We start from the raw sequence: 144179 nt of genomic DNA on the forward strand, positions 1-144179 counted from the left end.
TTAACATCTATTTTGCGCCCAATCTTAGTAATCCCCATCGGATTGTGTCAAGGTTTTTTCCAGTGCACCAGCTTAGAGTGAGCTTCAGTGAGAGACATGAGTGTCCGCAGAGCACCAGAGTATAAGAATAGAGTAGAGTATAAGGTCTGAGAGCAGAAGATATCTCAAGCGAAATGGAATAGACTAGAATATAGAAAGTTCACATTTCGTGAGCTGAACTGAATCGTGGATAATTGTTTGTAAAAATAAATAGTTTAATGAAAAGTGCCAAATTTGAATAATTTAGCTGTGATCAGATGGAGCTATATATAGCCCATATATTATATATTTACACACAAGTCTTGAATGGAGACATTGGCATTGGCAGGCCATGAGGCAGCTGAGAACTTTGGAGTAAACAAATAACATCATAATCGAATAATGGCACGAGTTGCCCGACGACCGTCTGTGGCGCAATTGTAATCCAATCCGAGCCCCAATTTGGAGTCCAATTTCGCTTGCTCGCTGTTGGCTGCTGGCTGCTGGTTGCTGGCTGCTGGATGCCGTCGATCAGTCAGGGAAGACTTTGGAACCGTGATAAAACAAACCCCTAAAACGTTGACTCAGTCAAAAAAAATAGGATAAGCAAATACTGATGCCGATAGAAACGTGTTTGAATGCCGCATCGAGTGCATTGGCGTGTGCAGCAGACGCGACTCACTTGGTTGGCACCCGTTGAGGCTGCCCTAGACCCAACCATGGTACAGCCTGCACTTGCATAAAACAATATCGCTGAGAGCCAGCTGAAGTTTCCTTATTCTCTAGCTTTTAAGAAGCTTTCAGTCTCGATACAGCATACGCTCGATAAAAGGAACATTTGCTATTCAAATAAATTTAATCAATATATAATCAATATAATTCGTTTTCCTCTCTGTCGAAGATGTCTCTATCTCTCTCTCTCCCTCTCTTTCTCTTTCTATCTTTTTCCACAGTGCAGCCTCGATATAGCTAACAAGCCCTTATGGCACGATATACAATCTAAATATAGATACAGAACATATCCCAAGACTTCTTTTATTTGTCGCTCACACACACACACAGTTGGTGCACGGCAAGGAGTGTATACTGTACGTGCTTATGCAAAGGTTTGTTTAGGTTTGTTTAGGCTTTCCCCGGCTTCGTGAAAAGCGCTATTTATTTTAACAATTCTTTTTCTAACAACTATATGCTATATAATGCTATCTAATGATAGTGTGCCTTGACTCAATAGACCCTCATTTTGTGTTCTGATGAAAGAGTCGCCTTTGTGGCCAGAGTTTTGATTAGAAACTATGTAAAAGATGTTGTAAATGATTAGCTTAGAAGTCGGCATGATAATGCCTTGTCTGGAGTATCTATATATATTTATATATATATATATATGTATGTACCATATCAATTCTAGAGTATTTCACCTTCGTCTTATCGCAATCTAGTTTGCTTGCCTGCTTAGATTTATGACTCGTTCTTCAGCTGAGTTCATTCGAGGTCAGCTTCGGGTTCAGGTTTCTTACTTTTTAGCTACAGCAGGCAGAACGAGTACTGAGTGAAGCTACAGATGCACATACGTTCATCTTTCTGGCATTAAATCTAGAGGCTTACAACTTCAAATACATATATACATCTATATGTTCGTATATAATTTACCATAATTTGCATTTAGCATACTTTTTGTGGCATAACTCGCAAACTTTAGAGCTGCATACATCAAATTTGATATGCAGTTGCTGTCTAAGTATATGGCCATAGAAAATATTTAATTTAGCTGCCTGAGCGTAACTACATAGCATAACAAAATATAACTAAAGCTTGAATGTTGACCCCAGGAATTTTTTTAAATTTACCTTGTCTTTCACTGGTGTTTTCGTAACTCAGAATGATCCATTTGGTTAAAAATTAAAAGAATTTGTTTTTGTTTTTAAATTGTTTCTCTTTTATTTATATATTTATATATAAAACTTAGATTACGGCCTGTGGCGCATTTACACACTCGATAAGTCGATAAATCGATAATTATATAAAAAATATATATACTATATCAAGCTGGCTTGTAAATGTGCGCACTTACATAGTTTTTTCTTCACACACATCTATATATATATATAGAAAATATATATATATAAATATATATATATATATATATATTTGAGAAAAAATTAAGCAACAAAAAATTGCTGCAATACAATTTTCAGCTGTTAATGTTTATTTATTTATTTTTTTCATGTTTATATTTTAATTTGCATTATTGTTATTAAAATTCTTCGTTTGTATGTTTTTGCTTTTATTTTTTTTTTTTTTTTTTTTTGTTTTGTATTTGTTTTTAATATTGCTTTTGAGTCTTTCGTATAACTAAAAATATGTTTTTCTGCTTACAAAATTTTAGTATAAATATTATTTGTATTTGAATATTTTCATGCGTTTTCTCTTCAAGTATTTCAATTTAAAAAAAATTGCGCTAAACTAAAATGTTCTAAAAGCTAATAAAATAAATGCTACAAAAAAATTGATATATTTATATGACAAAAAAATTGCTGGCGAAAAAATTGCTACAAAAAATATGTGTAAAATTAAAAAAAAAAAATATTTAAAATTTTATTTATATATATTTATATAATTATGTAAATTTTAATAGGCGCGAAAAATTGTTAATATAATATTTATATATTCATAATTATCTGGTAATATTAATCATTATTGTTGCATTTGTTTTTCATAGTTGTTGTTGTTGTTGTGCTTATTATTATTGCCATTTTTATTTTAAATTTTATTTTGCATTTTTTTGTTTAAATTTGTTTATAAATTTTATAAACTGCTTAATCAATGATCACAACTCTTAGCATAAATATTAATCGCATGTGGCATTTGCATCATATATATATATATATATATATATATATATATATATATATATATATATATATATATATATATATATATGTCTGTATAGTAGTGTATATATGTAGTTTATGTTTTATAAAAAATATTTCATTCAACTCGCTTTCCAATTGGCGTATAAAAAAATGCTTGCACTTTGTTGTTGTTGTTGTCTTTTATGCTGCGTCTTTTAACTGTTGATCTATAGCTCACTCTATATATATCTGGAGATATATATAGTTCGATCTGTAGCTTGTCTTTTTTTTCTTATTTTTTTTTTTTATTTTAATTTTGAACATTTTCTGATTGTCGTTTGCATCGGAGTTGGGTTCTGGCTGGTATTGTGGACTGCTTCTTGTTCTTCTTCTTCTTGCATTGGTTTTCACGTGTTTTGGAATCCATGAAAACACGTGAAACACAAGCGCAATTCGTTGATATGTGTATGCAAGCGTGTGTGTATGTGCGAATTGTTTACTTTGTTTAGCTTAAAGGGGCACGCCCTCTTTTCATTATTCATCCTTCAGTTTGGCTGCGTGCAACTGTGCGCGAGAGGAAGATAGAGAATTACAAATTAATTGAATAAATGTGTACAAAATATTTAAGGGCAAAAGTTGCGGATGAGCAATTCATGAATTCAGCTGAATTGAACGTGAGACAGACAAAAACACAGAGACAGACAGACACACACACGCACAGAGACCGCAATGTACATAGAATAGGAAACTTTCCTAAATGTATTCAATAAAAAAAGCTTTTAAGAAGTAAATTTTCTCATTAATAAACATTTTGTTAATTAAAAGTTTTTTTCTCTTTTTAAATATATAAAATTAAAAAAAGTTGAACTAATAAATAGAAATAAATATTTGTTTAATATGTTCGTTATAAAAAAAACAAATAAATATTTATTTTTATATTTTTGTAGCTTTTTTAGAGCTATAAATAAAATTGCGAATGCAATAAAACTTGAATTTGGGGATTTATTTTATGTCTGCTTCTTTGGATCATAAATCTACACAAAAACAAGTTTGTTTTTAATTGATTTGTTGCTGCTTGGTGTTAGCAAATAAATTTATAATAAAATCAAATTATTTTATATATATATATATATATATATATATATATATATATATATAAATAAAATACATATATATATATAAAACTCGACAAACAAAATTTGCATAAAAAATAAAATTTAAATGAAACATTTTTTTTGTATTTTTTTTTTTCATTAAATATTTTGTATTTTATATAAAACAATTTAGCATTTATTAAAATTTGTATAGATTTTCGCTTGCTTTGGCCTCTTTGCTTTTGGGGTCAAACGAGGCGTATGCGCATTAAAACAGAAGCCGCGTATACGTAATGTGTGAGGCGACCACTACTTGCGGCTGCTGCTGCTGCTGCTGTTCTTGTTGTTATATACATATTTCGATTGCTAAACTTTGACACCATTATTAATGGCAATTATCTGGGTTCTGTGCGCGGCCGTCTTTTGGCTAATTGAAAGTAATTAATGCAATTAAAAATTCTAAGGAACAGAAACATTTTGTGGCTCTGAGACGAATATGTGAATATGCGTGCAACAACAACAGAAATAAAACAGAATTAATAACAATAGCAACTATCTATTCAGCCTCTATATGCGCTTCTCATTTTTGTTTTTTTTTTTTCGCGTGTCGAACGATTTTTTTTTTTGTTAAGGTCGCCTCCCCCGCCTTTTTGCCTTTTCACATTGAATTGACTTTTCATTCATAAATAAACAAGTGGCGATCATTACGATGCTAAATAACTGTACTTATAGTTATAGACCTCCGAGCTATACACATATATATGTATACACATATGTATATCAATAGCACAAATTTTTCGACCTCAGATAAGCAATCATTTCCTTAGCCCTGTAAATATAAAAGCGAGCTATACTTTAAAGGGTTTACGGTTTTAAGCTCAATGCAACACGTGGTCTGAGCTAAAGCTTTTTATGAGTCGAAGAATTCGTCAACGTCTTCTACAGAGTAGCCACTAGTCCATCACAGTTCTCTAACATTTTTCACTTGCATTAATTGTAAATTACGCGCATGTCCACGTGTGTGTGTGTTTGAGTGATCGTGCGATGGGGTAAATGTGTGCTAATTGCAACACTTTACCACTTAAAATGTGGTAAACCATCAGCATCATTTTGGTTTCGGTCTTATCGACGCCAGAGAGTGGAATAGAGGGGGGAGGGTGGTGGGATGGTGCATGGGCGACTATGATAAGATAAGGAGGGCTTGGGCAACATGTTACCTAACTTCTAATTGGCGTTGTATGTACGCGCATAGAATACATAAATGCGAGTCGAAAAAAAGAGAAACAAAAGGAATAAGAACACAAAAACCAACAGTCGAGGAAAAAGAATGAGACAAACGACATGATAAACTGATTACAAAAATATCAATTGAATAGTTTGACTGGCATTTTTCCAATGCTATTTGGTATAATATAAAGCATAGCGCGACAGTTTGAAGTGCTGTGACATACATATCTATTTCTATACGCTTATATCGCTTAACCAAATCTGCAGTTTTTTGCTGACATAAATTTCTGTAATTTATCAAAACTTGTCTATATGAGCCCACATACCCAATTTCAGAGTTTTGGCTCGAATAGTTTCCGAGTTCAATGAGATTATTATGGTTGCTAATGTCTCGATTTCAGTGGACATGTCATTGAGGTAAATTTATATGCCTGTCGCTTTTCGCTGCTCTTATAATAGCCGAGTTACTTGAGGTCAAATAAGGTAAAATATATGAATAGTTAAACAAATAAAATCGTTTAGTATTTCCCATAAAAATTATTATAATATGTATAATATAATATATAATAATAATGATATATATAACTTCACAGGGTATACAGCTAGTCGTAATCCAATCAAATATATTTCTGTCTCTCTCTCTCTCTCTGTCTCTGACTCCTTGTCTCTTGCTGTGTCTGTGGCATCACACGGTTATCTTTTAAAAAGTGTCTCTTAATTAGCAGACGGATTTCTTCTTTACCGAAGAACATTTGTCTTGTTGGCAAATGCGCCCTCGCAATCGCCCTGAACTTGCGCCGGCTGCTCCCCACTAGCCTCCATCGATGTCATGCCTCTGCCTTTGGCTGGTCAAACCAGTTTGCATGCAGATTCAGCAAAAGAGAAAACCATAAGAAAAGTAGAACCACTTTGAAGTCTGGAATGTAGTTTGAGGCGCAAGCGGGACGGACATACGCTGCTCTAGCTGCCTAGCTGCGCATGCGCCGCTGTCTGTGCGTTTATCTCGCTTGCGCAAGCGTTGACTTGAGGCTGCTTGGGTTACGCTTAAATGAGCGCGTAAGATCAGCAGTGCGTGTGTGCTCTCCGCTCTCCACTCTCCGCTCTGCTCACACTCTCTCTCCTTCGCTCTCTATGAAATCTTGTGTACAGAGCGCGCGTTTTGAGCTGCTGTTAAAAGCGCGTGGCTCTGCTATTTACAGGCAACTGTAGCTAACAGCAGTAACAAATCTGAGCACTCGTGCTCTGTTAAAGATTTTGAGTATGTTAGCTGAGCTTGTTTATGTTGACACTTTGATTATTTTTGCTACTCTTATAAATAAAAATTTATTTATTTATAACAATAAAGCACAAAAAGAGCAGCGCATTCAACCAAAATTATAATGCCAATTGTGAGAACTCTATATATGTAACTGCTTAGCGTAGAGGAAAGATTGCTTTGATTGTTAAAAATTTGGAGTGGACGCTCTCGCTCGCTCTCTCTCTCTCTCTCTCACGCTCTCTCTCTCTCTCTCTCTCTCTCACTCTCTCTCGGTCATTCGCTCGCTTTGTAAGTGATTTACAGTTTCTTAGCTGCTGAAAGTTTATGTATGTACTTTGATTGGAGAGACGGTAGAAGGGGAATTTTATGCGCGTGTGTGTGCATTGATTGGGCAGAGTTTGGGCAGGGGAAATTGGTATTTATAAGTTATACTTACAATCGCTGACGCGCTGCCACTGATAGCACAGGGCGGCCCAGATGTCGACACTGACTCCAGCTCCAACTCCGACTCCCAGCTCCGACTCCTTGTCCCAAATTCGACTCCTCTCTCCCGCGTTCTCTCTCTCTCTCCCGCTTGCTCGCTCTCTCTCTCTCTACCTCCCTCCCTCCCTCTCTTTCTCTCGCTCACTCTCTCTTCGTCTCCGTCTCGCCCTCTTACTCGCGCGCTTAAGCCTCGAAACGCTGCTTTTGTGGACTTTGAATATCGCCGCCCATTGCACGATATAGATCAGCGATCACCTCCTTATAGATCAATGGGTCGATGTTCTTGCCCAGCTGATAGAGCAAGAACCAATCACCGATGTTGCACCTGTTGGCCACCTTCTCCACCTCCTCGCTCTCAGCCAAGCGGGAACGGGCGCGCAACAGCAAATGCCTCAGTTTGGGTCCCATGACAACGGCAATGCGATAGACCAACGAAATGCCCGATAAGATGCTCAGAATGATGAACCAGAACCAAAGGAACACATAGATCTTCTCATTGACAATGTTCAATGGGAGCACGCAGAGTCCGTCGAACTTCTGAACGCCACCCGATGGACCATATTTGTGGAATGTACATTTGGTGACCTTTGGAAAGACTTTGGCCATTGGATCGATACGATCGTCGGGCTCCATTTCGGTAAACTTCAAGACATCGCTGCCATACGTACTGAACTCGCCATCCAGAAAGAAGTCCACGAAATAGATCTGCGCAATGACGTTGACGAAATTGAGAGCTTCGCAGACGAAGAACCGAAAGGCGTAGAAATTGTGACGGTTCAGATTGCCCATGAAGTATTCGACCAATATCTTCTTGCGATCGGTTTTGCACTGATCATTCACAATGGGGCTGTTGAGGTCCATCACCAGCATCTTCAATCTGCCGCCTTCCCATGACTTCCAGAGATAGCGCGGCACATAGAATAGAATCGCTTGGAAGAAGAGCACAAAGCAGACCCATTGATAATACTTGTGATATCTGACTTTGTCCTCGCCATCGACATGGGAGCCGACGCCTGGCGAGGCGACATCATGGCCAACGACACCCGTTAGGCGCTCGGGCACCGTGAACGTCGAATAGATCCAGCAATAGGTGTCCATCACGCCAAGCGGTATTTCGTCCACAATGCAATCGATCGGATCTCCGATATACTGGCGAGATGTGACGAGTAGCGAAAAGGCGATCAGTATGATCACCGTTGCCTTGTAATGCATCCGGAAGACATTGTTATCGATGCACACCTGATCGATTTTCAGCAGCCCCTTTACGGAGCCAAATACATCAAACATTTTGGCACTTTACCGTTATCGATTCACTGATTGATCGAGTGCTGAGTGTGGCAAGATATAGAAGTGGTTTTCCTTTTGTGTTGCTTGATTGATCGATAAGTCGATTGTTCGATTGATTGACTGGCAGATTGGTAGATGAATCCTTTGTCCTCTGATCGATTGATTGATTGACAGACGCTGACTACGAACTGAAGTCGTTGGATGGCAGTTTTTTCCTTCTTATTGTTTTTGTTTTTATTTTCCTTTTCTTTTTAATAAGTTAGCTTCATTAACCGATTGTTTGATGGATTGATTGATTGTTTATAAATACACATATATATAATTGGGCTTTATTGCTGCGCTCGTTCACTCGTTCACACATCACTTGTCCAACATAACGCTTGAGAGAATGCACATCGGGCGAGCCGTACTGAGCCGTCGAACTGTTTCGTGGGAGGCTCAACTCGCCGCTGCTCCGTGCGCTGAACTGATCTGAAAAAATTTCCTCGAGTGTATTTGAGTTGACGCTCCTCACACGAACGCACGCATACACACACACACACAACAGAAATGAAGAAGTCACAGAGAAAGAGCGACTGTTGTTGTTGCGCCGACACAAAAAAAAAAAACAACGAAATACAAAAAAAAAATAACGTAGTACAATCGACAGTCGTGTGTATTTGGTACTGTATATATTTGAAACGCCGTCGCAGCAGCTACCACTAAGCGCACTCTTCGAATAGAAAATTTCAACTGAGCAAACCCGAGTGACACGACTGCTGAGAGAGAGCGCGCAACAGTCAAACTGTGAAAACGCGAGCGAGCTGGGCAAGCACTCCAGCACTTCAGCAGAGAGGGAGAGCGAAAGTGCAAGAGCAGCCAAGCTTGAGTCGTTTGTCAGTAAGTGAGTGAGCGACGCACACATAGAGCGTAATGCAGAGAGAGTCAGTGGCAGAGCGAGAAAGCGAGCTGAGTTGTACCAGGTAAAATATGTTGCTATTCTTTGGGTGGATCTTGTTGAGTGCACGTCTTGAGTGCACACATACACATGTATGCAGCCACAAGCACAGCTGCACACACACACATATTTACATATGTATGCATACAGTCTCCTCTGTGTTTGTGTCTGCAGTCATACCTGTTTCTTATATTAACGCGCAGTGCTCTAAAAAGTGTGGGCATATTAGTGGCTTATGTAGCAGGCAAATGAAAACAGTTATCTACAGCATAAGTGCTAAATGTGTATACATACATATCTATTTTATATATACATATATACATATATATTAGAACATTTTATGTTAATATTCGTGTTAAATATGTAACATATTTGTTGTGTACAGGGTATACTTGTAACCACTCATAGCTAATACGTGCACTCTGGTTTTATGCTGCTGTTGGGAGAGCGCAAACTGTTGCCCATAAACATGATTTAGTGTAGTCCGCGCAGCCGAGACTCAAGCGCTAACTAGAAGCTGAGACGCGCGTCTCTTGAGTTGGTAACACACACACGCGCGGACACACACATACAGTGGCAGAGTATGTTGGGGGTTAGTTAGGGCAGCAGCGGGGTCAAGTGGCAGAGTGGGGGAAACACAGAGAGCGAGAGAGAGAGAGACAGAGAGAAGGTGTGTAGAGGGGGGACAGAGCATGACTCAGAGATGCTACTGATGCTGAAATGTCGCCATTTTCTTAAGCCAGCTTCAATTTGGCCAAGACACGCACTTACCTGGAGTGTGCGTGTGTGTGTGTTTGTAAACATGGCAATTGCTGTTTAACTGCAATTGCGTTTATACTTTTGCCTACCAGCTGCACATCTGGCAACGCTGCTGCCGCACTCAAATCCTATATATCTACACAAAGATCAGCTAATAGGGTATTTCCAAAACTTCCAGCAGCCATTGCAGCTGACAAATGCAGTTACAAATAGTAAAAATTGATAATTGATTAATTGGAAAAGTCTAAAGAATATAGAATTTCGTTAAGCCTAAGAATGGTAAAAAAACACTTACATGTGAATATAGGAAATAATGAAATAAAAGAAAATCTAGAAAATAATTATGTGTATGCGGAAATATTGACAGTCTGGCAACGCTGTGTGCATCTGTGGCTAAAACGCATATATATTGACTTAAACGACAGGCATAATACTGTTAACCCAAAGTTCAAGCAATCTGGCAGCACTGAGCGAAATTTAACTGTGCCTAGCTTCTGATGTTAACTCAAAAAATCGACTTATGTTAGTTTGACTGCTCTTACAATGGATCTAAATAACTAACTCAAAATTGTAAGCAGTCTGGCAACCTTGTTTTTATCAAGGGAAGCCTATGATTAGCCAGGATATGCAAATTTAGGGAATGAAAGCAGTCTGGCAACATTAATTTTGCAGTAGATTGGCAACGCTTAAGTGAAAGGGATGTAATAAGGACACTAAGATAAGAAACAAGACAGCAATTTAATAAAAAATGATGACTTGACTTGACGACAGTCTGGCAACGCTTAAAAGAAACTTGTTGAAACAGAACAGCAGTAAAATAAGACAGAAACGAATGCCAAATTTATGTGCGTAAGCAAGAGTTCAGCCTGCCTCACCTGACAGCAGTCTGGCAATGCCTAAGCAGCAAAACTTGTTCAAGCTGTGCAGATGAAGGTGAAGAAGCAAGAAGCAAGAAGCGAAGAGTGTGAAATGCAAATACATATGCAACAACGCGAGTCTGGCAACGCTGGGCTGCAACTAAGCCGCATGCCGCTCAAGTGCACATGTGTGTGTCTGTTTATGCATCTAGCCATGTATGTATGTATATATGTGTAACGCTTCACAAAGAAGACAAGGTAGAAGAAGAAGCAGAAGCAGACAAAGTAGACGACGAAGTTCTCGGAACTCGTCAATTGAGCTGAATAAAGCATCTCCAGCTCCACGCGCGCTGCAACAATGCAACGAGAAACAAGTTACTGCCAGATACATAGATATACACACACACACACACAGACACAGATACACATACGAATGTATCTGCATCTGCACAAAGCGTGTGTGTTGGCATTTGTGTGCGTGCGGGTCCGAAGAAGCAGACAGAAATTTGCTTTTTCGGTCTTCATTTTATTATCGACAACTGCTTTCACTGGCCGCGCTGTTTGTTCTTTGCATTGTTATTTACCTGCCTGATAATAAGCGGTAATTACATTTCCCTTACCTGCCCAACTACCTGTGGCACTGCACCGCACTGCAGCTGTGTGTTCACGTGGGTCTCCTACCTTTCGTTATGCTTTCAATCTATGCCATCGTTTAAGCGCTCAATCAATGGATTTTCCTCGCTCGCAATTCCCTCGTTGCCCTCAGATAACATAAAAAACCACTCAACACATATACACATATATATATATATATGTGTGTGTGTGTATACTTGTAGCATTGGTGCAAACCGGCTGGACTACCTACTTAATCTTTAGACTGAGCTCCATTTATGACACGCCGAGCCGCATTACCTTATGATTGTTACTATCATAATTATAAATTATAATGCCTAAAAATTATATATATATACTGCTCTCTCTCTCTCTTTCTCTCTGTTGTTTTCCAAATCTAATCGGCTCATTATAAGTGTTCATAACATCTGAAGTGTTCTATCAGCTCAGATCCGTTTCATAACACTATAGCAAAGAGTTTACAGCTGAAAAAATTTAATTACTAGAAATCGCTGCAAGACCCAAGGGAATTACACACATATATATATATATATATATATATATATATATCAATTGTGCCTTGAAATGTCATAAAACTGTTTGGCTTTTATTTAATTTTGTTGCTTTAAATATTACAAAAATTAATTAAAATCTCTATATTATTATATGATTTCTATATTATTATATAGCTTTATTACAAGGATGACTGATATACATACAAAATGTGACAACAGCTCAAAGCAAAGCTGGCTTACCATCAGCCACTCGACCTACCTGGCCAAGCCTTGAGCTAAAATATAATAAATATTCCCTTAAGCATTCCCCGCAGCCATATTCTATAACTCATTATTACCCTAAAATACTCGCAGTTCCTTATCGTCCATAGCCCTGAGAAAGTATTTTAATGTATTTCCGTTTAGATTAGGTTGCCTTTAAGACAAAAGTGAAATAGGAAAGAAATTTCAGTGAAGCACAGACACATATAAAAAAATGTGGAAACTTTCAGCTTGGTTATAAAATTTCAGACACGTATTTTGTAATATATAATATATATCTCATTTATAACAAATCTTAAGCAGTCTACCCAGCGCAGTCAAAATATATATTAACGCTCAAGTGACTCAATTATCTTTATATGCAAATTGGCATTGAGTTGAACTGATATCTACTTAGTCGTGCGACTCTAACTAGCTGGCTCTATAGCTTCAGAGAAGATAATACTAGAAATGCCAAAAAAATATCTAAATTGGACTCAGATGTTGTAGAAGTCCGGCAATAAAGATTCATATAGATTCCCAATTCACAGTCTGTGCTTAGACTTAGGAAATAAGCCCATTAGACGTCGATTCAATCAACGTGTTTGCTCTTTATTCATTTATTGATATGCTAACGATTAATAATACGTTAGCCCGTTAGCCGGTCAAATACTTAACATAAATATGTTTTAATTATTGACGCCTACTATAGATCGCACGGTCATAAATCCATTAGATTTGATTGTAGGCGGCGTGGGCGTGGCAGCCATGCGTCTATTTTGGCATAAATCAAATCAACGCCTCGCGAACGACTCAATTTGCGTGAGCCTTGTCTTGTCTTGTCTTGTCTTGCGGCATGTTCGTCTTTGACTCAGATTCGACTCGACTCGACTCGACTCAACTCAACTCGCGTCGACTCCACTCGAATCGGCTCGACTCGCCTTACGCAAAAGATAAGAGAGAAGCTTGAGCCGTAGCATAAATATTTATTCGATTTGCCAAAGATCTTGAGGAATCGAGCATTTAATACTATTGCTATAGCATTTATTTACAGTTATACCCTAGAAATTGAGCGATTTCTTTATGCGCCCATGACTCGCATAAAACCCCTCAAGACTGATAATTATACTTTTAACATTTATTTAGCTACTTTTACTTGGAATATCTGTAACAAGTTCGTCATATCTGTCTTTGATCTAGAGTTGAGAGTTTTGTGGCTAAACTCAAGAGCTATTGGAGCTGGAGCTTGAATATTTAGTATGTAGCTTCGTATAACGATCTAGAAATATATTTTTTTGGTAATATATTAAATTTAGTGGACCCACTGAACTCAAGAACTATAAGCGTTGGAGCCTGCAAATTTGGTATGTAACTTCCTAGAGGCCCATAAGCAATACTTATTTTAGCTTTAATAAAATAACTTTTACATATTACTGAATAGACTCAGTGAACTCAGTAGCCACAAGTACTGAAGCTAGCTGATGTGGCTTCAGTAGACCTAAGCACATAGTAGACCATAGACAGCCCTCAGCATGTACAGGGTAGCTCACCGTCACAGCCACAGTAAAGCCCAGTCAATCACGCATTCCCATATGTATTTACGTGTCGCCTCGCTGAGATTGCGTTTCCAGCACATGCTAACACTCAACATGAATTGATTTCTCGATGGAATCGTTAGATGGGGGCTAGCGGGAGGGGGCTTAACGATGCTCCACGAATTTTGATCGCTTACTCATTGCGAATTCGCCGAACTGCTCACCACCGTCATAGTTGGCTAGGCAATCGTGAGACAGCACTCAATGTTGACTTGCTGTTGGGATTTTTTGGAACTACATTTATTTTGGACTGCTTCAATTGAGTCAACCATAGCAGCTGGCCGAGATGCAAGATAAGCCAGTTGGCCAAAAGAGATATAGGGAAGTTAATAACATATCGCGTTTATATGAAACGTTGCTTAACCAATCAACTGGGCTCAGGTTGCGGCACTTTTTCATTGGCTTTCCAATTGCTCGGCGCCTCCGATCAAAGGGCCAGGCCGCACGACTTTATCAAGCGTAACGGTTACGTTTCCCACTTACCCAACTACCAACAAATATGGGCTAAGAGAATTGATTACATTTGATGACATCATAACGGTAACGCATGCAAATCGCCTGAATGAATAATCCACATGAATAGCTTATGATTCGTTAAATTATCTAACGAAAAAAAACCTAACAATAAGACGCACACCTCTAAGTTCTTGATTCCCCAGTCTTATATGCCAACTGATAATAGGTGTTGCGTTTGAGATTGTAAAAAAAAACCAGTAAAAAATAAAATAAATTAAACTGATACTAAAAATGATTTTTTATGACGAATTAACAATTAAAAAAAAAATAAAACTTTTTTATAACAAATAAATTTTTTTTTATAATAATAGAACGAAAAAAATTTTTAAGTAAATTAGAAATTTTTTATGATGAATTTTTATTAAATATGATCATTAAAAGAGACAAAAAATTTGCCTAATTATAACTAGTAATAAAATAATTATTTAGTAAAGAAAATAATTTAAAATTGTTTATAAATTTTAAAATATCTTATTTTTTATTTTTAAATATAAATGCAAATAAAATTGTTTATTAGGTATTCATTTGTATGGGGCTTTTGTTCTTCATTCGTCATCTTTTTGAGCTTCCACGCTCTCCAGAGGTCAGCGTCAATAAATCATTTGCAGCAATAGAATTTTCACGATTTCCTATGCCTGCCATGTACGTAGAGCTATATAATTGATAGTTTTGCATCTGAAGTTGGCATTGACGAGACTGCCGGCTTGTGAGTTAGCTTCGTTGGGGTTAATAGGGCTTACGCTCTAAGCATCTCAGCAGCAGAGCTGACACGCGTCTATCCAATTCAAGCTAGAGAACTTCTTATAGTATAGTATAGGGTATAGTATAGTATAATATAGGGTATAGCAGAATGTAGTATAGGGTGTAGTACAGCATAGTATAGTGTATAATAAAGTATACTATATATAGAATATATTTTAGTATAGTATAGGGTATATTATAGTATAGTATGGGGAATAGCTTAATATAATATAGAGCATATACTCTGCTAGTATAGTATAGGGTATGGCGTAGTATAGAATCTGAATATATAGTTAAGTAGAGTATACTTGAATACAAGTCTAGAGAGTTGTCTATAGTGAGCATGATAAGCTTCTCGCATGCTATAATTTTTGCAAATCTTGCAATCTTTTACTAAACATTTAAAAAATTAAAACATCCGCAGTTTCGAGTTGCACTAAAAGAATACGAATTTATTCACAGCGTCATGACACAAAAATTCAACGAAAAAAAACTCTTAATCTATGCCAAGTTAGAAAAGTTATCAGTTCATTTCAGTTCCTTCGTGGAAGTGGCGATTTAGCTCGTACGCCGAAAACATTAATCGATTGAAACTTGAGTCAGTTTCCATTTTTATGTATTGCCAAGCTTTTATATTACGGGAATAGAACTGAATCACGTATATGAAAGTACTCAAATCAGGGTTCTAAAAGGCAGAAGTCGAATCACAGTGAATATTTGTAGGAAATATGCTTTAGATGATCAGCTGCTGCACTGCAAGTGAATTGTTGCTTATACCCTGTAATTTTTGATCTGTACTAACATACTGTTATGTTACAGTTAACGTAGCTGTTATACAAGTTGTGGCAACAGAAGAAAATCGGAAGTTCGTCCACTGAGATTATTGGACAGTCGGCAACAGCTGTTCGCGTTAGCGGCTGATGGCGCAAATATTTGGTTGACTGGCGAAATCACTTTCACTTTTTCAGCAGAACTTGTTGCAACAGTTGCAAATGAAGGGAACGCATTCTCTACGCTCGTTAAGTTAGTTGTAATTGTATCTTCAAATGAGGTGCGACTTTTTTTTACATGCACACACACATGTATATATATATATACTTAAAACCTTTTATGATTTCGACATTTCGTGTGCGCCTTGCATGAATGGTTCGCATTTCGTTTGCCTTTGTGGTAGCGCAGCGTATTCAAATTTCGCCTGTAATGCAATCCAATTGCAACAAAGACAAAGAAGGAGCAACAAAAACAGTGATAGAGAGAGAGAGAGAGAGAGAGAGAGAGAGAGAGAGGTAGGTAATTATATGTGAGTGTTATGAAATGCGATTGAATCAATGAACTTTGTCGCATTGCAATCAGTCCGCCTGTCGACGTGACAACCGACCAATCGTGCGCCCAGACATTTAACTAAAAATATACAAGTTATTAAGAGACTGCTCTGCACTTGCCAAACAGTCGCACCATGCCCTGACCAATCTTCGAAAATGTTAATGTTATCCGAAGTGCCGCAGTAATTTAGATAGCCCTATGAACTGCCTGCAAAATGTTTTATTTACAAGTGTTACAAGTTAAGCCTTAGTACGGGCTACAGGAATACATGTTATGATTGTTGGGAAATCAATTTGACTTACCAAAGATACAAGAGTCTAGCAAAAGATACGCTTACTGTAGCGTAGGGTCCCGCACACAAGATACAGATACATTTGAAAAAGATGCAGATACAATTGCTATCTACACTTTTTGTTACAAGGCAAAGATACGAGCTGTCATAGATAAAGATACAGTTACAAATTCATCATAGAGTTTCAGACATGAGCTAAAGATACAATTAAGATACAAATTTTTAATAGAAGATAGCTAAAGATACATATGCATTGAGCATATGTATCTTCAGCTATAATTTATTGTCTTTTTAACTATCTATCTATACAAGATGATTGGATAGACACATAAATATGTAGATACATATATCAGAGACATATGAGCAAGCTGAGAATAGAGAAGAAAACCTTTGCATCTAATGGATGAAACTTATGGGATGCATAGATATCGGATGCACAGCTCTGTTCACAAAAATAGTAGTGCTGCACTGCGCCAAGCGTAAACCAAATGTAAAGGAACTGAATCCTTTGATAAATATGAACATTAATAAAATATAACCAGTTTTAGCTTAAATTAGAATACATGTAACATAACTGTAAAAAATACCCATTACTTTTGGTCACAATTCATTTGTTGTTGACTATTTCAGAGAGATGCTTTTAATATGGAGTATTCACAAAAATAGTCGCGCTGCAAGTAGTAGAATAACATAAATAGTTAATTTACATAGTATATATAATTTAATTACAGCAGAGATAAATTCATGAATAGATAAGTAACTGTAATAAACTTCTGTTTGAATATTTATACAGTTACAGTCAGAAATATGATTAGATAAAACTATGAAATCATAAATTTTAAATAAAAGCTCATTAGCTGAGGGTGAGCCTCGCCCTCTTTTGCTAGCTCCTCAAAACGTCTTTTAGTCAGTGAATGTGGAGCATGATAAGCAGATACAAATAGAGATAACTGTTTAAAAATAGAGATGAAACAGTTGAGATTCTATATGAATATATTATCAGTGAGATAAGCAATGAATGGAGTCATGAAGAAGCACTAGGCAAGCAGCGCAAAATGGCCAAAAGCTCCGTAGCCATGTAGAGATGGAAAGATGGAAAGAAACTTTACTTTTAGCTAACTCTGATTGCGAGTGCCTTGACTCAATCGGTTTGCCGCATAATAGACTCCGTTGAGTGGGCTCACCTGCCGCAATATTCTTAAATATTTGGGGCCGCTCTAAATGCCAGGCTATTATCGGATAACACAGTCATCATACATACCAGTATATCACGTAAATCGGCTGCTGATAAACCAATTGTCTATCTCAGCCACGGTATCAAAGATTAATGAAAAAAAAAAAAAACATTTGGCCGACAAACTCAAAAAATGAAGAAAGCAAAATAATTCACTAATAAACATGAACTTTTTCATTATAGAACCCTTTGACGAATGCCCAAATACTCATACATATTGTTACATACATGTGCACAAACCCCATTATACTCTGATTTCCTATTTTCAACGGAGAACAAAAAAACTCAAACTCTTCAATTCTTCGAGCTAAACTTATCTTATCGCAAGAGCTTTTGGCGTTTTTCGAGAGGTCTAGCAATCGCTCAGGGCGAAATCCACGCCCCCTACCCTATAGGTTTTATCCAGGAGGCGGGGTTGTTGATAAGCGCTGCTCGCCAGCTCGATCGACGGACTTAGTGTTAGAATTCCATAGGCCTGCAGTGCGCGGTCAACAGCAACGTTACGTGGAGCTGCTCGCGCGGAAAAATACCAAATATAAAAAAAAAAAAACAAAAAATATAATTAATAGAAAATTATTTATATACATTTATATATATACATATATATATATTTTGAGTGCTATATAGGTTTGGCTTTTGGTCGACATTATGTTGGGCACGTTCAGTTCGGTCAAGCAATATCTCAAGTTCGATATAACGCGCGTTGTTATCGATAACATTGTGTTTAAACTCCATTATCGCTGGACCTTCGTCTTGCTGCTGGTGGCAACCCTGTTGATAACGTCACGTCAATACATCGGCGAGCATATACAGTGTATATCCGATAATGTGGTCGCCCCCGTTATAAATACCTTTTGCTTCTTTACGCCCACGTTCACAGTGGTAAATAATGTGTTCAAAGATTTGTTACCTGAAAACTGTATAAAGTTGAGCTAGCAGTGTGTTAACTTAGTGTTATAATCGAGCAAGTCAATCAATCAATCCTTTCTTTACTGCTTTGACTATAACACAATATTTTCGCTCTGCTATCTTGAGGGCCAAATTTTCATCTTGGTCAAACTATATATAAATATACACAAGTCAATCAATCAAGCAAGCAAATGTCTGATTTTGTTTACAATCAATCAATCAGTCAATCAATCATCAGCAAAATGTCTAAAAAAATGTTACCTCAGCTACCTTTAGCTGTTGACATATCTTTTGCTTTTTTTTTTGCCTATTACAGACTGATCAATCAATCAATCATTTATATATTTTCACTCAATCACAATAGCAGCAACTATTTTCATTTAATGTTTTCTTTAACAACTTTATCTGTCAAGTTAAGTCTCTGCTACTTAAACTCACTATAGATCATAGTCAATCAATCAATCAATCAACCAGTTCAATTATTTCAAATTCTATTCTAAAAATTACACTCGAAATCTAAACACAGTTGCCGCTACCTCTTTATACTATGGTTAATCAATCAATATGATCAATCAGTCAATCAAACAGCTTGTTATTTAGCCCCACAACTAAATATATGAATTGTGTTCAAGTATAATTTCTTCATAGATACCTTATCTCTTCACATTTTACCCATGACACACATAGCACAAGCTTACTCTAGACTTTAAGTTGACGTCAATCAATCGAGGCTAAATAAACCTCTTCAGTCAATCAAACTCATCAGTAATCCTTTTCGTTTCACAGGTGCGTCACATGAACAATTCGGCTCTGGACTCTGGCTCCATTTTCCAGCCCGGCATTGGGCCCTACAATCGCAACGAGGACAAGATCAAGCGACATGCCTACTATCAATGGGTGCCCTTCGTGCTGTTCGCGCAGGCCCTTTGCTTTTACGCGCCGCATGCGCTCTGGAAGTACTGGGAGGGCGGACGGATCAAGGCGCTGGTCTACGGCCTGCGCATGGTCGGCTTGACCAAATATCTAAAGAGCGACAGCCTGCGCATTGGCAAGCTGAATATACCCTCGATGACCGAGGTCGAGGATCGTGTGATCAACATACGACGCACGATGATCGATCGCATGCGCTTGAATCAGTCGTGGGGCGCACATCTAGTGGCAACTGAAATACTAAACTTGCTGAATCTGTGCTGTCAGATCTATTGGACCAATCGCTTTCTGGGTCGTCAGTTCCTAACACTAGGCATTAAGGTGCTCAACGAGCGTTGGGTCGACAAAATGGATGCACTCGATGTTGTCTTCCCCAAGGTCACCAAATGTACCTTCTTCAAATACGGTGCAGCCGGCTCACTGCAGGAGCACGATACGCTCTGTGTGATGGCCCTCAACATCATGAATGAGAAGATCTACACTATACTCTGGTTCTGGTTTTCCTTTCTATTGATCGTTACCTTGCTGGGTCTTTTCTGGCGACTCCTAACGCTCTTCTTCTATAAAAAGTATGTCTGACAACTTTGGTCTCTCTCTCTCGCTATATCTCAGTCTTCCCGCTAGGCTATAGGACAGTTTAGATTTCTTAGGCCTAGCTACTGCTCTCTTTCAGTTTCTCTGTGTCAAACTTCATGCTTCCTAGACATTTGAAAGACTTTACACTGCAAGCATGAGTCTTGATGCTCCTTCGATCTTTCCTACAGATCTTTGATCAAACAGAAATTTAGCTACGCCTTTCATCTATCTGAGTGTATTGCCTCAGACATATTCCATAAACTAAAGCTCAGCTAACTCTTATATAAAGTATGGGTCTAAGGGTCTAAATGCTTAAGGGTCTAAGGATCTAAGACCCCAAGAATTCCAGAGTTCAAAGCAAATAAATTCATAGATTTCCAACCTTATCCTTCACTGGCCAGCCATTCGAGTTCCATCTAGATTTATTGTATATATCAATTTAATATAACTGAAAATCCTTTTTCTTTAGATCTTATGCATATCGTTTAAATAATGCCTTGCCTTTCCAGCGTCACCTTCACTCGACTGTCGCTGTATTGGGCCAAGCCTGGCAAGATGGATGAGTCAGATCTGAAAGCGGTTATTGAGAAGTGTAACTTTTCCAACTGGATGTTTCTGTTCTTCTTGCGGACCAACCTATCGGAGTTTCTGTTCCAGAAGGTCATCTACCATTTGGCCAGCGAGTTTCCCAACGATCCCGCCCACGACAACGACATCAACGATAACATGGCACACGAGCGCGAGGCAGCCGGTGGCACCTCCGGCAAATATCCACCACTGGGTGGATTGGATGCTGTAGATGCGCCTCTGTTGCATCATCGGGCGGCAGTCGCAACCGGCGCTCCACCGATTCGGGTGCCACTAGATGGCGCCACACTGCCTGTTTGATGGCCCTACCGTTAATCTTAAGTTATTAACTATGATTATTGTTGCTTACATTTTTTTATTCCTATTTTTTTTTTTAATTTTTTTCAAATGTAAAATATTTTTAAGTTATTGTTCTGCGTCTTGCTGGCCTTGGCTTGCGACTGGTTCCAAGCACAAATTTCAATATTCAAATTCGAAAATGCGAACAGGTTTAGAAATGGGAAAGAGCTCTTCAAACCTGTCCAAGTCGCGCCACCCCAAGCCAACTGCGTGGGCGTGGCAGTTGCTGAAACAGTTAAGCAGCCCACCTTCAAGTTTATTGTCAGCCGTCAAGTCGCTCAGCTATGGCTTGACTTTATCTTGACTTTGCATTTGACACTGGTCGGCGGAGCACTCTTGACTGCGGTCGGGCCTGACCCACTTTCAATTGACACGCAACGCCGCGGGCGTGGCCAAATGTGGCCAGCAGCTGTGGCTTTTCGGAGATCTAGCGTTCGGTCATATCTCATTGGGACAGGGTATTGCATGGCACAGTCACGTTCAAAGCAACAAAGAAACTTCGAAAGCTTTGCCTACAGTTCATTTGCCTTTACTTGGACGTTTATGTGGAACCCAATAAAAAGCAAATCATTTGCTCCAAGCAAATGATTCCATTGAAGCTTAAATGCATTTTGAATACATTCACTTCATAGGATCCTGAGATATCATCAAGTGCGTAACACTGCCTCAAGCCAATCAAAATTGTCTCGAAACCAAATACCCTTGAGCTGAATATATCTTATACACGGCATATATCTTATTATCTAAGCCGTATTCAGCTAGTCCAAGTCTGAATTAATTCAAGTCTGAGGAAACTTTGTTTGCTAGAGCTTCTTAGAGATCAGCAGTGACAGCTTGTAGACTACAGTGAAAACTCGTCTCTAATGTTTCTCTTCAGTTGAAGCAGCAGTTATCACCTACCACAGCTAATACATCAAAGCTGAATAAATATTCTTTATTTTTTAGTAAATCTTTTACCTAATTTACATATCAAACATTTTTTCAAATATAGTTCTACAGCTCCTGACTGATTATCAGATATCATAGCCATCACAGCATGCCCGAAAACACATTCTTAATTTTGTCTTAGCAAATGCTTCAACTGAATCACATATCAAATTTGATTCAATTCAGTCCAACAGAAGCTGAGTTATCAACAGATATGCTCTGAGTTCAACCAGATCGCAGCTTGGCAAATACTACAGTTAAGCTGCAGAGTTGTGCTGACGATGTATTTAATGACATCAGAGCGCACTTATATCGGTAAATAATACGAAGCCCTAGTTTAGCAAGCTGAGAGCGTTGATTTGGTCATTGGAACAGATCCTGAGCTATGTCGTCGAACGCTGTACTTATTTGGTCTACGTTGTCAATTTGTAGTGGCTAAGACGCGGCACGCCATATTCGTTTGCCTGGGTCGGTTAGTTATGACACCTGCTCAACCTGAGCTGCTGCCAATTAGCTGATATTTTATTTCAGATTTTTGCGTTTCTAATGCTTTTTTTTCGCTGTTCTTTTTTCTTTTTTAATTTTTGCTTTTTTATTTATTTATACAATTTTTTAGTATTTGCTTTTTTGCGGTCAATGCCAACGAGTCGACTTGGAAGCCCCGCCTCCTGGTCACCTGCAGCGCGTCGCCTTCTGCGCTGCTGTCAGCCAACATGTGTTTGCTGTCGCCTTAAGTAGTTGAGCTAATAGTAAAATAAAAACTAAATGGAACGAATGCCAAAAGCGCGAATACACTGCCTAGCTAAGCGATCATAGTCTGAGCAATCTTTTTTTCTCAACTATATAAAGCTAAATTTCCAACAAAATTGATTGAAATTCTAAAGAAAAAATTTGTGAGCTTTATATAAAAAATATATAACTCAAAAATCTATTTCTATTTCTATTGTTTCAACCAACTTTTCTTATAAACCCTTAAGCCATCCTTTGACTATGCCTGCCTCTACTATATCATCTAGTTAAGCTAAACCAATGCAGTTCAAAACGATATATATCGCATATGAACTCAACAGCAGCAGCTGGCTCAAGTTTCTTGCAGCTAGCTTCAGTGAGAGCTCAGTTCAGTGGGCACATATGGAGTTCTTAGTGCTCACATCATGACTGCCCCTACTATATCATCTAGTTAAACGAAACCAATGCAGTTCAGCTCGATATATATCGCATATGAACTCAACAGCAGCAGCTGGCTCAAGTTTCTTGGAGCTAGCTTCAGTGAGAGCTCAGTTCAGTGGGCACATATGGAGCTAATGCTATGTAAATGTCATCATAGCCGCACCATGGAAATAGAGTATTTAAATCTTAATGCCAGCCATTTACATAATATCAGACTTTCGAAATGGAATCAATGCAAAAATATATATAAATAAAAAAAAAGAGAACATGCTCAAAGGTTATTTTGTGACTCGATTGCTGTTGGGTCGGGGGCATTGAAGTCAACTGAATATGTCACAAAATGCTATTTAGACACGTCTTGTGCTTTATTCCTTTGTTCTGCTTTGCATATCAAGTGATTCGCTTTTTGATTCTCCAAAAATTCTTGTTTTTCGAATCGAACAAAAATTCCAGTCAAAAGAAACGAAACGAAGAAGAAGCAGCAGCAGCAGATCGTACAATAAATAATTGTGTAGACCTGGGCATTGTTTTCTTTTGGTATTGTTTGGCTTCTCGCTTCGCTTCAGTTCACTCTGCTTCTCGCTCTCTCTCTCCCTCACTCGCTCTGTCTATGTCTGCGTCTCTGTCTCTCGCCTACCCAAACTCTTCTCCCTGCTTCTCAACTGGTGAATGACCGTTAACAATTTCGTGTTCGTCGCCAAAGAACCAGCTTACTGGTATGACAGGTTTCTCTGCTCTTCGAGCTGTCTTTTTGGCCATATCCATATAGAGATAGCCAACCGAGATAACCAAACAAAGCCAGAAATTAAGGCAAGACTCTGAAGAATGATAAGAAGTGTGAAGTCTCTGAAACATATTGGAATTGCTCAACAAGCTGCAAGGATATATTGATTAATATAGACTAAGCTTAGGCTACTCTTTCGAGTGAAGGGTTATCAAATTTCATTCAAATTTAAATACCAAAAAAGTCTAAACAAAAGAGATTCGATTAATTTTTGGTAAGCTAACGTCCTTCTAAATACTTAATGTGTTTGCAAGTTTAGATTTGGAAGTTTCCTCTTAGACTCTAGAGTTGCTAAGAATATGAATTTTGCATTTGGACCGTAATCAAAAATAGGCTAGAGGAAATTCCCCAAGAGTGGATCACTTCGAATTTAGATCCAGCAAAAACTTTCTCTCAAGAGGGATCCGCAGTGGCTGAACTCTTAGCTGGAGGAGGTGAAGACATGCAGTCTATATACAAGTTTTATATAGGTTTTTAGTCGGGTGTTGCCCACACGACTTTATCAAGACTCTCAATAACAGATATCGCTTGAATAAATATAGTTTTGCCACGCGATGTAGCCAAAGAATCTTAGCATTAGCATGAGCTGAGCTTAGCAGAGAGAATATAGATGCAAATTTCAAGGCAACGCAAAACCAATATGCTCTTATGACTTCTTGAACGAGTATAAAGAATCTAAGTCAGATTTAAGTCTTTGTTTAAGGCAGCTCAAAAGTAATGTGAGCTTAAATTGAAACCCAGTCTAGCCCAGGCCTTTTATCGTTTCGCCCTTTGTCGGACTAGATATGCTTTGGTCTCAGGAACTAGACTTTCAACTTAAAATATATATGCACACACGTCAAACACTTGACAAATCGGTTTAAATCTAGATTTTACAGCTCACCTTTTCAAGCATAACTCGAAGATTACACGAGCTGCAGCTATCAGATTTGGTATACAGTTACGCCTTGATTAGACACAGCCGGTAGCATGTTGCTTTTTGTATACCTGCTGGCAGATTTATGAGAGCTATAGGCATAGGTATGTTAACTTTAGAGCAATTGTCATATTCAAGACAATCCTTGGGAACGGGGCAGCCGGCAACAATTTGCCTCAATTATCGAAATTTATGCGACAATTAACACTTTGAACCGTTGCAGCCAAGCGAAACGAGATGCGACTGGTGGTTGAGGGTTGGGGGTGGAGCATGGGAATGGGGCTGGGCACTGGACTATGCTGCTGTTGCTGATGCATGGCGACCTGTGGCTCGTCTCGGAATTCGTTGCCAATAAATTTATGCAATTGGCACGCTTGTTGCATGCCCCACCTCCCTGCCCCCAGCCAATGCCCCCTCCTCCGTCCAGGGTAAGAAGTCTGCCAATTTCTGGGCCCATGCGAAATTTATTTCAATTGCATTTAATTTGTGCGGATTAGCAAATGTTCCATGTTTCTTCACTTTTGTCACCGAAACAGCTCCTTAGCTCGCTCCATATGCATCTAATTTGCATCTCATGCAACATTTATTGCAATTTATTAGCTATTCCAGCCCAAAGCTCGGCCCCAATTTAGCCACGTGAGGCAAATTGAGGAAGCGCCCGTGCCAAAGGCATGTGGGTGGAATCTCTATATCTACATCTATATCTGTATCTGTATCTGTATCTATATCTATATCTATATCTATATCTGTATCTGTATCTGTATCTGTATCTGTATCTGTATCTGGTATAGGAGCTGGATAGGGAGAGGGAGCTAGAGCGAGAGCGAGAGCGAGAGCGAGAGCGAGAGCGAGAGCGAGAGCGAGAGCGAGAGCGAGAGCGAGAGCGAGAGCGAGAGCGAGAGCGAGAGCGAGAGCGAGAGCGAGAGCGAGAGCGAGAGCGAGAGCGAGAGCGAGAGCGAGAGCGAGAGCGAGAGCGAGAGCGAGAGCGAGAGCGAGAGCGAGAGCGAGAGCGAGAGCGAGAGCGAGAGCGAGAGCGAGAGCGAGAGCGAGAGCGAGAGCGAGAGCGAGAGCGAGAGCGAGAGCGAGAGCGAGATGCGAGAGCGAGAGCGAGAGCGAGAGCGAGAGCGAGATCTATATCTATATCTATATCTATATCTATATCTATATCTATATCTATATCTATATCTATATCTATATCTGTATCTGTATCTGTATCTGTATCTGTATCTATATCTATATCTATATCTATATCTATATCTATATCTATATCTATATCTATATCTATATCTATATCTATATCTATATCTATATCTATATCTATATCTATATCTATATCTATATCTATATCTATATCTATATCTATATCTATATCTATATCTATATCTATATCTATATCTATATCTATATCTATATCTATATCTATATCTATATCTATATCTATATCTATATCTATATCTATATCTATATCTATATCTATATCTATATCTATATCTATATCTATATCTATATCTATATCTATATCTATATCTATATCTATATCTATATCTATATCTATATCTATATCTATATCTATATCTATATCTATATCTATATCTATATCTATATCTATATCTATATCTATATCTATATCTATATCTATCTAAGACAAGAAAATTGACTTTAATTTTCTTGTTAATACTATTAGCTAGCAACTTAAACACATTAAATAGAGACTCTTTGTTCCGGTTTCTATGTTTTGGGGTAGTAAGGGAATATTTCCGCGTCGCCTTTGTGTCTTTGTGTCTTTGTTCCGGGTATCAAAATGCGGTTCCTGGCTCCGGAGCAATGACGAAATACCAACCACGAATTGCATACGGCGTAGGTCAGTTCGACTCACAAGTGACGGGAAGAGAGAGAGAGAGAGAGAAAGAGTGAGAATTTGTGAGAATTTCCACTCAAAATCTCAGTACAGTACGCAAAGGACAAAGGAAAGCGCTCTTTACCTGTGCACACCAGCTCTCTCTCTCTCTCTCTTTTATGGCGTCTCTCTCTCTGAAGGATCAAGCGGAATGAGGGTAGCAACCCTCGAAATGACGTCGCAGCAGCCCGAAACGGCGCACAAAGCAAACGACGCAATTCGCACCCGCAACGCGGAAGAAGGGCGAAACGCGTCATCTAAAATATATATAAATATATATATTTACACATATATACATATATTTATATATATATACATGTAACCCACCCGATTTCCAGGAAGCGAGAAATGCATTCGGATATTTTACGTATTTGGGAAACAGCTAAACAACACAAGGAAGCCACAAGGCGAAGCCGCACTTGGAATACCCTAACGAATATCCTTGAGATGTCAGATTGAGTATGGAATAAGATATAAAATAATAAAAAAAAATTTAAAAATTAAAATAATAATAAAAATTAATTAAAACATTAAAATGGGATATAAAAATAAATATTTAAAAATAAAATAAACTAAAAAAATATAAAATAAACAAATAATAAATTTTTGCGAAACTTTGAACTATTCATATTTTTATATATTAATGCATATATAGATATATATATATATAATAGTTGATTCATATAATAGTTGGCTTTTGTGAAATTTTTTTATGTTAAATACTTTAAGCATATTTAACTTTTTTTTATTTTTGTAATACTTTTTCTAGCTCTTGCCGAGAAATCTAATCCAGCAGCCTTAAAATATATAATTGAGACGCAATGCTAGGCGCATGTTGAACCGCAAATATATAATAATATAATAATATAATAATATAATAATATAATAATATAATAATATAATAATATAATAATATAATAATATAATAATATAATAATATAATAATATAATAATATAATAATATATTAATATAATAGAATATTAGAATAATAGAATAATCTATGATAGATCCAAGATTTTGATTTAGGTTTTACTGTGACAACTGTCTTATATAGATACAATATAGAAATAAGTTTGAGCAACTCTGGCTCAAGATTTGAAAGAAAATTGCTCAAACTTATTATATATATATTTATATATATATATATTCACATAAAGTCCAGTAGAGCTCTCGTTACTGTTGTGTTACGTATTAGATGCAGAAAACGAAATACCCTAGCCAGCAGTGCATAGATAGTCTGACGAGCAGGCTAGGGGTATTGCGAAGTAGGAATTCGGGGGTTGTTTACACTCTTCATGATGCATGTGTGTGTGAGTGTGTGTGCGTGTGTAACATGTGGCACGTTCTAATGTGGTTTTTACTGCCCGGAAATTTCAATGTGTCGCGTCCTTAGAGATTTTTACATAGCTCTGTTTTTGCTCTCGGTCTCGGTCTCGGTCTCGGTCTCGGTCTGGATCTATTTCCGTTTTTATGGCTTCGCCTTTGTCTGCGCTTCTATTTTCATCGGGTGTTGCGCTTTGCCGTGCGCTTCGCATTGCATTGCTGCCAGTTGGCAGTGACCTTGAACAGCTGCTGCTTCCCTGCAGCATACCCGACGTAGTTCGCGTCTCGCTTCCTCTGCTTCTTTCTTCTAACTTCTCGAACATGCGACTCATCACATCGGGGCGTATCAGGCAATGCTATTGACCTCTCGCCTTTCGAAATGGCGCCGAAATAGACAGCTGCTCGCTTGACGCAACACTGAATACCCTGTAATTTCTAATTTCTAAAACTACAAAATTCAAAGGAATTTGTTTTATGTTAAGCCGATTTTACAGGGTATTACTTAACTCTTTCTATTAGAAAATAAATCAAAATTCATAATCAATCCCCCTCACCTGGCATAGTTTAAGATTACAGGGTATTCAACTAATATTTATCCACGTTTTATTTATTTATTTTGTCACCTTAACATAGTTGCTGGCTTACCTGTCAACAATGGCGTATCATATCAATTTACAGGGTATTTTGCAAATGTTTACATTGTATAAATAAAGCCTAGATTCGTTATCATCGTATTGAAATCATTGGAATTGTAGTGATTGCTACACATCTGTCTTTCATAACATAGTATTATCATAATAATACAAATTACAGGGTATACAAAGTTACAAGTTGACATTGGTATACGTTTGTGTTGCAGGCATGCTTATAAAACTTTTCTTTTTAAATGATTTTGCCTTAAGTTTGTATTTAAGTGTATGTTTATGAATTACAGGGTATGTGTGGCCGTTTCTGTTATAATAAATTCCAGTAAGTCTCTCGTTACTTTAGCTTGAGCTGAAGTATCTTATATTAAACATTTCATATATAGCTATGACCTCTTTTTTACACTTAAGCCTAAAATTACAGGGTATATGTATGTAGCCCAGCATACTGATAGCTAACTGTAATTTAATTAACAGTATCTGAATCCTTTTTCCCTGTGGATGCGCTCCACTAACTGCAGTAGACCTCGGAGAACAAAAAATTGCAGGGTATATATACACCAGATATACCCTAGAATTTTGCCAACTGCTTTGGCAAGAAATTTGCAAACATATTTCATAATAACTTTTCTGCTGCTTATCTTCTTTAGCTCCGTTTCCAGTCAACTCGGCGGGTGCGCCATCGATTACAGGGTATAGCCCAGATTATGTTACACAACAATTACGTGCCCTCGTTACGCGCCCGACTATCAGCCTATAACCTCTCGAGCAGGAAATCGAATGCCAAAACACATTTGTGGCCGACGTCAATTTGAGATTAGGACGCTTTTTCTCGATTCGAACTCGAATTCGAAGTCGCAACTGGGGCACGGAAATTGGATGCCGATTGGGTGGCACTCAACGAAGCAGCTACTTGGCTAGCTGTAAGCGATCCGCATTGTGGAAACCAACTGTTCAGTTAATATGCAACACGCGATTTTTATAGGGTAGCAAAAGCTGCTATGCGAAATTAACAAATATCAATGAACCGCCCACGCTGCATGCACAAATGAAACCAGGTCGATTACCCATGCATTAGCAACTCTCTATAAATATATATATATATATATATATATATATATATATATATATATATATATATATATATATATATATATATATATATATATATATTGGGGTAGATGAAAAGATTTCAGTGTTGACAAAAGATCTTCGAAAATCTAAAATTTCTTAAGGCTCTGCTCAGGATATATCATCTAAAAAACTAGAAAGCTCTAGTCGAAATGGCTCGACGAGGCGATGCCCTGAACCCTGTTTCCTGATACGAGCTCTGCTTACTCTAGTCTTGTCTCTAGTCTCTAGTATTTGAATCGATATCGATTTTTATTGATCATAGAGAATTAAGATGAGTTATCGAAAAAATATACAAGCTTGCACTGCATTTGGTATACACTAGTATAAATTACAAACTTCAAATCTCTAGCTTCTACAGTTTACGGGAATTCCCAGTCTCAGGGTATACAAAACTTTATAAATAAAACTTTATAGATAATAATATATATATATATATATATATATATATATATATATATATATATAGATAATAATATATAATATATAATATAGATAATAATACCGATCCATACATAAAGCTTAACTTTTAATCAGATAAGGTTTATACTAGTTTGATTTAGTAGCAGTTGATAATACCAATGACATTTGATGATATTATGTGATGTCAATAAGCTTATTTCTTATATAAACAGATATTTTTAGAACTACTGCAGATTATATTTTGGATCCCAATCTAAATATTAAAACTAGCTATGACAGAAAACGAGCATCGAACTGTTTTATAGATACTATAATATGAACTGTATATCTTGAGATAAGTACTGCTATATAAATACCTTCTATGGCCTCTTGAACTAAAAATTCCATAAAAGATAATACTAATTGCACCTGCTCTAAATTCTAAAATAGTTCCAACTATAGTGAAGCAAACTGAATGATTTCTACTACTACTAACTCAGGCTGCAACTATATCATGTTTCAGGCATATAGCTCTAGTAAAAACTCAGTTCAGATAGGTCTATGGTGGGCTTAGCTTTGAGCTATTCTAAGAATATACAATATATATAAACTTCAAAAGTTCAATGCTCACTTTCACAGCGAAACGAGTATATATATATAGATATATGTATATATATCTATATAGTTTTGTGTGATGAGGCAATGTCAGAGAAGTCAATTGAAATGGAAAAAAGTCTGCAGAGCCAGGCATCCCAATTGCTGTAGGGCACACGTAGATTAGACGAAGAGACGCGACTGATAAGAGGCGGGCTCGATTAGAGACTAGTTCTATATGTAGCCAGAGAGAGACATATATATACATGTGTGTGTGTGTGTGTGTGTGTGTGTGTGTGTGTGGAGAGTGTTATGTGATCTATGTCGTACTATTTTGGGTGGTTGGACTTGTCCGCCCATGCCCAGGCGTTGAGACAAATTAGCGCCTCAATGACAATGATAGCCCCTCAAGGTGCTTTCAATTTAGGCAATTACGCAACTGTAAATGGAATTGGAATTGGAATGGAAAGTGGAACTCGGAATGGGAATTAGAATTGGAACGTGGGCGGCAAATACCTAGGCCCAGATCTATAGAAGACTGGGCTTCGCAATCAAGAAACGACCTCAAATTGAGCCGCATTAAATGATGCTCGCTTAATGAAATGTCAATATAAATTTTATTTTCATTTTTAATCTTTCGATTCGATTGGGTTTTATTTTTTTATTGCCAACCGCACAGGTTGCGATCCGTTTGATTGAGGGTCGCTCGTCGTCAGACAACCTCAAGGCAAATTGGCTGGCAACGACGACAACTTTCAAACTAGTACAAAAGTTCTAGCCAGCAACTCGACTGTAAGATACCCCTTAGCCAGCTCTTATGCTCAAAATGAAAGTAGCTTTGAACCAATTCGAGGTCACTTGGAGGTAAATAAGCTAATACTATATGCTACTCGATATTTTTCGATTACAGGGTATTACAAGTCGCATTGCAGCTTTCACTCTATAAAAATATATCACATATACTCTGACGACCTGTTGCTAATTTCCAGTTAAGAAAATGATTTCATTTTCAATATATTTTGATTACAGGGTATGGCAAGTCGTTCCGAGATAGCAAATTTTCTTTGCAATTTCGACTATTTATTATATATAAATATATATAAAAGGCATACGATTTACTTTTAATGCATAAAATCATTTTCTTAACCATTACAGGGTATACCACGTCGTTCTACAGATGAAATTATGTTGTATTTATAATAGTCTCTGCTTCTTATGCTATGTAAACAATCTTAAGTCTAGAAAACAACGTTTTTATACATAGTTTTAGATTACAGGGTATTAAAAGTCGCGTTGCAATGAAACATTTTTCGACTTTTCAAGAATTATTTGACAAAAAACATCAATTTGATGTGCCTAAAAGATGACGTGCTTTATGTCCAAGTATATATGCTCTTATATAATAGCATATATAAAATTTATAGGGTATATGCAGTCGTATGTAGTACACAGCAGTGGACTTATACTGCTGTTAAGTCAACAGAAATGCCGCCAACGTATTACTTAACAACAACATGCCCCATTTGGCACGTTTGCCAATTACAGGGTATCATTTGTCGTTGAAATGTATGTCACAGCACTTACAGTTGCAGTTGCAATAGCAGATATCAATCTGTCGATTAGCCAATATTGCCGCAAAGCTATCAAATTGTAAACCGCAAGAGACCCAACCTCCTCGTCTCTCTCTCCCGCTGTCACTCTGTGTGTGTGTGTGTGCCATACCCAGCACGTTCCATTAGCCAAGTGTTTCATTCCATCTCATGCCATGTCAATGACAATTAATAAGCCGCCTTTTTTATTTATGTGTGGGAAACTTTACTCATGTTCAACTTAGCTTAGCTTACGTATAAAAAAAAATACATATTTTGCTTGTATAATAAAAAAAAAAAGAAGAAAACTAAAGAAATATAAGACATATAAGTAATCAAAGCCAACAACAAGCTGTTTGCCGTTTGTTTGTCTGCTTTGTTTACAAAGCTATGTTTAAACTCCTCACTCGCTCTCTCGCTCTCTCTCTCTCTCCCTCTCTCGCTGTTTGTCTGTCTGTCTCTCAGCAGCGTTGCCAGACTGTTAGCATGAGCAGGGCAAACGCCACACCCGAAGCGGTGCTGGTCAATTGATTAGAATGATTGCAGCCGTCCGTATCGCAAGTGTAGATGCAGCTGCGATAGTCCATGCGATCGCCCTTGTTGCGCACATAGTCGCAATAGTTGCCCAAATCCTTGGAGCTGCAGAAGCGTTTCGCCCCAATGCCGCCCTCGAAGCGGCCCACATGCTTCACGCAGAACGTGGCGCCATGGACGCTCGAACAGTTCTGCGGCTGGATATCAGGCTGATCGAAGCGATCAAACCATTCGCCGCACTGGAACGGATTCTTCGTGTCGCTCGCATCGCATACGTAACACTCGATTGCCAAGGTGCACTGCAGGCGGCAGCAGCACAAAAGCAGCGCAGTCAACAGCAACGCTGGCAGCACTGACATTTTCTTCATTGGTTTTTTTCTTCTGTTTGTTGCGCAGTCGTTGTTGCTTTTCGATTGCACAATGTAGCTAAAGCGATGACGCACTACACGCACGTACTCACATACACACACACACACACACGCACACGCACACAGACAGAAGCTAGAAACGAAGAGACACTGACGAGAGACCAAAGTCGGCGTTGCCAGCAAATGCCAAGCTTGTACTGAAGCGTTGCTTTAACTTCGTTTCTGTTCGTTTCAGTTGTTGCTAGCGAACAGCGCACACACACACTCACTCACACTTGCACACGCACGCATAGGCAGTTAGCCGAGTGCACTTGTATGAGTTGAGCGCTTGCTAGCGCTCTCTTTCGCTCACCTGCTGTTAGACTCGGCTGTTATTCTAGCCCTAGCTGTTTTATCAGCTGTACGATGCATCCTTTAGCTGGCGCCCTCTGGCGTGCCATCTTTGCCGGGCCATTTATCGTTTATCGAAACTTGTTGCTTGGCAACAACCAAGGGAAGGCAACAGGTATGCCACGCTCACAAACACACTCAGAAACTCGCTAACTTGGCTCCCCTTTGGCGTTCTGATTGGAATCTCATTGGAGTTGCTATTGGAAACGTCATCGTTGGGTTCTTTGGGCCCGCTTTGGCGACGTCAGCGAGTTTCGCTGGCAGCCACAGCGAGCACCAACGAGGGCATTCAACTTGACTGAGACAAAAGCTCAACACACAGCCAGAGACACACTCGCACAACAATACAAACAAAGCAAAAACAGCTTTTATACCCTGTACTTATTGGTAATGCACAACAGACATGTGCAGGCAGCTTCGATCTCACTAATCATATTCAGATATATTTCTGTCACATTTTAGCAGACTATATATGTTAAGTCTAATTTTTTTATCGATAGCTTTATTAAGCCTAAAAGCGATAAATGTCGATCACAAATTACTGGGCCTATTTTCTGCGATTATCGATTTTAATTGCCCGATAACGATAACAATCTAGTGTTAATTGTAAAAATTTCTATATACCATATAGTTAGCAGTATAATTTGTTGAGCAGAAGGCATATGATTCAACTATCGATAAATTTGGCTGCCCGCAATCGATAACTACCAATAACAATCAACTATATAAACAATAAACTAAAACTTAAGCATATTAAAAATTCATCAACTGACATTAATTTCTTATTTTTGATAGTTCCTCGTATATCGATGAATATCGATGACAGTTTGAACTATGAAATAAATCAATTTGATAACTGGAATGACTAGAGACTCAAAATGTGGTTATGCCCACACTGTTGAGAGATTCCGTTGTAAACAGCAAAGTACAGGGTATCTCGTATTCGAGCCCTCTCCACTTGATGTTTTCTTGGCAACGAGTCGTGCTGCCCACCAAAACGCCATTGTCAACGATCCGATCGCTAGACAGAGGTTGTGAAATGCAGAAGGTGGAAGGTGGGCACAGAGCTGGGCTCCGAGTAGGGGCCAGCACCCTGCCCCTACCCCAACCCCCCCCCCCCCCCACCATCAAAACAGGGCCAAGCCTTAAAAAAAACCCACACGGCCCAACTTCAGGTTTTCTCTTTATGGTTTATGCTTGATTTCAGCGACTGGCCTGGCCAATGTAGCATGCGACATGCGGCATGCGGCAAGCAGCATTCAACGTGTAGCATGCAGCATGTGTGTGTGCAAGCATTGCTCAATCCGCAGCGTAAGCAAGACATTTTTAATGGCTTTCCATTAAGGATATTCCATTTATATGCAAGAGCTTGACAACGTTTCGAAAAGAACTAAATTAAGATGCAGCTGGAACCGGTTCAGCAAATTCTACATTATCAACTGATCCATTAGAGAATATTCCTATATATTTTATATGCATAAAGTTAAATATATTTATATAGGAATGGAAAACCGAACCGGTTCAAAAAAAAAAAAAAACAAAATCTTTCATCTTCGACTATTTTTTTTTTTTTTTTTTTTTTTTTTTTTTATTTCTTTATTTTGTTGCAGCTTATTGTCTTAGACTCTATAGCGCATTTAGCTCTAAACCTTAACTAATGGGAGGGCAGATATGCCAATTATTCTGCACTTGTAGCTACTATCTTAATTAGTTCTAATATTGTCTAGAGGATGCAATCTCTTCAGTCTTCGCCTATTGTTGTTTATAGCCAGGTTGCTTGCGAGATGGTTAGGATGCGCTGCAAGTCTGTCCGCGTATCTTGAACTGTGTCGCCCAATGAGTTCAGCAACTGTGGGAATTGCTAAATCCCTATGTAAGACTGAGTTTCTTACAAACCAGCTGGCTCCAGTCCATCTGCGTAGTGCTTTATTCTGCAGGGTCTGAATTTTGTTCCTTGTAGTCTTCGCCGAGGAGCCCCATAGAGAGATACCATATACGAAGGTTGGGACAACTATTGCCTTGTAGATGGCGGCCTTGCTGCTGTAAGACAACTTGCTTGAAGCTCTCAGCATCCAGTCGAGGGTTTTTAGCTTGCTTTTGCATTTTGAGGTTACTTGACTTATGTGCGCTTTAAAAGTCAGCCTTCTGTCAAGAGTGATACCAAGGTACTTTACTTTTGAGGCTTTGGGAATAGTGGGCCCCAATGCAACGCTTGGGCAATCTCCTCTTCTAGTGGCGAAGGTAGTATGTACAGACTTTTGTGCATTAATGGTGATACACCACCGTTTTGCCCAGCGTCCGAAAGAGTCCAGATATTTTTGTAGTGAGTCTGAAGCTTCTTGCGCAGATACGTGACGTGATAAGATGGCGGTGTCATCTGCATAGGTCGCTATGAGTACTGCATCTGTACTTCCTATATTTGGCTCGGGAGTTGGCATATCTCCTGTGAATAAAGTATAAAGTGTTGGGCCTAGAACACTACCCTGTGGTACTCCAGCCATAATTGGTCTAGTCAAGGATACTGCTTGCCCCCTTGACACTTGGAAGGTTCTTCCAATAAGGTATGAGGATAGCAACGCGAAAAATGGGGCTGGAAGGGTGGTCCTCACTTTCTGCAGCAGTCCCAGGTGCCAAACTCGATCGACTTCGACTATTATTAGGCTCGGCTTACTCGAGTTTAGGAGGGATGCCGGAGCTGCCTTCCCACATCTCGTCTCTTATTTCGAGTGTACATTGGGAAAATATGGTCATCATCTATTAGTGCTTGTTCTCAGTTCATCAGCGATCGAGTACTTGAGTTTTTCCTTTCTGAATTATCAAGATATCGCTTAGCACTTGAAAACTCTTTCACTTATAAATGGTGCCATAAATATTTAATCTCTGGGTAAACAAGCATTCATGGAAATGTAGATCAAAATAAAAGCTAGAAAAAGAAGATCTTTGAAGTCAGAAATACAAAATTAAAGGTAAAGGAGATAGGAGGCAGCGGAGAAAAGGCAGGAGATAGGAGATAGGAGATAGGAGATAGGAGATAGGAGATAGGAGATAGGAGATAGGAGATAGGAGATAGGAGATAGGAGATAGGAGATAGGAGATAGGAGATAGGAGATAGGAGATAGGAGATAGGAGATAGGAGATAGGAGATAGGAGATAGGAGATAGGAGATAGGAGATTGGAAAATAGGAGATAGAAGATTGAAAGAAACAAAAAAAAAACGATCTTGATGCAAGTGCTGTATGTGCATGTATGCATAGCTTATATCGTGTATATATAGAGTTTTATGAAAACAAGTTGATGATCAACTTTATGGACCACAATTTCTGCGTACGTGACAAATGGAACGATCCGCAGGAGAAGTTGTTCAACATGGAAAGCAAGGCTGCTGCAACAAGGCGATGTACAGTATCTGCAGATGTTGCACTCGCACTCACGCACTCACATACGTAAACATATATATACATATGCATAGATGGCGTATGCTGCCTGCTGGCGGCTTCGTATATAAATCGTGCACTTTGATCTACACACTTGATGACTTTTAGCTGAGGGCATAATTGAAAAGAAAAATAGGCGCCTAGGCTTCCACGTCGCATGCACAAGGAAAGAGAAAGAGCGAGAGACAGAGAGCGAAGGGAGCGCAGCAAAGTCAAAAACAGGGAAGCTGCATGAGGAAGCATAAAAAGGAAGTTACAAAGCAGGAGAGTTGAGTGAAAGAGAACCGTTCATTTGAGTGGAATATGCAAGGCGGTGAATTGAGCGTAAATGCACTAAGCGATGAGCGCAAAGAGCGCAAAACAGACAAAGAGAGGAGGGAATGAAAGCAGCTCGCCGCCAGGCTCAATCAGGAAAACATACATAGAGTTCAGTATTTACTCAAATCGAAATGCAATGCATAGAAAATACACAAACTCACACACATACACACACACCCACATTAATCAATGTCACGTACTTTGGTCCGTGCACCCACAAAGCAAAAAGACAGTTATCGAAATGTTTATCGGTTAACGGGCAAACGTGCGCAACAAAGCTGAGTGAAAGGCACAGACACACACACAACGTACAATGTACAAATATGTACATATCTACATAAGCATACATACATACACACATATGTATGCATGCTTATACACGACAAGTCAGGCTTTAGTTCGGAGTCGGGGGTAATGACAACGCACTTGAATTATTTCAACTTTACGAAAGTGGCGCAGCTTATGGTGGGACCATTAAAAAGGCCAAGACCAGCGAGACGATCATGTTAAAGAAGCAGAAGAAGAAGAAGAAGGAGACAAGACAACACTGAAATTAATATAAAAAATGTATTGTGTGCGTGCTCGACAAGAAGGTACCCTGTAAACTATAAGAAGTTCCTCTATTAACAGAATTATTATTATCATTAACTGTTCTTTTTTTAGTGGAATCATCATTATCATCGTATCATTCTGATTGTCATTAGCGTATTATTTTCTTTGATGACGCATTAGCATCAGCCTTAGGTTATTATCATAATCATGTAATGTGCACTATGACCCTCCACCTGCTTCAGTATTTACAGGGTATTTACAGGCGAATTGCACGCGCTCTGCGCATGATACGACTGCATGTGGGGTAAAAGGGCTGAGGGATATTTTGGAAGGTGGGGCGTGGAGACTTTTGGGCAAGGCATGTCTTAAGGTAGTATCACGCCGCCGACACAGACAGAAAGCCCTATAAATTACGTTGCACACGCGCAGCTCGCAGCCATAAATGTGGTTAAAATGCAAACTACCCCAACCTAACTGTAATCGGAGAGCAGCCATATTGATTGACTGACTGATGAACCGAGCTGATGACTGATGAAAGCTGAGCCATTAACATCGACCGCGCCGTTGCCAAAGCGGGTCATTTTTAGTACGAATGATATGCTAGATCACGTACCCAAACATTGAACAACAACTAGCTCCAATTACAGTGTTCATAAGCGACATAGTAAATACTAGATGTATGGGGACAAATACAGATATAAAAATAACTGTTTAGCAAATTGAATGAGACTGTTTGGCAACACTGTTGTGTTGTTTTTACGTCCCATATGATAAAGTGTTGGAAATGCGTTAACTATTCTGGAAACCATAAAAAGTTTAATTAGTGCTAGAGAAGTATGAAGAAAATATTTATATATTTTTGTATAATTGCCTGATCTACACAATATTTAAAATATGAAATAAAAATTGTGTATATTTATATTTTTGTATATTTATTAAATTTAATTTTTTATTTTTAACCTTTGAATTACGTAGCCTTTATTTTATCAAATAGAAAAAAAAATAAATACTCAATCTTATAGTATTTATAGAGTATAGCAAAGCCGACTTGCTTCAAGCTAAAGTCTCCTCCTTCCTCCTCGTCTCTTTGACTCTTTTAATAAAAAAAAAGCTGGCGAAAAAAATTAAATTCAACACCATTTAAATTACCAGTTTTTCTTCTTACCGCATTTTTATAACAAACCAAAAAAGTTAAAATAAAAAAGTGGTAAGAAGAAGAAGAGAATACCTTACCTTTCAAAATGTGATTTTATATTGAAGACAGGAAAGCGAGAAAAAAGCCAAACGCAACAACAAAACAACAACGTGAAATTCGAAACATTAACAAAAAAACATACATGTACATATATATATATATATATATATATATATATATATATATATATATATATATATATATATATATATATATATATATATATATATATATATATATATATATATATATATATGTATGTATATAAAGAAGTCGAGCAATCAAGCAGAAGTAAGTAGAAGCAGCACTTTGTAACCAACGACGACAAAGCTGAGGTAAATGAGTGCAGCTCAAAACAAAGTTAAGCTCAAGAGAGCGTTAAATAATGCTCAAAAGTGCGTGTACACGAGCGTGTGTGTGTCTGTGAGTATGCTCCAATTTATTTCACTGAGTGCGCGCACAGTTTAATCAAAGCTTACAAGAAAACCCAAAATAACCATAGCTTTAACATAAGAGCGCATGATAGAGTGAGAGGCAGTGAGCGCATAACTCAACGAGAACAAATTGAACATCAGCTATACACATATACACACGCCGCCAAGACGCGCACGCATAGCGTACTTCAGTGCGAGAGTGTATGTGCGCAAGAGAGAGCGCGTAAAAGAGACTGTGAGCAATGAGCGGGAGTGGCTTGAAGCTGAGTTGAGTTGCGTTGCCGTACAGCCGTTGAGCAGTCCAGTTTTGAGCGCAACAGTGAACGTGGCGCGCGCGTGTGAGATTTTTTTGTAGCAGCCGCAGCAGCAGCAGCAGCAACGAAAACGGTACGAAACGAAACGACGATAAGCAAGCGGCGGCAGTCGACGGCGACAGCAGCGCACGCTGGTCTCTGCTCAAATACAGTCGAAAAAGCGAGCTCAAAACAATTTCATTTCAGTTTTTTAACTTCTGTTTTACGTTTGCCGCTGTTTCTGTTACTTCATTTCATTATTATTATTTTTTTTTTGTAACTTGTTTTTGGTTCTCTGTGCATACAATTGCAGTTGTACACTATACTCCTGTGAGCAAACGAACTGAACAAGAAACTGCAGTTAGAACGCGCGTTTATTTGGTTTTTTTTTTTTCATTTTGATTTTGGATTTCAGTTGCGCGTATTCGGCTGCAGCAACTGCAACGCAACGACGCGACGCGCGCGTTTTACGCACAGCTGCAACAGCAACAACAACAACGTGTATAGAAAATAAAATAATATTCAAGAATAAAACAGAGTGCAGCAGCCCTTCAACGGAAACAACAACAAAAAACCTTACAGAAGAACCTGTTCTGCTGCTGCTTTGTCGTATGTGTATGTGTGGCGAGCGCCGCTGTTTATGCAAATTCACTACAACAAGAACGACAACACTCGCACAGCTGGCAGCTGACTGCAGCACAGCAACAACAACAACCACACACAATGAAAGTTCAGTCGAACAGCAACAGCAAACAGTGAAAGAGACCAACGCAAGGGACTTCGAATTTTTTCGCGTAAGTCACAATTCTGCCTCTTTCCATTAACAATCTATTTATGTGTACGTGTGTGTCTCTGTGTCAGAGAGACAAAGAGAATGAGAGAGAGAGCGGCCCAGTGCGCTCTAGGGTTAAGCTCAAGCTCAAGATTAACAGTTCTAATTACTAGTAGTCTAAGCTGCTCTTATGTAAAACATTTAACCGTACCAATTGGGTTCACTGCAGCGTAGACTGCGCTTTAACAATTAACGCTAACGCGTCGAGCTTTAATTGTGCTCGATTTTATTTATGCTTATTGATTTCAAAATGAAAATTAATAAAATATTTTCTTATGAACTTATTTTTAAATTTGATTTAACTAATATAATTTTTTTCAATTCAAATAATTTGTATTAATTTAAAGTTAATTTTTTTTTTAATCATCAGAAATGTAGCCAAACATAACATGACTTTGACTAGAATTTTTGTATAATTTATTTACTTTTTTTACATTTGCAAGAAAAATGTGGATTGAATTATTTTTTTTTCTTAATTTCATAGGCTTTTTTTGTCGCCCCGTTAATTAATCTTAATTATTTCTTCACTTAGCTTGCATTTCTATCTCAATTAGTCTACCCTTTGGCATATCTCTCTTTGTTTTCTTTAAGTTTTCTTTCCACAGCTCTTTTGTTTTCTTTTCTTAAAGAAAATGTTCAGCTGCAGCTTCCTTTTTTTTAATTTTTTTTGTTTTATGCTTCTCTCACGCTTTAAATGCCATGAAAAGATCTCGGCTTGTCTTTATATACACTTGTTTCTATCTCTCTCTATCTCTCGACCTCTCTCATTCGCTTGCTCTGACAATGGGTTTCATCTTCTTAGCATCTGCATTGGCTTTAGCCCAAAGATGTTTCTCATTAGTGTCGCCTTCCACTTGTCAGATGCCTCGCCTCTTCCGCCCCCTTCTCTAGCTCTATTCGCCCGTTCCCCTTGCCGTCCATGCGACGGAAATGGTCAATTGAAGCCGCACAGAGGCAACTCATTGTTTCGATGCGGCGTCCACAGTTCGAATTGTCCCGCTCGCTGAGCAGCTCCCTACTAGTGTTGGTTTTTTACTGTCTGCGGTTTTTACGAACCAAGAACCTAATAAAACATGTGAGAAAGGGTAGCTGATGGCAAAGGGGAGGGGGGAGGGTTAGGCAGTTTATGAAGTACCTGGAAAAACTATAATATATTAAACCCAGCTCAAGCTCAGGTTATTTTTATTAAAGATCTTGAGATTTCATCAGTGTTTTTTTGTCTCTACTGAAAAGACAAATCAAATTACTTTATGAGCCTAGCTATAGAACAAGAAAAATAAGTTAAGCTCTTAATTTAGTAATGAACACACATTCAGTATTCGGTATTCGGTATCAATAAAACTTAACTTCAATAAATATGTAATAAACACCAAACAAAAAGCTTAACTTAAATATTTACAAACAAATCAAATTCTCAAACAATTTTAAAATGTAAGCAAAGAAAGCTTTGCTACTATTTTATTGATGTTACAGAAATATAAAGTTCGTATTCGATCATTAGCTTGATGCTTTGGAAAAGGCTTAATGAGCAGCTGCGCTGGATAGTTTAAATGAAGTGTAGGAGAGAGTTTTTTAGCTAAAGCTCATTAAAGTTTTAAATGTACTTAGCATAATAAAAAAACTTGTGTATGAAATATTTATTAGGTAGAAATGTTAGCTGATCAAAGCTTTATATAAGTAAAGCTTTACGTAAATCTTGCTTAGGTAGTAAATCTTGATTAGGTAGTAAAGTAATGTAAAGTTTTATTAAAGCGCATTAAAGCTTAGTATAATTTAAAACGCTTAGCTTTGACGAAAGCTTAGAATTAGTCTGCTGAGATGCTCATCAAAACATTGAGAACATCAAAAAGCTTTATAAAAGCACTTCTTGGCACATAGGAACAAAGTTCAAGGCAAATTATGAAACATTACTAAGCATATAGCCAAACACTTCGAGCAACTCTCGTTATTTTCCAATTGAAGTTGATGCCATCTGCCAGTTGCAGAGTCATCGAAGGTAGCCAAACAAAGCCACAGGAAAACAGAGAGAAAGAGAGGGAAAGGGAGAGACCGCAACAAAGTGATGCATAGAGCGAGCAAAAAGATGTAGATGCAGGTAGAGAGAGGGCCAGAGAGGGGAGAGGTAAGCACTTCCGCTTGGCCAGCTGCTTACCAACAACAACAAAACAACAAGCCAACAAGCCAACAAAACAATGCAATTAAAGCCAAATGAATTTGTTTTCTAACTTGTGACATCACAAATGAAATGACTAACTGAAACGTCTGTTCAACTCCGACTTCGATTCGGACTCCGACAAAGTATTTATGTTAAGGTTAAACGTGTAAAGCTCTCAACATTCTAATTGCATGACAAACAAACTAACGAACAAACAGATACACAACATAACTAAAAGCGATGCAAATGCAATTAAAACTATTCTAACTGGAATTGGGCGACTAGCTAATGCCCTGTAAAGTCTGACTAAGCCATGGAAAGTAAGACTTGGCTTGACTTGAAGTCAATGCTAATCTCATTATCTCTTATTGTTAAGGCATCATCTACGATGCCTTGATGTATGTGCTATATGAATTTATCCCAGTACCAGTAACTCAGCGTCTTTGACATTATTGCTACCCATTTAATCAATATTAAATGGTAATTATTAGCATTAACTTATTCATTTGCGCTTTTATTAGCATTAGCATTGGCATTGTCATTGTCATTAGTGCATTTATTAGCATAGCACATTAGTATTAGCATCATTATTACCAAGCTTATGTACGCAACATTAATTACAATGATTATTAATGCAATCATTAGCATTAGCATTTGCATCATTATTTTCAAGCTCATAATCATTAAAGTTAACATTATGCAAAGCTAATGCATTAGCATTTGTATTGTATTTATCATTAACATTAACATTAGCATTCTCATTGTCCTTATCATTAGCATTGTTATTGTCATTAGCATTACCATTAGAATTATCACTATCTTTAGCATTAGCATTTTCATTATCATTAGCATTACTATTGTCATTGTTATTAGCATTCTTATTGTCATTAGCATTATCATTATCATCAGCATAGCTCATAAGCATCATTGTTAATCCTTCTTTTTAAATGAATAGTCATTATCATTATCCTTAGCATTACTATGATCCTAGTTCATTAGCATTAGCATTTACATTATCATTATTATCATATACTTGCTGCTGTTGCATAACGCCTGTCGCTGTCTAGCATACCCCATGCTAGTAATTCCCCTCATTACATCAAATTCAAAAACAAAAATTGTTTTTATTATTTCGAAATTCTGTTTAAGGCACGTAAAGTGCATTTAATACTGCGCCGACGACCTTTGCAATGCGACACCTGCGCTCGGTTCAACTAACAGCTGCCACGCCAATCTCACACCTTCCTCCCCTCTGCCACGCCTCTGCGCCCGCCGCTTTTTGGTACGCTGTAAGTGTGCATAGAAATTGCAATTTGTCGCACATAACTTTTGCCTCGCTTTCCATGGCCTTGGCAATGAAATAGAAGCGCCCCACTTGCTGCATGGCAGCAGGAGGCGAAGGAGGGCGAGTGGGTGGGATCATAGCAGGGGGCGGCTGTGTGTGTGCGTGCGTGTGTGTGTGTGGCGGTCATTGTTGCGGCTGCCTGTTGCGGTTAATTGTTGCAGTTGCATTTGCCTTGCCCGTAGCCAGCGAAGCGTGCGGAATAAACAGGAAAACAGGGGCCATACAAAGGGGAAGACTGAGCGGAATATTTATAGATGCATGTGTGTGTGTGTGTGTGTGACGGAACCAGCAGGGTGTCAATAGAATAGTTAGTCATAAAATGAACGATCATATAGAGATACCCAACAGGTGGGCAGGGGAATCAGTTACAGCAGGGTGAGGAGCGCCAGAGGAAAGTCGCAGAACTGTAAGAGGGAGCTACAAATAGCTACCCTTAAAAGTAGATTCACATGATTCATAGATGTGAAAACAAATGGCAACATCATTCCGTGTTGTCTTCAGCAGCCAGAAAATCTAATTAAATCAAAGTTTATAAACATTTTTCATTTGGGGCAAAGTCTTATCAGCTACAACAGAAGTGGAAGCCAACAAGCAGAATGAACTGGAAGATTGCTGGAGCCAAAATCAGTTTTTCTTAGACTTCTCCATATGCTTTCAGCGCTCTCTCTTATTCTCTCTCTTTATTTTTCTCTTGCTATCTCTCTTTTATATCACACTCTTTCTCTGTAGTACATTCTGTGCCTCTCAAATATCTCTCTATCTATTTCTATCTCTAGCTCTAGCTCTATATCTATATATCTCTCTCTCTATCTATCTATCGCTGTTAGCTTAGCCCTCTCCCCCTTTCACTCTGTCTCTCATTTCACACATTCCCTCTCTCTCTCTCTCTCTCTCTCTCTCTCTCTCTCTCTCTCTCTCTCTTAAACGAGCAATTTTTCACTTCTGCTGTGTGCGATCCCATTTAAATTAACACCCAGAATGAAGAATGAATCAAATAATTGAATTAGTTTAGGTAAACTGATCTAAATTAAGTCGTACTTTAAGGTGGCTCAGCGTCGACAATTGCAGAGTTTTTTTTTTATGTTAAGTTGTGGATAAATAAATCACCTTTATTTATAGTTTTATTATATATTTGAATGAATCGAATGTAGCCCAGAGCATTCAGAACGCAATTGCTTTGAGCAATCGATTGCTACTTGAATACGAAGACTTAAGTGGAAGATCGGGTCAAGCGTATAAAGATCGAGTCGAGTGCATTCAACTCTCAATTGCAGAAAGGGAGAGGGAGTGAGGGGGGGACAGGGTGACTTGGAACAAGTGGAACAAATGGCAATTGGATATATTTAAATGATGGGACGCATCAATTTCTCTCAGTGCAGCGCATTTGCCTTTAATTGAAATTGAAGCTGTCTGCAGATTCTATTAGTTGATTTACGTTCTTGCTCAATCACACAATAGCACACACACACACACACGCTGTCACGCCCCCCGCCCCTCCCCTGTTTTTTTTTTTTTTTTCAAATAGTTTACGATGCTTGAAGTCAAGTCGCGTGTTTGTCTTCAGATAGCGTGAGGCAAACAAAAAATTTACATTTTTCGGCCGACTTCAATCAGAGGTTTTCCAATCAAACTAAATGTACCGATCCCCAAAGATACTAGTGTAGCACGTAGTATATATATATATATATATATACATAGATATAGTTATAGATAGACGGCGCAGGTTGTAGATACGCTCCTCGTGTTATTTAAACGACCTTCACACACAGCAAACGGGGTCTGTGTGGGCGAGGCTAGAAGTAGATGAAGGAAAGCTTAACTTTCGTGCGGATTCTGAGATAGATATATATATACTTATATGTACAAATCATAGTCTATTATAATATAGTTAAAAAATCATATTCTAAATATATATACATATTATATATCATAAAAGAGAGAGAAAGAGAGACAGATAGATCTTTTGTGAATTGAATTTTAAAACTCCTCTTCATGTGGAATCTTCTTTTTACTCATTATTCAGAGAGGAAGGATAGCTTCACTTCATAAGATTTTTGAGATATATGATTATAGCATTATGTATAAAAATAGAGTTACAAAATAAATAAACAAGAGAGAAAGAGATAGAGAGTGAGAGAAAGATCTTCTGTAATTCATCGTTGACTTGAACTGCTTCATCTAGAATCTTATTTTTCTTTCTATTCAGATTCTCTCTATGAATCTCTAATGAATCTTTTATAGATGATCTCTTAAATATCACCTATATCATTTAGATCATCCAGGCATATAGAGTTCCTTAAATTTAATTTGTGAAGTAGTGAAACCATAGCTGCTTTACTTAGTTCCTTTATCATCATCATAACATATCCTATATCATATCATATTATTTATAGCATATTAGAGTCTATGACTTACAGTTCTTTAGACGCTACTAAGTCAAGTTCAAATAAATTTAAGTTCTTAATCTGCAATAAAAAAGATACGAAACTTAATTCCTAAACACCTTTAGATATACGCTTAAAATATAATTCCATTATTCATATACCTGAGATATATTACATATAGAGTTTTTTCATTTCTTCATAGATATTCGTTTAACAGTTATCATGCTTTCTGTTTCTCTCGCAACTTGCCTCGTTATAAGTTTGTGTTTCTTCTGCTTTTTGACATCTCTCCAATTTGTCTATTTACAGTTTGATACACTGATATGCATCGTTTGTGCTGTCTGATTAAGGGAAACAACATCAACAACAACAATAAACGAAAGACGAAGAAACAATTCGAGCCGTAAATTTAACGCAATTCGTTATCAACACGCCATTTTCCAACACTGTTATTTTTTGAATACTCGCTTCAGCTGAAGCTCTGTTCCTCTACAACTACCCAACTCTACAACTCTACAACTCTACAACTCTACACTCTACACTGCAATAGACTCAGCAATTTGATACTGTGCCAAAATGTATAAGCTGTTGGGTAGCTTGAAGAGCTACCTCAAATGGCAGGACATCCAGACGGATAATGCAGTCTTTCGTCTCCACAACTCCTTCACAACGGTACTTTTGCTCACCTGCAGCCTGATCATCACGGCCACCCAATATGTCGGCCAACCAATCAGCTGCATCGTCAATGGCATACCGCCACATGTGGTCAACACCTTTTGCTGGATCCATAGTACGTTCACCATGCCGGATGCGTTCAATCGACAGGTGAGAAGTCTACACAACTCTACATTAAACTTAACAGCATGTATAGTAGCAGACAATTGCGTTAACTTAATTTTTTTTGCTATACTACAAAGCTTTTGCATAGTCTACAAATCACAAAAGTCTCCACTGTTGGTACTTTGCGGATCTAATTATATTTTTGGCAATATACTACTTAAAATCAAGTTTAAATTACAAATCAAAAATATCTACACAAGTCTCCACAAAGCATTTGATGTATGCATGGCTCTTAGAGTAAATAAATATTAGAATTTAGCATAGAACGGCTAACTTTATTCCCAACTAACTCTACAAAGTCTACAATAAAAAAATATTTTTGAACATAAGAAAACTAACATTAACTGTATCAAAAGTAAGTTTAATGAAATTTAGCAAAGTCTAACGTTATTGCGTGATTAAATTAACATTTGTACAAAGTCTACACTAGTCTCCAAAAATACTTTTAGCCCTGAATTGCATTAGAGATGACTTAATTGATTGCAGCAAATGTTCAAACATGCTTAAAGCATATTTTAAAAAAGTCTACACAAGTCTCCAAAAGTAATTTTATATATTTTCAAATGCATTTCAACCAAACAAACCTCAGCAAATCATGTAATGCCATGTTTACAAACTCTACACAAGTCTCCAAATATAGTAAGTCGCGCAATCATGCTGAAAGCGCAGCTTCCCAGAATTTGCTACCTTTTCTGCTTCATTGAAATCTTGTCTTATCTTGCCTCGCTTTATTGTTCCTTCTTTTTTGGTTTTGTACATCTTCTCCACATCCTTATGTAGGCCGATCACGTTCAGCGTTGTCTCATTTGTATGATGTGTGTAATACATGCTGTAGGCCCGTTTTTGGATGCCTCGCATAAATATGTGCATATTTATATGCTGCGGCTATAAAGCAATTATAAACGGGGCGTTGTCGCTGCGAAATTGCGCTTCGTGTGATCCAAAAAAAAAAAAAAAACAAAAACCAAAAAACGAAAATAAAAAACCGATTAACAACGACACAAAAATTGAATAGCCCTCGGCCAGCCTCTTGTTTATGCACATATCTCATGTTTCAACAGGGGCAATGTTTTGTGATTTCGTGGAACCATCAAAAACACAGACGAGCAACATGTCCTCGTCCTTTAGGCAGAGTACGTGAAAATGATCAAGCCGTTTGTCGATGAAGAAAGGAAAAAAATTAGAAGTGGCATCCGAGCGGAAATCATTAGAAAGCGTAGAGCTTCTGTGTCGAGACGATCTCTAAAGGAGACCTATATGCGAAATGCATTTTACCTACTCAGGCAAACACCTAACTGTTATATAGGGAACTGTTATACCACTTTATTTATATGATATATAAGCAATATCTTATGTATACCCCACACAATACTTGGCTTAATATTCTACTGTTATATGTTGTGCTTACAACTGTTATACTGCTTACTGTTATACTAGGTAGGGCGAATAGACAGAATTGTACAATTTGTGTATAAACTTTGTTAGAATATATTTAAGGTACTTTACTTACTAGATCATTGCAACATAGTATAACAGTTAAACAATATAACAGTTTCTAAACAACATAATCGAGCTTTATTGCAAAAGGAAACCAGTACATCACTTGTGAATCATAAATAAGCGAGCCCATTATAACAATCACACAATATAACAGTTATCAGTATAACAACTGTGAAAAAATGCAAGCGAGCTTAACGATTTATATATCACAATTATCACGCATACTCTATTGTGAAAAGCCCTAAGCTCAAGTATTTATGGCTCACAACTGTTATACTGAATACTGTTATATTGTGTGCTTGACTGTGGTCACCAATTAAAACATTTAAATACATTTAATACCAGTTGTAAACTTTAATATGAGCTGTATAACACATAACCCCACTGCTGCCAAGACTGTTATACTGATTTCTGATTTCTGTTATATGGTTTTGATTTTTAACTATATTCACATTATATATGTGAAATGTATGCCACTTTAACATTTTCTACTATTGTTGTATACTGTTATACTACTTATAATACTGTTATACTACTTATACTTATACTTCTGTGTATGCTCGCTTTCAGGTCGGGCGTGAGGTGGCACATCCTGGCGTTGCCAACGACTTCAATGACAAGGATGCCCGGAAATACTATACCTACTACCAATGGGTGTGCTTTGTGCTCTTCTTTCAGGTAAGCACGACAGCTATTCAGTAACTCTGCCGCACCACTTGGTATGCCCGAACAATCGTAAGCTGTTTCCCCACCCCCCACTTTGCCCTGTATAATAGGGTATTTGAAAGGAGAGATATCTCACGTTTATGTTTGACGTTTTGGTCTTTTTTTTTGCTCGTGGTCTCAATTGCTACGCAGATGCCAACGCACACACGCACACACACACACACGCACAACAAGCTCTACTTCAATGAAGCTTAATTGAATGCGTGCTTTGGCTTTTGGTCTATGCAGAGGGGGAGGCTGTGGAGGTGTGTGCGTGTGAGAGAGAGAATAAGAGAGAGAGAGAGAGAGCCAGAACGAGCTGCGGCTAATGCCTAACCGTTGACTACTTTTGAAGGGGGGAACGCACAGTTCATTGTATTGCCAAGCACGCGCAATCAAGCATGATTGCGCGCCTGTTGCGCAACACGCAAACACAATCAACAACAACAACAACATTAGTTGCTAAACACCAAAGTCAGCAACAAACACTTGCGAAATGCCAGATACTGGATTCCAATGGATTAGTGACTTGCTAAATTCCAACAAGAAGCAGAACAACAACAACAACAACAACAACACTGGGAAACGCGCCTTAAAAACTAGATTCAGATTTTTCTCTCTCTTCAAAATCAAAAGCTCTTGGCTAATATTTGCGTGTAGTGTATTACCAGTCATTCTCAAGTACAGTTTAAACAGGCTAAAGCGCACAACGGCAGAGCTTTTGAATTAAGCTTAAAGCTCTACAGTGCATATACAGTCTGAGCTGAATACAAATGTCTATTGTATAAGACTAACTAGTCGTATACAGTAAACAGTGCCTACAATGAACAATGATGATTATATATAATTATGTTCTATATATAAGGCATACAGAGCTTTTAGACAAAGCTTAAAGCTCTTTACTTCATGTACGGTAACACTAAAGCTTAAGACAAACGAGTTATGCGACTTATTAACAGTGAAAACTGCCTACAACGCAAAGTTGCAGACTTTTTGAATTGTGCTTAAAGCTCTTCACTGCAAACACAGGCTTATACAGTCTTAGCTGCATACAAATGTCTATTGTATAAGAGTAACTAGTCGTATACAGTAAAAACAGCCTACAATGGACAGGCTGCAAAATGAATCTAGATTGAGCTTAAAGCTCTTGAGTACAGCTTTTCCCAATCGAGTCTTATACAGTTTAAGTGCACACAATGCTGACTCGAGCACAGTATAAACTGGCTAAAACTGACTAGAAAATGTTGGCTGTAAGCTGCAAAAGCTTTTGCTGAAAGCTCCTCTAACTATGAACTTTGGAATAGATGTTATACTACTTATATTTCAGTAAAACGTTTCCTATACATACATCTGAATAGTATAGTAAATGCTGCCTATAACGAATGTCTACTTTACTCATAAAAGCTTTGAGCACAAGCTTAAAGCTTGCAGTTATAGCTTATTTCTATATAAGCCAGCCTAATACAGCGAAATCTGCCTGAAATAAAAACTCAAATGCCTTGAATATAAGAGCGCTCGTGTACAGTAAACCTTGCCTAAGAGCTACTCGCTATATAACCTAAGTCAAATAAAAAATCCAGAATAAAAATAGTCAATATAGATAAGATCTCTAGTGAAATGGATATATTTTTCAAATAGCCACAGATATCTCGAAAATGTCTTTAAAGTATCTTTTTATCTTTAAGAAAACTCTTATGCCCAAGTATCATTAATTAGTGTTAATATTTTGTATTGAAATTGCGATTTTAACAATTATTTGCCTGCTTTCCCCATTCCATAGGCCATGGCCTGCTATACGCCGAAGTTTTTGTGGAACAAATTCGAGGGCGGACTGATGCGAATGATTGTCATGGGTCTGAACATCACGATCTGCACGAGCGAGGAGAAGGAGGCCAAGCGCGATGCCCTGCTCGACTATCTCATCAAGCACGTGAAGGTGAGCGCGATTCATCGAAAGCCCCAGCGATATCTAAAAATAATATCGATTGTCCATTTTGTATATTGCAGCGCCATAAACTGTACGCCATGCGCTATTGGGCCTGCGAGGTGCTCTGCTTTGTCAATATTGTGCTCCAGATGTATTTGATGAATCGCTTCTTTGACGGCGAGTTCATATCGTATGGCACGAACATCATGGGACTGTCGGATGTACCGCAGGAGCAGCGCATGGATCCCATGGTGTACGTCTTTCCGCGCGTCACCAAATGCATTTTCCACAAATATGGTGCCGGCGGCTCACTGCAGACGCACGATTCCCTCTGCATATTGCCGCTGAATATTGTCAACGAGAAGACCTATGTGTTCATTTGGTTCTGGTATTGGATACTGCTCATACTGCTCGTCGGCCTGATGATATTCCGGTACATACATATAGATAGATATATAACTAAGATTCTTGCTTAGCTTCATGTTAGCTTAACTGCAGCTATAGACTGTTATACATTGTTCTGGTTATGTTAACTAGACATATAGCGGCATAGTAGGTTAAGTTAATGTTAGCTTAACAGTCTGTTATAGGTAGTTCCAGTTGCTGTTAAAGTTCATGTTAGTTAAAAGGGCAGCAATTTTCTAGTTGCTCTTCGTGCTCATGTAATTTAGACAAACGACAAAACTTAATTTTAGCCACATTTTCGATTTAGTTCTTGTTCTAAGCTAAGTTATGTTAGGCTAGATAACTCAAAGCTCTGTTACGTGCTGTTAACACGTTTCACATATTCTCTGTCGCCTTGTCAGGCAACGCTGTTAAGCTGGGTTTTGTTTCATATGGCACTGTTAAGCACTTGCTTTTAGCTAACAGTGCGCTGTTACACAAGTTAACATTCAAGTTAAACTGTCTGTTAAATGTCAACATTTTTAGTCTTTTCTTTGCATATTTGAATCTTGATCTTGATCTATAAAATATATTCTATATATTTACAGTGCCTGCATCATCTTCATGCCCAAGTTCCGGCCGCGCCTGTTGAATGCGCGCAATCGTATGATTCCCATGGAGACCTGTCGCACGCTCTCGCACCGCTTGGACATTGGCGATTGGTGGCTTATATATATGCTTGGTCGCAATCTGGATCCGGTCATATATAAAGAGGTGATGGGCGAGTTTGCCAAGCAGGTGGAGCCAGCGAAAAACGAACGCAACAAGTAAACCAGCTAGCGAGATAGAGCGAGACAGAGACAGAGACAGAGAGAGAAAGAGAGAAACTCTCTGGATGATTAAATTCATAATTATTATTATTTAGCACAAATCAAGACAACTAGTTGAAGAAAAAAAGCAAGAAAAAGACAATCTATTCAAATCCATTTCCACCCACTCAACAAGAAAAAGAAGAAGAAGAAAGAAACTCTTAATCAATGATCACAACTCAAATTTAAAAAACTGTTCAAATATTTGAGCATGAAAAATATTTCAACAGTTATTTCTTCTTTCTTTTAACAATTTTCAGCTTGAAAAAAAATATATTTTTTTTATTACTTTTAAACTTAATTTAATATTTAGCGTGTAAATTACGAACAGAAACAAGAGTTACGGCCCAAGAAATTCTAAAGAACTCTATATAGATATATATAGATATATTTAGAGATTTATATATATAATATATATATATATATATATATATTTGATTCTTATGAAATTAAGCGCAACTTGCAACTGCCAAGCAAAAATCAGCAGCTACAACAACAATAGCAACGCTCTTATAATACGATGAAGAAAAAACATAATTATTGCTTTTGAGTCTTTCACCGATCATAATACTATATATAATTGATAAATCAAGAAATATCGAAGCGTTTCGCTGGCAACCTTTAAATGTTAAGTTTTTTGTATAGTTTTAGGCAAAGATTGCAAGATTTTTTATAAAACTAAAGCAAATATATATATACGTATATATATATATTTATATAAAACATATTAAATAAACTACATAACTGGCGAAAATCAAGTTGTTTTCTTAAAATTTTAAGTCAAAACAGAATTTCGAAAAGTTGGGTTAGAATTTTTGTGCAATTTCAATTTAACTGGTTTCTACTGTATTAAAATAAAATAATTTTAAAAAAAGTCATCGAGAAAACAGTCAATATGCCGCTTCTGATGCGCAAGTACTTATTTACAAAATACCAATTTCATTCAAATATCAATTTGCAAATAAACGTTGAGCAGCTTTTCGTTCAATTTGTGTAGTGCTCACCCAACGAAATGTCGTTAAGTGAGTAACGTAAGCGAGCATTAGCGCGTGCAGCGCCAAATGCTCAATGTTAGTCCCAACATGAGTAACGCGAACGCATGAATGCGCAACGTAAAGCCAAACTGCGTAAGGCATTAAACTAATGCAGTAAATTGTTGCAAAACTCAATTAAAATAAAACCAAAACGAAATAGAATAAGTGATAAAAATGTGATGTCAAGTGTAAGTGTGAATGCTTCTACCGAAGCGTATAAATATAAAAAATAAGATAAAACAAATGCGAAATAATGTTTTGTCAAAGTCGCGCGTGCGGGTGGATGTGTGTGTGGTAGCGTGTGCGTGTGTGTGCGAAGCAGTTAAAAACGCAGCGAAAATCTGCTGCACAGAGCCAAAATAAACGCGCAAAAGCTATACGAAAAAATATAAACATAACACGATAGTGTGTGTGTGAGTGGGAGGAGGAGGGACGGTGCCATTATAGTTATTGGCCATGCATACATATATATGTAAACACAGACCACCGCAATTTTGGTTTCTCTTTTGTTTTTATACTGTGTTAATTTGAGCCCTTGCGTGAGAGTGTGCATGTGGGTGTGTGTGCATGGAATTTAGCGACGCCTGCTGGCACAAAATTCAACCCCCAATGCCCCTACTTCTAGTTAACGGGCGCAGTAACAACAACAACAATGGAAGCATCACACCACCAACACAAAACGCCAACCACCACCCCCTGACGACAACCACGCTGAGAATTGACTCTCGGTCGAACGAAGGTGATGTTATAGTTGTTGTTGTTGTTGTTGTTGGGGTGTTAAGCTAAAATAACAAGCAGCAGCACCGCCGTAATTCAAAAACTGTCGAAATAAAACGGCTCTGCGCTCCACTCTTGACTTTCCGTTCCTTCTCTCTCTCGTTCTCCATTTCTCAGCTCGTCACTCTGATGCGCATTATATTGCTCATTCATTCTCTCTCTCTCTCTTCTGTGACGCTTATTATGCCGCAGCCAAAAGTTTAGCTCCAAGCGCCCTATCCTTTATAATTGGGTGTACGCTGTTTGTTCGTGTGTTTGTGTGTGGGTGTGAGTGTGTGTGAGCAAAGGCGAATTGTAAGCCAAAAAAGAAAAGGCAAGGCAAAGGCAACGAAAAACAACTGACAAGCAAAGCAAGCGATAGCCAAATCCATTTCGTTTGCTGCTAAGCATTTTGCCTGAGTTTAAAATTGTTAAACAAATTAAAATTCGTATTTAATTTAGCAAAATTTAATTTTAATTGCTGTGTGAAATTAGTTTATTGCTTAAAATTTTGCGCAAATTACGCGCTGCGCAACACCGGCCGGCGGCCGTTTGGCAACACTGTCAGTGTTGTTTGCCGCCTATGTGTGTGCAACCCTGTGTGCCGCACACACGAATCTGAGTGTGAAAGCGTGTGGTCGAAAAATTAAGAACAGCAACAAAAAACGTAAGATCCAAAACGGCTCTCTTTGTGTGAGTAGCAGCAGCGGTAAAAAAGAATGCTCGCGGGGGAGCAAAGCAAATTGACAGCAGTAGTAGCAGCAGCAGCAGCAAAGCAGCGCAGCCGCTAATCTTTTGCTGTCGCGTCGCGTCGCAAAAGCAAAAGCAAAATCACGCAGAGCCAATAAAAGCAAAAAATACAAAAAAAAAAAAAACAAAAATATAAAATTTCCATACCCAAAAATAACCAAAAAATTTTCAAGTTTGACGTTTTTATGGTGTGTGAAAAACGACACGGGAACAAGGAATAGGCCACAAAACTGAAAGCAAAGCTAAAGAATAAGGTAGAAGAAGAGGAAGCAGCCAGCAGCAGCAATTGTAGCAGCGAAAAGCGTGCAAAGGCGAAAGGAAAAAGGTCAAAATGAGTGTGTGTGAAAGATAGAAGAATCATGGAATCAATGAAAATGGAGCAAATGTGAAAAACTTGTGGAAAAGCTAAAATTAATTTTTGTTGTTTTTGTTCACGCGCGCGTATTTGCGTTTGTATGCGTGCGTCCGTGCGTGCGGTTGTGTGCAAGTGTGTGTGTGCGTGTGCCTGTGCCAGTCAGCTAGCGTTAGTGAGAGCGAGAGGCGAGAGAGTGCGAGTGCGAGCAAGGCAGGCAAACAGGCAGGAAGGGAGCTAAAGTATTTTGTAAAACGCATTTACTAATTAAATACAAATACAAAAAGTGAATATATAGAAATATATAAAAATATATATATTTATATATGTGGATAATTGCATGAATTAGAAGAGACTCCGAAACAGCTGCAACATAGCATTTGATGAATGGCAATTCAAAAAGGAAATCAATAATAATAATAACAATAACAATAAACGCTCTAAAGTGCCCCCACCTCTTCTTCTTCTACTTATAGTTGTTGCTGGTGTTGTTGGAACGTATGCAATGTGTTGTTTTTTTTTGTTTGTTTTTTGAATCAAAGTAAAACAAAAGAGAACTAAAAATAAATAAAAATAATAAAATAAAAAAATCACAAAAAGTATTCGGCCGCAACAAAGCAAAGAAATATTAAAAAATAAAAAATTTAAAAAAAAATGTGGAAAGCCAACGAATGCGCCATTGCCGCAGCAGCCGCCGCAGTAGCAGAAGAAGCGCCACACAGCGTCGCAGCAGCAGCCGCCGCCAACGCGTGGAAAGCAGCAAAAAGCAACGCATGACCGAACGACGCGGCGACGTTCAAAAAAAGCGAAGCAAAGCAAAGCGAAACAATTGCTTCAAACTAAAAAGAGAAGAGTGCAACAAAAGAGAGAAGAAAAAAACATATACAAAACAAAAACACAAACACACACGAGAATAATAACAATAACAATAACAAACGCAAAAGCGATAGGCGATAGAATAGCCGTAGAAGTAGAAAAACAAAACGAAGTAACGTGCAATAACTAAAACAAAAAAAAAAAATAGAAACAAAACGGAAGCAACGCTAAACGCACACGAGAAACGAAACACAAAAATACAACAAAAAGGAGCAAGCGAGAGCGAAACTTGCAGAAGGAACTGTTGAGGTGAAGAAGAAAAAAAAAGAAAGGGAAGGCAGAAGGAACGGAAAGAAAAAGTCAAGCAGCAAACCCAGCGGCAGCAGCAGTCGAGCTTTCAGTGTTGTTGTTGGCGTAGGTGTTTGTGCTGTTGTTGTTGGCGTTGGTGTTGCCATGGCCAGCAGCAGCAGCAGCGCAACAAATGCAGCCAGCAGCAACGCAACTGCGCTGCCTTCACTCTTTGCCGGCAGTAACAGTAACAGCAATAATAATAACAGCAGCTGTGGCAGCGGCAGCGCTGCCGCCGTCAACGTCGCGGCCAAAGATATGGACGGACTGATTGCCATCAATGATAGCGCATTATCGCAACAAATCGAATTTATACTACAAGATGCTCCCATGGAGCAGGATGACGAGCAACAGCAGCTGCAGCTGCAGCAGCAGCTCAATATGGCAGCAGCAGCGGCGACGGCAGCAGCGGCAGCGGCGGCGGCGGCAGCAGCTGCGTCCAAGCTCGACAACCACCCACCGACAACAACAAATGCAACAATAACGACAACAACAACAAACAGCGCTTCCGCCTACATCAACCACAATAGCAGCAGCAGTAGCAGCAGCAGCAACAACAACAACAACAACAACAACAACAATCATATAAATAGCCACAACAACAACAGTTTGAGTGTTGAGGATCATCAGCAACTGTTGTTGCAGCAACATCGTGCACAGCAGCAACAACAACAACAACAGCAGCAACATCATCTGCTGAATGGCCGTCGCATCATCATTCAATCGACGGCCAGCGGCGCCGGCTCCGTGATGGCTGCCAGCGACATCAAAGAAGAGCAACAGGAGCTTGAGGATGATCCCGATGAGGAGGAGGAAGAGGAAGATCCGGAGCTTAACGATGAAAATCTGCAGGACATCGAGGAGGAGGCGCAGGCAGCCGAAGCTGATGAGGAGCCTGAGACGGCGACGCATTTGCAGCAACACCATCAACATCATCATCATCTGCACAATCAGCAGCAACAGCAGCAACAACAACAGCAACAACATCATCATCTGCATCAGCAACAGCAACATCATCATCAGCAACATCTGCAACAACAACAACAACAACATATGCAAACGCAAGTCAAACTGGAGCTGGACGAACTGCCTGACGAAGATGAGGAGGAGGAGGAGGATGAGGATGAGCACATGCAGCAGCAGCAGCCAGCGCAGCAGCAGCAGCAGCAGCAACAGCAACAGCAACAAATCGAGGTATAAAGCATGACGCACGGTAAAACGGTTTAGATTTTACAATTACTTGAGTAATTAGTGTTAAATTGAGAAGGTAATTTAAAGTAATTACCTAAGCTACATGTGTATAAGAAATTGTCACGATTGATTCATACCATCAATCTAGGCTAGGCTTGATTCACTTTCCGTGCAAATAATATGTCTTCGATAGATATCGTAGCCTCCTAATGCACTTAATGTATTGTAATATAATGCACTCACACATGTAATTAAGGTAAATAAGTTTCGGAATCAGGTTAGTTCAGTATTTAAAATTTAATTTAATTAATAGTGTAAAAGCTGGTGAAATGCAAGTAATTGTTATAGTATATAGTAAAAAGTAATTTAAATTGAATTTACTTCACTAATTCCGCTTAGTTACTTAATTAATTATTAACTCTTTTTCAAGTATTCATATATATATATGACGGATAGGAAAAGAGTTAATTATTAATAAACTAACTAAGAGGAATTTTTTATATATATATATATATATATATATATATATAGCATACTAAATAATTAAAATTAAATGTAGTAAACAAATTCCTCTTAGTTAATTTATTAATAATTAACTCTTTTCCTATCCGTCATGGAATCGCTATAGTAAATTAATAAAAGTAATCAGTATAATTAATAATTTAATATAATTAACTGATTTTCAATTAGGTAAAGTAACAATTAATAACTATTAACTTTTAGCAATTATTCATGGAATTTTCATAGCATATAATTAGAAATAATTAGTCAACTTTAATACGATTAACAATTAATTAAATACTTTTATTAAAATGAATTAGCTAAAGCAAATCAATTACTCAAAGCAAAGTAATTATAATTTTTAAAATAATTAAAGAAAATCTAGAAATTGCCAATTCCAAAAGCAAAATAATGAAAAGTAATTAAATTAAATATTTAAAGAGAATTTCTTTTCAAATTACCTAATGATTAATAATTAAAAGTAATTAGCTCACGCAATTCTATTTGCTCATAATAATCAGAAGTAATTAAAAAAGCAAATTCAATTGAATATTAAAAGACATATCAAAACAACTCAAGTAGCTGTCATAGTGAGTAATTGAAAAGTAATTAAGAATAATTAGTTAAAATTTGAGCAATTTAATTGCATATTGAATTAGAATAGTTCCGGAGATGGGTAATTTTGAAATGTTAAACTGGGAAAAATTATTTGAACTCTCCCAATTACTCAAGTAATTAAAAGTAATTAGCGTTGGCTTGATTTATTAACCGAAATATCTTTGTATCTATCCATTAACAGTCACTGCAACAACAACTGGAGTACTCAACATCGGCCCAGCAGCTGGTGCTGCCGGCGGGCAGCATTGTGAGCACCACGACGCGCGCTTTGGCCGTGCCGGTGTCGGAGGCGGCGCTGGTGCAGCTGCAGCGTCGTCCCGTCTACATTAGCAACGCGACAATGAGCAGCCTGACTGGCGCCACCTATGTGCGAATGCCCGCTGCTGCTGTTATCAGTCGCAGTCCGATGACGGTGCTGAATGTGGTTCAGCAGACGGGCGGACCCACCGCACAGCTCATATTGCAGGCGGCGACGGCGGCGCAGGCAACGGCAGCGGCAACAACGCAGGCGCCACAGGCAGCGGCAACTGTTGCAGCTGCAGCAGCAGCGCCGTCGCCCAGCAACGAGCAACAGTTGGCGGCGCTAGCACTGGCGCAACAGCAGCAGCAGCAGCAACAACAACAGCAGCAGCAGCAACAGCAACAACAACAACAACAACAACAGCAGCAACAACAGCAGCAGCAACAGCAGCAGCAACATCAGTCCATCAAGCCAGCGCCTGCCACAAGCAATGTGGCAACATCCACGACCAGTTATCAGTGCATGGAATGTGTGGAAAAGTTCGATTCGAAGGAGCTCTTTGACATACACCGCAGCGGGCATGCCAACAATATGAAATGCGCCATCTGCAACATGGTCTTGAAGTCTCTGAAGAACTATGAGAAGCATTGTTTGCGCTGCAAGCCCTATGAATGCCAGATCTGCGGCCGTGTCGTACGCTTTCGTCCCAATTTCATTAAGCATATGCGCGTGCACACGGGCCAGCAATCGGAGAGGCACAAATACAAATGCGAAGTGTGTCACAAGGAGTTCATGAGCTTTGAGTACTTTAAGGTCCACAAGAAGATACACAACGAGAATGTGAATCTAACCTGCGAGATCTGTGGCAAAGTGTTTAGCGCGTTGGCCTCGCTGCGCGGCCACTCGAAGCTGCATTCGGGCGTTAAGCTGCACAAGTGAGTGGATCAAATTTGATTGGAATTACATTTATAACTAACTCGCTCTCCCTCTCCCTCTCTCTCTCTCTATCTATCTATCTGTCTCTTTCATTTCTTGCAGATGCGATGTGTGTGGCAAGGGCTTTGGTCAGCGCTACAATTTGAAAATTCATGCACGCACGCACACGGGCGACTTTCCCTTTGAGTGCAAAGTGTGCAAGAAGAAGCTGCATACGCAATCGTCGCTGCAGACGCACATGCAGGTGCATTTGCGGGATCAACCGAAGGGCAGTGCTGCCAGCAGTAGCAGCAGCAGCAGCAGCAGCAACAACAACCATAGCAACAACAACAATAATATTAGTAACAATGCTGTGACAGCAGCAACAGCCAATGTCAAACTGGAACCAGAACTGGAACAAGCCAGCAGCAGTCTGCAACAGCAACAGCAACAGCAGCAGCAACAGCAACAACAACAGCAGCAACATCATCTGCAACAGCAACAGCATGAAATGGAGCTGGACGATCAGTCGGGCCTGAGCGACGAGGAGACGGAGAGCGCTGTTCACAATTTGACCAATAGTCGTTTAACCACCGGCGAGGACTCCTCCAATGAGTCCTCATCGAATGCCTCGCTACAGCAGGCCCACTCCTCAGCCAGCTCAACACACTCGCAACAGCAACAACAACAGCAGCAGCAACAGCAACCACAACAACAACACCAACAACAACACCAACAACAGCAACAGCAACAATATATTGTATCTACACCCACGCGCACCATTGTCATCAAGAACTATATGCAACAGCAACAGCAATCGGACAATCCAGCCGGCAATGGCAACTGTTCGAGCGTGCTGCACACACAGGTCATACAGAGCGGTGCAGGCACCAGCAACGGCCATCACATCATCAACGCCACCAACAATGCCAACAGCAACAGCCACAGCCATACGCATAGCAATGGCCACAGCAGCAGCAGCAGCAGTAGCAACACCAACAACAACAACAACATCAATAACATCAATAACAGCAGTAGCAGCAGCAGCGGTGGCAGCAACAGCAGTAATGTTGCAACTGCGGCCAGCAATTTGGCACAGCAATTGTTGCGTAAAACGCCGATCATTCATTCGACGGGCACGCTCAGCTCAGCGCTGGCCAGCGTAGTGCAGCAAACGGGCGGTAAGTAACTAGAAGGCTAAGGGATTATGAAACTCGGAGAAGGTAGTTCCAATGGTTGACGAGTGACGAGTGACGAGGAAGGTATAACTTGTAGCCAGTAGCTGAAGTTCACTGAATAATTATGTAGACATCTTAAGCCAATCTTGACAACGGCGGAACTAGAAGAAGAGTTCAATTTAGCGAGTAGGACAACAACAGTAATAAACACGAGTCAAGTGTAACGAGTGGATAGTAGCATAAAGACGAGCGTATGTCTCTAAAACTTACAGAAAGATTTTTAGAACTCTAACTGGAGTAGAGCAGTTTAAGGAAGAGTAACGAACTAAATGTAACGAGAGCGAGTAGCGAGTAGAAAACGGACAAAATGAAATGAAACAGCAAGGAATGGAACAAAAATGAATCACAGTTAGCAAACGAAAGACTTAAGCGAGTAGAAGTTCGTGAGTAACAAATATCTTCCAATTTAAATAATAATACAAACTGTTACAAAGAATTCAAGCAAGATAACTGTTATACAAATTTGCATATTATAAATAGGAAAAATCTGAAAAAAAACAAGGAACAAAAGAAAATTTTTTAAAATGAAATGTAATGCACAGGGGAAATGTATTTATTTATATACATTTAAAATATAAAAAATAAAATACGAGCATGTCAAATATTAAAACAATATATAAAAAACAGTATATACTTTATCAAATATAAAATATAAAATATAAAATATAAAATATAAAATATAAAATATAAATTATAAAATATAAAATATAAAATATAAAATATAATATATAAAATATAAAATATAATATATAAAATAATAAAATATATAAAATATTAAAAATACAATTTAAAATATTAAATATAAAACTATATAAAATATAAAATATAAAATATAATATATAAAATATAAAATAATAAAATATATAAAATATTAAAAATACAATTTAAAACATAAAATATTAAATATAAAACTATATAAAAATATAAAATATAATATATAAAATATAATATATAAAATATAAAATAATATATAAAAAATTAAAAAAAAACGAAGAAAATATAATATAAAATAATACTTTATTTATATAGAAACTATAAATAAGCTAGTCCCATTAAATCATACCTAATATTTAGTGAACTTTATTTCATTTAAAATCCTAAATTATTAATTTTGCATACCTGAAAAGACCTATCAAATCGGCTACATTCAAGCGTTATATATATCTATATCCATATAGCATTTGAATTTACATTACTTGTAAGCTTGCAGCACTAGAAACTTGATTGTGCATAGCAAAAGCCTGAGAATTTAATTTAATTTAATTCTTGGAAAAAATGTTTTGCTCACTTGTAGGAAGATTACGTTGTCTTGGAAATTATGCAAGATAGCATATGGCTCACTGAGCATGAAAATGACATTAATCCTTAACTTGTGTCACAGCGGTTGATGAGGGAAAAGTAATTGATATTAATGTGATAACATATCTATAGCTAAGCAAAGGGTTTGATAATCTGTTTTCTGTTGAATTTAATTTCTAAGCTTAAAAATGTTCAATGCGAGCCGAAGCTCTATGAGGAGTGAATATTATGATTACCAACTTCTTTAAAGCTTCCGTAGCTAATTTTTAACTTATTTAAAATCGGCTTTAACACTCACAAACAATTATCACAGTTGCCTCAATGCTTACTGGATGAGCTCAACTCTATTCAGCTCAGCCAATAACTCAACTTGGATACAATATATTTCAGATATGAAAGTTGTTCGAGCAACATTTGATGTTTAAGCAAACGCATACCAAAATATTCAAGTCTAGGCCATAAAGATCCTGAGCTATATAGTTTTTCAGAATATGACTATAGCTGATTGCTATTTTGATGGACTTGACTAATGCCGGCAACTTTGTTCTGCTTTCAGTTGGTTCGCCGGCGCAATCGCCGTCATCTTCATCCACATCGTGTTCCTCCACCGTGCTGGTATCCAAGGCGACGGGCGTGCCTCTGTCCATAGCGTCATCTGCGGCGCTGGGCGGCTCCACAATAATACGCAGCACGCGCAACCATCAGCAGCAGCAGCAACAGCAGCAGCAGCAGCAGCAACAGCAGCCAGCGAGCAATTGCAGCAGCAGCAATGTGCGTGTTGTCACTGGACAGCAACAGCAACAGCAGCAGCAGTCGCAGCCGCAGCCGCGCAATAACCACCGAAACCACCACCGACGTCGTCATCTAGCGGATATGGACGATGATGATGATGATGACGATGATAACGAGGACGATGAGACGAGCGTGCAATTGCGCGCAGCCACCAATGGACATCATCATCATCATCAACAACAGCAGCCGCTGCCGCAGCCGCAGCAGCTAAATCAGCATCATAACCACAATCATAATCACAATCATCATCATCATAATCATCAACAGCATCACCAGCAGCACCAACAGCAGCCGCAGCAGCAACAGCCGCAGCAGCAGCAGCAGCAGCATCATCATAATCATCAGCATCACAATCATTTCGATGATGATGATGATGATGAGAAATCCTCACCGTCCTTGGCCACAGCGGCCATTATCAAAGTGGAACCGAATCTCTATTCATCCGGCTCTGGCGACAATTCCAACGATATGTTCATTAAGGAGGAAGTTATGTTTGAAGACTCCGCTGCACCACATTCACCCCAATCGCCGCCCAGCTCGAAGTTTCGTATATCGAATTTTGAGAATGATTTGGTCGATCATCACGTCGACTTAAGTCATTCGCTGCCGCCCTATGGCAATCTGTTCGAGCCGCACTCCATACCCGACAGCATACCCGTTCAGCTCTATCCGGACGACGATGATGACTTTCGGCTCGACCACAGCTCGTTGGGTGGCCTGCACAATACATCGTCGTCGACCACCGACGGCGACTTCATCAAGAAGGAATGGGTCTATGGCAGCGGCACGAGCAGCTATGCGATGAACGGCAAATTCGATGATGACAGTGATGCCCTGTGCGATGCGGCCAACTTTATATACAATTGAGTGGAGCCGAACAGGAAGCGCAAGTGGAAGAGGAAACGGCAGTGGTTGGCGGGCGTTCACGATGTCTCCATGTGGGGCAGCTGATCCAGCCAGCATAGAAATGAGCAAAGGCAGATGCATGAGCAGAAGGCGACGAGAGGAGCAGCAGCAGCAGCAGCAGTTGTAGCAGTCGCAGCTGCAACAGCAACAACAACAAAATTCGAATTATTGACGCACACGCGCACACACACAAACACATACAACACACACACACACACACACACATACATGTTTGTGTGCTTGCATACACATATATATATATATATTTGTGTATATATATATATGTGCCCATTTATCCTTAACAAGTGTATATGTATCTATAGATATGTATATATATGTATTTAGAGAGAGATTATGTTTTTTTTCTTCTTGTATACACCTATATACACGCATACATACATATATATATATATATATATATATATATATATATATATATATTAGCTATCTCTGTCGCGCTCGTGATCTTAACGTGATCTTAAACTAAATCAATGTGTAAAACGTATTTGTAACTGTATTTTGTAGTTGTTTCTATATAATTGAAAAAGGCAAAAAAGAAAAAATCAAAAAAAAGTGAACAAAAAGTATGGATAAAGCAGCATTTGCTCTGCTACTATGTATGAGTATATATAGCTAACTGTCTCTTTCACACACACACAGACAGAGAACTACACGAATTCCTCTTGGTGTCTGTCTGTCTTGCTCTGTATCTATCTATCTCTCTCTCTTTGTCTGTGTGCAGAAATTGTCTTCAAATTTGTTTCTAGTCTATTTATCTGTCTCTCTCTCTCTATGCGTGTCCCATTCTCTGTGTCTCTGTCTCACTTTGTATTGCGCTCTCTAACTGTTTGCACGCCTTTCAATATTTTGTTTGCCTTTGATCTCGTTTACAGTTGAATTTTCTGAATTTGTTTTTTGTTTCATTTTCTTTTCTATATATATATATATATATATATATATGTGTGTATATATTGCTTCTCATCTGAGCTATTGTTAGGCGTGCTTAACCTCAATTTTGTGTTTTCTTTTTTTTGTTTTGTTTCATTCAGTATTTTTTCCCCCGAAACCAAATTTAACTTAAGAATTACCAAACTAAGCAACTCGTAAAATGAATACATATAAAAAAATGAATTCTCATTTAATTTTTTTTTTTTTTTGTCAAATCTTGTCAGTATTTTTTGTCTCCCTCTCTATATGATAAATATGATATAATTTAACTCTCGTTTCCCACTTCCATTCTCCATTCTAATGTGCAATTCTCAAGAAAGTATAAAACATGCCACGCCCTGCTCTACACAAGCGCCCACACACAGCTATTGTAACTGTAATTTGTATTATTGATCTTGAACAAGAAGAAGAAGAGTATGAAAACCTAGCAAGTTTTTTGTTTTGTGCTTTAAAAACTTAAATTGAAATTATTGTGGTTTCCTTAATTAGCAATTAAGTTCTAAATTTTAATTAATTACACACGCACACACATATATATATACATATATATACTACTTATATATCTAATGTAATATATATATATATATATATATATATATATATATATATAGAGCGAATTATATTTAAGCGCTTATTTTTTTCATAGTTCTAAGCTCTAGAGCATGCTTTATATACACTCACACACACACACACTCATACACACACACATACACCTCTATATATATATAGCTTATATAATATTTATAGCTACGTTCATGATCTTAACATATATATAATACATATATATCAATATATATATATATATATATATACATATATATATTTATATATATATATATATATATATAGAAATATATACAAAATTTATTTTTTTGCATTTAATGAAACAATTTTTTATTTTATTAACAAGTTTTTTGAATTCCTTTCGCTTTGGTTTTTTAAGCATGTAAATTATTATATAAAGAAGAAGAAGAAGAAACATATGTGTATATATATACATGCCAGCAACGTACGCAGCAGACACGTTGTAAAATTGAATAACAAATAAAATATATAAAATCAAAAAAAAAAAACAGTTTTTAGCGCAAATTGAAACTAACAAAGATTAATCAAAGCATTTAATGTTAAAAAAAAAAAAAAAATTGGACGCAATTTTTAATTTACAGTTATTATTTTTTTTAGCAACGCCTGAAAAAATTAAAGAAAATATATCTAAACTAAAAAATAAATATATATTAAAATAATTATTATGTAGCCAAATAGTTGAGCATAAACGCACACATACACACACACCTATACATATATATATATATATATATATATATATATATATATATATATGAAATGTTCTGCTACATATATATATATATATATATATATTTCTTGCTTTATGCTTTGTTGCGTTATTCGTAAACGTTTGAAGCATTGAATCAGCATTGCAACTGTTTGTTTTTCTTTGTTATGCCTAACGTTAATGTTGTTGCATTTGTAAGCACTACACACACACAGACAAGCACATGTATATATATATATATAAATATATATTTACATATTTATATATATATGTATATAAATTACCTTTTGTCGCGCATTTTAAGGCTTGTTTTTGCAGCTTTTCAGGCCCAGCTTATGCTACACACACACACACACCCAAGTCTTCCGCACTTCTTTTCTGTTTCCTTCAGTTGCCTTTTTTTAAAAAGAAAAAATAAAACAAATAACTTTTGTTGATGTGCATGGAACGCGTTGTTGAAGCAATAGCAAGCAGCAGGAGCCAGGAGCAGCGTCTGCCAATTGGATAAACATTGATGCGCAAAAGAAATGTACAAAAGAGCTAAAAAGAGAGCAACAACAAATTTAATATTTAGTACCTAAGCGAGTTCGATGTTAACTGCAATTGAAGTAGCAAAGTAACAAGTAACAAAACCTAAAAAATAAGGCCAAAAAAACTGAAAGAGAAAATTTTAGCTTCGGCTTGTCGAAGCGTTCAAAGCCCTTGCAGCCATAGCTATAGCAGCTTAATGGATATATCAGTTCGTATATATATAGGTATAAAATCAACAAATTTGTAGACTATATATATATTTATATTACAAAATCCAAGTCCAATTGATAGAACAACACTAGAGACAAACGAAAAAAAGCTCACGTTTCATACATGATCTAAAAATATGCTAAAAAAGATCGAAAAACCAAAGCTGACTGCAAAGGCATAAAGGAAATTAATAGCAACATTGAAGCACTGCCTGCCACGTACAGAAAGGGGGAGGAGAAGGAGAGAAGGAGAACGAGCGTAAGCAGCATAGCAGAGAGTTAGAGCGAGCGAGCGAGCGATAGTAAAGTGTAAAGAAGATAGAGCGAGAGCTGAACACTGGCATCAACAATTCTAAACATACACATATTTTTTGTCCTTTTAAATCATAAAAACCAAATTTTTTTTAAATTTAAAAATATACATAAAAAAGGAAACTAATTTTGTATATGAAATCTATTTTATATACTAAAAACTTAAAAAAAAAGAAACGAAAGAAGAAACAATATGAAATAAACCAAATTGTATTTGGCACCAATGTACACACACACACACACACACACACACACACACACACACACACACCTACACCTACACACACATACAAAAACCCCGCCCGTAAAAGCCCACAAATGGAAAAACTTCAAGAAAAGCCAATGGAAATGCAAAAAAAAAAAAAACAAAAAAAAACGAAAAACTTTTTAGCACCAAAACAAATCAACAAACAACAACAAGAAATCTCAACGACTGCGCACACAAAAAGTGAACAAATTTTTTATATTATATATATATCTATATATATATATATATAAAATTAAAAATTAAAAATTAAAAAACAATTGTAATTCTCTTAAGCAAAAACAAAAAACTATTTTATAAGCGTAAACCAAGCCACGAAAAATTGAACACAAAAAGAACAGAAAACCAGAACAGAAACTAACAAAAGGCTTGGAGGCCAAATTTTTCAGCAATACAAATAAAATAAATGTTAAAAAATAAGAAATAAAACAAAAAAAAGATAACAAAAGCGTAACAAGAAATTTATAGATAAATACATACATATATATGTACAAATACACGCACACATACACAGAATAAAGGAAGTAAGGAAGGAAAGCGAGAGACAGAGAGAGAGAGAGCGAGTCGTTTACACTGAGCGAAAAAGAAAATGTATTTTTTTTAACTACAAATCAGGAAAGGAAAAGTTTGTATGAAAGTTAAGCAAAAACGCAGAGGCCACGCCCCTCACACATACACAAACACACGAAGCGCAATATTTTATATTCTAAAAACAAAAATAAAAAAGAGAATTTTTTATTTTATATTTTTTTTTTAATTAAGTAAATGTACCTAAGAACAAGTTACAAAAAAAAAGTTGGTAAAAAAACTCAAAAAATATGTAAAATTTAAACAATCACAACTTGGGACGTCTTCGATTTGGTAATAAAAATAATATAAAAAGTAAAAAAAATTTGCATTAAAAATAAAATATTCAGTTATGAATATGATATATATATATATGTATATATATATATATATATATATATATATATATATATATACACGAACATATAGTATATAAACAATTAATTAAATGTGTAGCAAAACGTATAAAAAACAAAACGTATATACTTCTATTACTAATAATAATAATAATAATAATACATGAAATTGTTTTTAATGCTATAAGATTTATATATATAAAAAACAAAATGAAAATCAATAATTGACAGATAATGAAAGAAGAGAAAATAATAATAATAAAAAATTATTGTTAAAAAAATAGTAAAAAAATGTGTAAAAAAACGGAACTAAAATTTCAATTTTGTTTGGAATTGAATTCATTTTTTTGCACTTTTTCCAAAATTTTCCAAATTTTTGTTGTACTTATTTTTCTACACTGAAAAACCGCCTCAACCAAAACAAAATAAAAGTAAAAGTTGAACAAGAACAAGACGTAGACGTTGAAGTTTTTTAAGAGCATTTTTGAGAAATATTAAAAAAAAACGAAAACGAAAACGAATGCAAACAAAGCCGAACAATTTCAATCTGAACAAAACCTAAAGCCCACGAAACATAAATATATATATATATATCTATATATATGTATATATGTATATATACATATATATACATATATATATATATATATATATATAAAGATATATAGAAAAGGAAACAAACAAAAGCAAAATCATATTTATATATATATTATGAATGTCTAGTCGTATTTTCAGTATTATACAAAAACAACTAAAACAAATTTTTGAAAAACAAAAACAATTAAGTGTGTAGTGTGTACAATAAAACAATTATTAAAAATATATATATATATAAATATATAAATATATATATATATATATATATATATATATATGGTAAACAATTTTTAGAAGCATTTTTAACATATGACATAAAACAAAATATAATAAAATAAATGTTTACATAATTAACATAAAAAAAATATATATACAATATATATACATATATATATATATATATATATATATATATATATATATATATATATATATATATATATATATATATATATATATATATATATATATATATGTATATGAATATGATAATGATATTAAACTATTAAACAACAAAAAACATAAACAAATTTAAACGAAATGTGTCTGTTTTTAGTGTTAGTCTCTGCCTAAGCTACCAATTAAATAAAAATTTAAAAAAAATTCGATGTGTGTAAAACTAAACAATAAAAATTATATGAAGAGAAAAAAGTGGAGTAGAAGGAAAACCATGTGAAAGAAAAATAAACTCGCGCTGCTGTTATACGTATTAATCACATTTAACACAAAATTATGTTTAAAAACAAAATCAAATAAATAAAACAAAACGAGAACAGAAAACTAATAACATCTTAATTTACATTTATCTTTAATTATTTAAACATTTAATCAGCAGCAAATGAATTAATTTTATATATTTATATCTGTATATTTAAAACTTAATTTTATTTGTAATTTTCTTGCTTTTATATAATTTAAAAAAGTTATATATATATATATATATATATATATATATATATATATATATATATATATATATATATATATATATATATATATATATAATATATTTACTATATTACTAAAAAACTACATATTAACAAAAATATATTTTGTAAAACATTTTTTTTTTGTCTTTGATTTGTTCGAGAAGCGGGCGAATTTTTGTGGTTCATATCAATAAAATAAAAAATTAATAAGAATTAAAGCAAACTAAAAAAAAGCATATATATATATATATATATATAAATATATATACATATATGTATATATATAGTTATAGTTTTATCTGTGTAAATGACATTGTAATTAAAAAAAAGAAAAATTTGCTCAAACTTACAAAAACAAAAACGAATGGGAAAAATATTCTTGGTAAAAATTTAAAAAATATATATATACTTCAGTTTTTATACTCTTTTTTTTGAATAGTTGAATTTTTTTAAATGTATTTAGTTTAACTAATCACAACTAAATTTAAAAAAAAAAAACAAAATCTTCTCTAAACTATTAAAAACAAAATACAATACATATATTACAATTCTTGATAATAAAAAAATATATATTAATTCATGTGAAACAAAAACAAAACAAAAAAACTGGAAAAAATTTAGTTTTTATTGTAATTCCGTGTCTGTGTGTGTATTTCAGTAATTAATGTAAAAAATACCAAAAAAATCGAGAGAAAAACAACAAAAAAAAACAATTTAAAAAACACAAAAAAATTGAAAAAATATTAAACACAAACAAAGAAAAACACTGAAAATAAAATATAATGAAAACTAGCGAAATAAATAAAGTGAAAAATATTTGAAAAAAAAATTAATTTTTTAACTCATTTGTGAATTGAGAAGGGCGGAGAGAGGGCGATAGAGATACGGGCACAGAAAGTGAAAGTGAATAAGGGAAAGAAAAAGAGTCAGATAAGGAGAGTGTAATGGATTTGTGATCCTATATATATTCCAGAAAAAAATATGGGTAACACAACCAAAATCAATTGAGTTACGCCAAAGTTGTGAACGGCCATTGGATTCATATCAAAAATTGATCCAGCTCTGACAGGAATAAGTAATTACTCCAACGAGGACTCGACAACATTTAAGTAGCCTAGGCCCCAGGCTCAAAATAAAAATCAAAGTCTTTTAATTTTGTAATATTCAATATTTATTATAAACTTTATATATAGTGTACATATAATAGTTAAGTTTAAAAAAAAAATGTGCATTTAAAACTAATTCAATGTCGATTCGATAAACTGAATTTTGGATACATTTATTTCGGATCTTTATTTTTGATCTTCTTGTTCTTCTTATTTTTGTTTTTAAATTTTTGAGAAAAATTGTAAAAAATTAAAAAAAATTTCCAATTTTCTTAATTTCATTTTGTTTGTCATGGAAGTGCATGATGTGTGTGTGGGTGAGTGTATACATATATATATTATATATATAGTTAAGGCCTTTAAATTACAATTTTCAATGAGTTTCATATGTTTTTTTAAAGCTAAAGCAGAAAGTTGAAACTAAGGCTGGAAGATGAACTAAATAGCTAAATGTTATGTAAATTAGGTATATATTTCATATATATATATATATATATATATATATATATATATATATATATATATATATATATATATATATATATATATATATATATATATAATCTTTAAAGTTAAGTATTCTTTACTTTTCTTTTGCTTTTGTTTCATTTTCTTGTCTTTTTTTTTACCAACACCAAGCGATTGCACAAATAACCCGTTGTTGCTTAAAAAACTATGCAAAAAAAAATAGTAATATTAATAATAATAATAATAATAATAATATATTTTCAATGAAACTTATTAAGCAAAATGCGTGTTCATAAAAAAATATTTAAACTTGCAGCTGAATTGCTGTTCACAAACAAAGTTTATTATATAGCTATACCTATATATATTTATATATAATATATATGTGTTTTGAAAATATTTCAAAAAATTAGCCAGCTTAAACTTTTGCTATATATATATATATATATATATATATATATATATATATATATATATATATATATATATATATATATATATATATATATATATATATATTTCATGATTCTTCAGTACAAATTGGTGGTTCGCTTCAGCTTGTTTTTAAATACAAAAAAACTAAAAAATAAAACATAAAAAAAATTAAACTAAATTCATTGAAATGCTTAGCTTATATATTATTTAAATATATATATATATATATATATATATATATATTTATATATATATATATAAATTTATGTATATATATATTTTATATTACATTAGATGTGTTTGTGCTTTGACTTCATTTATGAACAGCATAAATTAGCTTACATTTGTTTATTTTAGCTTAAAAAATTCCTTTTTTTGTGTTTTTAATGCCTCTTTACAATGAATTTGTCTTCTTTTTTTCTTGTTCAAAAACTCTATAAAAAAATAAATAGAATACAATATTTGTAGAGCTCTTAAGTTTCTAAGTGTTAGTACTTTCTCTCCTCCTATTCTTCTTCTTCTATATATATTTGATTGTAAATAAATGCAAGGTTTTTGCAGCTTGTTCATTTAGCTATAGAAAAAACACTAAAAACTGTAAATGATGAATCGATAACTCACAATCGACGACAATCGATAATTCATTTTTATTTATGTTTCTATTTCTCTTTCTTGTTCTTGTTCTCAGTTGCTTAAAGCATTCGAAACTTAGTTTAAAGCTTAAAGAACTACAAAAAATATTTGTTTCGAAAAAAATGAAATAAAATAAACTTTTGACTAAGCGCATAAAATTAGTTTTTGAGAAAAAATAACTTAAGATCTATTAAGTTTTGCTTCTTCTTCATATTCAACTAAATTAATATGATAATTATTTTTCGAAATTGTTCTTCTCTTATCGAATTTTGCTTAATTTGTTTTCTTGTTTTTTTTTTTTTTTTTTTTTTTTTTTGCACAGCAAAGCGAAAATGTGTTTTCCATTTCGAAATTCTTGAGCTAAACTAAAAATTAAATATTTTGCTTTGTTCTCTATCGATTAGGTGTCTAGCAACTAAATGAGATATAGATATGAATACAGATATATATAAATATATATATGATGTGTGTGTGCGTGATATAATGTTGTATTATAAATGTACAAAACATAATCTCTCCATTTTCGTGGGGGCAGTTTTCATAAAACTTCAGCTTAAAGTTGAATTTGCATTTACGTTTTTTCTTTTCAGTTAGTTTACCTTAGATCTTAAGCTAAGTACAGCTAGTTCATATTGTATATATATTGGTATATATATATATATATATGTATCTCTACAGTTTAGTTGGTTAGTTAGTTATGCACCGGCATCGGCAACTGGCCGAGCAAATTGTTCGCGAACTGCGAATTGGTGAACTTGAAGTGACGTTTGTCGTAGAACTTAAGCAGGGCCGGCGAAAACGGATGATTGTCCTTCAGGTGCAGATAATGGACCTCCGGTTCGCAGGTCGTGTGGCCGCATTCCTCGCAAACGTACATCTGAAACGACCACGAAGAAGAGAAGCAAGTTAATACAAAAGTGTTGCATATGTTAAGGCTTAGCTTGATTCGTAGTTCGGTTCAGTCTCAGCTAGTTCCAACTAAATTGCTTGTTCTTTGAGTTAACGAATCTGTTTCTATGTTAATTTGTGCTGTATATCAAGAAGATCATGATTTGAACTAGTTCCAGCAAGTAGTTCCCTCTACTAATAACTAATTAAACGAGACTAGCTCACTTTTGTGCTTTACATTTTTCTTGGAATGAACGCTCTCTGAACCTGTTCCAAGTGCCAACTGCTTTTTGGCTGATATATATGCTGATGTTCTGAACTAGTTCCAAGCCCGTCATTTTTTCTTTATATGCTGATTCGCTGAGCTAGTTCCGAGCAACAAACACACTGCTCAACCAGTTCCACACTCCAAGGGAAGTGGTTCAAATAGATGAATCTGGCACACATGACATTTGCCCTGATTATTCAGTGGTTTTCGGAAGCACCTATTTATAATTGTGTTCTTACCTTGGCGCGTCGCTCCTTGTAGGCATACTGATGCTGCACACTGTGCACCTTTTGGCAATGCGACTCTAGGGAACAGCGCTGCGTGAAGCTCTTCTCGCACAGGTTGCACTTGTAGGGACGCACGCCCGTGTGGGTGCGCGTATGCCGCTTCAGGTCGAAGGTGTCATTGAAGCCCTTGCCGCAGAACGTGCACAGATACCGCTTGATGTCCGAGTGGCACTTCATGTGCCGATTGAGCAGACGTTGCAGCGAGAAGGTCTTCATGCAGACACGGCAAACGAACTTGTTGTTGGCATCCTCGGCGCCACTGTTGTTGCTGGGGCAGAGCGAGTCGCCTTGATTGCTGCTGTTGCTGCTGACACTGCTGCTGCTATTGTTGTTGCTGTTGCGATGATGACTGCTGCTGCCGTGCTGCTGTTGTTGCTGTTGCTGCTGCTGACTGAGTACCAAATGCTGTTGCAGCGACTGTTGCTGCGGTGAATGCTGCTGCTGCTGCGGCGAGTGTTGTTGCTGCTGCAGCAACTGTTGCTGCTGGTGTTGCTGTTGCAGCGACTGTTGCTGCTGCTGCTGTTGTTGCTGCTGTTGCTGCTGCTGCTGCTGCTGACCATGCTTGAGATCTTCGATGCAATCCATATTGCTGCGTATGCGATGATGATGATGTCCTCCATGCGTGTTCTCCACGGCCAGCGGATTCTTAATGCCATGGCCTCCATTCACGAACTCCAGCTGCAGATCGGGCGGCAGACCCAACTAAAGGAAGCACAAAAACATTGAAAGATGCGTTAAGATTTGATTAAAGACATATTAGAGCTACATGTCTAGACAGCACAAGACAACAACAAAACATTTAACACTTGACAACGAACGGGAAGTACAGCTACGATGAGTCACAATTAAATCTGTTTCAAGCAACCTAACAGCAGGCGAAGAGGTTTTCATAAATATGACATTATATATATATATATGTATCTGGATCAACATCTATATAAAGATAGATCCATATAGTTTGGTAAATATCTATCTTTATCTATCTAATGGCAGATCTAAAGAGATCGCTATCTATATAAAGACAGATCTATATAGTGCAGTATATATCTATCTTTATATTTATGTATATGTATATCTATATATCGATTGATCTATAGAAATATATTTTTCACAACATCTGTTAATATCAATAGATGTGCTGAATCTATAAATCTTTATCTATATTTCCTACATATCTAAATATTTATTCATCAATATTTCTCATATATACAGACTATGATGTATCGATAAATCTATGTCTGTCAATCTATAAATCTATATTCCAAATTATTGCTATATCTAGGCATATGTTTTACATCTATATATCGCTATAGCTGTTAATCTGTAATGTATCAATTTATGATCAATTATGATCTATCAACTCAATTCTCAATCTCAATTCTCCTATATGTCTGACCATAATATATCTATGTTTATAATGGAATGTATATCAATAGATACAGATCTGTTATTAATATAGATCACTTTTGAACATATCTATATATCAATGCACGTATATCTTTAGTTCTATTAGCATATAAATATGGATTCTTCAACAACTTTTATAATTCTCTTTCTAATTTGAATCGCAATTTTAAAGCGATAAAAACTATCGAAGATGTTACAGCACTTATAAAATTTATCCAATATTTCAAGACATATGAAATTCTGTTAATATTTCAAATTTAGCTATACAAAAGCTATATCCTGAGGATCTATGATGAAAACTAACACACAGAGAGATATGAATTAGCCTTTGATATGGATCCAGCATACATATATGTTTGTATAATATATAGCTTATAATGTCTTCATACATATTAACATAGAGTTGACATTAAACAAAGGACAGCACAGTACAACGGGACGGCAACAGAAACAGAAAAGGGACGGACATACTGAACGAGAGACAGAGACAAAGACATGACAGGCTTAAGGGGGAGGCCATGTAAGGGGGCCACATTAAGGCCCCCTCATTGGCCTGGTCTTCGGCTCTTACCAGCCGCTGCAGCATCTTGCTCTCATTGATCACCGAAATGGTCGACGATGGCGGCAACAGACCCGCTGCTGCGGCCGCCGCTTCGCTGGCAAGCGAACGCAGTGTGGCCCGATGGACCTGCCGCTGGGCGGGCAACTCTGGCGATGGCCTAACTGTAGAGTAGATCGTGACCACAGTGGAGCCATAGGTAGCGGCCTTTGAGCGGCCGCCTAACTTTGAAATGTTATTGCTGTTGCTGTTGCTGCTGCTGCTGCTGTTGCTGCTGTTCGATTTGATGCTTAAATTGCAGATGTTTTTGCTGCTGCTGGTGCTGCTGCTGCTGTTGCTGTTACTGTTGTTGGTGCTACTGCAATAGTTGCTGCTGTTGAGCAGCATGTAGGTCACCGACTCAGCTGGTGACTCGCTGTTGTTGCTGTTGCTATTGGGCTTTAAGATATTGTTGGCACTTACGCTTTGTATCAGCGGCTTGGTATCGAGCAATGCGGCAGCAGCAACTGCCGCTGTATTCGCATCGAGCAGATTGGAGCTGCTACTGCTGCTGCTGGACATGGGTCGCAGTGCGGCAACAGCAGCAGCTGCTGCTGCTGCAGCTGCGGCAGCTGTCGTTGGCGACGGCAGCGACAGATTGCTGTTGTCGTTGTGATGATGATGCTGTTGCTGCTGTTGATGTTGATGTTGCTGCTGCTGTTGTTGGTGTGCATGTTGCTGCTGCTGCTGCTGGTGTGAGTGTTGCTGATGTTGCTGGTGTGCATGATGGGCATGATGTTGTTGCTGCTGATGGAAATGATGCTGTTGCTGCTGCTGCTGCTGTTGGGCATGATGCTGCTGTTGTGCATAGAGATTATGTTGCTGATGGAAGTGTTGCTGCTGCTGCTGTTGCTGCTGCTGCTGTTGTTGCTGATGGTGCGTGTGATGTTGCTGTTGCAGCAATTGCTGTTGCTGCTGTGCCAGCTGCTGCTGATGGTAGCTGTTGCTGTTGTTGTTGTTGCCGCCGCCATTGTGTTGCTGCTGCATTTGCAACAAGTTGCGCGTGGCGTGCTGATACGAGGGTGGCGGCTGTTGCAAGTGTTGCTGTTGCTGCTGCTGCTGTGCATTGACAACATGCTGCTGCAAATGCTGCTGCGCAACATGTTGCGGCGCATTGTAAACATTGTTGCCGCCGTTGTTATTGCTGTTGCGCGTCATATTGTTCGTCAGCTGCGTCAGCAGATTCTCGTGCAACGCATCCAATTGGGCTGCCGCATGCGGCGTCACCGACACAGCATCCGAGTCAGGCGTCAGCGACGGCGTCGAAACCAATTCAAAGTCCGCTCGCTGATGGTGGGCGGGGCTGTTGTTGTTCGTCGAGTGTTCGTCATCGTCGTCGACATCGACGCAGCCGCGCTGCAAAAACGAACTGAGATCCACAGCGTCCGACAGCTGCTCGAGCAGATGATCCGTCTGGGAGCTGAGCATGAGTGTAGCGGTAAATTGTAGAGGATCAACGCTGCCAGCATTCGTGCATTGACCACCGCCGCCGGCGCCGCTGCCAGCCAAATCGTTCATAATCGCATCCTCATAGGCGCTGGCCGCAAAGCTATTGCCCGACGCAGCAGCGGCCGCTGCCGCAGCGGCAGCCGCTGCTGCCGCGCTGCCAACCCCGCTGCCCATTGTCGCCTGTATGATATTTTGGGCGAACGTTCCAATATCGATCTTGGCTTCGTCGTATTCGATGTCGGGCTCATCTTTCAATATGATGCCATAGGCTGAGGGATTGCCGCCATAGAAGGGATGACCATTACCAATCGTTCCAGCAGTGCCAGTTGAATGTAAATGATGGAATTTGGAATTGGAATTGGAATTGATATCATTATAATTGCTATGGCCCAAATTGTTGGCAAAGTTCAAAATGTTATTACCATCGATACCAACAGCGCCTGCTCCACCAGCTCCACCTCCTACACCACCGGCTCCGCCGCCGCTGCCGTCTCCGCCACCCCCAACGCCGCCTCCACCTCCGCCTCCATTACAGTTATACTGCTGATTGGACATTAGATAAGCTGCTGCAGCTGCGTTTTGTATGAGAAACTGCGAATTGCTATGCGCATCAACAGCGACGCCGACGCCGCTGCCACTGCCGCTGCCGCTGCCGCTACCGCTGCTTTGGCCACTCTTTAGGCTCTCGTAAAATGGCGGCAATGCGCCGCTGGGCGGTGAATTAGGTCCGTAATTGCCGCGTCCGTCACGGCCGCCGCCCATACCACCACCGCCGGCGCCGCTACCAAAGCTGCCGCTTCCGCTACCGCCGCCGCTGCCAGCGCCACTACCAGCTCCGCTGCTACCTCCGCTGCTGCCGCCGCTTCCTCCGCCCTGGCTAAAGCCGTTGCTCGCCTGAAAGCCTTGGCTGCTATTGCTGCTGCGTCCGTGTCCAGCGGCCGCTGCCAATATGCCCGGCAGGCTGCGCACCAAACGCGGATTTAGCTGCAGTACGCGCGCTGCCAAATAGCTGCTGCGGCGCCGGGCCTCGCGTACGCGTCGCGCACGCTGCAGTCGCCGAGCGTTCAGCTCGTCGTCGCTGTCGTAGCTGGCGCTGCGTTGACGCGGCACGTGATAATCAATTGGCTCCTGTTGCTCGGGTCCCAACTGCTCTAAGTCAAGCGTACGCTGGTATAACAGTTGCTGCTGCTGTTCCCGTTGCTGCTGTTGCTGCTTGTATAGCAGCTCACTACTGTTGCTGCTTTCGCTGCTCTGCGGCGCTCGTTGTATAACGCTGCAGCGAACTGCGGGTATGCGCGGCGGCGGTGGACTCGGTCGCTGCTCTGCTGTTGGCGGGCTGCTGCGCATGCGCAGCGACAGAGGCTGTTCGATTGGTAGCAGCGGCTTTTCGTCCACAATCAATTTGCAGCCGTCATCGGAGTCGCTCTCGTCCGTATCGCTGCTGCTGTTGCTGCCGCTGTCAACGTCAACGTCCGCCTCAGCGCTTTGCACTTTCTCTTTGCTAAGGCGTTCGTGTGGATATTCTTTGCGCTGGGCTTGCGTTAGAACAACGCCAGCGCCGTAATAACGTGGCTTTGGCGCCTCAAGGCCAACGTCGACGTCAACGTCAACGTCGGCTTCGTCTTCAGCGTCGCTGCTGGCTTGCGGCGCACTCTGCTTTGGGCTCTGTTCGTTTTCTTTTGGTATGCTGCTTGTTGTTGCTGTTGGTGGTGTTGTTGTTTTTGTTGTTTCTGTTTCAGTTTCTGTTTCTGGTTCTACCTCAACTTCTACTACTACTTCTACTTCTCTTTCTACTTCTGCTTCTACCTCTCCTACTTTTGCTGTTAACGAATTCTCGTCGCAGTCTTTTGTGGCTGTTGCGGGTGGTGATGCTGCTCTATTAATGTTAATGTTGCTGTTGCTGTTGGTGGTGGCTGTTGTGGTGGTTGTAGTGGTGGTGGTGCTAGAGGTTTCCGCTGTGGAGCTGTTGCTGTTGCTGTTGCAGCTAAGGCGCTGCAACAGTTCTGCTGGCGTTAAACAATCGTTATTTTCTGCAAATAGCCAAAAGAGAAATAAAGATATATATTAGTCAAAAGCGCAACAGTTAAAAATATGTACGTATACATATATATATATATATATATATATATATATATAAAATATATTTGTATGCATTCATTGGTGCTGCATGCTCATCATGAGTTTTACATTCTTGACGTTATAAAGCAAAACCCAACGGCATTTGACCGAAACCGAAAAGCGCAAAGGAACAAAAAAAAACGGAAACTTAAATAATTAAATAACGAAATCGAAACCGAAATTAATGTCGAAAGACGAGCGACAAGAATTAACCGTGCATTCGCCACAACGATCGTTTGCTAACTGTAAGCGCATCATCTCCTTCTTACTCCTTCACATACATTTGGACACACAAACACAAGTGAAGTGTAAGAAATACTCAACAAAAAAGTATGTATTTTGTCGCTATGATCTTCTAATACAGTGAACACTCGCAAATAAGAAATAGTCAAAGAAATTCTTATTGATTGTTAATATATTTCGGTAATCAACTCATATACAGAATATTCTAAAGATCAACAATTAATTGTATTTCATTTGAAATATTCTTTTTTTAATTATTATTATATGTTTTTCGTAACATCTTTCTCGCCGCTACTCTTTGTTTTCACTGTGCCAATTCGCACAAATGCTATGTGTGTGTGTGCACAAGTGCCTCTGTGTGTGTGTGTGTACACAAGTGCCTCTGTGTGTATGCATATCTTTTGCCTTGCTTAATTTCTATTTCGTCAAAAAAAAAAAACAGATCTAACTGTAATTGCAAGGAGTTGCCAGTTCGTTGTAAAAATGTTGCTAGGAAATGCTTCAACGCCTACACACACAAAGACGTTGACAGAGAAGGCACAGAGCTTGCACTAACTCTAGAGTTAGATGAAGAATCATTAATTGATTTAGCAGATAATTGCCTTATTTACAATCAACAGTGGCATTTGATTTTTATTCGAATTAATCTTGACAATTTTAAATTTAATTTATGTTTGCCTTTAGCCCCCTTATCGAAGTTACTAAAATTCTGGCGCCGTCCTTGTTCACATGCGCTCACAGACAACCATTTGCAAGCATACATGTGAATAATTCTATGCATTTATACATGTGTCTGCGGCGTCTTTAGTTTTTGCGCCTTCCCTTTCTTGCAGAAATTATGTCTAAAAAAGGCGAATACGCAGTTACGCGACCAAGCGCGATGTGCGCGTGCATTAAAATTTGTCGAGTTGAAATATTATGAGTAAATTAATTATATAAATTGTGATATGTATGTATATGTTAAAATCAGTAATGTTTAATTTTCTTTTTTTTGTTTGCGAATTAAATGTGAAGAGCAAGTGCAAGTGCGAGGCGCCGCTGCAATCGCTTTTGCCGTCGACTCGGCGTTAAACCAGGCAAAGACAAGGTTGGTAAACAACAACAAAAAACTTGCCTTGGCTGTAAATCAAATCAAATCAAGTGCAATAAATAATAGAAACAACAATTACAACAACAACAACAACTATTCCTATTGCAATGGCAATCAAGTTGGCGTCAACGTCGCTGCCTTTGCTGTTGGCGGCCGTCGATTAAATGTATGTTTGTGTGTTTGTGTGTGTGCTTGTTACGTTCATGCGATCAAGATCAAGGCTTTTTGCAATTGCTTTAAATAGGTGTTTGTGTGTGTGTGTGTATGTGTAATGCAGCGGCATTTGTCAATGAACAAGTTTTGTATGCGTAGGTGTTGTTGCTGTAAAGCCCTTCATAAATACACGCACACATTTAATGGCATGCTGAGCGCGCGATACCCATAATTACACACATATGGCAACACTGTCATATATACATGTGCCTGTGCGCTTGCAATTTCAAATGCCCAACACGCATACAGCTGCGCTATCTTTGGTGCATAGTGCTGTCAGCTTTTTTAACAGCAGCAGCTAGTTCTAGAGTGAAAAAGCTAAATTGTAAATAAAAAGCTAAAAATATTTTCAAATTCTTCTCTTATGGTTAATGAAGTAAAATCGAAATCTAAATTTCAAAAATAAAAAAAAAATTGAAAAGAATGATTTGAAGAAAAGCTAAGTTAAGCTAAGAACTGTCAACACTTTTGTTGCTTTAATCAAATTCTAACTCTCGTCTGCCATTTAACAGCGTGCGGTGCTGCACAGCTAACAGCTAGTGCAGCCTTGAGCGTACTCACAGCCGTTTAACATTTCGACGTTCAAATTGTTTAACATAATTGATTACTACAATTGCTTTGGCACATTTAAACGCACATTTCGTTATGGTTATGCATACATACAAACATGTGTACATTCATATATATTTAATTTGATTTAAATTCACTTAAAATGTTGTCTTTGCCATAATAACAACGCAAGCCACGCCCAGCAGCTGCCCACGAGCAAGCAACAAACACACATATGCATATTCTGTTAACTTAACACGCCTGCAATTTATCATGATCAACAGTATAGCGAGCTGTTAAATGGCTTGGCTATGCCTTACCAGTTTTCCAGCTTTCCAGTTTCAGTTTCTGTTGTTGTTGTAATTGTCGTAATTAGTTTTTATTGTGTTAAGGTCAAGGCAATTGCTTCAAAATGCTTCATAATTACAAATGCGAAAAAAAGTGTTTGAGGAAATGAAATATTTTTTTTAAATATTTTTTTAAGTGTAATTATAACAGAAGCATTGAACGACACATATATAACAGAGCTGTAGGAAAGTTTTGTGTCTCTTTTGCTTTTCTTTGCTCCATTTCACATCTACCCAAGTTCAATGCACGTTTTATCCTTTACATTAATCGACTTCTATTTCTTCATTTATTTCTATTTATTCTATTTATTTGTTTGCTGCGTGTGCTTGAACTTTTAAGATATTCTTGTTATCTGTTTTTTGTTTTGTTTTATTTTTTTTTGCTTTTCGCCTCACTTTGGTCTAGCGCAAAATGCGTCTTAACGAAACACCACAAACGCACACACACACACACTAAAGCGATAGTCTGTGCGTATGTGTGTGTGCGTATGTTAATGTGCATAACAAAGCGTCGCAGTTGTTGTCCAGAATTTGTAATATTTTTTTTTTTATTTTGCGTCTTCTTTTGTTATTGTTTGTTTTACTCGTTGCTTTGCTGTGTGCTTCATGCAGCGGTTAATGTTAAGCAATTAACAGAGCTCGCAACATATTTAAGCTAACGCTTTTTATTTTAATTACTGTAAATGTTGTATAGCAGAATCATGGTATAATAGTATGAAAGTTTAACAGTATAGCAGTATACCTGAATAACAGTATAGCAGTATAACAGTATAACAGTACAACAATATAACAATATAACAGTATAACAGTATAACAGTATAACAGTATAACAGAATAACAGTATAACAGTATAACTGTACAACAGTACAAGAGTATAACAGTAAATCAGTATACCAGTATAACAGAATAACAGAATACAGTATAATAGAATAACGGTATAACAGTATATAACTAGTATAATATTACAATACAATATTATAATAGTACAACAATATTGAATTCGTATTGTATAGCTGCAAAACTGGGTAACATTATTATCTCATAATATCTTAGTACAGTAGAACAGTTCCAGATTGAGCCGCTTTTCAGTATATTCCAACTGCGTATGGCTTTTGCTTCTATTCTATATGCGGGTGTTGTCATTCTTCTTCTTCTTTCTGTTCTTGTAGACCTTTTTCTATTTGTGTTATGTAATTCACGCACGGCTTACGAGCAACAGCTACGCAACAGATCGCCAACTGTTGTGTGTGAAACCACGGAAAAAGCCAACATTGAAATATTTTTTTTCTGAGATGAGATGTGTTGTGGTTGTTGTTTTTTTTTTTTTTTTGTTTTCTACAATTGTTACTGTTACTGTTATTGTTGTTGTGGTAGTTGTCGTTGTTGTTGTTATGTTGAGGCGAATTCCAAACGCATTCTCTGGCTAACTTACATGTTGAATTCCCGGCATGCACGGCGAATGACGACACACCTCTATGCGTCCCATCTATCAACCTAAAAGCCTAGCCCAAGCACAGCACACAAATCTTCTCGTTGTTGTTGTTGTTGTTCTGTGTGCCATTGCAAATGCGAAACACGTCGCCCAGCGGCTCTACCCATATATAAACTATACACACACACACACACACACATACACACAGACAAACATTGTAAGCAAATAACATGAGCAGCTTCTCCAAGGGACGCCTCAACTAGAAAGGGTTAAAAGCTTCTATTGGCAGAGTTCATGTTCCACTTTCTAGCAATTGATTGCCTTAAAAGTCGGCTCAGATCGTGATATATATATTATGTTTTAGAAACATTGTTATACAAGTATATTCATGTTTGTAGCTTTTGTAGTTCTATGGATAAGTTTCTATTATTTTTCCTCAACTCTATACTAAACTATTATAGATCTGCCCTTTATATAATTTGCTAGCTATATAGAGTTATCTATGTATAAAATTGTCATCTATAACATTTCCAAATTCGTTGGCTTTTAAAGCAATTCAGTTACTATGCTTGGTTAAAGCGCTGAAGTCTGCTTGTTTTGGGTTAAGAAATTGCAAACAATTTAGTTAGCGTTTAGACGGTTCAGCACATTAAATAATTGTACATCTTTTATATAATCCGTAAACTTAACCCTGAAACTAAACAAAACACGCGTTGACATCTTGCACAAAAAAAAAGACAAAAAAAATACGTAAAAACTAACTAAAACGCTAACCACCCACTTGTCCAGTTATTTAATAGAGCATGAAAAGCACGCAACGCTTGACAGCCAAGAGGAAGAGCCAGAGAGAGAGAGGGCGAGTTCGGGGGGGGGGGGGGGAGGGAGAAGTATTGCTAGCTAAATTGAATTTGATTAACAGTTGCGAACTAATATAGTTCGAGCTAAAGCTACAGAGCACCTATAAAAATATCAACAAATTTACAGATAAATGAGTTAACAGTCAACTTAACAGCAACTGAAAGCTTGCACATAGCTGCTTAACATGACATATGTTAATGTTAATGACAGCGTGAAGACATTCGACAACTGTAAAAGAAGTATGTTAGCTATCTGTTGTATGAAATTCCTTACATGAATCTAACATATGAAGCAACTGTTAACATTTCACTGTTAAGTACTTCTTCACTCTGTCGACAGCTCGATTACTTTTAGGTAAGCATGTTAAGCAACTGTTAAAGCTGATGCTGACGTATTAGACAACTGTTATGCAAGCATGTTAAACAGCTGCATATTCTCTTCTGTCTTAATGTACTGCACTCGACAAGTTCGTTGCCTAAGTCTTTTGATATATATATTTTGTTTTTTTTTTTCTGTCGCGAGTTGGTGAGAGCGGGATGCAGCTAGTGTCAGCGATTAGCTGACAGCTAATCAATATTGCCTTCTTCCGATTGCCATGACAAGTGCCTTCTTTCAAATGCGAGACTTAAAAGTTCTTCGATTCTACTTCGTTTTTTTTTTGCGCCACCTTTTGTTGGCCGCAGCAGATGCTCGACCCTTGTCAAAGCCCAAGCGCATGATTTGCCAAACCAAAAAAAAAAGAAGGAGGAAGAGGAAGAGTAGCAACTGGCGGCGGCTTCCTGTTTTTTGGGCCGCCAAATTGATGAATGCATCCGTTTGAATGCGCAAAAAAAAGAAAAGGAAATGCCACAAGGAGTCTAACAGGTGTTTTTCTTGCGTCTTGACCAAATGACCTAATGCGATGAAGGGGTGTGCGTATGTGTGTATGTGTGTGTGTGTGTGTGTGTGTGCCTTTTAGCAATTCTAATGTGGCTGCTTCAGTTTCGCTGTTGTTTCGTTTTCGGTTTCGGTTTCCTAACTGCTGCGGGGCAGTCTATAAATTTATTGCCTAAATGAATTTGTCTCTAACGCCCAGGCTTCAAATTTATGCAGCCTTTCCCCAAAGGTACTTTTTTCGTAGTCTCCAACTGCAGCTGTTGATAGTTCGATTTCTAAGGGCACAAGGTCTTTATTAGTGTCTATACATATATATATATATGTATATATGCATGTCTATATATATGTATATATATACACACGATCTGTTCTCATGTTTCGAGCGCAAACTTTAAAATGCATTAAGTGCCATGCAATTAAGTTTATCGATGCGCTCGAATCAGCCAACTTGAATTTAATCTTGTTTCCTTCGTTTTTTGCTTCTTTTGACTTCTTGGTTTCTCTTGCGTGGCAGCTTTATAAATTATACATTATAAATGCCGACGCGTTACTTTTTTCGATTTTTTTCGATTATTTTTTTTTTTTTTTTGGCAACTTTATAATTTTGCCTGCAATGTTGCCGCCCCTTCATTTGTTGCAAGTTTGAGCAATTTGTGAGGCGCTCTGTAATTAATAAACACCTATGCTAAGGTAACGCCTGTTAATCGACCAAAAGGAAAAAAAAACCAAAATGTTAACTGCCAGCAGGAGCTATGTTAACGTAATAGTGATAGAAAGAAACATAAATTTTCATGTGAAAATAAAGATTATCAAATGTTATATTAAATTTCTTTCACTCCAGCTAACAGCTGGAATAAAGTATCATGTGAATAAAGTCTCAATTAACAGCTGTAAACTAACATGGGCCCAAAGTGCTGTGCAGCCTCTGTTAGCTTCAGGCTACAATGTTTCTGAGTTTAATTAACATAGCTAGGAATGTTATGCTTAACATAAAATATTACATAACATATTACATAAGATATTCAGTTCATAATCATGGCGGCAATTGACATAAATGTCTTAAAATTATGTTAGCGCACTGTTAAACGAATTTCTCTAACATGTTGGGCAACTGTGAGACAATTATGTTAAGTAGCTGTTAGAATATATCGCCGTTCAGCTTCAGTTGGATGCATCTCCATAGTTTGCTCATTATTTCAAGTTCGTTGCTTAAGTCTTTTGCTTATGCATTTGCAGCAAAGAATTGCAACAACATTTAACTTAACATTAACCCAGTAATTTTCAAATTGAATGACACAGCAGCCTTGCACACACATAGACATACCACCTGCCACGCCTCCCCGCATGCGCCGCATGCGCCCCGTCTCTTCAGCTGCACAGCCTACACAAATTGTTGTAACTGTTTTAGCAGCCACTTTTCAAGGTCAAAATTGCAGTGCATGTGAGTTGAAATACTTGAATAGCTCTTGATGTGTGTGTGTGAGTGTGTGAGTTGAGCTATCGACAGCATCCAAATGCCATTGCTTTGATAGATCGAAGCTGCAGATGGGCATCGTCAACAAAGAATTGAGATACAGCTCAGCTGCTGCTGCTGCTGCTGCTGCTGCTGCTGCTGCTATTGCTTGACTTAGCTCGAGTCAGCTTAGCTTTCAAGCTCAAAGCGCGTCTTAAATTGCAAACCACATGCTCGACAACAGCAATAACAACAACAACCACAACAACGACAACAGCATGTGCTACGTTTTGTGCAGCTGCTAATTACAGTTGCTTTTTTTTATTTATATATATATATATATATTTTTTTTTTTTTGCCATTTGCCGCCGCATTTTAGCTTTGTGTTTCAATTTGTTTGTTTGTTTGGCTTTTTTTCTCTATGACTTTTTTTTCGTATTTTTTTTAAAGTGTTCTTTGCGGTATTAATGTCAATGTTAACCTTGCTCTGTTTCATTTTGCCTCGTTAACTCGTTTACATTGTTTATTAAGTGGCCGAAGCTTTTAATTTATCTAACGATTTAGCTATATTTCGCATACCCTGTAGCTGCTAATAGACATTGACGATGTTTGCTTTTCGTGTCTCTTTTAGGGGGTATTTTTTTCTTTTAACTGTTTCATTGATTTTTTAGTGGAACTTGTCTTGATAAATTTTACTTATTGAATTGTTTTGTTTTTGCTATTTCTCAGCTTCTATTAACAGCTGCTGGCTATGTTAAGCCAAGAGTTGATTAGTGATGCTGCAGCTGCCAGATAAATTTGAAGCTATTAATAGGTTTAGCTGTTAAGCCTTTTATTCAACCTATGCCAGCCTGAAACCTATGTTAAACAACTGTTAACATTTGTAGGTGACTTAAGTTATGTTAAGCAGCTGTTAAGCAGCTGTTAAGCTATATTGACCTATAACGCCTACATTTGAAGACATTTAACTTCTGTAAAATAACTAATTGAAATACTAAGCAGTTGTTAAGCTGTCATTTGAAGAGACTCAGCTTCTGTTAAGCATCTATTAACTATGCTTCGGCATGTTTTAACTGTCTGCTGCTTGCCATGTTACACTAATATTAACATAATAAACGTTTGCTCATTTGATTTTCGATACTTCTTTGAGGCGTTGCTCATCTGCATTGAAGGCTTTTTGTTTTAGGTTTTTGTTTTTCGCAATTGTTAATGCATTTCCGTTAAGCACGTTGCACAAACAATGGGGCACAGCACAAATGGCAGCATTGGGCAGCAGCAACAGCAGCAGCAGCAGCAGCAGCAGCAGCTCGCAAACAAAACGTAAATGAGTTTGTCAACATATTTCTAATTCGACACGCTTCAAAGTGACCAATACACACACACACTTCGCAGTGAGTGAGGCTTTTAGAATGAATATATTATATGCGTTGACCTAAATTTTATGACTGTTGCTTTTTGCCATTTTGTTGCAGTAGCAACAAAAATATATGTAATAACCATTGCACTTGTTGCATGTATGTGTGCGTGCGCGTGTGTGTGCGCATGTGTGCGAGTTGCACAAAGAAGCATGCTAAACAGCTACTAAAATACAATGCAACTGCAACTGCAACTGAAACAGCAACAGCAACAACAACAGCAAAGGCAAAGGCAAAGGCAAACAATATATACAAACTAAATGAGACGCAACTGGCTAACTGGCTAACTGGCTAACTGGCTGACTGACTGATTGACTGATTGAGCCCCGGTGACAATGTCTAAGCTGTCTGTATCTCTCTGTGTATGTGTGCTAATTGTTAGTGCCAATAAGCGTCTATAAGCGTTACAAGTCTATTGCCATATGCCATATGCGAGGGTGGCTTAGTTGGCCAATTCTAATGAAGCCCATTCAATAAAAGTTCAGCTAATGGCAATCTGTATTCATATGCATAAAGTCTGTCGCGCTTTAAGATGCATTTAAAAACTTTTTTAATTTTTATTTTTATGGCATTTCTTAAACGTTTTACTGGCTGCTTCTACTAAATTTGTTCAGCTGTTGGCATGAAGCTGAAAGTTCAGCCTAACTTTAGACCGCTCAATGGTTTTACTTTTGTAAATTTCACTTTGTGAATTTTTCGTAAACGTTTTACTGACTGCAAACTGTAGAAAAATGTTTGCTTCTGCAAATTAAGTTAGCTTGAAATCAGAATTGACATTTTGGCTTTGCTTGGTATTTCCTAAACGTTGCACTGGCTGCTCTTTATTTGTTATTTGATATCGCTGCTCAATTGGCCGAACAGCCCTCGCATTCGAGCTTGTGTATTGAGTGCATAATGTAATTGAACATTGCGCATACGAGTCCATTGGCTTATCCCACAAGTCAAGTCATAGAACTGAACTGTCGTTTCGTGCTTGTCTCATTAACATTTACAACGGGGCAAACGGGCGCAGCAGCCGACAATAACAACAGCAGCAGCAGCAGCAGCAACAACAACTGCAACAGCAACAAATCATTTAACGCAATTGCGTTAAAACTTTGCCCATTCCAAACAAAAGTTTCGTTTCGTTTCGTTTCGGCTTTAGTTTCGGGCGTTTCATTTGTTTGTTTTTGGCTTTTCGCATCTTTGTTAAACAGTTTGTTGCACTTTGTTACTTTTTCGTGTTGTTTTTCAGCGGCCTCGATCTCTTTTGTAGCTGCTGCTGTTGATGCGCTTTAAATAGCTGTCAAGTCACTGACTCAATTTTCGTTTAGAACTAAAGTGAAACTGAAAGCTAAAAAAATTCTATACTTATTTACTTTTTTGTTATTGTTGTTGTTGAATATCCAAACGGAGTGAGTAAACATTGCATTGAGCTTTAAATGACTTTTTGTGTAATCGGAATCGCGTGTGTAAATTACAGCATATGTAATTGAGATAGATTGTAAATTGGGCTGAATCACTCTATTAAGTTGACTGATTTAGGGCTTCAGAGTACGAGTCAAAGTGGCAGCCATAAGCACATAAAACTACTTAGAGATGTGGCCAAAAGAGTTCAACAAATACTTAAAGCGCTGCCAGTAAAACGTTTACGAATGTAAATATTATATACAGAAACTTTTATATATATAGAAACTTTTATATATATAGAAACTTTTGCCATAGCCTATACCTACACAGCAGCCATGCGGCTATACATAGACATTAAAAAGCGAAAAGATGACACATGAGTAAACAGGAGGTTCAACAAATTGGGGCAGCCCGTAAAACGTTTATGGATGTTGCACAAATAAGGAATTAACGTGAATAAAGCTTGTGTGAATGTCAATTTATTACTATATAAAAATTATGCAGATTTCGCTTAAAACATATCTAGAGCGCAATTGTGATGAGTTTTTGAAGAGCTGTCAGTAAAACGTTAGAGAAGAGACTAGAGAATATAAGAAAATAATTATCAGATATATTTATATATATGGAACGTGGGCGTCAAGCACAAGGAGAAGAAAAGAGGGAAGAGGCACATATAAATTGTATTTATTTCTTGTTTCTTGATTTGGAGCAACAGTTCGTGCCATTTAATGCACTTGCCTAATTGATAATCAGGTTTTTCAGTTGCTGTTGTTGTTTTTGAAATGAAAACCGCATCTGGTTGACCTTCTCAACCGTTACAGGCGCTGATTACAGCATCAGCCTTTATGCCATATATGTGTCAATATATATATATACGAGTTTTTATATATATGCAAAATTAGCAGAATTTAATTATGATGCTGCCAACGACAATGATGATGATGCTGATGATGATGATGAGCAACGCTTGGTTTCATTTCATTTCGTTGTTGCTTCAATATTTATTGCTACACGGACGACAATTTGCAGTCGCGTTGTTGCTTTTATTTTTTGTTTTTGTTAACTGTAAACATATCGAAATGATGCAGGCGACCCTTTGCCGTTGTTGTGGTGCGATCTACCTACCCGTTTTGACCCACATTTCGAATGCAGCAACAACAACAGCAACGCCAACAACACCAACAACACCAACAGCAACCAATCAATGGGGAGAAACAAGTTAAGCATCCCATGCCAAAAGCAGCTACAAAATTTGTATTAAGTAAACTCCCACTTACAACATTTTGCATATAAATGATGCTGTTGCTGTTGCTGACTCTTTCTTTCTCGCTCTCAAGCTTGCACACTCTTTCCGTTGGATTTTGTTACAAATATGAAATTATGCGTAAAATTGTTGTTTTTGTAGTTTGGATTTCAGTTTTTTTAAGCATTTTTTTTTAGTTTTTAAGTTTTGTTTTCTGTTGATCAGCTTCCAAATGAAATGAGCCAAAACCGCAACAAGCGCAACAAAAGTTGTCGCCGCCTTTTGTTGCTGTTGCTGTTGCTGCTGCTGTGTGTGCTGTTCATTTATGACGTAACTTTGGCTGCGGCTGCGGCTGCTGTGATTACGGCCCGCTGTTAATACAGTTAAAGCGGGCGCCTAACCTTGAAAACCGGTAGATTTTTTTATATATTTTACTTTATCTCACGTGTGTGTGTGAGTGTGTGATTTGTGCTTGCCTCTTAAGGCATACGGCCAGACAAATATTATTTATAGACTCAGATATAATATAAATAAATAAATATACATATAAATAAAATTTGAATTACAGCTAAACTTTATAAGTATTTTAAATATTTATTTGTTATATATCATTTTTATTTTTTATAAACATATTTTTTTATTTTTTTTTTAATATTAATTTATTTTGTTATAATTTTATTTTTATTAATATTTTATTTATAATTTGGCTTTGTTCTTATTACATTATTTTATTTTTATTATTATCATTATATTATTATTATTATTAATATTTAAATTTTTAAATATATGTTTTTAATATCTTTTTTTGTTTGTGCTTAAATATTATATTCATAATTTTTTTATGTATTTATTTATGTATTTTTTGCTTTAATTTATTATTATAGACCAATTTTTTTGCATTTTAATTTTGAATTTCTTTTTGTGCTGTCAAACAAAAGACTTAGGCAACGAACTTAATATTGATATTGAAATTCAGTGACATTGCCAATCGGATAGCTGTTACCGCCTCGTGCTGCGTCTAGTGTGTAATCAATTGGGGTGTGGCTGCACACACACACATACAGACTTAAGTTGGGCAATTCCGAAGCGTTAAAGATTTGTACACGAAATTAGCAGCAATTTAGACAAACTGTTTTTTTTTTCAAGTGTTTGTTATGGCGCTTCCAAGTGATGCCTCACGCAGCTTCAATGTGTAAGCCCTCGGACAAAATAGTCTCATAAACTGTTTAAATACAGCTTGGATAAGTCACAATAAAGTTGTCAAAATTGTGTAAATGGATCGAAGAATATATCTATAAAGTTAAAAGCCAATGAAAACGGTGCGAGAATCTCAAAGATGTGATTGATTCTACGGCCATTCCAGATCATATTCAGTCTATTCGAGAATTAGAACAGGGAAATTTTGTTATGTAACGGCTGAGGCCAATAACTTGCTATAGGAACTCGCAAAAAATAGAGTTAGGAAAGCAATTGTTCCTAATGCTTAGATGGCAGGGAATTTGAGCAGTCGAACAAACAGGCTGCTGTGCTGCAACAGCTAAACGCGTCTCAACTGATTTCATTTCGTTATGGAGGGGACAGCTCGCGATGTTATAAAAATTTCCGTTTTATGCAAATCGAAGAAAAAAAAACAGCTAAAGAGATTTCATATACGAAATTTCACAAATTCATAGGTCAAATATTGACCAATTCGAATCGCAGCGCCGTTTGAGCTTTGAGATGCGCAAAATTGCACAATGAAACGAAACGAAATGAAATGGAATGAAAGCAAATGATATGAAATGAAACAATGGCTAAGATAACAAAGCGCAGCGCTTGTTGAAATTTTTTTTCAGTTTTTTTTTTTTGGGAAACATATTGAAAAATAGTTTTTTTTTCGATTGCCAAAATAAGTTACAAAAAAAAAGAAGAAGAAAGAAATACAATGCGGCCCTAATGAAGCAGCAGCAGCATCTTGTGCTGCAGTCAAGTGCATAACCAGTTCAGACTTCACTGCGAGAGACAGAGATGGAGATGGAGCAAGTCAGGGCTATAAGATAGCGTCGAGGGGTACTTAGCTTATAGCGGCTCAGCTTTTGCTCGCTCAGACAATGTAGCTACAAATTGTCAATGTTGTAGTTAGTCGTGCACACACACACACACGCGCGCATAGAGGTGAGGAGAGCAGATAAGCGAGCGGGGCGCATTCATGCATTCAATTCATTCATTCATTCATTTAGTCAGTCACAAGTCAACCCTGACCTGAAAAATACATGACACTAGTGTGTGCATTATAGCTGCATATACACACATGCATATGCACACACACACACACATGCACACATGCACACACATGCATGCACACCTGTGTAGGTGTATGCATGCTGGCGATGTTGTAGCTGTTTAATTTTAGACTCAGATATATCTATATATTGATATTGTCATTAATTTGTTGTAATTGCTGTTGTTGTTTATGTTGTTGTTGTCGCATCATCTGATATGAAAAAAGCGGCTGTAAGACAATGTCAGCTGAACGTTTCTGTTTTATATGTCAAATATAAGTGTTCTAGCAGCTCTCGAACATGTGTTTAAATTGCTTAAGTGCAATTGCATATTATATAAACATTTTACATAGATGCATATATATAATCGATATATTTAATGAGTTTTGTTTTATTACAATTAAAATAGGTATTTAATTGAAATTTTCTATATATTCATCAAAATTTTCTTTTTGTTAGAATATTTTTTTTATTTTATAATAATTATGTTTTGTTATTAATTTTTTATCTATTGCATTTTTTTTAGCTTCCCCTTTATCGTTAGAAACAACTATAGAGAAGCTTTCATGTGAGCGTATTTTCTAGGTTCATTGAACTCTGAATCTAGGTTTCTATATCTATTTCATGTGTCTTGCTCTAGTCCCTGATGTAATCTCTATTATTTCTATTCAACAAATATTTATTTGATCTACGCATTCATTTAACCCATCAGCCCAGCTCGGCGCCAACTTTCCCACACAATTTTCATTTGATGCATAAAAACAACAAAGCAAGTTAAGTACTTTTCCCTTGAGCGGAAAGCTTAACGATTTGCAATTTGTATTGCACTTGACATTGACATTTGCGGGAGCGGAAACTGTTTAGCATACAGCAGCTATAAATCATGTTAAGCAGCGAGCCCATAATTTGTTTAATCAATAACTAAATGCATTTAATGGTTATTTAAACAATGCAATTTTCATATTATATTTTATTCGCAATTTGCATTCGCAACAGCAACAACAACAATTGAATTGTATTATACGAATTCGCACACTTGAATTAAACGTAATAAGCTTAAAAACTTGTAAAGCGAGAGTGAGAGAGAGAGCGGTTGTGTCCATCTATAGGCAACACCTTCAGCTAAATTGTGTTCTAGATGTTTCCTTTATCGTTTCAAAACATTGAAAAGAGCCTTCAGGATTCGAGACTTTTTGTGTTTCAATTCGAAAACATTTCAGCTCGAGAGAGAGAAAGTTGGAGAGCTGGTATATAGGCTGAAGATACTACTATATTATATAACTTGCTTTGAGACTTAGATAAGATGAGTTCAGGACAAATTTAGATGAGACTTGAAATAAGTGACGGCTCGATCAACAAACTGTATATAGAGTTGCGTATCAAGGTGCAGCTTTCAACTATTTCAATATAAATAAAAAAAAAAAATATATATATAATATATATATACATATATATATATATATATATATATATATATCGAACTCTTTGTATGTGTGTATAGCTGTCTAAAATAATGAAAAATCAGGTTCATAATGCGAACCTCTAGGCTGTTTGAGCTGTTGCTTCGAATCATTTATACGGCATAAAGAATTGTTTATCTGTTGCCAAATGTTCTCTCACTTTTGGGCATGCAATATAAAGAGATGTCTCATCACGAAGGTATATATATATATATACACACATATGTATGTATATATACATATGTATTCCTACATAAAAATAAAATCAACAAACGAAATTGAATTCTGAAGCATGCGGAATGCGAAACTCGTTCGTCTTTAGCGTTAAACAAAACAACAGTTAACTTTTAACAACAACAACAACAGCAACAAAAAAGGAAACAAGTTCTATTGTTGTTGTTGCTGTGGAGCGTTAAACGTGTTTCAATCGCAAATTAAAGAAGCAAAAAAACAAATCTTTATAAATATAAGCTAAATTAAACAAAAACAAATGCAATCGTTTGAAGCTTTATCGCCCCGTGCTAAGCCGAAACGAGTTTCCATATTAATAATAATAATAATAAAATATATACCACAAAAAAACAGCAAAAGCAACAACAAAAATTTAACTGAAATTCAAACAATTTACAAGTTATTGACACTGAAATTAAAAAAAAAAATAAATAAATAAAAAAAGAGATTGGCGATATTTTTTGTGAATGTGACAAAATACGAAATACTCGTATTGTTTTTAAAATAACTAACTGATAAACTTATAATATAAAATAACAAAATAAAGTTGAATTATTTTCCATAATCATTTTCAAAATTCAGTTTTCATTTGCCGCAAGTCTAACCAAGTGAATTTGGCAATGGTTGGAGTTAGCTTTGGCTAAAATCCAGTGCAAAACACAGTAAACACATCATAAGACGCGCACGCAAATGAAAAGTGCTTAGAAGAAGAAGAGTTGATTGGAACGTGGTTAGAGGCAACTGTTGACGCGTTCAATTGGGCACTAATTCAATTAAAGAGAGAGCGAGAGAGTGTGAGAGATTGAAAGAGAGAGAGAGAGAGAAGTGGGCAACAAGAAGTGCATTTTCATGCTAAAACTAAAAGATGATTTGGTAGACAAAGGCCGTTCCGCAGGAGCTAACAAAGGCTCAAAGGGGCCAAAAGGCAGTGCAATCAATACACAAACGAACACACACACACACACATACATGTACACTAACGCACACTCAGGGCTGTAAGAGTCGTGAGTAACGCAGCGATTCTCCAGCGGCGAGGCGAGGCCTCTGGTCAGGTATTTGAGCTCCAAAGCAAAGAGAGCCCAGCGAGCGAAAAAACTCGCTTCCTTTATTATTATTCTTTATTTATTTTTTTTTCTTTTCAAATACACACACACACACACAGGTATAAGAAGGTGTATTTTTATTCTTATGGAACGCAGTCGAGCGCAGCACTTGAGACCAGTTTCTCGCGCTGCCTGCCTGCCTGTGTGTGCGTTGATTCACTGCACAAATAAATCTCAGCTTTGAATTTTATCACAGTGTGTACAGGATTCTTGCCCTTTTTGCTGTTGCTTCTCGCTTCGTTTTTCTGATTGTCAAATCTTTGCCTTTTTCTCTCTCTCTCTGTCTTTTAGTTCGTTTTTGTGCCTGGCTATTTGGTTTGGCTGTGGTGTGTGTGAGGGAGATAGGGCTAGATGCAGGCAGGCGAGTCGAGGCGAGCTGAGTCGAGTCGAGTAAGCCCTTAAACAGGTAGACAACTGCATTGTTTATCAGTCAGCCAGCCAACAGCAGGTAAAAACTAATGCCAGACGCAGTGCAGAAAAACGAAAAGAATCCAGAGACGGAGTAAAAAAACGAATGACTTAGGCGACGAACTTGCCACAGGATGTGTTGCTGTAGCTATTCAAATTGTCTGCCCAACTAAAAATTCGCTGAAATACCTTATTAGGCATTCTAAAAAGTGGAAGAAGATGAACAAGATGAAGAAGCTGTAACCTGAGCTTAAAGTGAAAACAGGATTTTTGCACGTAAGCAACAAAAACTAGAAACAAACTAAGCAAAGCTAGAAAACATTAGATGAATATGGAGCGAATTGGTGAATATTTTAACTGGCTGAAAATAGCATTGACAATAGATTAGGCTAATAGGCAGCCTACTACATCTTGGAAAAGGAATTAGTATATTAAGTTGGTTAGCTGATGAACTTTTACTTGAAATGCTTTATAGTTCGAAAGATATTTTCATATATATACAGCATATGCAAATTTAACCATCTATTTAACTATCTATTGGTTAATAAATAAATGTCAACTCACTATTATATTTTTTTTTAGAATTTTGCATCTACCCAACTCTTCAGGTATCTGGTATATGGTATAAGGCCAACACTGATTATTTTCTATATTTCTAGATCTGCTGCATCTTTTCACATAATTTGCCTTAAATAAATATATCTTAACTTTTTCAAATGATGAAATGCGTTTGGAAACTTTTAGATATGATCAAAAAGATTGGATTATAGAGTATATAATATATATAATATAATAAAATATCTTTGACTTTGTCTTTGTTTGGCTTACAGCATTGAAGTTAACTTTTGCTTACGATAGAGTACGAAGCCAGCGGGCTAACAGATGGACAGAGGGCAAGAGAGGCGGAGAGAGAGTCAGATAACTGGCAGCAGAACATTTTTGGCCAACCTTTCGCTAACTTCCGGCCGCGTGTTGTAACATCTGCGTCAGCTTGAATTGAACTGCGAGAGTTTATATACACATACATATATAAAATATATATATATATTTTGACTGGTCTTCTAACAGGTGCCCGCTTGCTGTTGTTGTTATCAAGTGCTAAGTGGCCAAATGTTGACTTATCGCAGCGACTTTATCAATGAATTTCCTTTGAATTTTTATTGACTTTTACTTTGCAGCAAGAAATGAAATGAAATGAAAAGATGGCTAAGAAATGATTGTGCAATTTGTTCGTTTATTTTTGTTTTTTTTTTTTTTGCAAAAAAGTTGGCCAAAAAAATGCACAGGAAGTTGAGCAGTTAGCTGAGCAGCTGTTGTTTTTGTTGTTGTTGCTGTTGTTCTAGGAATTTTGAATAGCGCGCATCAGACCTTGTCCTAAGGTCGCGCCTCTCTCCCTCCCTCTCTCTCTGAATATATATATATATATATATATATATATAAATTTATGAATATATAGTCTATATGAATATTTATGGCTGCCACTTGTGGCACGCAACAGAATGTAACTATAGCTTTAGCTATTGTTTATTTATAGATTACACTGAGCGAAATTTGCGAGAAGTTTGTTTCAGCATTATAAATAAATTTATAATAAGTATGTATAAAAATATATATAAAAAAATAATAAAAATAATTAATTGTAAAAAAATATGCAGTACAAAACTGCAAAAAAAAAAAGCAAAATTAAATAAAATGATAAAGAATAAAAGGTTTAGATCAACTTTTTCAGCGTAATTTTGAGTCGTATTTGATTGAATTTATTAAGTGTTCAAACTAAAGTAGAATGTAGCTTAACTATGTAAAATTTTAGTGTAGACAAAGGCATTAAGCAAACACCCTTTATTTATATTTTTCTGTTAGCTGTGTACTCAAGCATAGTTATAGCTCTAGGTATATGTATATTTATAAGGCAAGTACTTAGTGTGTGTGTGTATGGGAGCAAAAATCACAGACGCTGGCAAACAGCAATTATGGCCGTGGCAACAGCAGAAGCAGCAACAGCAACAGCAACAACAACAGCGGCAGCAGCAACATTATGTTGCACTTGAGACACGGTTTGGGCCACGTTCTGTACGCTTTGGTTTGTTGTTTTTTTTTTGTGTTCTTTTCGTCGCTGTTGGCCATCTACATTTCTCGTGTGGCATGCCCTTGCCAAGAATCGTGTTGCCAGTTGTTGTTGTTGGCTGGTTTACTGGTTCTACCACTTTTCGTTTGCCTTGACTTTGCCTTTGTGCCTTTGCTTTTGTGCCTTGCGCTTTGGCCAAATGGCCGACGAGGAGCAACGCCCAAAGTCAGCTTGGCAGAAAGAAACCCAGCCCCAGACCCTGCCCCATCATCATCATCATCATCGTCGTTATGATCAACATCTTTAACTTGATTATGCGCTTCAGCTAGCTGCAAGTTTTCTGCTATTTTTGCTAGAGAGCCAGCCTACCAATCTTTGGCCTTTTGCTTCTGCTTCCACTTCCACTTTGCTTGCTGCTGCTGCTGCTGGTGCTGGTGGTGGTGCTGCTGCTGCTACTTCTACTTCATCTTCTTTTCTCATTTGCTTTTAGTGCCGCATTCGAGAGTTGCTCTCAACTTGTACTTTTGCTTGGGCTCAACCAGAGATTTGTGGCTTAGGCGCTGAGGCACATTGTTATATAATTTGCCCATTGCCAACTTTAACTAACTTTATATATATATATATTATGCTTGTCTGCCTCACTCTCTCCCTCTCTCTCTCTCTGTCTTGCTGTCTGCCTTTGTATGTGCGCTCAAGTGTGTGAAGTTCTTGGCCGCTAACCGCTAAGGCAGAGCCCACTGAGCCAGTGAGTCAGGCCCGTAATGCAAGGCCTGCACAGAAGGAACGTTCAAAACTAACGAACTGTGTGAGCTCTCAGTCCGTCGGTCTGTCTCTGTGTGAGTGTGTGTGCTTAGCCACAGGGTGGCTCTGGTTAAGTTAAAATTAAAGCAAATAAATGTAAGAACTAGGAGCATATTGTAAAGCAAAACAATGCAAGAACTTGTTGGGAATTATAGTAAAAAAAACAAAAAAAAAATTAGCATTTTATTAGTAATGCTATATATGAATCAAGTTTAACAAATGAATAGAGTATTACAAACAATATAGTTTTGCAATACATTGTTTGATTGACTGCCTGATTGTTACTATATATAGGTAAAAGCTAAAATCAGCTCTCTAGGAATATAGAATTGTATTAATAAATGAATATTTGTATTTATATAAAATAATTTTAAATGCTATATTGTAGGGAATATTTGCAGAAGAGTTTGCTTAAGTTTGGCAAAATAAAGTAAAACTCTTAAATATATAAATATTTAGAAACTAAACTTTTGATAAATAAAATAATTAAGTTTTTAATAGAAATTTCAAGAAATAAAGTTGAATATGCTAGGGAATAGAAATATATGAATATATATTATGCTACGAAAAGATTTTTATGAATTCATCACGTATTCAGTGTATTTTTTGTATAGAATTTTATAGTTAAAATAGCTGTTTTTTGCATTTAGTTGTTTTTCGAACTTTTTGCTTATGTAAAAGATTGCCCAACTCAAATTTCAGGTTCTAAATGTTAGCTCTGCTCACAAACAGATACACATGCTCACACACACTGAAGTTGTTTAGTGGCTGCGTGTGATTTGAGCTGCGGTTGGGGTCCACAAGAACGACGAGCAATTTCCACTTCCACATCCACTTCCCCAGCAGTCGGCAAGCCTTAGCTTCGCCTCGCACTGCTTCGCTCTGCTCTGCTCTGCTCTTGCGCTGCTCGCTTCTGTTATGTACATTCTACCCCATGTCTAGTATTCCACTCTATTCCATTCTATTCTATTTTATGCACACCATTCTATGCTATTCGGTTTATTATAGTTATTCCTACATGTAATTATGATATCTATATATATATATATATACGGTTTTTTTGCGCGCGTTAAGACAAAGGGCAGTTAAGCCTCAGACGATGTGAAACAAAAGACTTAGGCAGCGAACTTGACAGCCAACACACCGACACACAGACACACGTAGTGGCAAATCAGTGAAGTGTAGCATAAAAATATCAAATATAGAAACTAAAACTAAAAATAAAATGGGGAAAAAATGAAAAAAACAAAATAAATGGGAAAAAATTCACTTTCAAGAAATTCATAAATTCTGATTAGCTCGAAAAGAAAGTTAAGTTTCGATATGAATATTCTTATAGATATATAAATGTTTAACATATTTTGTTCTTCTCTTTTAAGGTTTTTAACCATGGTCAAGAAATGACTTAATAAGCCGCCTCGTCGGTTATATAAGCCAGACAACTGAACAGACTTCTAGAAATTGTTGTTGCTTGCTTTTATTTTTGGCAATTCAATGAAAGTGATTGATGTTGGCCACAGCTTCGGCGCAGAATCTAAGCAGAAGCGAAGCAAAAATACAAAAAAAAGAGCCAAGGGTCGTGTCGTGTGGGCGTCAACAAATGCGCGAGACGCTGCCTAATTTGATGTTGTTGTTGTTGGTGCTGCTTAGCTTGTAGCTCTGAATTGGTAGCTTGGCCTGTTGTTGTTGTTTTTGTTGTGTGTTGTCTGTTGTAGATAGCCATCAGCATTTGTCTTGACTGATTTGTGGCCATTATATGGTCATAAGCATTTATTTGCCTGTCAGATTTTTTCTTCATTTTTGGCAATTTTCTTAAATAATTTATTTATTTTTTGTAAGTTTTGTAATGAGCTGGAAGTGTAACAATTGTGCAGGAAATGCAAAGAATTATGCACTTTTGGCATGTAATAGAACAGTTTTATGAACACCTTGGAAGCTGTCACTTGATTTAGATAAACAGAAAATATACGATAAGCAAGAATCTTATTGTGCTATTAACTTGAGAATGTATTCTACAATATAATAATATTATTGATAAATTATTATATATTTGCATATTCTGCAGAATTGCAGAGAACCTAAGAGAACGTTTTTAATAACTTCAAAAAACTCAAAAAATCAGCAAACTTTCTTAAGATAAATTCAACGAAAATTCTTAAAACTCAATTTATATATATATGTACATATATACATATACATCAGCTAAATTTCTTCTTTTATAGTAAAATTTCAATTAATAAAAAGAAAAACTTGACTTTCACAGAAATGAAATTAGGAACTCAATTAAAATGAACAAAAAAACTAACAAGGAAAAGAAAAAGAAAGAAAAGAACAATCAGGCAACATAAAGTTATTCCTTACTGACGAACACCCAAGTCTCTATAGTTTTCTTATCCAAAAATTTCTCAATTAAGTTTTTTGAACAGAAATTGATTTGGCTGACAAAGAACTTCCATAAAAGCGCAGAAATTTATTTTAGAGAAAAGTATTAAAACAATTTAAAACTTTTTTATCTCTATTGTTTTTTGTTTGTTTCTTTTTTTTGGATGAATTTTATGTGCATTCTATGGCGCTTGTTAATTTTGGCATTTGCATAAGGCCAATAAAATTGTGAGCATACAAATGACTGAGGCAACGAACTCAGCAATGTTTTGTGCGATGTTTGTTGCCTACGTCATACGATTTGATTAGATTTTTGGGAGTTGACCACGGGTGAACGGGCATCTTCAGATAGATCAACTTACCATTTTGAACTTGCTCGGGCTCGACATTCGAATTGATATTGGAATGAATGCTGTTGCTGCTGGCATGCTCTTGCGATAGCTCGAGACTGTGTCGCGCTTGACCAAAATAATGACGTCGATGATGGAAACGTTTGCGCGTCGATGTGTTTGTCGATGCGGTGGTGGCGGCAATTAAGCTAAGCGGCTGCTCCTGCTCCGCCTGACCCTGCGGATCCGGCTCCGGCTCGGGATTGGCGGGCGTTGGTGTCGGCGTCGGCGTTGGCGTCGGCGTCGGTGTTGGCGATAATGGCGCCTGATCAGCGTGACGTGAGTGCGAGGCGCTCGGACTAAGCGGCGGCACAAGGCAGCGTTCATCATCCTGCGCCTTGTGCTGCAGCAGATTCTGTGATTCCAACAGGCGCTGCTGCTGCTGATGCAGACGATTTTTGATCAAAAAGATTTTCGGCATGTTTGCTCAGTTGTTGTTTTTGTTGTTGCTATTATTGTTGTTATTGCTGTTATTATTTATGTTTATTAACACACACACATGGAGTCACACACACACAAACACAAAGACTTAGACGAACGCGCGCACTTACACACACAGTAAACAAAACACTAATCCAAGTGCGTGTCTGTTTAAAACTGTGTGTGTGTGTTCTGCTGCTGCTGCTGCTGCTGCTGCTTCTTCTTCGATCAGTTAAGATATTTGACAAAAAAAAAATTGGATTTTTATATATTTTTGTATATTGGGTTGAGCGCGGCTCAGTTTAATTTTTTGTGTTTCTTCATCATTTCCAAAGTTTGCTTTCAGTGGCAATCAGATAGATATATTTTTTTGTTATTTATATATGCTATATATTTACGTTATATAGCGCACTTTGAAAAAAAAAAAATAACAAAACAAAAATTTGTCAAATATATTTGATTATATATTTTTTTTAAATAGTTTAATTTCTTGTGCTGGGCAGTTTCTATTTATAGTTTTTCTTTTTAATGTGTAAATATTTTTTTAACGATTTTTTAACGCGTTTTCAGGCTGTTGTGTGTAAATTGTAACCGTTCTTTTATTGTTTTTTTTTTGTATATTTTTTTTGGCAAAGTTATTTGTGGCTGTGGCTGCTGCGACAAAACACGTGCATTCACAACGCCGGCTCGCCTCTTACTGTATTCAAGCGTTGCCAGCCGCTGAGCAGTTAGGCCAAAGTCAGGCAATACCGCTGCGAAGCGTCGCAACGGCAGCAGCAGTGGCAGCGGCAGCAGCGGCAGCGCCAGCTTCTACAACAAACTCAGTTAGTTTTAGAGGCGAATTCAGGTGAGCAACGCAAAACACCGTAAGCCGCACTTGAAACGCACACAAAGAGAGAGCGAGAGCGAGAGAGAGCCAGCTCAAGTTCGCTTTCGTCTGTGAGTCAGGGCAGCGAAGACGAACTTCGGCTTTAGCTTCGGCTTGCCTTTTTTTGCCGCTGCTGCTGCTCTTGTAACTGTGCACACACGGCGAACGGTTTTCAACGGCTGCTCAGCAGCGCTCAGCAGCACCTGAGCCGATGTTGCCGCTGAGAGAGAGTGAGAGTGTTTTGGAGCTGCGTCGTCTGCTGCGATCGTAGCTGTTGCTGTTGCTGTTGTTGTTGTGGCTGTTGCTTGTATTGCCTCTGCTTCATTTCGCTCACATAACGTTTCTCATGCAGTTTTTTTTTCGCTGCGTCTCTTCGTTTTTTTTTTTTCGCCGCTCTATGTGTGCCTCTCAGTGTGTGTGTGTGTGTGTGTGCGAGTCTTGTGTGCGTGCGTGTTTTTCTTGTTGGTTCAGAGTCAAGGTAGAGGTAATGTTTTATCGTCGCTGACGTCGCTGTTGTTGTTATTGCCTGTTGCTTGCTTTGGTTGCCGTCGCCGTCGCTGCTTTGGCCATTTGCCGGTTGGGATGTTTTACTCGTTTTGTGTGTTTGCGTTTGGCTTGTACTTGTTGTACTTAGAGCTGCTTTAAGTTGCTGTTGTTATTGTTGTTGTCGTTGTCGTTGTTGTTGCTGTTATGTCTTTGGTCTTGACTCTGAAATAAGCATTTGCCTGCAAATGATATAAAAAAGTACAATTTATTTTTGTACGTAGATTTTACAGCATAATTGTGCTTGTGCCCAAATGTTGAGCATAAACTATTCTTCATATATGTGTATATGCATATAGAGATATATATATAAACCTATATATACGTATATATATATATTTAAATATATATATATCATATATATATATACTCAGATACAGTTTTCTAGATCTAAAAGTTTTGTAATTAAAAACAAACTAAAACTCGGAAAGTGTTGCTAAGAATTCAATGAATAGATAAAGCAGATATTTGCTAAATAAATATAAACAACGATAATTATAGATGTATATGTTCTATATATAAGTTAAGAAGATTAAATGTGTGTCTCTTAAAAAATAATTATTTAGCTACAAATATTATTTTAACATATTTTTGTATTACACTAAGAATTATTATTTTCGATAAATTATTCTTTTTTAAATTTATTTCTAAAATTTTTTTAAAAATTTAGTTTCAGTTTCGTATATATATATATATATATATATATATATATGTATACAATGTATATGTAGATATGTATGTATGCAATTACGTATCAAAATTGACGACATTTAATGAAGAGTAAATATATATTTTCTGTTATATAGAAACTAAGACTTAGTTCAGCAAGTTTGTTGCCTAAGTCTTTTGTTTTGTGCAACAACAACAACAAATTATATTATTTTATATAATATTATATATATATATATATCTATATGTATATATATATATACATATGTATTCATGTGTGTCTCTTCATAAGTATGTTTGTCGCTTAACTTTTGCTGCGCGAGCAAAGTCTCTTTCATGAGACCCTTAAAGAATTTCATTTCATCATTATCGACAGCAGTGTGTGTGTAGCTACGAAGACGCGTAGATACGCAAGAAGTAGAAGTACAAGAACTGAACGTCAATAAGTACCATATAAGCGAAATTAAACGGCAAAATAGTTGGCAACGCGCCTCGCACTCGCTGCCTCTGTGTGTGTGCGTATGGGCAATAAAATGAAGAAGCAGCGTTGTCAGCGATGTCGGCTTGTAATGAGCGCTTAGAACGCGCTTAGAATGGCAATAAGATTGCGGCGAGAGTTGCTGAGAGCAGTCGTCTCATTTAATATTTACTCTCTTTTGCTTGCGCCCTCTCTCTCTCTATCTCTCTTTCTCTAGCTGTCGTTCTCGCTCTTGCTCTCCATCGGTCTGTCGCCTCCCGTTCTGGCGCACACGAGTGCGAGGGCAACGGCAACTAACGTTATTTCACACACTTTGCTTGCTTCTATCTATATGTGTGTGTGTGTGTCTCTCTCTATGCGTGTGTGTGCCTGGTTGGGCCGTGTGTGATGTAAGCGCTGCAAACGCAGTGAATTCGCCGCAGCCGTAGCGCGCACACCTGTGTGACACACACGCATACAAGCAAGTAGCGCGGCGACGTAACAAATTTACAGCTAGCTTTGTATTTGTGTGCGGCAAACATGTGCGGCGAAGAGAACTAGAGAGCGCCAACTAGATAGAGAGAGAGCGAGAGCAGCAGAGAGAGAGAGAGCGCAACTTCATATACCTGTTGACAGTGGCTTTGACTGTGACTCTGACTTTGGCGTCGCAGCAGTGGCAGTGGCTGCGGCCGAGGCAGCATTTTTAGCTGCGCGCGCTTCTTAACTAATTGTTGTTACTGTTGCTGTTGATGTTGCTGCTGCTGTCGCTGTTCCTGCGGCAACTTCACTCTCACTCAAATGCCGCTGCTAAGCCAAATGCAAGTGCTCTGCCCTTTTGCTGCACCAGCAGCAGCAGTAGAAACAACAGCAAGTGAAAAATCCTGCTAACTCAGATTTTTCTGCATTATTTATAGAATTTGTTGCGATTTTCGGTGCACTTTTTTAGTGCTTATTGAAATTAATAATTTATTAATTTTATTTAATTTAATATTTGAACTATTCTATATGTTTTATATATTTATAAATTTCATATCTAAAATTTGCTTACAGTACAACAACAAAATCACTTGCTAAAATATTACAGAATTCTTTCAATTTATTTGAATTATTTTCGATATTTATATTTTCACTTTTTTTTTAATTTTACTAGAAATATTTTATTAAAAGTTGGAAAATTATGTTTTGCCTCTCTGCTTTATATATACATGTATTTTTTAATTTTTATATTTTTATTTAATTTCACGACACTTTTTTTTTGTTCGTTAAGGATTGGGATAAATTATAATTTGTTTTGCTTAAACAAATTTTAATTCTTGCAGTATTTCCCTTGTCTTATTTGCTTTATTAATATATATTTTTAAAATTATTTATTTAAATTATTTTCTTCAATTACTGTCTTAAATTATATTTTTAATGTATTATTTTTAAATTTTATGTATTATTTGACATATATTTTAAGTATATATTTTTGTTATAAAAATGTTTTCAATCTGTAGTTTTTTGCATGTACTTGCTCTAAATGAGTAATAATTTTTAAGTTTTTTCTCTAATTTAAAATGCTTTCTTTAGTTTTTGTTTTATTGTTTGTTCATTAAATTTTAATTTAAAAGAAAACTTATATTGCTGTGCGCAATAGAATTATATAATAACCTATTTTCTATTGTAGACCTAGGACAGGGTACCAGATACCTGTAGCGAGGGTTGTGTGTGTGTTTGTGTTTGTGTGTGAATTTCTTATCGGTTCTATAGATATATTGTTTGCATATTATGTTTGGCTGTTGCTTGAAATTGCGCTTGAGCACACACACACACATACACACACGCGCGCAAACATAGGCTCAGGCTCTGTTGCTCATAATCGTCATTATTAATATGATTCTTATTATCATTATCACTGTGCGCATAATGATGTTCATTCATTATGCTCTTTGAGCTGTGTCTGTGTGGTAATTGCAGTCTTTAAGAATGTGTTTTTTTTTCGAACTATCTCTCACTCTCTCTTTGTGCTCTCTCAGTCCTTTACTGCCTCTTTCTCTCTCTCGCTCTCATTTACTATCCATGTAATGCCTTGTTTCCTTTTTGGCTTGTTCTTTGGCTCGTTTGCTGCTCTCCCTGATCGCTGCTCATTCCTTTTCTCTCTCTCTGTATGTGTTTTTTTTATATATTTTTATCTTTATTTGCTCAATTGTCGTCATCGACGGCGACGTGCTCGCCTCTCTTTGCTGCTGCTGTTGTTGTCTTTTCGCTAAAATAATGCTAAAGTAAAGTGAAGTAAGAAACATAAGAAGAAGCAGCAGCAGCGGCAGTGGCGGCGGCAAAAAAAAGTAAATGAAGAGCGGCCGGAATACCTGTTTTACCTGTTTGTATACCTACTAACGTACTAACACTGTTATAGCGGATTCACGGCGCACACGCCTGACAACAACAACAACAACAACAACAGCAGCAGCAGCAGCAATGCGCTTGAAGACGTCGCAGCCAAGCCCGAGCTGCCAGCCCCAAGTTCTTCTTCTTGCTCTTTGGCAACCCAGCCCAACTCGCAGACCCCTCCACCCAAACCCAACCCCCAGCTCCCCTCCCGAACCGCCCGCAGCGCTGCGCATCGCAGCGCCTTGTCCTCGTCTTCAGTTACGTCTCTTTGCTTGCTTTTTTTGTTGTTGTTTTTTTTTTGCAAAAGTTCTTGGACTTTGGTTACATCTTTTGCGTTTGTCGTTTTGGCTTTTGCTTTTGTAAGCCTCTGAGTAGCCTTTCGTCCCCACCTCAGTGCCACCCCCCATTGGTACGGTTCGTCCCTGGCTTGGCATCTTGACTACATCTTGGCCAAGTTCCACGGAGCGTTTCCTTTGGCTACAGATGCTGTTTGCTGTTGTCGCCGTTGTTTGCCTGTTGTTTGGCTGTTTGTCAGTTGATTTTCCCGATCTGCTTAACCAGACAGCAGAATGTGTTCCCCAACCAATTTCAATTTTTATTCAAAAGATCTGGCTACGCCAATGCTACTAACAAATTAACTCAAAAAGTAGATTACCTAACACCAAAGATAACTTTGTGATAGCTGCACAGATTTTACAGATTTGATTTATTTTGAATGATGGCTCAGATAATCATAAAATATTTTATTTCTACAACTTGATGAGCTCGACTGCTTCTGCAGATAAATTTATAAGGCATGGCAAATGGGGAAAAATCAATGTGTGAATTGCGAGCAATTGATGACGATGAATGATGCTTGATGTATGTACATAAAATATAATGACATCTTATTAAAACATATTGTTTAAGCTTAGCTGAGTAAATACCGTTAAATATTTGATATTTATTATACATATATTAAATATAATTGAATGTTCGATTTATTCAACTTGAAGCACCTCACGTTTGGCACATTACAAAATGTTGCTCATCACACTGTCAACACCTCCTTTTGCTCTGCTCGAAAATATATTTTTAAACATATATATATATATATATATATACGTCTGTCTATATACATATAATAATTGATGAAAAAGAGTCAAAAAAAAAACCGCACATTATGTGAAAAAATATTTAATTAAAATTGTATGCAAGGTCGAAATTAGTTGGCAACGTGGCCATCAAGTCGAGAAACTTAATTCATAATTCATTTAAAGAGCGCACCACCCTACCCCCAGGCCCCCATGCCCTGCTCACTACACATCGCACTTTTGGTGCTCGTAATGTCGTTGTACCTTCAACAGTTGCGCGACGTTGTGCACGTTTTTGTATTTTTGTTTTATTTTATGTTTTTTTTTTTTCTATATTTATTTTTTTTTTATACCTGTTTGCAATATTAATCAGGCTCAGAATGAGCGGGATCATATGGGTACTGCATATGCGTATAGTTTTTGTATTGTCTCTCATTTTATCTAGTCACTTAGCGATTTTGTATCTTAGTCAGATACTTTTTCCATATATTTGATTTATTCTTTATTTGCTTTTTACATTTTCTATTTATTTATTTTTTGTAAAGACTTAGGCAACAAGCTTGAAGTTCTTAACATTCGATATATGCATGTGTATATGCATATATGTATATATATATTTTATTTTATATTTATTTATTTTTATATATATATTTATTCTATATTTATTTCTATATCTATATCTGTATATATAGCCATATCTATAACTATATATATCTATATCTAAACTCCTTTGTTAATATATTTGGGTCTGCCAAACGAAAGACTTAGATAGCAAACTTGCTATACACACACGTATATTCCATGCGGCGTCTGCTTTGCATACTTGCTCTTCTTCTTCTTCGGCCTTTTTTGTGTGGGCGTATTTTTGCGGATAACAGGTAGCACAGCTCTTCGGTAGAGGCGTGGCCGTGGTTACTTAAGCCTTTCGGCTCTTTGACAGTTATACAATAAGGCATCACGGACAGCAGAGAGAATGCTGAGATAAAACAGATAAACGTCCGTTGCCGATAACAATGCCAATGCAATGCAATGCAATGAAGCCAACAAGTGCAAGTGACAACAAACAGAAACGAAACGAAATGACAACAACAACAATCAAAAGACGAAGGAGAGGAAGAGGAAGCACGAGAAGGAGACCTAAAAATTTGTTGCCGCTGCAACATTTTCTGCTTAAATATATTTTTGTTTTGTTTTTGTGAGCTGCGCCGTTGGCAACGCCTTTTTGCCCAGTCGAAGCGAGTTAAGCCTAACAATGGTAACAAGTGCGCGCAAATTGTTGCCTGCCAGCCACAACAGCAACAACAACAGCAACAGCAGCGACAGCAACAACAATGGATTTACCATTAAACTTTAAATTCAAATTCAAGTTCATGATGAATGTATCACGTGCAGTCGCTCTTTGGCGGTTGTTTTTGTTGTTATTGTGGTTGTGTGTGTATGTGTGTGTGTGTGTGTACTTGAATGCGAACACGACAAGCTGCGGCTGCTGCTGCCGCTGTTACTTTTGTTGCTTTTGCTATATTGGCCGCATTAAAACAGTGTTGTTTTGTTTCTGCTGCTGCGCTACGTTAAGTAATTGGCATTAGCCAAGAAAATTGTTGACTGAAAATTTTGTTAGCTTAAATTTTGCTAATACCGCGAATTATAGTATACAATTCTCAAATAGATGGTAAAATTAGCTAAAATTTGATAACTGAAATTAAGTTAAGTCGCTTGATCATTATTAAACCTTGCTGTGCTATTATTTCTATACTATCCTGCTGCTGATACTATATTACTGTTATACAGGCCTACATTCTTATGCTTTACTACTGTTATACTACTACTATACAATATTCGTGCTATATCATACTATACTATACTATATTATTGACTACTATAATTCTGTTATACTATATACTTCTTTTATACTACTGTTATACTACCATATTGTACTATTATTTTACTGTTCTACTACTATATAATACTTGTATGACACTATATCATACTATTTGAATATTTTCCTACTGTTATACTGTTATACTATAATTCGTTTGATCTATTGTTTTACTATACTTGTTACTTATACGAAACTATATATATTGTACTATATTTTATCTACATCTATTTATTTTCTGTTATACCATATTCTTCTTTTATATTGTCCTACTGCTATACTATACTGCATTATTAATATTAATACACTACGACTTTACTATACTGCTGTTATACTATATTATACTTGTATTATAAAATACTACAACTACAACTGTTATACTGTACTACTTCCACTATTACTTTGTAATATTGTTACTCATACTATCCAAAAAACGAACTCTAATAGAAGAAAAAGACGAAGACGTCTTTTTATGCTACGCTATGTATCATAACTCTATATATGTATATGTATATTTGAGGCTTTGATATCAGAGTCTTAATTTTCCACAGATTATTCTTACATCAGCCGGCGATTTGATATGGCTTCACGCTTGACTGCGCATCAGCAAAATATTCTAATAACGAAGTTTAGTTAAGAAATATTAATGCTTTAATATTTAGCTAGAATTACGAATCTTTCGACTCTTCCGCTGACAATGGGCTACAGGGTATTAACTAGCCATGCAGCAATCACAATTAGCTTCACTTGTTGCCGAGTTGACTTCTTGCTTACGTTTAGCTTTTTTGTTTTTGGTTTTTTTATGGCTGCTTTTCGTTGGCCCTTTGTTTATCTGTATTTTTTTGGCTATTTTTTAAGTTGAACACTTGAACAATTTTTGCGTTCGGGTTCTGTTGTTATTGTTGCGGCTATTGCTGTGGTTGTTCGTGTTGTTGCTGTTGCGGTGGTTGTATTTATTACCGTAGGACCGGCGGGTTTTCTTTTTCTGTGTAACTTTTACATCATACTCGCGCTCGAACACTTCTCGCTCTATCACCGATTGCCAGCCTATTGCTCGTTCGCTCTTACTCTGCGCGGCTTATAATACCCTATAATGTATGCGAACGTAGAGCGGGATGATTTATTTGCATCATTTAAGTAATTGGTAATGTAAAATATTCGATAATTGATCGATATTTACTTTGTTGTCCTAATTTAGTCTTTTTTTTGTTTTAATATAATTAAAAATATTCATTAAAAATATTAATCATATTTATAAATGAAAATTTAATTGACATTGAAGCTTTGCAGAAAATATTAATCGAATATAGATAAAATAGAAAATCGAACATATATATTTTTAGCTAATCATAACTTTTCAGAGGGTATTTTTTCAAGTAAAAATTTATCCTTTTGTCGAAAATGCTAAACGAAAATATTAATCGATTAAATGTGTTCGAATTCAAATTGAACTGGAATTAAAATGTTCTGTTACAGGGTATCGTCTAGTCACTATACGCACTCTGCCTAGCTCTCTTTATTTTTCCTTCTTTTCATTTGGAACTTATATAACTTTCGTCTAGCTTCTGGCAACAATTATGCAATGAGGCAGAGAAGCAGGAGAACAGGGCTATGAGGGCTATCAAATCGAGTATCTATAGAGAGGAAGAGGCAGAGGGGAGCGAAGAAGGGCGACGCGTTTGCTGTGAGGAGGTCGTTTGGTTGGTCGCTTGGTCGGTCGGTCGGTCTAGCTTTTAATGTTCAAGGTAATTTGAAATTAAAAAACATTAACTCTGATCTTGAGTTTACATAATATAATATAATATAAAGTATGTGCGCACAGTTAATTGAACTTCGTTAACGTTTAGCACTTAAAAATTGTATTAAATCGCAAATTTCCTGCCAGTTAAAGCTTCCGCTCTGATAATATATATACTTATGTATAAGCGCACATATATATGTGTATGTATGTACATATGTAGATCAATATAAATCTTTGCCAGCTTATTGTGACACTCGCAGCAGTATCAATAGGGCTCTGTTGCTCACACAATGGCTACTAATAGCCCTAATGCCTCATAATGAGGCTCTCTGCAATAAGAGAGACGTCAACACGCTGCACCGCAGGGCGTCTGATTGATAAAAAAAAAAAATAATAATATTGGAGCTTAAAGCAAAGCTGAAGCTCTGATGCCGAACGCAGAACCAAGCCCTTCATTCATGATACCAAGTGGCAAGAACGCTTGGGTTTTCCCCTTCTGCCGCTTTGAAATGATAAATGCGATCGGTTAGCAACTGAGACTGCATTCACAGCGTAGCCAACAAATAAAAATACAAATCCGAAAGAGAACAACAAATAACAAATAACACAAAATGAAGTCAAGACCGAGATGTTAATGCTTATTTAGTGGACAAGTTCTTTTTATTCGATCTATGAATGAATAGGCGCAGGAATATGGGATCAAGAGTCTCTTAAGACTTCAATTCACAATTGACTCAAGTTTCGAATGAGCGTTTGGGTGTGTATGTGTGTGTGTGGGCAGCGCGTTGAAACTGTGCTGATTTTTTGTGTGTGATTATGAAGTTGGGTGGACGGAGGCGTGGCTGAGCATAGGGTATGATTGAGATACACATATTTCAAGATATGTCTGCAGCATAGATAGAAAAACATAGACGATTAGGATGACATTAGAGGAGACTTTAAAAGATTCACATCTTTTTCCATATTTAAATTGCAATTAAACTGCAATGCTCAGGCACATCACAAGCGGAATCTGCGGCTTCAATAAACTCAATTCACTTTAGCCAGCAAAGCTGAGTGTCTTCCGAAAACATTCTCATAAAGTTTGAAGCACTTACACAGAGCTGGCGGCCTGCTTGGACTTGGCTTATCTGCTTAGCTTTCGATTCATTCTTATACGTAAGCTACATATTTTCGGAAGTTCATTCTCTTTGGGCAGCTGCATTTGGATGGCATTTTCTATGCGCGCTTTGTTAACAGTTTTCTTTCTGTCTTTCTTTTTTTTGTCGTTTTAATAAGAGTGACATTTGCCTATCAGCTGCGCTTCGTGTAATATTTATGTGGCATTTTGTCACCGCGCTCTGTCCCATTTGCTATGACCTTTTGGGCTTTAGGGCGACACACACGCATGACAACACGTTTTTTACTTTAAAGAAAATTTAAATTTTAGCATAAATTTATGGCTGTGCTGTTGCTTGATAAAGGCGGCATTCTATGGACTGCATATCATTTCCATGCGATATATATATATATATATACGTTCTATAAGTAGTTTATGTATCGGCTGCCGATGAAACGGTACTTTGATTGCCTACAAGTGGCTATCAACTCGGCCAGCATCAACGACCGTGAAGCGCTCTGTGATAAGCCATTTCTCCATTTCTCATATGAAAGCCATAAAGTTGATGTGCCTTAAGTAGTTGAGAATTACAAATTGAATTAACATAACTCAATAAAATGTATCCCAAACCTTATGCATTTGCATGAAATAGAAACCCTAAGTTAATGCATAAGGTTATCAAGTTTTTTGCACTGTTTTCCTGTTTTGGTTGCGTATTTCGTTTTGAATGTTCGCTTTATTTAAAGAAAACGTTGTAGAATAGGCACTTAATGAATGAAGCTTCGATCTTATCCACTTCTAACTAATGTGCCGCATTAAAATTGCACCTGTGTAGGCACATCGTACATGCTACACTATATCCGCCATGTTCGCTTGATGGCAGATCGAAAGGAAACTCTGTATGAACTAACTAGCTATATATAATTGCTGTTGCTATATGAAACACGCTGTCAAGTGTAATGACTCCATGCTCGGTTCAAACTAATGGCTAACATGACTAAAGAATCATGTTTTTGATTTCAACAAATTGAAGCAGCGGCAGCAGCAGCTGCGCAATCAAATTTGTGAGCTATTATTGAATGAAGCTGTGAGCTAATGTGATCGCGTATCTCTGGAGTATAACAATTTGCGACTAATTCTATATAATCTGAGTGTATTTTTTTGTGCTTAGCATTTTGTCGCTAGATTAGCCGCTCTTTTCATATCTGCGATCTGCAAAGCGGACGGCTAATCGCCTGACTTGAAGACATTTTGTTTTATTCTTTTTGTATTCAAGTTAATTTCTATTATTGTTGCCATTATGCTGACTGCTGCGCACTTGTCGCCGCGTCATACAACGGCAAGTGGCAAGTGGCAAGTGGCAAGTGGCAAGTGGCAAATGGCTGGTGGCAAGTGGTAAGTGTTAGGTAGCAAGTAGCAAATCGTAATGGACACGCTCTCGGTTCCCAGCTGTGCGAAAATGTTTGCTTTGATTGAGTTGTTCACTGTCTCAGTCGCTGTGCCTCAGCAGATCGCACCTAGCTGTACTTTATATAGTATATATATATATATATATATATCTTTATGAAGCTTGACCATGGGAAAGGCAAAGGCAAGCTGTCTCATTCCACGCAAATGTGTGACACGAGATGCGTCGCCCCCTGCACTGTATCGTGACGTAATCACAGCCACAACAACTAGAAGAAGAAGCAGCAGAAGCAGAAGGTAAAGTCGAAGTACAGCACATGCAAAAGCTACTTTTGTTGCTTTGCCCGACAAATGACTTCCGCTTTTTTAAGCAATCGTAAAAGAAAACACAAATAGAAATAGCTAAAGAGAAGAACTTCAAGCTAGTCCCGAAGCATCGCTTACACTCATCTTCAGCTTTAGCATCGACAAACTTTTGACACTTTCCATTATCATTCAAATATTTGAAATTGATATGACGGCTTTTAAGAAAGCCTTAGGCATTGTATTATTAGTGTAAGTACAATTTTTTTTTGGGTTTTTTTTTTATTGCATTTCCTCATCTTGTTAACACTTTTGACTTTTGTTGTTGTTTTGTCATTCGAGCGGTTTTTAATGTCAATTTGATGAGGTCGCGCCCCTTTTTAGTTTTGATCGAGTATCAGTTGCATTTTTATTGATAGACATTTCGATCGTGTCTGGGTGTGTGTGTGTGTGTGTGTGAAAAGTGTGTTGTTTGTGCTCCCAAGCAGCTTCAATTCTCATCGTAAAAATCTGATTTTTTCTCTTCTAAGCTACCGAGCTGCGGGGCATCGTTAAATGCTTTAAATCAGCTCAAGTTTTTTTTTCTCATTATTTTGGCTGTTATAAAGCTGAAACTGAGCTTAAAAGTCTTAGCTGATGGCTTTTCACTTCCTGGCCATTGAAATGCGCTGAGAATTGCATAGAGAGGCGCAAACAGCAATAAGCTGTCTAAAATGTAGCTCGTTTTTGTTAAAACTGCATTAGTTATTTTGGCTTGAGATTTTGTTTATTCGAATGTCAAAGTGGACAGTCGCATATTTGCTTAAACTAAACTCTTCGACATTTGTAATTGTCATTGTTCAAATCTACTTATTGTCAACGTTGACAGCCACTTGATCTTGCTGTCAGACTTTGTTGTCGCTGTTCTGCGTTTGTGTTTTCTTAGATGATTTTTTGATTAGTTAAACTAAGCTAATTATGTAATACCATATGGCCATTGTCAACGCTGACATGCACTTTAACGAGCTCTGCTCCAAATTCATAAACTCTTCTTTCAACTTTACCTTGTCAATCAAATTTTTCTCGCTTTAGCAAGAGGCAAACATTTGTTTAACTTTTAAGCTAACAACAATTTGTTAAACACAAATAAATTATAAAAAATATTCTGCAAGAGCTGTAAGTGTATGTCAATTGCATGTGATATGTAGCACAAAGTTAACATAATACTTTTTTTATTATTGGCATAATGGCGTTTCTGGATATGAATAAATCTATATTTATATCTATATCTATATCTATATCTATATCTATATCTATATCTATATCTATATCTATATCTATATCTATATCTATATCTATATCTATATCTATATCTATATCTATATCTATATCTATATCTATATCTATAAATATATATACCTACATGAATTTTTTTTTATCCCTTGTCAAGCGCATAATCTTGCATTTTCGATAACAATCGATTGTCATATAAAACTGTCGAGTTAAATGTTTTTTTTTAATTTTAATTCTGAACCTGGCGCTTGGACAAACTGGACTTTTCTCTTCTTCATTTGTTGTTGTCTTTGGCCCATGCAAATCAGTTGCCATTAAAAATTAACCACTAAAACAAAAGGCTTCAAAACTTTAAAAGCAAATTAAATTTTTAACTTCAATCTGGTTTTTGTTTTTATAATAATCAAAGAGGGACAGCAGTTGATTTGCATATGCAGCTGCATCTAACCCTCGCTCTCTCTCTCTATCTATCTCTCGTGTTGCCCACCTACTCCCCATCTATTTGGAAATTCTATGAGTATCTGAATCGACTTGTTAGGCCAATTAGTGTGCGTATTTCGGACTGCCTCTCTCTTCTCTCTTTCTCACACTCACTCGCTGCCTCTCTCTCTATCTCTCTTGCGCTCTGTGGCTTGTTTTGATAAACGAGCCGAGATTACGAGTCGTAGCTCTTGGTTCCAGTTCTTCAGCTTTTCAGTGTTTCACTTTGGATTTTGTATTTTTTTTTCATTTCTACAGCTCGCATTAAAATCTACTTGTTGACGTGCCTATAAATGTCCAGAGAAATGAAGCATGCTTAATGAGCGAAGCCGACCACTGCACGATCTTAACTTCCAGATATATATACATATATGTTCACATATGTTAGCTGCATAGTCGTAGAGTGCTGCATAGTTGCGTGAGGTTTGCTTGTGGTAGAGTCCCCAGGGGCGTTTGCCTGCCCTGTCAGCAGGTGCATGGCACAGTGGCATAAATTCAAATATTTATGTTTATTTTGTATGATGTAACACATCATAATAAATTGTATTTGAAATAATAAAATAAAGTAAAAATTAAATATGTAAATATTAAATTTTTTATTTTTTATTTTTTAAGATAAAAAGTTTCAGTTAAACATTGCAGCAACAAGCAACAAAGCTTTAATTGTTATTATTTTTTTTAGTTTTTTTTTATATATTTTAATTTTATATTTTCTGTATTTTGTTTTCTTGTTCTTGTTTTTATTCTATACTCTCTCTTGTTCTCTATCACACTCAGTATCTTTCTCCCTCGCTCTCTTCCTCCCTCTTTCTTCCTCTGTCTTTCTCTCTCTCTCTCTCTCTCTTATTCTTTCTTTCTTTTTTATCTCCTTCGCTCATTTTATCTTTCTCTCTCTCTCTTTCTCACTATCTTTCCCTCTCTTTCTCCGTCTCTCTTTTTCTCTCTGTCTCTATACTGAATATATCTGTCCTAATGCCCCTCTCCAGCTCTCTCAGAGCTCTCTCCTTCACAAAACTAGGCACAAAACCAAATGAGATCAATACATTACACACATATTTAAGCTATAAATAGCCCGAGAGTAAGCAAGAGCAAGAGAGAGAAGGGGAGAGAGAGAGAGGGAAGCAGACACAGTGATGCCGATACTTAAGCAGCAAAAATCAGCCCCCAGCTATGTGGGTGGGCCGATCACAGAGGCAATGCTGGAACTGCTAATTGCCAGCTGACCAAATGGGTTTGAGATGAGAAAGAAAACGCAAAAAGCAAAAAGATGGCCAAGAGAGCGTCAATTAGAGCGCAAACGAGCACCGATCATTAGGAAAAAGCAATTTTTTTGATGGCGACAACAGACGATTGGGACAATTGTCAGTGATAGATAGCCAGGCAGCTAGCCAGCCGGAGGATGGATGCCTGGACAGCTGAATAGTTAGATAGTTGAGACTTGGTATTCGAGCTGCGGCCATTTGTGGATATATCAAAGCGGGAGCGGCCGACTTAAGTGACTAATTTATGGCCTTTTATGAGCGCATAAGCGATGCGATATATGCGAGTCCAACTATGTGCACGTAATGCAATGCAATGGTAGCAATCGAAACAATCGAAACCAATCGGAGCCAATCGAAGCCAATCGAAACAGCGGTCTATATCGCAGGTGGAGACGATCGAAGTTGGTCTGTCATTGTTTAATTGCTGCGTTGCACGCAAAACTAGAGTTAGAGATAGACTAAAATTTGTTTGTTATTTTGAACCAACTGCCATAAGACTAAGCTTCGGCTGCATTTAACTCTATTCTCCAAATATATATAATATATAATATTATGATCCAATTTGTACAGTTAGTGTATTTTCTTTAGCTATTCTTAGTCATTTTTTCTTTATTTTTATTTATTTTTTTTTTGGGTTCGTTTGGCATTAACTATTTTTAGGGGTTTCAGCAAATTAAGAATGTATAACAACTGTTATTAGATTTGGCAGCTACATGGATATATATACGAGTAATTTTCTTTGCCCAAATAATTTGCTTGTTGTTGTTGTTGTTGGTGGCTCTTTGCTTAAATTATTGTTATTTTATGTCTGCATTCATTCACAAATTGTTTTTGGCGATTTTTATTTTATTTTTTGCTTTTTGCTGTTGAAATTTTTGTTATTCGACCAGCTGCAACGACTCTGCAATGACCTATTGAAATTTTGAAGTTGAAGTTCGATGGAAAGTAAAACAGTTTTTATATGCTCTCATTAGCTTTGGATGCGCGTTTAATGAGTAAAGAGAGCCTATTGGTTGGATTGTCTGTGTGTCTAAAAGCTAAAGTCTTTCTTGAAGAGACTATATAGTTTATATAAATACTACTCTATAAATAGCAGAACTAATTTTATAGTCCATAGTTTTGACCTCTCCAAATTCTCAGATTGATTAAATTTAAATGCGAATTTCTATAGAGAAATTAAATATATATATATATATATATATATATTTTTTTTTTTATATATATATATATATTTTTTTTTTATATATATTTTATATATATATAAATTAATATGTTGCTGGTCCAGCGATGAACTAGGCGTCGGTGGCAGGTCCAGCGTTGATCGGGTATTTATAGTCTTAATCAATAAGTTGCTGGTCCAGCGATGAGCTAGGCGTCGGTGGCAGGTCCAGCGTTGGTCGGGTAATTATAATCTTCTTATGATGATTATGTTGGAGGGTTTGACTTCACCCCCTTTTCTATTAACTGGCCTTGTGGCTCAGCAATGATCAGAAATATAACAATTTGATTACGGCGGTGTGCCGGAGTAGTGCGGGTTTATTCTTCAAACTTCAATGCAAAACTGATTTTTAGCTACATAGAATATTTCACTTAAGCTAAGCCAAAACTCGCATCACACCACAATGTCATGGTCGGCAAGCCGACTCAGCAATCTTAGGCAATAACGGAAACTCTTGCAGTAAACAAAAGTATCTGGTTACCGCCGCTGACCATTGCAGTTATAGCGCGCTGATACAAAGTATGCAGTGTCGCAATTGCGAGGGCTGTTTCTTAACTTACGAAACACGCGATAGCGAGGGTTGATTATAAACTTATGAAATACCCTATATTAAATGTTATGTGTTAACTACTCCCCCTTCAAGTGTAAGGCCGCCCTCGGCCGACCCAATTCCGGCGACGACTTCTCGTAATTGCTTCGCAGACTTCCTTGCGTCGATGAACCGCCAAAGGGTGAGGCCAATGCAGATTAAAGCACAGCATATACCTCCAATGATGAATGCCACACGATAAGCTTGATCAGTTCCGGCGTCTTTCTTGAATTGCTGTATCTCCTCCAAATTACGTTCATTTAAACGATGAAGATAAGGGAGGCTGAGGACATCTTGGCTGGCAGTGATGTTCAGCAAGGGAGAGTTGGCAATGCCCGGGACTCTATTGCGTACGTTGTTGTGGTTGTAAAACAGAGTCCCGTTGATCGCGACTCGGTCCCCGAACGTAATGAGATGCGTGCCGTGTACTTGGATTTCAGTGCCGTTATCCACCTGGATCCTTGCGGACCCGTCGTTAAGAATGATGATTCCATCATCTACGTGGGTGATTATTTCCAGGTTGCTCGGCTGGATTTCACAGTGTGCCGTGCCACCTGCATGGAGCTCTTTGGCACATGAACTCTCTAATGCCAGACGACAAAAGGTGGCTCCAGGTGAAGCGGTGCAACTCTGCAGTGTGTGGGTTTTTCCATCGCATTCGGCTATGACGTTGTCAGGCAATCGCAATATGAAATTCTTGTGAATGACAGGATAAATCGTAATTTTTCTGCAAGCTTGTTTAATCTTTGGGAATTTAATTATAAAATGTATAGTGTTAATGGATTGAAGGACTTTTACGGACGCAACGGACATAAGATCTCCTATGGGAGTGTTGGTGGGTTCCTCTAGCCAAATTGATTTCAAATCTGAGTGGTCCAAAATGTTTGGGCTAACAATGTTAGCCTTTGCAAGAGTAATAGCAAGCATTAAATTTTGCAACTCCATTACCAGCATTCTATTTCTAGACAATAGTGTCTCGAATAAATGGCTAGTGTCAACTTGTGAGTTTTTGGCTATCTTGAGAATCTTATTGACAGTGAATGTCAACTGGTTAAGCTGGTCTTGAACTCTAGTGTTTATTTCTATCTGTCTATTGTTGGCATTTACTAGCTGCCTTTCAGTAAATCTAGTCTGCTCTAAATCCCTGGCATCAGGTGTACCCGCCACAACCTTCAGTATGGACCCTAGGAAATCTAAACTTCTGGCGACTCTATGATGCGTGCCTAACGCCTCCAATAGGTCTTGTAGATGTACCGTGTCCACACTCAGAAGTTTTTTCATGTGGGATAGCGGGAACATGTCAATTAATTTGACCGTTTCTTCCACAATTCGCACGTATTCTGAGAGGTTTGCCGAGTGCCTAACGTAGGCGTATTCTTCCCATATCAAGATTTCGCCGTCGATGATGGGAATGTACTTGGCACGCGAGTAGTCGGTGACATGTGCCGAAGCCACTGATAAGAAAAGGAGTACTATGGATCCCAACCTGTGAAATAAGGTTGTTTCCTTTCTTTTTAGCAACCTTTTTTTTTTTAAAAGGTTTGCCCACCACCAAAAATGTTTAATAAAAACTATGCCAAGTGGCTAACAGTAAATTGAAAAACTATATCTAACTTATACAAGTTTGCCTAGTGGCTTAAAAATAAAAAAAAACAAGAGTCATCTTAGGTTGTCCTTGTGGACCACCCTCCCTCTAATGAGGACCTCGGTCCCCAGGTCTGCATCCACGGCCTTCTCATCACATAAAGGTGTGAGTTTGTTTCCGAGTCGTCGGTTGGACTTGACCAAAACTTTGTCACCAACGTCAAAGACCCTATTCTGCCGATTTGCGTTCTCCCTAGCTCTAAGCGTCATCTGAGCGTTTCTGATCTTTTCTTGTATTTTCTCTTGTGGCTCATCTGGTTGAGCCTGAACCACATCAACTGGTCTCTGGTCGATGACCGAATGGATCGACTTATTGTACTCAGTTGTAGCCAGTAAAATGACTTCTACCGTGTCACTTATGCCCTTATCGATCTTTAGGCATCTGGCTAGCTCCAAGAGAGTGCTGTGAAAGCGCTCAACCTGTCCATTCGAGATGCTATGCAATGGTGGTGCATTTGAAATGCTGACCCCATAGTTGTTTGCGAGCATAGTCACGATGGTCTCTGAGTTCAATGACGGTTCATTGTCACAGTAGATGGATCTGGCTTTTGGATAAAAATTCATCAGCTGCATTAACGCTGGCTTCAGATCCACGATGGTTCTTGAAGGGACCGGTTGGACAATAGCAAACTTAGAGAACTTGTCGATGCAAGTGAGAAAGTATTTCCTGTCAGTGGAGAAAATGTCTATGTGTAACATCTCTCCTACATGTGAGGGTATCGGAGTTTCCCCAATCTCTTGTTTTTTGGGGTGTCTATCGTATTTAGCCCTAGCACATGTTTTGCAATTTAGTACTATCTCATTGGCTATTTTTGCCATCTTTGGAAAGTAGTACTCCGAGAGTACCTGCTTAATATTCTCTTGTGCAGCCCTATGGGCCCTATTATGTTCGGCCGTGAGAATTTCCCTTCTTTCTCCAACTGCCAATACGTCCACTACGCGATTTTTGCAGTGCCAGAACTTTGTGGCCGGGTATCTTCGAACCAATGTATCTTGTATCATTGCAAGCGTGTGTAAATTACAGTGGAGAGCATTCACGCATTTGGGTGAAACTACATCTTCGAGCTCGTCTAGCAGCGATTCGACGCAAGTATAGTTGACCAAGTGGCGTTTCTTATTTCCAAAAAGAATAAAACTTCGTTTTAAGGGGAAACGCGCCTCTTCTATAACTATTTGGTTTTGAAAACAGTTCAAGGGCTTATCTGTTGTCTCGATGGTGTTGGTAAGTGATACCTCACTGTGGATCGTTGCTGCGCAGGACTCAATCTCTTGTTCATTTACAGCGTTGAGCTGTTGTCTTGACAAGGCATCCGCAACCAGATTGTCCTTGCCAGGTTTATAGAAGATACGTGCATTAGACTCGTCAATGCGCGCTTTCCACCTTTTGATCTTCGCATTTGGATTGGATTCCGAAACTGCGAAGGTCAAGGGTTGATGGTCAGTGAAGACATTAATGTCTTTCACCCCATACAAATAGTGCCTTAACTTGGCAAGTGACCATACGATGGCCAATAACTCTCTCTCATTTGTTGCATAGTTAACCTCGCTGTCCTTCAATGTTCTTGAAATCATTGTTATAGGACGACCCTCTTGTGACAAAACTGCACCTATGCCGTGAGCCGAAGCATCGGTCGTTAGATCGAATGGCTTCTTAAAATCGGGGTACCTAAGCATTACATTCTCGGATGACAAAATATCGCGCAATTTCTGAAACGCCCTTTGCTGCACTTCAGAGAATTGAACTTTTATATTTCTGGACCTATGTTTACTGACTGTTCCATTTTCACCCTTCAAGATATTCGAGATGGGTCTTGCTATAGCGGCGAAGTCCCTAATGAAACATCTGTAATAACTTGCGAGGCCTAGAAATGATCTGACCTCGAACAGTGTTTTAGGTTCTGGATACTCTTGTATTGCCCTAACCTTTTCGGGATCCGTCGTGGCGCCAGTGCTGGTGACTATGAAACCAAGAAAGTTCACGCTTTTCTTAAAAAAACGTGATTTTTCGACGGAGACCCTCATGTTTGCTTCAAATAAGCTTTTTAGGACCCAATCCACGTGTTTAATGTGGGATTCCTCATCTTCTGAAAAGATGATTACGTCATCGACATAAACATAGCAGAATTTGCCAATCTGCTCTCGCAGTATGTCGTCGATGGTTCTTTGGAAGATGCTTGCTGCATTCTTTAATCCAAAGGGGAGTCTTTTGAACTCGTATTTCCCCCCGTTCACAGAGAAAGCGGTTTTTTCACGGTCGCGTTCAGCGAGTATGATCTGGTGATATCCAGACTTGAGGTCTAATGTTGAAAAGAATTTGGCTCTTCCCAAATTCCCCAATATCATTGATATATTTGGTATAGGGTATTTGTCAGGCACGGTTCTTTCGTTAAGTTTACGAAAGTCCATTACCAACCTCATTTTCCTATTGCCTGCTTCATCAGTACCCTTCTTGTCTACTACCCATATTGGGTTATTGTAGGGAGAGACGGACTTTTGAATTATATCATTTTTTAGCAGATCTTTGATTTCTTTGTTAACGAAATCAGCTGCTCCCATTGGATATGGGTAAAGCTTGGCATAGATCGGTTGCTCATCTGTGGTCCTAATGGTAGCCACGACTGATGTGTTATACGGCAACGCCTCGTCTGGGTCCGCAAAGGCCTTTTGTCTAGCTTTTAGCATTTTCAAAAAAGAACTTCTAGCTAAAGGGGATGCCTCTGCACAGTCTACATTCGTGAAATTTACATTTTTGCACGTGTGGAAGGTGATTTGTTCGACCTCCGTACCCCACTTAAGTTGTCCTGAAGCTAGACAAAGCGAAGCAGCTGCCTGCTTTAGCAGGTCAAGGCCTACAATCCCATCAAAAGTTGATAAGTCCGGCAGAATAAAAAAGGTTGCCTTTAACCCAAACATTGAAACAAAGCATTTGTGTGTGATTTGTGTCTCGCCGTGAATGGAATGAATTTTAAAGGGGGACTCTACCGAGCGGACGCCTTTCAACCCCTCGTGTGGCCGAATGAAATTCTTGGCCGCGCCCGTGTCTATGAGGAATCGCATGTCAGTCCCTGCTACTCTTCGTCTGATGACGGGTAGCAGGGATTTGCTCCTAAAAAATTGAGGGCTTCAGAGTCATAACTATCGTCATTGATTTGTGCCGCTGCGCTAGAGGCGGCATCAGCATACGCCTCTGCCCCCTGTCCCACGTCTTGTGTGACGTGATTCAGCCTCTGCTGATTCCTCTGACCGCTTGTGCGGTCAGATGCGGGGTGCTTCCTATTCGCGTAAGCAGGGGCCTGAGTGGGCTGCAAGACCCTTGAGAAGGAAGGATCGACCTCCATGGGCACCGGTGCGCCATTATTATTGTGCTGCCTGCTGCTTCGTTGGTCAGACTGCACTGGGGCCCTGCTTTGCTTGCTAAAGTGCGGATTCTTTGTACCGCTAGCTTGTGTTTCGGCTTGTTGCGAATGCCTCTCCTGTTGGTGACCCTGTGCTTTTGCATGCGGCTTGCGCTCTTTGTCTTCTAGACTTTTTGCGAAGTTAGCCGCGAATGCGTACCTTTCATGGTTTGACTCGACTTCTTGTGCGAGAGCTAGTGCTGAAGGCAAATCTCTGGGCTTTGCTGCAAAGAGCACGTCTGTAAGACTGCGCTTGAGACCCGATATGAACACACGCAACGCATCGTCGCGGAATTTTTCACATAGGCCCTTTGCTAAAGCCGGCTCATATGACATGTTAACTTTGTTAGTGAGAAGAGCGAGTTTCTTCTCCACCTCATCGTAATATTGAAGCAGGGACAGGCCACCTTGCCTCAAGGTACCTAATTCCTGTTCAATGACATGAATTGGTCTCTTGTCACTGTATGTGAAATCTAGGCGATTTATTATCGCATCAAAATTCAGTACAGTACCAAATGAGGCCAGCACCGCGTCTGCGGGGCCCCTAATCTTGCTTCTTATAATGATGACAGCCTGATAATGACGAGAACTGCCATTATGTGGTCTGAAGATCTCGTAAGCGGCTAATGCTGCCTGCCTCCAAGATACATAAGATTCCTGTGCTCCTGCGAACTCAGGTAAGCACTTGACGGCATCTAGCGGCTCGTCACAGTGAATATCGTTTCTAATTTCTATAGCAGAATATGCTACTACTTGTGGGGTGGCAAAGCTTGTTGCTGCTATTTGTTTAGCTAACTCATTAATTCTTTGAGTCAATGCTTGCTCCCTCTGCTGGTTTGCAGCGGCCTGTTCGGCTAAGGCATTGCTGATGGCCGTTCTTACTACTTCCCTAAGCTGATCTGGATCCATTCTATCTGATGGTGGAGGAACTGCCGGTATAAGTCTTGTAGACGGAACTCTGATACGAGTGTCACAGTCGGAATCTGAGTCGCTAGATTGCTCGCGAGGGCTTCTATATTGGCTGAACCGTGGCATGCGCAGGCCAGTGGCCGCGAAAAATTAAACGGGCCGTCAAAAGATGGGTCGAATTAGACACATAGAAAGTAACACTAAGTATTTTTATCAGCCTAAATTCTCAGAGCAGCCACTCTCACGTATTTCAGAAACTTGGTTCTGATTATTATAATCTAATCTGTTGCAATACGAAATACTCACTAGTACTAACAAATTTTTTATAAAGTAAATTTAAGAAATTTTGTGTTTGAAAAAAAATGTTGGCTGGAGTATCCACTTACATGATTTAAATTCCAAAAAAAAAAATTTTTTTTTTTTTTTTTTTTTTTTTTTTTTTTTTTTTTTTTTTTTTTTTTTTTTTTACGTTGGGCGCCAATTAATATGTTGCTGGTCCAGCGATGAACTAGGCGTCGGTGGCAGGTCCAGCGTTGATCGGGTATTTATAGTCTTAATCAATAAGTTGCTGGTCCAGCGATGAGCTAGGCGTCGGTGGCAGGTCCAGCGTTGGTCGGGTAATTATAATCTTCTTATGATGATTATGTTGGAGGGTTTGACTTCACCCCCTTTTCTATTAACTGGCCTTGTGGCTCAGCAATGATCAGAAATATAACAATTTGATTACGGCGGTGTGCCGGAGTAGTGCGGGTTTATTCTTCAAACTTCAATGCAAAACTGATTTTTAGCTACATAGAATATTTCACTTAAGCTAAGCCAAAACTCGCATCACACCACAATGTCATGGTCGGCAAGCCGACTCAGCAATCTTAGGCAATAACGGAAACTCTTGCAGTAAACAAAAGTATCTGGTTACCGCCGCTGACCATTGCAGTTATAGCGCGCTGATACAAAGTATGCAGTGTCGCAATTGCGAGGGCTGTTTCTTAACTTACGAAACACGCGATAGCGAGGGTTGATTATAAACTTATGAAATACCCTATATTAAATGTTATGTGTTAACTTATATATATTTTGAGCTGCAAGTGAGCATTGTGCAGTCGGCTCTATTTGATTGCAACGCTACGCCTTGGTTGGGCTAAGGTCTGATAGTCCTTTTATGCCTGCATTCCAGCTTCATCGTTATTCATTTCGCTCATTCGTAGCGCATTGGCGCAGTCGACCAGGCTGCTGTTCGCCTTCAATTGGCCTGCAGATTTTTGCAGTTCATTGACTGACTTACTGACTGACTGGTTAGGCCCAACTTAAACTACCAGAATCGACTTGGACGCGCGAGCTTCAGATATTCAAGCTCGAATCTGACTAAGTAAATGAGTCGTTTGAATGCTGATGTTGTTGCTGTTCTCGCTGTAGCGCATCTTCCGAAATGGAAACGAAATTTATAAAAAGGTAAAAAAGCACGATTTCCGAATCACACGAAACAAGTTGAAAGTTAAATATGACTAATGATTTAACCTGTTCACGCAAAAAACATAATTCATTTCGCTTCTTAGGTGCACAAACTGAAAAAATATGCCTATATATATAGCATATATAGCTCTATTATATCATAAATCATATTAGATGCGAGATTATATAAAATTAATCATTATATAAAATTATATAACTCAAAGAGTTTTGAAAACATATGAGAACATAAAAGCAACTTAGAATATTGTTGGCTATAAAAATATTGAAAGATTGAAATTATTAGCGATGATTGAGAGAGAGACAGATAAAGGGAAAAAGGGAGAGAGGCAGACAGAGAGACAAACAGAGAGACAAACAGGGAAATAAACAGAGAGACAGACAGAGAGAAAGACAGAGAGAGAGACAGACAAAAAGGCAGGCAAAGAGACATCTAGTGAGACAGATAAACTCACAGGTGCAATAGATATACTCCGCTATGCATGCTGATCAAGAACATATTTGCTGAATGGTTAAGGCAATGCTTTCTTCTGGCTGTTACATAACTTAAAAGTATTTTTACAGAGTGTGTCCTGCTCTCCTCTCGCACTCGTTCGCTTTATTGATATTATTGCTTTTCATTTTTGTTTTCATTGAATGTCGTTTAATTTGCAATTGGATTTCAATTTCATAAATTGCATTCAAATGAGAGACGTTTTTTATGGCACTCGCCAGATTTTGATTACAATAATTATGAAACGAGTTGGCAGTTGGCGTCGATTTCCTTATTCACTGCTGCTATCTCGCTCTCATCGCTTGTGTCTTCCTCTTTCGTTGTTGTATATGCAATTCTATTAAAATTTAATTAAAATCCACAATTATTTTTGCCGTTTGCTATTTAATAATTTGCGCGCTTTAATTAGCTTGCTTATTTTATTATTTTAATAACAATTTAATTTTTATATATATTTCAGCTGATTGAGGAAGCTGCGCAGATGCTTTAGGATGAAGTAATTTTCATTTCATTAATTGTTTATATAGTTAAAAGTTGTATTTATATTTCATATATTTAAAATTAAATATGAAAAGACGCAAATGCAAATCTGATCTAAACCTGTTTGAATGGTTTGACATTATATAGTGGAATAAATTTGGCTTAAAATGTAACAAGTTTTAGGCACAAAGTTAGCAATAGAATATGAAACGAATGCTGCTTGGTTTGTTCTGAGCATTGGATCAGAGATCAATGCCTAGAAACTAGATGCTATAAAATAAAGTCAGCCATATATTCAGGCATGAGAAAATATAGGAAATGTTTTGCACTATGTATTCCTGAGAATATGTTTCAAAATTTGTTTTAAAATTTGCAATTATTGAAAGCATGATAAAAATGTTTAAATTATGCACTTTTATCCATAAATATATATATATTAAAATATTATATACATTTCATATTATATATGCAAGAGACAGAAATTTGATTTACTATATAACACAGTCTGAAATGCAAAATCCTTTAAGCAGCTGAACTTCTTTTGCAGCACTAGAAGTTGGGTAGGTAGCTGAAGTATTTCGCCAACATTGTTTACAAGCACTAAGCAGACATTCACCCAATCGCTGAATCCCATCTGACACAGGTGTCAATAAAGTTTACATCATCTTTTAAACTGTAAATGGTCGCACGTTTTATGGCCATTGTACATTGCCCTGTTAAAGACTTTGTCAGGCAATTGAAAGCTGCTATGCTAAAGCCACATTTTGTTTGGGGCGCTTTTGCCTTGTTTTAATTGCAGCTTCGCGAAAGGCCAGAAGAAGCGACGTCGACCGTTATGCTAGTCGGATTAATTGGTAAAGACTTAAGTCTTTGTTACCGTTCCGATTGGCAATTCGCAACAATTGTGAATTCCAATTGCCAATAAATGAAGACACACGGTCGAGTGCCGAAAAATTGATGGAAAGCTGCTTAAAGCGCTTGTAACAGTTAGAAGCCAATGCGATTTATAATTTGCGCAAATGATTTTGCTAGAAATTGCAGACGAAGGAGTGTAGGAAATGTGTAGCAGCTACCCTGTAAATGGCAACCAGAACTGTAATAGAGAGATAGACAGGGTGAGCTATAGAGAGCCAAATATATGTTAGGTAGATATTAGATGCTTAGTATCAATGGAAATTATTATTATTATTATTAAGATTATATTAACTTATATTCCTAATCAAAAGCTCAAAATAAATATGTAGTAATTTATTACCAAGATAAATTGATAAATTGAGTTTCGATGTAGTAGTAGAAATGAATAAGAAATTGCTAAGAATTGGATTTTATTTAAGATACATTTATAAGCAAGAGTCTACATACCAAATTTATAGACTCGTGCTCTAATAGATTTATATAAAGGAAAATTTGTTTATAAGAAATAAGAAAGAAAACCAACTCAAGCAGCTGTAGCTATTTCAGATTCTAAGTTCCATGTATTAATAGAGGACAGATATGGAAGGAAGTAGTTAAAGTCTTGCCTATATTGATGTTTAACTATAATACAAGAGTTGGTATACCAAATTTGGTGGCTATAGGTCTTCCAGCTGCTAAGTTCAAACAATTTGATGAAATGGCTGAGTGTTGTGAAGACTATAGCTTCGTAGACTGCCTTTGTTAGTGACTTTACAGGGTATCTGATAAACAACATAAACCTGCTGATGTATTTGTACAATGAACATCCGTTAAGCGCATTTATTCTAAAACCCCCAACTCAAGCGACTCACTGGCTGACTCTATGCTACTGTATATGAAATTTTGTTTTTCTTACTTTATGTCAGCGCATTAATTAAACAATTCACGTGTGAATTTCCTGGCCGGACATTGAATGTATATGTCTCTCTCTCCCTCTCCCTCTCGCTTTACGACTCCCAGTTGCGTTCTCTCCCTCTCTCTTTCTCTCGCGCTGCTGGGCAGGTACATCCGCCTTAAATCGATATACGATCGAAATAGAAATGAGTTTTTTTGCTGAGATCAGTTTTTGGATTGAATTAATTAATAGAAGTTATCAGTTAGTTCTTAAATTATATACCTTGCCCGGCGTACTATAACTTTTGTTTTGGTTTTGTCTACAGCAAGAAATATTATTTAGCTTAATGTTCGTTGCGGTACAGCCAATAACCGACCTCAAGGCCAAGGCCGTTTTTTCTTGCCTTTTGCTGTTGTTGCTGGTAACAAAAAGCATCGTGTGTTCATTAACTTTTAAGCTGCTCCAACTACCCCACAGCAGAGCTACGCACACGCACACAGAATCATTAAGACGAGCTAATGCCACGCATCGTCCGATTTTGTGCGGCTTTTGTGAATGTCTCTGGCCGCTGCCAACCGCCCTCCCATAAAAAGTGCCGTTTGTGCGTGACTCGCCAGCTGGTGTCGCTCATACCCCATACCCTACCGCTCTAAGTCTCTAAGTCTAATTCTCTTTGGCAAAATTGAAAATCATGTTCCACGTTAGGCAACATCAATCAAAAGATATTTGTTCTAATTGGCGCAGCTTTTATGACTCTCTCACATAGCTATCTCAGTCTCACACACTCGCTCTCTCTGCCTCTTCTTTTAGTACACCCCAATAAGTCAGCTATATAGCAGCCATATCTAGCGGAAGTGGCAAAAATGCAAATTAATTTCATTTTAACACGCAAAGAGTTCGAACACGGGACTCGAACAGGTGTGGGGAAAGAACTCGGCTTTGAATTGCCATAGCCTAGAGCTATGCTAAAGCTAATGCGAAGCGCAAGTTCTGTGCAGAATGACACATCAAACAATTAGTGGAGTTGGCGAGTAGTTGCGACTGCTAGATACTCTATAGGCAGCTGTGAATGCTTGAGAAGCAAATTTGATGCCGTGAAGGTATAAAGATATAGAGGCAGAGAAGAGTTCTTCCACACATATGTGTATGTGTCAGGATGCTGTAGAAGTAAGGCTGTCATGGCATAAACCGATTGACAGTTGAGTTCTCTTCTTAACATTAATGTATAAGAATTACAAAATTTGTATATTATATATTATATTTAGTCATGTCAAATATATTTTAGATTTAGGCATCATCAAGTCGCTGAGGTACTTAAGACTTGTATTCGATAAGTCCTAAAGCTTGCTTTCCTTGAGATATTGATATTCCTGGTATTGATATTCAAGATGTTTTTATTTCAAAGGCGTAAATGATATATACAATTATGAATTATGTATATATACGTAAATATATCTACATATATTAGGCCTTTTCGAGCTATTTAAACTGCCGCAGAACATGCGAAACTCTCACGCAACAGAGCAAGACAAGCAGGCGGCAAGACAATAAACACTAAAATACAAAAAAAAAAAGAAAACAACAGCAACAACAATAACAAATATAATAAATTTCAATGTCACTTACACTTGATTTATAAACAACCACAAAAATGAAGAAAGAAAATAGCTTGAAATATAAAAGCAGCCCTCAGCCCTCAATTTAAATAGAAATCACATCAAAATCAAAATCAAATTGAATTAAATTTAATTGCTTCCTCATTGATTAAACGCTGCGCAGCTTGAACATGAAGGTGCTGAAAGAAAAAGTGCAGCAACTGAAGCTGAATTGAAGCAAAAAGGCCAAACAGCCGCACAAAAGCCCTGACAGAAAGCCATAAAGCGTAAACACGAAATGCAAAAGGCAGTCGAAACGATTTAAGAACCAAAAACAACAATGGCCCCAGCTCGCAGCTACTTCAAGCTAACAATGTTAACGCGGTATGCCGAGACACTCAACTAGAACATAGTCGAGGCAGAAGAAGCAGACAATGATTGCTGCAAGCATAGGTGAATCACTAAATGCTCTTATAGATATAGATGGTTATATAAATGAATATATTCATATTTATATCTATAAATTATATTTCATTGAAGTGATGTTTCTGAACTCTTTGTAGATATTAAAGAAAGTATTAAATTTTTAGTTTTAAATGTATTTTAAGTGAAATATATGTAAAGGGAACAGCTGCTAACGCAATGCCAGCAAAATTACATTATTATATATAAGAAAATATTTTTTATAGAATTTCTTATATAGTCTTAGGCTATAGCTGAAGTATAGATACAAATGGAACCAGATACCTTGTACCTACTATTTCGCTAAACAAATGAAAATTAATCGTTTATTCAAAATGTACTTAAATGATGTTAGCTTATAGCTTATGTTTGTTTTGTTTCAACTGTTTCATTTTAAGCTTAGCTTTCTATTAAAGCTTTAAAATATATGGATCTTATTTAGTAAGTTTCAATCATCATCAATTCATCTATAATCATTCATCTATATATAAATAAATGGAAGCTAGATAGACGTTTGTTTCAGTTAAGATTTTGAAATACATAGCTTTGAGTATATTCGTTTGAGGCAGTGCTGCATGGTTAGTCTCTTTATGGCTTAGCTTGTTTTCTTTGTATTTAAGTGACATACAGTGAAAATTCCCATTAAATAGCAAGGAGAGCTAGCTTAATTTTTAGAACAAAATCGATTCACATGTGATAATCTCTTAAACAAATAAATTTTCTTATTTGAGTCAACAATTTCAGATCATATGCTTATTCTCAGAATAAATATCTACAACGATTTTCATCATATTTGCTTCAGTGCACTGGCCACTGCAGAGTGGTTGGGGGCAGGCCGAGGGCAGTTCGTAAATGCTTGACTCGAATGAAAGAGCCACAGCGAGGGCATTCGGAATTACAATGTAACTTTTAATGGGGCATTTGCGGCCAAAAATGGACAAGTTGTTGGCGTCATTGTTGTTGTAGCTGCTTCTTGTTGTGTTTGTTGTGTGAGTGTGTGTGTGTGTTCGTGTGTCTGTGTCTGTCTCAGCCAAAAGCTAAAACACTTGTTGCCTATTTGATTGCAATTGTTATACAAAGAGCTTTCATTGTAATAACAAAAGCAAAACAATGGCCAACATTTTGTTGTTGTTGTCGTTGCTCTTGTCTATGTGTGTTGGTGTATTGCTGTTTAGTCTGGCATGATAATGATGTTCAGCACCCCGACGCCCTGAAACAACAGTCAGCATCAACATTCACACGAACTTTAACACTTACAGCAACAATGTTGTTGCTCTTATTGTTCTGATTGTTGTTGTTGTTGTTCTTGCAAATCTCGCACAATGGGCGGCCGCACAACAAACACATACACACACCCACACACACACATACACAGCAGTCAAATCTATTACCATTTCAATATGTAGCAAAAAAATCTGTTTCTTTATACCCCGTAGCTATTGGTAATGCGTTAAAAGTTAGGGTATTTGACATTTTAATTGTATAAAAGGATTCTGAATCAGTAGGTTAGGCACATATACGTTATATCTGAAGGAGATAAGACAAGGTTTGACTAACCTTTTTTTTCCCCAATTTTATATTTATTTTACCAGGCAAAGATTGTGCAAAAAATCTTAAAAATGAAACAAAAAAAGTCTCGAAAAATGTGGAAAATTCTATATAAATGTCTTTAGTCATATATTTTTTAAGTTAAAATATTTTTTTTATTTAAAATTTGTTAAGTTTTGAAAAAGTTTTAAGCATTTTGTATGCTTTTGTTGAGAACATATGAAAAAATCGTTTTTTTGTAAATTTACTTTGCATTTTCCAATTTTTTTTTTTATATATTTTTTTTTTATAAAATTTGACACAAATATATACATTTTTTAAACAATTTTTTTTCTTAAAACTTTTCCCATTTTGCATTTTTTTTTTAATTTGAAAGAATTTTTTAATTGTAGACTTATTATTATTATGCGAACTAAATATTATATTATATATATTATTTGCTGTATCGAGATTCAGTCAAAAATGATCTCAAATGCCTTAAGAATCTTCAAATATAAAGAAAGCTGAGTCAAATTAACTTGATGATTATATGAATATATATATAAATATAAGTACAGGGTATAGTGAAGTGTATGATTATTGTGTTATTTTTGCTAGCTATTTTCTTGTTGTATATTTTATTTGTTCTTGTCATGCTGCTCTGCACACAGAGATAAACTTGCCAGAGTGAGAGAGAGAGAGCACGTGGGCTCGAGGTGGTCAGAGGTACAAACGCATTGAGTCCACAAATTAGCAATTCACTTGGCTTTGATGTGAGGTATACGCTTTGATAACAACTGAAATTTTGAGCTGCTCAAGTCGTGGCAGACGTTGCCCTTGCTCCCGACCACCGCCCACACGTATAACTGGATTTTTAGGTGCTGGCCGCTTGATAGATGAGTGTTTGATCATTTGCTGTCTATAGTTAACGAGTTTCAGTTTGTCGCTGACAAACTTAGCGATTTGTTTACAATTTAGATTAATGAACCTCTGCAGCGGCTGCTGCTGCTGTTGTTTCTTCCACAGCTCATCATGTGGTATGCAGGTTAATTAAGAGCTCAGCTTAGAGTTATGTTGGGTTAAGTCAGTCATGCAGTGGATTTGCATAACGAGATGGCAATTAGACATTAGCTGTGCCTCGGTAGAGTCAAGAAGAAGCCAAAGAGCTATTATACTCTCTTTTACATAAGCGATTCTAGGGTATAAACACACAGATACGCACACACACAGATGCTCACTGTAGTTGGCAAAGAATTCAAGTTCGTTGCCTAAGTCATTTGTTTGTATTACAGCTGATTGCCGCTTTTTCGGCTTTTTTCTTCTGTTTTTGCAGTTCAGTTCAGTTCATAACAGTTAGGCACCAGGTGCTACGCCTCGCTTCCCGTCCCGCTTTTTGCTATTGCTGCCTGGGCGGCAGCACATAAAGTACAAGTTCTAATGAAATTTGTCAATAAAAATTCGCAGAATTTTGTACAACAACAGAAGCTAAAGCTAAAGCAAAGCAAAAGCAAAAACAAAAACAAAAATTAAAACAAAAAAAGGCAAGCCATAAAAAGCGAGTAAACAGCAATAACAACAACATCAACAACAAGAACAGCAATAACATTAAACAAACGAATGCTTTTGTTGTTGCTATTGAATCAAATTTACTTTTTTACCGTTTTCAGCGAAAGGAAGACGCAAACACGTACCAAAAAAAATAAAAAAAAAAACAGAACCGAGAGTTATAAATACCTTTCATATACTATATAAATATATGCAAGTTAGTCGCGCATAATTCACTGTGCAAATACATATACATATATATATATATGTATATATATATATCTGTACACAATATTGGAAGTTAAGTATGTGGACCACTCAGTCATTGTCATTGTCAAAGAATTTTATTTTTGGCTTTATTTACTTTGGGATATACACAGAAACTGGTTGAGCATGTGTGTGGCGTAGGAGTCGCCTCTGTCTCTCTCTCTCTCTGCCTCACTCTCACATACTTTCTCTCTATCTCTCGATCTTTGTCTCTGTCTGCTGCTTATGAGTAAGTCAAGTAGTAACCCAGGGCAGGGCCATCAAATTCAAAACAATGCAATTCGCTGTTCAATTCTCTAATTGAAAATCTGTGTCATGAAATGCTTATTGAATGCATCAAGCGCTCATTACACCACATGTATGCATATATGGGCTTAGTTAGACATATACCCTATACTTTCCCCCCTATAAACGTTGTATGTTGTTGCCATGTGCTGGGCTGTGTGCAAAGTCTTGCCAAAGGAAATGTTTTGGCTTACAGATGACCTCAGCGAAGAGTATCAATGAATTTACATCAATGAACATTTAATAAGTTTAATAAATTCATCAAAATACACAGAGTGTAAGTATCTTTTGCTCTTTATCTGTCGTTGACTCCTGTTCCGTGTCGCTCTCTATTTGCATTCCTCTCTTTTCGTCTCTCTCCGTTGTTCTCATTATGCCTTTCTCTCTTTCTCTTATTATACCTCTCTGTTTTCTCTTGCTCGCTAGCTCTCTCTCTCCCTCTCTTTTCTTTGTATTTCTGTCTCTTTTTCTCTATGTTTCTATGTATTCTCTCTCTCACTATTTTTCTCTTGCCCTGTTTTTTTTCTCTCCTTTAGTATTTTTTCTCTTCTCTCTCCTATTCTCTGCTCTGTCCTTCGCTCTCATCTGTCTTTTTCTCTAGCTTTTTCTTTTCTCGTCTCTCTCTTCTTTTCCTCTCTTTCTTATTATAGCTAAACCATTTTCTATCTCTGGATTGTATGCACGTTTTGGGGCTCATCTAGGTAAAGTATATAGAACATTTAGTGTCACAACAGTTTCATATGCGACAGATTCCCTTTTCTAGATTTTCTAGAAATATGTATATATATATATATATATATAAATATATATATAGAGACATACATACATATACATATCTTTGATCTTTGTATTCGCGGCATTTGCTTCATATTAATTATTTATGCAGTTTACGCGATGAAAACATTAAAAATGCAATGCAATTCACTTGAAGGGGTATAGAGAAGGGGCAGCAGAGGGGCACGTTGGGTAGAAGGGGTGTTGGCTGCAAAGGTGTGGTTCAAGGAGGGAGCAGCGGGTGGTAGCTAGTGTGGTGCGACTCCCACGACATTGGCTTTGGTGTAGAGAATAGCGCAATGAATGCATCAAAAGGTGCCACAACAACAACAACAACAATAATTGCTGATGTGTGTGTGTCTGTGTATATGGTATTCATGATGAACTCATGGAATAATTATCCTATGAATGAGCAGTTTGCATGATCATTGCCAAAGCTTCCGCTTTTGTTTTTGCGCTCAGCTGAATTTCGCTCGCTCGCTGTTCTCGTTGTTGTTGCTGCTGGCTGCTTCTTTGCAATTACGCCATGAAAATGTTGCATTTAATGGGCATTTTCTTATGTCATAGCTATAGCTGTGGAGGGTTTTTTCTTCTGCTGCTGCTTCTTTTCATATATAGAGTTAGTTAGTTGGTTAGTCAGTTGCATTCCAACTAATTCACTCAGGCTGTCAGAATGAATTAGATTGAATGAGCTTGCTTCGAATGAGATATACCCTGTAAATTGGTAAACAATGGAGATATCATGTTCTATATATGGATAGCTGGAACCTTATAGCTTGTATGAGCTTGAAAAGATTTGCATATAACTCGAAAGATAAATGAATATTTCTAATGAACTTGGTGTCTCTGCTGGCATATGGGTATTTGGGAAGCTTTATAACTAATTTGATGACTGTAGCATGTATACTCAATGGGTTATGGATATGCCTAAGAGCAACAGCTGTTACTATATTGGAACTGTGGCATATTGGTATACTCTTCTTAGTCTTTGCTTTAGTTACAGGGTATTCTAAGGTTTTCGGTTGCTAGTATATAAATATATATGTCTATAGGGTTAGTTGAATTGGTTAGGGCTACAGCTGCCGCTGCTGCTGCTGCTGTTACTTCATATTTTTTTCCATTTTTCTCACAAGTTGTGCTCGACAGTGTTTGGCTTTTATAAATTCCGCTCAGCTGTTTTGTTGTTGTTGTTTTCTTTCTTTCAGAATTTGGAATTTGCGGATAGAAAACTGAAGAATTGTGTGGAGAGTCGAGCCTAAGTGATGCGCATATAAATGTCGAGCACTCCACTTGGCCCTCAGCCAGGCGCTGCATTCTTCTTCAATAAAACTATGCAAAATTATGTGTAGCATTCCAAGTGCAGTCTGTTTGTCTGTCTACTCCCATGGTATTATTTATATATAAATATATAAATATATATATATATAGTATGTTGTAATCCGCGAAAGCCATTGGATTTAGTTTTGGTTTGGGATTTGGCTGATGGACTGGCCCGACTTTAGCATTTGTTGTTTTGCTCTTCAAGCTCTTCTCATATATATATTTATGCAATTATTATTCTTGCATGCAAAATTTGCAATAAGTTGGCCCAAGCAGCTGACAAAAGCACAACTAATCATAAATGCCATGCCAAGCCACGCCATGCCAGGCCATGCCAGGCCAGGCAATGCCGTGCTATGCCATGCGATGCGATGCGATGCGATGCTATGCATGCCACCAAAATGCTGCCTGCAACATCGTGTAGCACAAGCTGCAGCAGTAACTTGCCTTCCAGCATAACTTAAGATCCTTCTTATTCGTGTCCAATGCTTTTTGCAATTTCAAATTGAAAAAAGAAAAGCAAACGCGCTGCCATAGGCAGGTGTTTAACAAACTTTCGAGCTAGAAGATTGTCAAGAACTTGAATGGGCTTTTGGACTAAGATTTAATAATATCATTCTTAGTTTTATTAGCCATAATTTGCATAAATCCAAAACTAATTTAGATGGCTAAGGATGCATTAAATACATATAAAGCTCAAGATAAATTAAAATTAATTTTGTTCATCACATAAAGCACAAATCAAATCTATTTTAGTTTCTTTAAATGTGTTCTTCTTTTCTTTTCTATTCCGCATAAACAAATGAGAGTAATATAGTCTGAAGTGATCAACTAGAAGATATCCGGTACTCATTTTGCAATCTCTCTCTCAGTATCCATACCTACAGCTGGTACATAGATGAGAAGACGTATCTGTTTGTGTTTTACTAGATCATTCATCTAATACACAATAATCTCTCTAATAGTCTACAGCCAAGAACTATTTTGCATACAGATCAAAGGAAAGCTTACTTTAAGTGTCGCTAGCTTGAGTCCTTTATACACGCAGTCAAGTGTTTGTTCAGTGGAATTTTATAGCTTATACAAATTCAATATTTCAGTGTCTTTCTCTGACTCACGGAGGTGGGTCGTGTCGTGTCCACTTTAATATGCTCGAGCAGCATCAGCTGGTGAGTCAATAGAGTCTATATCGTACTTGTTTGTTGTAGTTTGTTTATATGTTTCAAATAAATTGGTCCGAAATACTATATCATAATTGGAAGCGGTCAAGAGCTGGTAGCTTGCATGAAGACTTTGAAGATTTGTTCTTCATATGCAAATTCTGCTGAGTAACTGAATAGTATATCATAACGAGATGTCTATAGAAAATGTGTTTAAATGTTTTCTCTGCACTTGCGCATTGTGCATTTGCCACAAGTTGGCAGCTCTTGTTGCAGCTTTGCCAACTCGTTTGGGGGTTTATTTTTTATGGATGCCAAAGGTTTTTAATTGCTTTCACGCATTGGACTGCTAATTTATTCCTTCGTTTTTTTTTCGACTTTCATGAATCAGTGGACAGTTCTCAAATTGCGAACCATTTGTCCCTTGTTGTTGTTGTGGTCGCTGCTTATAAAAAACGAGCTTAATGCAGTCGCGCGCTGCAACTGAAATCTGAGCAAACTTCGAATTTTGTCAGTCTCCAAGCAAGAGACAGAGAGAGAGAGAGAGAGCGAGGCGAGTGGGTAGCGGGAGCGAGCGAGCAACAGTGTGACTTTTGCCTGCAGACCGTTGTTTAAAATCGCATAAATTTCATAAAGCTTTTGCCTGGCGAACAAAGAAAATCGTTTGTCATATGATTAATGAAACGCCAAAGCAGTCATTTCCCTGCCTCCCGCTCTCACTCGTTCTGGCCCACCCCCAGCTCATTGCAGCCTGCAGCGTCCCGTCAAGCTTATAAGCCTCATATATATAGTATGCTTGGTGCCAGTCCCGCTGTGCTGGTTCTGGGGCTTTGTATACCCATTGTATACGGATGTGTATATAACAGGCTGAGACTATACCAGAATATCGATAAGATAAGTTGATCACGTTGGTCACACTCGCCTCTGAGTATGCCAGCTTGTACAGACTTCAATAATACTTGCTTTATACCTTACACAGAACAAGTGAGTTCAATATAGACATACAGAGCATAGGGTATCAAATAGTCGTGCACTGCCCACTAGGGCGCTCTTACTTACCTGCTACTTCTTTCTCTTTTCGTTTTGAGACATTTTGTCGTGTCACAGCTCAAAGTGAGTTTTGTGGTTGGCGGGCGAGGCGATGGCAGCGGAGGCCGTCTCGTCCTGGCCCCTTTGACCGCAAGCGTGACAAGGATAGCGCCCACTCCTCAGAACGGCAGGGCGTGGTCGAAGTTCGCTTCAATTGTACGAAATTAATTTGCGGTCACTGTTTGTGTGGACGTATATGTAGCATGTGGGCAAACGGGAATGGCAACGGCAAATGGAATGGGTTCCAGGTATTTAACAAAACAAAAAAAAAATAAATAAAAATTAACAAACAACGAAAATTGCAATCGTCATTGGGTCTCGGGCCGATTGTCGATGGTCGATTGTCGCGTTTGTCACACAATTTGTTAAAAATTTGTTGTTGCCAAAAGTCGCGTCGGTTCAATGAATTTCTTTGTACATTTTTGTTATTGCCTGACCTTGAACATGATTTCATTTGCTGCTTGCGTCTCTTGCATCGCAGTTGCTGTTGCTGTTGCTGTTGCTGCCTCTTTGCCAGCAGCTGTTAAAATTACGTTAAAATTATTTCATTTGACCAGCGCTTGACTGCAGCAGCTCATCAGCTCATACCCTAACCGAAGGCAAGCTTCATGCCATGCCAGGCTATAGCAGAAATGTATATTTGTGCACAGAGCGCAATGTATTTGATTAATAATTTACTTACCTCTTATAGATTTCTACTTGACGTAGTTTTCGTTAACGTTTTACTGGCAACACTTCTTACTTGGAATATGCAAAGTTCTTAAAAAATTGATTTTCACAATTAAAAAAATACGTAGACTAAGCTACACTTTTCTATATACCTTGTGTGTGTTTCATAAACGTTTTACAGACAGCGTCAAGAGTTTGTTTGCAAAGCTGCCTTTAAGTAGTGGCTTCGGGCCTGAAATGAAACTCGAATGTAGTATTTATTTATTTTTTTTTTTTATATTTTTCCCCATTTGAATTTGCTTTTAGTAAACGTTTTACTGACTGCAGTTGGCATTGAAATTCTGAAAATAGAAATATAATTTATGCTCTGAGTTCAGATCAAGCTATAGTTCGATTTTGCGTTTTTCATCAACTTTATCTTTTGTAAATTTCAGTTTTTCCATTTTGCAGAGCATTGTGCGGTCAGCTTCTCCTCTTGGGCATTGCATGTCTTTAAAATACAAATTGCAACTGCTGCACAAAAATTGTAACAATCAGCGCAGCAATCCAAACGAACGTAAAAAAAAAACAAAGCCAAAAAAAATAAATGCAGCCAAAAAAGCGCCAGAAGAAGAGTTTGTAAATTGGCTAAATGCCAGGCTAAATGAAATGTGCAGCAGAATTCACAATTTCGCTTGACTCGGGCACAGCTGCCGCCGTGTGTTGCACCTTGCAATCCTTCAGCTTCTGACTCCTTTGCTTCCTCTTCGGCATCAATTGTTTTTCGTTTTTTTTTTGTGTGTTGCGCACAGAACGCCCCACAAACAATCACTTACAAGCTGCTAAATTGCATAATCATCGCAATGCAATCAGTTGGCTGTTGGCCGTTGGCTCAGCCTGCTGCCTTTTGGTAATTGTTGCCATTATTTGCTCAAAGAATGACACACACACACTCACATACGCACACACATGCAATTGGGCAGCTGCAGAGATAAGAAATCATAAAGCACAAAGTTTGCCTCATTCTGATTCTGCTCTGATGCTTTCTCATCCGTTCAGCCAGCCTCCATTCCAGCTCTCACTCATCCGCAGTCTTATCTGAAGTTGAAAGTCTCCTCTCTGGCCTCAGCTTCCTTTGTTTCAATGCTCAGTTACCCTCCTTTGATTTGTTTGCCTCAGCCAGCCGGTAGAGTACAACTTCATCATTTGTTTTTGGTTTTTGCACTTTGCTTCCACTGCTGCCGCCCCTACTACTTGGCAGTCTTTGCAGCAAAGCTTCAGCATCTTCTCATGCTTCGCTCACATCTTATACTCAAGCGCATCTTCTACATCCTTCGACTCAGCTTCATTCTCATCCTTGATCATTGCCTCCTTCCATTCGTTCAATCTGCTGTTGCTGCTGCTGCTGCTTCACCTTCTTCTTCAGCGCAATTTGCAAAGCAAACAAAAGCCAAATCATGAAATGAAATGCAATCAAAATGCCTCCAACAGTCTACCTACCCACTTCTCGACTGTGTTCTCGCCCCCTCTTACCGCCCCCTCCCTCCTTCGGGACTCCCGCTCAATCGAGCAATTTTTTGTGGATTTTTCGCGCGTTGCTCTTTAATTTATTTGCACTGGCCAATGCCACACCCCATTAGTTGATTTTCGGCCAGTTGGGCGAGAGGGAAGCGCGGTGGTGAGGAGAGGGCAGGCTCGTGGGGCAGCTGACAAGAGGTGGGCGCACATTAAGTGCATCTGTGTGTTTTTTATGCGCGTTGCCAGCCAGGTTGTTGTGCCCCCCAGCCACGATAAGCAGTTGGCTAACATTTGCCGTGTGTCCCGCGTAGTCTTTTATTAAATTTATGTGCGGCAGCCGTGCGCAAAGAAATTTGCTCTTAAAAGATACCCTGGAGACCGACAGAGAGAAAGAGAGAGAGTGACTACTATGCAGTGGCTAAAGAGCTGAAGCTCAGGCATTAGATTCTTTTAGTACAAAAAATTCACTGAAACACTTTATGTGTATATATTCCTTTATTCTAGAAAATAATAAGAATATATCTTAACATAGAAACTCTCAGAAATAGTTGCAAAGAAATTATTTTTTTTTTCAATATGCTGAAAATATCAGAATAAAGATTTTCTTTAATATAACCCAAAGCACTCAGCTGTTTTATAAGCTTCCAGCTTTTGTAGTATTCAAATAATGCTTCAAACACAAATTATCGATTATTATCGATCATGGACAATTAGAATAAGTTATCGAAAAAGGAATTAATTTATACTTGATATGTTGTAATGGACAGATGGTCGGACAGACTTGACTAGATCAGCTCAGCTTGTCCTTCAAATCAATAATATATATATTTTATGGGCTCTGCCACGCCTGCTGATAGTTGTAAAATTTTAATATGCCCAGAGTGCTTGAAATCTCAAGTTTATTTAGAGTTTGAGTGTGCTAACTAAGAGCCAAGCACAGGGTATTTGCTAGCCTATCATTGTGCAATTTGCAAGTTTTTTTTTTGTTTTATTTTTATATTGCGGCCAAATGGCATGAAAGCGAATTTGATTTGAAAATTGCATACGCTTGGCGATTCTTACATTCTCCCGGTGCTCAGTCGTTGAGTCTTTGAGTCTGCGGATCGTCTTCAGTTGCAGGAGGCAGCGACCGCCCCATCATTTTGGCTTAACATCCATGTTGATTGACTGCCCAAGTGCGGCCAGCGGCGTCAAGCGACAGCTAACGGTGCGCCTTTTTGGCTTCCAAAGCGAGCCAACGAGCCAGCGAGCGATCATTTAAAATGCATAAAACTCATTTCGTTGATTAATTGCCGCGTGTTGTCGTCTTCTATCGCAACGGCTTTGATCCAGCTCAGCAAAATCAACTCAATGGCAACAACAGCAACAGCAGCAGCAGCAGCAGCAGCAGCAGCAGCAGCAGCCGCAGCTGCAGTTTCATTTTCTCCTATTTAATATCCTAGATACATGTCGATAAATTGTATTGATTTTGAGAGAACTGCATTAGCTAGGGGTACATTAGTTAGCTTAACTACTTTG

At 37.5% G+C, this 144179-nt stretch overlaps 6 protein-coding genes and 1 long non-coding RNA gene across 11 annotated transcripts; 3 read left to right on the top strand and 4 right to left on the bottom strand.

Moving 5' to 3' along the window:
• Positions 1 to 7038: 7038 nt before the first annotated feature.
• On the bottom strand, positions 7039 to 8927 carry LOC111592985 (innexin inx2). Its single transcript, XM_023305482.2, has one exon. The coding sequence runs from the start codon at positions 8214 to 8216 to the stop codon at positions 7113 to 7115; it is 1104 nt and encodes a 367-aa protein (XP_023161250.1). The 5' UTR covers positions 8217 to 8927; the 3' UTR covers positions 7039 to 7112.
• A 9449-nt stretch (positions 8928 to 18376) lies between these two features.
• LOC111592989 (innexin inx7) lies at positions 18377 to 21145 on the top strand. Its single transcript, XM_023305491.2, has 3 exons — positions 18377 to 18719; positions 19533 to 20245; positions 20762 to 21145. The coding sequence occupies exons 1-3, from the start codon at positions 18486 to 18488 to the stop codon at positions 21138 to 21140; spliced, it is 1326 nt and encodes a 441-aa protein (XP_023161259.1). The 5' UTR covers positions 18377 to 18485; the 3' UTR covers positions 21141 to 21145.
• Positions 21146 to 32437: 11292 nt separating this feature from the next.
• Positions 32438 to 33639, bottom strand: LOC111592990. The gene has a single exon (XM_023305492.2). The coding sequence runs from the start codon at positions 33457 to 33459 to the stop codon at positions 33019 to 33021; it is 441 nt and encodes a 146-aa protein (XP_023161260.1). The 5' UTR covers positions 33460 to 33639; the 3' UTR covers positions 32438 to 33018.
• A 6439-nt stretch (positions 33640 to 40078) lies between these two features.
• On the top strand, positions 40079 to 53241 carry LOC111592994 (innexin inx1). Of its 3 annotated transcripts, none has more exons than XM_023305499.2 (7): positions 40079 to 40169; positions 40491 to 40869; positions 47101 to 47616; positions 49702 to 49809; positions 51617 to 51772; positions 51844 to 52196; positions 52756 to 53241. In XM_023305499.2, the coding sequence occupies exons 3-7, from the start codon at positions 47368 to 47370 to the stop codon at positions 52976 to 52978; spliced, it is 1089 nt and encodes a 362-aa protein (XP_023161267.1). In that variant the 5' UTR covers positions 40079 to 40169; positions 40491 to 40869; positions 47101 to 47367; the 3' UTR covers positions 52979 to 53241. The 3 variants fall into 3 exon arrangements, with proteins under 3 accessions (XP_023161267.1, XP_023161266.1, XP_023161265.1); XM_023305498.2 differs by lacking the exon at positions 40079 to 40169 and adding an exon at positions 40188 to 40405; XM_023305497.2 differs by lacking the exon at positions 40079 to 40169 and having other exon boundaries at positions 40189 to 40869; positions 47101 to 47194; positions 47265 to 47616.
• A 3915-nt stretch (positions 53242 to 57156) lies between these two features.
• Positions 57157 to 64927, top strand: LOC111592992 (alpha-protein kinase 1). Its single transcript, XM_030223050.1, has 7 exons — positions 57157 to 57594; positions 57697 to 58266; positions 59564 to 60558; positions 60662 to 61492; positions 61604 to 61719; positions 63632 to 63976; positions 64154 to 64927. The coding sequence occupies exons 1-7, from the start codon at positions 57178 to 57180 to the stop codon at positions 64732 to 64734; spliced, it is 3855 nt and encodes a 1284-aa protein (XP_030078910.1). The 5' UTR covers positions 57157 to 57177; the 3' UTR covers positions 64735 to 64927.
• Positions 64928 to 73793: 8866 nt separating this feature from the next.
• Positions 73794 to 103098, bottom strand: LOC111594173 (transcriptional regulator ovo). Of its 2 annotated transcripts, XM_023307358.2 has the most exons (6): positions 102620 to 103098; positions 78743 to 80350; positions 76845 to 78589; positions 75303 to 75568; positions 74819 to 75215; positions 73794 to 74300 (listed from the first exon to the last, which is right to left on the bottom strand). In XM_023307358.2, the coding sequence occupies exons 1-6, from the start codon at positions 103065 to 103067 to the stop codon at positions 74115 to 74117; spliced, it is 4650 nt and encodes a 1549-aa protein (XP_023163126.2). In that variant the 5' UTR covers positions 103068 to 103098; the 3' UTR covers positions 73794 to 74114. The 2 variants fall into 2 exon arrangements, 1 of the variants encoding a protein (XP_023163126.2); XR_003944150.1 differs by lacking the exons at positions 73794 to 74300; positions 74819 to 75215; positions 75303 to 75568; positions 76845 to 78589; positions 102620 to 103098 and adding an exon at positions 80508 to 80645 and having other exon boundaries at positions 80270 to 80350.
• Positions 103099 to 128463: 25365 nt separating this feature from the next.
• LOC111594175 lies at positions 128464 to 141402 on the bottom strand. 2 transcript variants are annotated; one of them, XR_002751100.2, is made up of 4 exons: positions 141317 to 141402; positions 141178 to 141254; positions 140466 to 140673; positions 128464 to 128539 (listed from the first exon to the last, which is right to left on the bottom strand). It is a non-coding gene; the product is annotated as an uncharacterized LOC111594175 (long non-coding RNA). The 2 variants fall into 2 exon arrangements; XR_002751101.2 differs by lacking the exons at positions 128464 to 128539; positions 140466 to 140673 and adding an exon at positions 140990 to 141116.
• Positions 141403 to 144179: the final 2777 nt, after the last annotated feature.

Source organism: Drosophila hydei, unplaced genomic scaffold (genome assembly GCF_003285905.1).
Source record: "Drosophila hydei strain 15085-1641.00,03,60 unplaced genomic scaffold, DhydRS2 tig00000090-arrow-arrow-pilon, whole genome shotgun sequence".
Lineage (NCBI taxonomy): Eukaryota > Metazoa > Arthropoda > Insecta > Diptera > Drosophilidae > Drosophila > Drosophila hydei.

What these genes read in the sequence shown, in the direction of transcription:
- LOC111592985 (XM_023305482.2), bottom strand. Translation starts at nt 8,216, where the DNA reads ATGTTTGATGTATTTGGCTCCGTAAAGGGGCTGCTGAAAATCGATCAG.
- LOC111592989 (XM_023305491.2), top strand. Translation starts at nt 18,486, where the DNA reads ATGTTGGGCACGTTCAGTTCGGTCAAGCAATATCTCAAGTTCGATATA. An exon ending in TTACGCCCACGTTCACAGTG is followed by an intron (nt 18,720 to 19,532) that starts GTAAATAATGTG and finishes TTCGTTTCACAG; the next exon opens with GTGCGTCACATGAACAATTC. An exon ending in ACGCTCTTCTTCTATAAAAA is followed by an intron (nt 20,246 to 20,761) that starts GTATGTCTGACA and finishes TTGCCTTTCCAG; the next exon opens with CGTCACCTTCACTCGACTGT.
- LOC111592990 (XM_023305492.2), bottom strand. Translation starts at nt 33,459, where the DNA reads ATGAAGAAAATGTCAGTGCTGCCAGCGTTGCTGTTGACTGCGCTGCTT.
- LOC111592994 (XM_023305499.2), top strand. Translation starts at nt 47,368, where the DNA reads ATGTATAAGCTGTTGGGTAGCTTGAAGAGCTACCTCAAATGGCAGGAC. An exon ending in GCTTTGTGCTCTTCTTTCAG is followed by an intron (nt 49,810 to 51,616) that starts GTAAGCACGACA and finishes CCCATTCCATAG; the next exon opens with GCCATGGCCTGCTATACGCC. An exon ending in GTCGGCCTGATGATATTCCG is followed by an intron (nt 52,197 to 52,755) that starts GTACATACATAT and finishes ATATATTTACAG; the next exon opens with TGCCTGCATCATCTTCATGC.
- LOC111592992 (XM_030223050.1), top strand. Translation starts at nt 57,178, where the DNA reads ATGGCCAGCAGCAGCAGCAGCGCAACAAATGCAGCCAGCAGCAACGCA. An exon ending in GCGCTTCCGCCTACATCAAC is followed by an intron (nt 57,595 to 57,696) that starts CACAATAGCAGC and finishes AGTGTTGAGGAT; the next exon opens with CATCAGCAACTGTTGTTGCA. An exon ending in AGCAACAGCCACAGCCATAC is followed by an intron (nt 61,493 to 61,603) that starts GCATAGCAATGG and finishes CAGCAACAGCAG; the next exon opens with TAATGTTGCAACTGCGGCCA.
- LOC111594173 (XM_023307358.2), bottom strand. Translation starts at nt 103,067, where the DNA reads ATGCCGAAAATCTTTTTGATCAAAAATCGTCTGCATCAGCAGCAGCAG. An exon ending in GCCCGAGCAAGTTCAAAATG is followed by an intron (nt 80,351 to 102,619) that starts GTAAGTTGATCT and finishes GGCTATTTGCAG; the next exon opens with AAAATAACGATTGTTTAACG. An exon ending in GCAAGATGCTGCAGCGGCTG is followed by an intron (nt 75,569 to 76,844) that starts GTAAGAGCCGAA and finishes TGCTTCCTTTAG; the next exon opens with TTGGGTCTGCCGCCCGATCT.